The following is a 132260-nucleotide window of genomic DNA, read 5'->3' on the forward strand; positions in this document are numbered from 1 at the left end:
GTTTCATTATACAATTCTTTGAAGAAATAAAACTAATGCATATATATTTTTGTAAGTTCAGAATAAAAGTTTATAATTTATATGTATTGAAGCAATTTCCTTTTCTTATTCTTCGAATCCCCAGTATATATAGCAAGCTTCTAATAAATGAAGTTTCGCAACACTCAGGAGGCCTAAAAGTATGCAAGCAACTTTCATTTTGTGTAAAAAATAAGATTATTCTCCAACATCGAAAGTTCTGATGAGTTTCTATCCCCAAATGAAACCGAGAGGTCCAAATAATGCAATTCTCCTAAGAAACTAAAATTTGGCCTTGGCATCATTTTTTAGAAAAGTTTTATTTCACTCATTCATTTGTTTAAACTTTGTTTTCTAAATAATTTTTTTAAAGTGCATAAAATGGGATAGTGGGCTAATTTACTTTCATATATGAACCGAAGCGAACCGAAAACTGAACTCAGACTATATATAGTATCGTACATACCGATGTACATAACGCCCAGGAGTGATTTTCTGTGTCATTTGGTTGTAATCGTGTCTGTTGTTTGTAACTTATTAGTATGTTGGTATGTGTTTCTCTCTCTGTGTGTGTGTGTGTATTGCATGTTGCATGATGCCATATTGCGGCATTTGCATGCGTGTGTGAGTGTGTGAATGCAAGTGTGTGTGCGCTTGCAGTTTGACTTGTCTTAATGGTCATGTTAAACAAATGTTTATCAAGCCATGCAGCTGCTGCTATTGCTCCTGCTGCTTCTCCTTTTGCAGTAGGCCAGGCAACTACTTCTAGTACTTCCTCTTTTCACAGTCACAGGACGCCATTAGTCATTTGTGTTTTTGTTGTCGTTGTTGTTGCTGCTGCTGCTATTCCTCCTATAATGCATTAGGCAGACTGTCATGTAGTTGTACATATGTAGCAACAGCACATGAAATATGCATAAGTTTACTAAGAAATTGTTAAGGTTAAGGTTAAAGTTAAGTGTTTTGTCAAAATGCACACAAGCAAAAGGCCGAAATGTCAACTAGACAACTTTCATATGCAAACTCTCACACAGAAACACAGCCATATTCCCACCCCCCCTGGATCACAAAGAAATTTAGTAGAATATGTAATTTGCCAGAATTAGTCACTTCACTTACTACTTACAGTCTAAATCTCTCTCCCCTTTCTGGGAATATGTAATTAACCAAATTTGGTCACTAAAATTACTAACTCTCTCTACAGCTCATATGTACTTACTTATTCACATATAGCTTCTGCTCCAAAGACCTATTTAATGTTTCACATGCATAACCTTCCCCCGACCCGCATCACAAAGGAATGACCATATAATAGCTTTAAAACCCATATTATCCAAAATACTTTTGCGCTTTTATGCACTTCCTTGAAATTTGACATACTTATTATGCCTAACAATTCAAATAGAAGGGCAGTAAAATGTAAGCAAAAGAAGAAAGAAAACTAAACAAAGAACCTTACGAAGGCAAAAGGGTTTCTCTTTTCTAACCATAATCCAAAAAGCAAAGAGAGCATATTTAGTTCTACAAAAAAGAAACTTTAATTTTTTCATCTTTTTGATTACTATTATCAATCGATTGTATCTCATATCACATAAGTTTAATTAAAGAAACGATTTAAAAGAATTTTTTTAAAAGTATAGTCTACTTATGGGGTTTCTGTAAGGATATATCAAGAATTTGAATAAATAGCAGTCAAATTGTTCATAAGCTAAATTTGTCACATTTTTTGGTTCGTCAATGTAAAAAATATATTTCTCAGAGTCAAGATTTTAGGCACTATTGCTGTCTATTGAATATAACGGGTAAATCAAAGTCGTTCGTAATATTTGTGATTTTTCGTAAACACTTTCTTACTTCATATTTTTTTCTCTTTTCTGGGTGTCAGCAAACCTTAAGGTATTGGGATGAGCAAAGGTCGGCAACCAGCTCTCAACAAAAGCCCAATTCAATAACTCACACAAACACACACATACACACACACAGACAGTAACACACATTCGCATAAAGACAGTCAGACATGTAATGTGCATACCAAAAAACGAAGGAGAAGTGAAGCAAACAAATATTTATAAATGCGCAAATAGAACAGATAACTGTATTTTTATATGCACACACACACACATGCACACACTCCCATACAAAGGGAGCAGAAAAAAGAGCGTGCACGAGGGGGAAAAAGGTCGCTGGACACACGAGTGGATAGGGCATGCTGGGGAAGCATCATACGAGATTCGATTCGATTTTGCTGGCATCTCGAATCGTCGACGGGTCGACGCTTTCATTCATTCAACAGAAGCAGCAACAGAAGCGTCAGTGGCAGCGGCAACGGCAACGGCAACGCCAGCAACAACAACAACAGGAATAACAAGAACAACAACAAGTTACATTTTTATTGCTTGGCGTGGAGCATATGAAAGCCGCTCACTCGTCCGCACAACCCTTTCTCTCTCTTTTTTCACTCTTTTCCTTTTTAATACTCTATTTAGATGCGAGACGTATGCATTTTTAGCCTAAAATGTTGCTACACAAAATTCATTTGGTTATTCGAACCAAACAACTTAGTTCTAAAAACATTCAAGCTTTTCATTCAAAATATATTTTTCTTTTATTGAGATTTCTGTTTAGGTTTAAAGTAGTGGAAATTCTCTTAGTTTTAAATGATTTGGTCTTTTATTGATGTCCTTCGGTGATGTTTCTCTATAAGATCCACTCTAGTCAAGGTACTGAGGGCTTGAGTGCTTCGATCATTTATTTATTCGATGAAAACAAAGAAAAGACCGAGTTTGGCATGGATTCTGTTATTTCTTCATCATTCTTCCTTAATCTTATAAGTTCATACTTTTGTTGATACTTTATCCATTTTATGGTGATTATCAATCTTTAAGGTAATAAATTTAAATCGTTTTCTAAGGGTATAGAATTGTCGTATGAAACAGTTCGATCCACCCTCTGGTTTTACTTTGGTGCCAAACCAAACGAAAAGAGCGCAAGGGCTAAAGGAAAAAAAAGAAACAACAAGCAAGCTGGATTGTAAAATGGGGGGCGGCACTGAGCGAGAGGGGAGGAGAGAGAAAGGATTGCTGCTTCGCGCAGGAAAGAAATATATTTTTCCGATATTTTAACATGAATTTTGCATATTGTTAATTTTGCCTTTCAACTGAAAACGCACACAGAAGGAAGTCGGTAGAGCACTTTTTATAGCATTTAGCTTCTGTGTGGGTGTGTGTGTGTATCAATGGGTGTGCTAGTGTGTTCCGTTTATCTGGTTGTGTGTGTGTGTGTGTGTGTTTCTGTGTGCAATATTTATTTGGCAAACGCATTGAGTTTGATTTGTGCACACATATTACGGTAACGGTAGAGTAATAGCACAAGAAACTACTCCATTTGGCTTATCTGATGAAAAAGAAAAAAGAAGTTATAAAAGGAATAAAATCCGATTGCATTTGACTTTGAGTCCTAAAAATATTTACATATATACATATATGTAAAAAGAATGTAGGCCGTGTTTTTAAATCATTTTCTTATATAATTCTAATTTATGGAATTGTTTTATATGCTTTCTTTAGTTGATGATTAAAAACTCAAAGATACTTCTTTAAGTTTCATTTTTCTAAAACTAAAACATTTTAATGTATGGAATAGTTTATGGCCATTTCAAAGTCATTTAAGGACTTTTTAGGATGTATTTCTATTATCATCTACTGCTATATTGTTAATCAGTACAATCAATCAACGACAAATTTCGATAACATCAAAACTTAAAATTTAAGAAAAATTCATATAAATTGATTTCTATCAAAATTGCATTTAAGTTTTACACATATTTATCTTATCTCTCCTTCTCTTTCCACCTGCATCGTTATCACTTTAACATTCAAGGTCATTTTCTACTCAAGCGTTACATTCCAATAACACACACACACAAATTATATTCGAAACGGGGAAAAATTTCATTTTCAAATTGCACCCCAGTGACACATTTTTCCGACCCACATGCCCAAACCAAAACGAAACATAGTCCCAGCTCACTCTCACTGCATAGTCTGTAGACTGTGAGGGCATTTCCCAAGACAATCGGAAAACTTTCAGTTGAAATTTTGCCCCGTTTTTGCTTTCCGTTCTGTTCGTTTCGTGGAGTTTTTCATTGTTTTTCTTACGACTCATTTCACGTTTTAATTTCTAGACGCCTTCTTGGTAAGGAAAAGACTTTTCTGCGTCATTTGATACCGACAACAAAATTTGTCGAATTTGCCAAAGAGCAGATGGGCGATGAATGGATTATATACATACATACATACATACAGACATACATACAAACGTGGGAAAAAAGAAGGCGTGGCACATCGAAGGGATCTCTGACATTTGTGCATCTGTGAGAAAATTTTAAATATTTGTCTTGTCGCTTGACACTAAAACCAAATTGCTTGGCCCACTAAGCGTTCAATTACCAAGAGCTTCGCGAATGATGAGAAGGATGATGATGATGATGATGCGGCTGATGATGAAAATAATGTGAATGTTGCTGAAGAGGATGAGTATGAGTATGACAGTATGATGATGGTCCACATTGATAGCAGCTGCGATTGATGGCTGGATGGTTGGTTGGTTGGTGGGTTCATTCGTTGCTAGATGGTTGGTGTCATGCTTCTAGTCCTTGGCGTCCAGCAATTGGTTTAAATTTTATTTATGAGCTGCCATCAAATCAGCATAAGTAGGTTAAACGCAAATGTCAATCGTAAATTCGCTGACTTTGGCCGGTTTCTACCCCACCCTCCTCTCACTCTCTCTCTCTCTCTCTATTGGCATCTCCACCTTCAATTTGCCCCCTCATCCTTCTAAAGCGTGGCAAATAAATTAAATTGTCGCGTTTCACAGCTGAGCTGAAATGCTAACCAAAGTACGTGCCATGGTAGATGTGCAGCCGGATGCGGACAATTCAGCACCCTCGCCATAACCCGCCACCACTTCACTTCATCCTCTCACCCTGACTTTGCAATAGAAAAAAAAATAAATAAAAGTGTGCCGCAATATTTCATAAAGTCGTTGTCGTTCTCGTTGGCATTGCCATTGCGCCTGGGCCCTGCCAAGAAGTTGAGTTGGGCCTCACAGAATTAGCTAATGCTGACATAGATACAGAAGAATGGAAAATAATCCCCCAGCATCGTTTGCTCAGCCTAAGTACCAAGACCAATTGCTTAATGGCTAAAGGAAACAAATATTCGCTTATATGGGTGTAGGGACACGAATTTAAAACTCATCCCCAGTCCATCCTTGAAAAGAACCAATTAAAATTTGTTTTATTTATATTGAAAACTCTTTGTATCTGCGTAGTGTCAGGTTGAATTGTGATGAAATTCCCTATAAGTCAATAGTTTATATAATTAAAGACGATCAAGGTAAGATATGGTGTCCAGATGTAGACCGTTTCCCCCAAATTCCTTACGAATAAACTCTTTTCTTGGCAGTTTCGCTAAAGGAATCAGAAGAGTATGTACATAGTCGTTAATTTTTTCTACAACAATCGAGACTTCCAATACACTAACAAAGTCAAATGGCAACAAACAAAGACTTAATGTTTGACTATGGAAATAGTTAGACATGAAATCAACTTGTTCAAACTATTTAAAATTCTTCACTTTTTAAAACTTTAATTACTTGTTGCATACGAATTTCTAAATAAACTATCATTCCTTTGTACTAAACAATCATTTGTTTCTTCGCTTTTAGTTTCAATCAATTAAAAAACTTGTTTTTAAAACCAAATTGCAAATTCTTAATAATTTCTATCTTTTATGCATAAATACATACAAGAACATTAAATGTCAATTTGGTAAACGAATTTTGAAATAAATTGGAGACGCATTGCTTATGCAATAGTTAAATTTTAAGTGAAATCAATTAAGCAGTACCTACAACTGGAACTGAAATCTCATTAATTAAATTATGGCCATAAAAGGTAGACTGAGTCCAAATACATTCCACTTAAGACTGAGTAATAATAGAGAGATATGTATGTATGTATGACATAGTTGGCAAGTGTCATGGTAACTGAAACAACAACAACAACAAAATAGACAAGCTAAGGCGAGGAAGCAAATCTCTCATTGTCAGTCAAGCATTTCTCACTAATGATGAGGGTGACCCACCTACCTGCTCCTCAACCGTATCCACAGCATGACATATACCCTCCATTCCCTACATCTATATCTATCTTTACTTTACACTCATGCTCAACTTGTCTTTAGCCTGGTTAAACCTGTTAACGTTAACTTTTGCTTCTGCCTCTGCCTGCTAAACGACAAATTGCTTGGAACAGGAGAAGAGTGAAGAAGAAACAGAAGAAGGATCTAAAAGCAGCTCAGCCGTGCGCACTTGACCACACATTGGCGCATTGTCACGCGCCAAGCTCCTAGACCTACCAGCATATTCATCAATAGAAAATAACTTCTCGAATGTGTCTGAATATATGCGTGTGTGTGTGTGGGAGTGTGTGTGTGTGTGCATGTGTTTTGGGTTAACAAAAAATCTGTTAAAATAAATCACAACAATTTGTACATTTTCGCCTGGTTGGACATGAGAATGAAGACTAAACTCCTAAACTCCAAAAGATGAGAGAGAGAGAGAAGATGAACCAGCAGGAATTCCTTAGAGCTGACAAAAAGGACAATGTATGTTATGCGGGGTATGAGTAGAGAAAGAAATTTTTGTTTTTGGACGATTAACTTGTCATTTGGCTGCGGGTAGAGATCCTTGCGTGGGTCTCCGTCTTTATGTCTATGTTTGGGTGTACGTATGTACGTGTTTGTGTGTGTGTGTGTGGTGTGTGTTCAAGAACGTGACCTCAGTTATCAGTTGCGTGGGCGTTGTCCTTTTCAACTTATGACAACTTTGATTGCAGCCAATTTATTAGCAGAAATCTTCCAAACAAAGGGCGGCTATAGGGAGTACGTTATGTTGTTACAAATGTCTGTCATAATTGTTTAATCCTGTTTTTTTTAATTAGCCAGACACCAAAACAAAAAACACGGCGAAAACAAAAACCAAAAACCAAAAAAAAATCTCAAAAAAAGGCATGACAAACGGCATCATGTCAGGGCGACAGAAAAAACCTGCAAATGTTTGCCAGGATGTGCTTAAAACCCTATTACCATGGTAATCCTTTTGACAAATGAATTTTAACATGCACACACACTCACACGTATTCAAACACACACCTTTACACATATCAGCAGACATAGACCGAGTAATAGACGGTGGCGGTGCGCGAAAAAGTATGCTATAAAATCCGCATGCTGCCTGTCATCTGAATAGAGAGGAAGTTCATCTGCCTGTGTGTGTGTCAGTGAGTTTGGTCCTCCATATGTCTTTGCTCATATTATCTTCTCAGACATAAAAGAGGAAGCCAAATGAAACCATTTTGTGGCAGAAATGTCATACTGATTCGGTTATTCTTTTTTCCTTTCAGTCTATGGAAGTTCTTTGCAGCACTTTTGCAGACTTTGATTTCACTTCACAGCTTATTACATGAAGGCTAAAAAAAAAAACACAATGCAACATATTTTTTTATACTCAATAACCAAAGGATATGCGCATAAAAAATATAAACTCTGCAGTTTGAAACTTTGCTATTGTCTTTCCATTTCATTGAGCTGCGATTCTCATTCACTTAAAGCATTATATTCAATTTCTTACTCTAGTTTAGAAACAAACTATCTTCTAGTTCTGAATGCAAGTCTAGACTTATTTTTATTTTATATAATTTTACATTTTCTTAGTGTAAACCGATTACTTTACACATTTCATCATTGAGATTACATTTCCCTTTTTTCGAGTTTCCTCTTTGTTCACATCTCATTGCATATGAAAGAAAATAGAAGAAATTTGAAGTGGCATAGAATGTAATTTTGCCACGCCTACAAAGCCGCATGATGTCTACCCATCCAATGTGTGTGTTTTCCTTTTTTTCTGGTTTTGATAAGTGAAAAGCCTCAAAAAAAAAAAAAGAAGAAAAATACAGAAAATATGGTAGCATGAACAATGTTTGAGAGTTTTTATTCTTTGTTTAGGTGCGTTCCGTCCAAGTGAGGGGAGGGCAGGTGAACCATGGGAGCAATGCACGCCATGGGAGGCCAATTTTCTTCATTTTCTCAGGTTTTTCTGGAATACATCTACTTGTACATGCATAGGTACCTACATATATGTATATATATATCAAAATCCATGCCTGGCAATAAAATATTCATTTACTTTTTACAGTAGAGATGCAACTTTCAAAGGAGTTTTTCCAAATGCCACACAGGCGAGTTTGTTGGGTGCGTGTGTGTGTGAGTTAGGCATGGCCTGCCTGGTCACGCCTTCAACTTTTTGCACCCTTCATAAAAAATGTAATTTTCCGAAAAAGGGAAGAGGAAACATTTGGAAATTTCAAATTGAATTTGCCGCACGCTTGAAGTTTTGTCCCCTACTTGCCGGCAATACTGTGATGCCATGAATATAAGTATATACAGTATGTACATACGCACATATACATTCATATATACATAAATATGCCCGATATATACATACATACATACATACACTTATACACTTATGCAAAACAAAAAAAAAAACAAACATATCCAAAGAAAGTGCGAAAAGGAGAGACAGAGAGAGAGAGAGAGTGAGAGAGAGAGCCTTGCCAAAAGATTACCAAAGTGAAGCAAGGACATAAAAGCCTCAAAAAGCATGAGAGCTAAAAGGAGGCCGGTAAATGTTGGGATGGGGGGAGGTATAAAGAGGGCGTGAGCATATATACAGACATTTTCCAAAAAGTGTAAGTGACATGAAAAGGAACACAAAGCGCAAAAACCTTTAATAACTTTACAGGCTTTTACTTTGTTTTCAAGTGCACTTGCCATACAGTGGCAGTGGCAGCAACAGCAGCAACAGCAGCAGCACCAGCCACGCCTACTGTGCCACCACTTCACCGTCACGCCCCTAACTCACAGTAAGGACAATAAAAAGAGAAAAAAAATACCAAAAAAATAAGTAAAAGCAAAGCAAAATCAAAGGTTGTACAACTTTCACTTTGAAGTTTTCTCGTTTGACATTGGTATTAAGTTTAGTCTTTAAAATTTACCTCTCCTTAACCCACTTCCTCACCCTTGCACCCCTCCATCACTAACGTTGAACTGTAATTTATGACCTGTTTATTGTCAATAAATGCAGCCTCTAAGCGACCATTTTGTTTGCTCTGGCCAAATAAAGACAAATGGAATTTCACATTTTGAGTGGGTGGTTTGGGTTGGATTATATTTGTTTGGTATACTAACTACACACACACACACACACACACACAAACATAGATAGGTGTATGTATATTCATAGGGTACTATTAGTACTATACATCATATTAGCTTGCAAAATTTGCCAAACATTTCACTTTTGTTTATGCATATAATTTATTGAGCAATTTCCAATAAAAAGTACTTAGCACGAAAACACATAAGATTCTTTTTGATTTCTGTCCACACTAGACGGAAGTGAAAATCTGATAAAATAAGTTTCTATCTTGATCTATCAAACAGCATTGTGGAGATTAGGCAAACTGCTCAGACAAACATTTTTAGGGCAGTTTAAGATACGGGAACTACAACAGCGAACCTAGACTTCCTCTTGTGTTTAAAGGTGGCAGGATCTTTAGCTAATGATAAAAATGGATAGTCCTGAAATTGTCAGATCAAAACTGATTCGAAGATGAGTCTTTCATTGTCATTCGAATACTTCATTAACATTTTCTTATGCATCACTTTTTATACCATGCACCCATTGGGTAAAGTAGCCAAAATATATGTAAAAAGCAGGAAACTCTCCCGACTCCATTAAGTATATATACACATATTCTTAATCAGCATCAACAGCCAAGTCGATCTGCTTGTACAGTAATCAGGTTTGCTTTAAATTTTTGAACTAGAGCTGGAACTTAATGCAAATTTGAGATCAGGACACACATATTAGTTAATAATAGTTGAAAAACTCCATGCAAGAACAACAAATTGCTATTTTATTGTCCTGTAATATTCAAGCACTTATTCTGTTGATGCCCGCGAATGTGGTATAATGTATTTTCTTACAGAAGAATAAAGATCTTTTCTTTCATCCTTTTTTATGACTGTTGTTCGACTGGTTCTGTGTAATTTGAGATTTTTCTTGTTGTAAGCTATGAAAATTGAAAAAAAAAAAAAAACAGATTTCCTAAATGTTGTTTAGTCAATTTTGTTTTTTTGTTCGTTTAATTTTAACAAAACACGCCTAGCTGTAGATAGGTTAACCATTGAAAACCCATTTACTTTTTGTTATAAGTTCAAGCGTTGCTTAAGTTTCCTCTCCTCTCGCCTTTCACCTTTTGGCCTAACTTTTTACTGACGAAGTGTTGAGTGAAAGTTTACTTTAACGAAAAGTTGTTAAGCTGAATATATTCCTATCAAATATTTAGCTATGCGGGTAGTAGGTAGTAGAAATAACAACACAAAGGTACGTACATACATAACGACCACAACAATGCGTGATATGAATGCGGGAAAAGCGCCCAAAAATATGCAATAGCTATTGTGTTTTGTAATATTTTACATATGTGCTTCAAAAAACCCAAATCACTTTCCAAATGCAAGGCCAATAAAAAACCACACAACAAACAACGAAAGAAAAAAAGTGTTGAAATATATAAAAATAGAAGAAGAGAAAAAAACAAAGGCGAATATAATTTGTGGCTGTTGACAGGGACGAAACAAGATGAGACGAGACGAGAGATTTTCAAGAGAAATGGTCCAGCTACGTGACAAGGCTTTGGGCTAAAAATGAGCCTAAACTTTTTAACGCAAAGAAGGTCGAATGGAATATATATTCACATTCTTACCTCTTCACACTTTTAGTTAAATAGGCAGCTAAAAAGAAGTTTAAAATTTTAAATCTATAAAATCATTGAACAAATTTACATTTATTAATTAAACATACAAAATGAAAATCATTTTTTATGGCTCTCAAAGCCATCTGTCGTTTGTTAGAGGCAACTATTGTTGAAAAGCTTTTCGTGCTTTGCTTTCATCATAAAAGCTTCAGATTCGGGTAGTTGGACAATTAAAGACTTGACGCCTTTGGGATCCGATATTAGTTGGTTGATGGCATCCGCTCCGGATAGAGCGCTGGATAAATCGATATGTAGAGAACGTCCTGCGCCATGTTCAGGAGAGAAATTAAATAAACAAGCGTGGAATGGATTGCCATAGGCTCCAGTTGAAGACGTTATAGAGGACGAGGGCGTGTTCTTGCCGTCGGCCGAGGCATCGGCATAGTTCTTATCTAGCGATGAACTGGCCAAACAAATGAAACTCTTGAAATATAAATTGGTAACCCACAAGAGCGACACTTGACACGGTTAAATGGATAAGAGTGACACACTAAAAGTCATAGCATTTCTTCACACGCCAAATTCAGAGAATTCCATGTGCGTGGACAACTTTATGAAACTTAAATGATTGAAGAGAATTGTTGATGGGAGGAGATTGTCTCCTTGATAAATGAGAGGAAGGGGTAGACAATGCTAATCAGAGTGAACGTTCTTTATAATTTCTTTGCCGACGATGATATTTGTAAATTTTCCGCTTTTTCTCAATTTTTGTTTCTAAATTGACCCAGTTTAGCCAATAGGTTGAAGAAGCTAAGAAAATATAGTATATACAATCATCGTGAATGAGTGATTAAGGGTTCTCCTATTGGAATCGATAAATTTCGGAACCCCCAAGCATTCTTTAAAATAGGTTAAACCGTGAAAACAACATTCAAAGTCAACAAAGTAAAGAAGTTATTGAATAGGAACCAGTTCGAATTGTTTAAGATTTGTTAAAAAATGATTTACTGTGATCAAAAATATAAAGCCCTATAGAATAAAACACTAACAAACAATTTTCAATAACATTTTTGGAAAGCAAACTAATTTTTGTAGAATGAAATTTTAAGCTTAGAATGTCCATAATAACTTTAGGATTCTCCAAAGATAATTGAAAACTTCAATCTAAGATTCAAAGTCGTCAGCTAACTTGTGGATAGGAAGTTGATTTCTTCTTTTTGAATAATTGCTGGTGATATTCAAATATTCAAGTGTGTGTGGAAAAATCCTTAATATTTTATTCTTCTTTAGTTTCTTTCAGTTCATTATATTTTCATGAAGATTAAGTTAATTTTGGTTTATTTCGTTTTTCATTGGTGAATTAATTAAGTTGTTGTTGTTTGATTGGCATGTAAAAAACTAAAAAACTTATTGAGATAATTTAATGTCAAAATAAAGTTTTCAAACTTCTTCAACTTGTGGCTCGATGTGATTGGACTTATGATTGTTATCATTAACAATCGGCTCTTCGTTCATTTTCACTTCGACGGGCACTGGTGGGTTTTTGATCTATAGATTTTCAAAAACATACAACAAAGTCAGCAAAAAGTATTTAAGATTATTTGTCATAAAACATTACATAATACTTGGTCATGCAGTTAGAATCCTTTTTCTTTTATGAGTAGATCATGCAGCTTTCCGATTTTCCTTTAACATGCACTTAAATTATATACTTCATACTTATATTAAAGCTAATTTAATCATTTTGTTTAATTGGTTTTTCTTTAACTTAAACTAGATTAGCATGCTCATTCTTAAATGTAGTCATTAAAAGCTTTACCATGTTATCAACCGCATTAGAGTATCAATTTCTAATCATGTTTTATTTGTTCATTTTTTTTTTTTCTTTTGTGTTTTAATTTGAGAATTTCGTTTATGGACCACTTAGACTTAGAACCTTAGGGGCTAGCTCAGATGGTGGTGGGTGGGTGGGGCGAGGTAAGAGTTATTAATGTTTTCCCATAATGTGTATCACAAAGTTGTTAGTTATTTTCTTTTTTTGTAATAATGTCTTGTCTTTTTTTTAGCTTTTTCAATGGCTTTTGAATTTGTTATTATTTTGTTGTAATAACTCGGCCGATTGGCTACTTGTTGTTCTTACTTTGAAGCACTTAATGTGAAAATGATTGCACATTTCGGACACCTGTCAATAAAATATGAAAATTAAATTCGTTAAAGCCATGAACTATGAAAATTTACTTACCACACCATATCCGTAATGCCAATGAGCTAGAGTCGAAAATATGGTGAGACCCTGAACAATCCATCGCTCATACTCAGCTGGCAGATCCTCACCAAGTATTTCCTGGTAGTAGGGAAAGCAACAGACACCAACAGTGGCCGCAAGTGGCCACATGAGTATATTGAAGCCATCGCAGCGAGTATCTGACATTTGAGCCACTATCAAACGACACTAAAATAAAGTTAGAAAACAATTAGAACTTGTAAATTATAAGTTGAAGTGACATTTAACGCAATCATCCGAAGAATTATGCTCTTCAGATGAAATGTACAATGGTTTTTGATAATTGGTTCTTAAAGATATCTTTTACTTACAGCAATATTTGAGAATATTGTGCCATAGAGTATCCACAGAATGCGTGGCTCCAAATTGATCACATTGTTTCTTGAGAAGAATGACCAAATTGTGGTAATTACAAAAAGCCAAAGGAAGGCAAAGAAAGGTCGCAACATTTCCATTGTGGGACGCATTTTACCAGTTTTATTCTTATACGAACTACAAGGAAAGAGGCAAAAAGTTAATAAAATATCTTTTGAAATGAAACCATAATTTGTACTTACAGATAAATGTTTCTAGCAATAAAGGGATGGCTGGTTACCATGCCCGAACCAATGAGAACAACCTCAAAGATATTTGCCACCGTGAAACCATGGTAATCCCAACGATAGATACCAGGACCCAATAAAGTGGCCACAAACAGCATGCCACTGACACCCTAGGAAAACAAGAACTCAATGAGAATATAATAGTTAATAGTTAATTGTTTAATTGTCTCACTTACCCACATGGTGAAGTCATAGCCCCAGGGTAAGAACATCACGCCAGTATTATATTTCTCCACGTGCGTTAAATAGAAATTGAGAAATACATTCCAAATGACAAAGAACATGCGTATGGGTGGCAAATCGACTGTGCCAAATAATGAGAATAAATATATGGGTATGAGAGCGGCCGAGTATGAATCCAGCCCATGATCAAATAGTTCGCCCAAAGGACCACTCGTGCCAGTGCGACGAGCTTGTTTTCCATCCATGCCATCTATAAAAGAACCAATAAAAGACATACATATTTGCTTTATCGACTTGATTTGTCCAAAACTTGTGTATGTATATTACCCAAATTATAGTATATCAATATATTGATAGCCGCCACTGTCCATACCCAGGCGGGAACAGTGTTACCCACTTCTTTATCATTTGCTGCGTCGAAATTCCAATCGTAGTAGGCCAATAAAATGAAATTCACAACAGTCATAAGAAAACCAACAAATGTGAGTATATTTGGTGCTAACCATTTGGGCAGGTACTACACAACAAGAACGACAATCAAAATAAAAATTTAAGATATACGAATATGACCTAGTTATTGGTATTACTTTACCTTGACGCAGGCATTCCAAAATGGATGCATTACATAGACACTAAGAAAACTCGTGTCTATGCTGTTATACTGTAAATAGAAATAAAATGTATAGTAGATAAATATATTAGTATCAATTAAAGTATTTAGTCAAAGAATATGTAAAAAAGGGAGAATAATATTAAATGATGAAAAGTAACCTTTTTGTAATAAGTTCATAGTTCATATCTTACAAATCATTAAAAGATATATAAGAGCAATGTAATGAAAAATGGAATGAATTGTAAGGTGCGAGTCGACTACCAGGCGGATCTAGGGCTGTAAAAAGGGCCTCTTAAAGTATGCAATATGCAATATTCATATTCTCGGTGAGTCTCTATTTTGCAGGAAAGTAGAAGTAATCAATAAATATCCGATTTAATCTTCTAAATAATATTTATCTATCAAATTCATCTTCTTTCTGACTCCAAGAACAATTTTAATAGATCTTAAGGATCTAAGTGCAACAGAAAGCATTGTACGATTCTTAATTACAATGCAGTTCAACTAAATAGGTCTTAAGAATATTGCCTGCTTCAGCATTTATTTCTTCTTCCTTTCTTTCTTCAAGCATAAAAGTGATAAATTCTTGCTATTCCAAAATGTAAAGGCAATATTATTAATTATTCATTTTAAATATTTAAAAAGATCGAAATTATTTATTTAAAAACTTCTTTAAACACTGATCAAATTGGCATTTGCTTCGTATTGGAATTTTGGATTGAAGTGCATTTGGGATACAACGTACAAAAATATTACAACATAAGTATTAAAACTTTAATATACCATTTCATTCTAGGCGTGCATGGTATAAAGACAATCACCTTTCTTTTACAAAGAACATTAACAATCTACTGATTGTTTTTGCATTTAATATTTAATTGTAATGTCAAATACTGTTCATTGTGTATATTTTTAGCGCTAACATGAATCTGAACCTGTCAAGAAATGAAATTTTACATTATTCTTTTCCGTTTTTTTTTTTTTTGAGATAAGCATTGAAAATGTATGCTGTATATACTGATAATCTTAGTATGTACATCTGGACTGAGTGATCAAGTTTGGGCACTTGAAACTTTATGAATGAAACATTAGGAAATACTATTTTAATTAATTAACAAAACATCTAATCAATGAAATACACAACATAATTAATGAAATATATACATACATTGATGTAGATAACAAATTTATGATCAGATGTTGTAATTATTATTACTTAAGTTAACAAATCCGTAAATTCTTTTTATATGTTAAGTGATTGCAAATGGTTAACTTATTTTAGAGACCTTACTAAGTTAAATTAATACACAGAAAAAGCTAAAGAGAATTTTAACTTCTAAAGACCATCTAAATATAGATTTTTCTATTCAATTTCAATAATTGTTCAATACAATAATTATTGATTGATAAAATTTTCAAAAAGCCATTGCACTTATTAATTTTAATCATAGTCACAGTCCATATAGAGCTTAGCTATTATTATTCGACTACCAGCAAAAGTTCATAATAATTCCATAATTCTTGCATTTATTAATAGCAATAATCTTTACAAGTACAAATTCCATTAAATATGTGGAAATTTATATATTGTACCAAGTATACATATATTTATATACATATACATGTATGTGTGTATATAGACAACTATCATCAATTTCAAACCAAATCCGCAGCACATGTCCCATTGTCAGTTCAATGCCTTCTCCATAAGACTTGATTAAGTCTGTGGAATGTATTTTAGTTATACCCTGTATATTATTTTTAATTATGTGTGTTTAAGCTAGAGCTGGTCTATATTATCAAGAACTTAGGGTATTTTGAAAGTCGTTGCCTTTAACTTTTAGCCGGCTTTTGATTTGTAATACTAAAATTTCATGACCTGAGGCGACTAGTCATACATGGGAACTTTTGATAGATGATAAGAAGACCCATTTGTTATTGCCTAATCTAGGTACATATGTATACACATACATACATACAAACATATGTACATTTAGTGAGCAATCCAACCGGAACTTGAACGAATTGTATTATAATCATTATCTATCTATCTGTTTTATACTATACATCATATTTGTATGTGTGTGTGTGTGTGTGTGTGTGTGTGTGTGTAAACCAATAACAATTGATTGACATTAAAGTTGAAAATAGGGTGAGAATGTGTACGTCTGTGTATGTCTAAGTGGGGAGGATGGGAGGGGATGGTCTAAGTCAGGACATTGATTTTTTGTGGCAGGTGGTGGCACCACTTTTCACTTACCTTGTAGCGCTCGAAGCCCCTCAAATGTACATCGGTCAAATAACCCATTTTTTGTTGCACTTGATAACAGCTGATCGGAGATTGAACTATGATTTCTGTTTTGTTTTTGTTTTTTGTTGTTTTAAACTTTGTCACTAACGTACTTCAGTTAAAAGTTGCATAAATTGTTTGTGGCCATATTATTGTATAAGAGCAATAATATAAATACATAAACATATGTATATATCCATATAGATTTCAATTTCTGTTCACACGCATCAGCAGACTAAAGTGGAATGCTTGTAAATTAAATAATCGTTTGGTCCCGTCCCTTCGCTCCCTCCCGCCCACAATCATCGGTGGGCACGCAACACGCAAACAACCGTTATACTTGTAGGTAGGTAGGTAATACTACTACATACATACATATGTACATATACTATATAGAAACAGTAAGTACAAAAATAACTGAAATAAAAGTCAAGAACTCGGAGACAACAACGACAAAACCGACCAAGACGACGGCACAGACGATACAGACTACTTCGACGACGACTGGTGACTATATTCGGTCGGTTATATTATCAAGACTGAAGACCAAATCAACGTAGCACTAGGCACTGACGTTCCGAAATCCCCAAACACATATACTATACTCCGAGAGAAAGAGAGAGAGAGAGAATTAGAGAGATTGCGAGACCGTACCCGCTTAATGGAAGCCAACGTCGACTGCGCTCTGTTTGCACAAAATCTCATTACAGGCACATAGACATGGAAATATTGTTATCGCATTTTGCATTGAATGAAAAATATGTATATATATACATATGTATTTTTCTTTGAAAATGTGTAAGAAACCTCCTCCTCCATGGGCGAGGGGTTATCAGGAATTGAAAGCGCCACTTCTCCGATAGTCAAGCCCGTACGAAAACATACAAAGTTGATGAGGTGTTGTTTATTACAATTATTAATAACAATATTAGTGAACAGAGCTCTAAACAAAAACAAACACTCATATACTCACATTTCTCTATATGTATGTATATGTAAATTCATGCATTATAATCTCGCAATCAACCTTTTTTTAAATGCAATTATGAGAGAGGGAAACCTAATTGGCCATGAGGTCCGCATCAAAACTGAACTAAATTTAGATTACAAAATTGAAATTGACATACAAAGAATATATGTTTCGAAAGCAGTTCAAGTTTAGCTGATAACCCTTCATCTCATTCAAACATCCACGTGCAAACGAGTTGTCAAGGAACCAAAAGTAAGAGGAAATTACCCAATCGTAATACATTTTGAAATCCATTGAGCTTTAATTAAATTAATATGGGAACAGATCATTTAGAAGCCTACTTAGGATGTAATACACCTCGAGGATCCATTCAACGAATTTCCATGTCATTTCTTTTCCTGTCATAGCCATTTAAACTGTAACTACATCCATAGGGTGGAATGGTAAAAGAAAGCTCTTCCGATCCCAAAAAGAATATTCTTACATTTGTACAAGTCAACAGCTCGATTATCGATCGATACCATTTACCACAACTAAATCTCAAAGACTAGATCAAGTTTTTTTCGGGGAGATGACTTACTTACATACTCTTAATTAGAATCATCTAACTAACTATTTTAAAATGGCATCCAAAGTTCGGTTCTTTATAGTGTTAATCCAGCTGAGATTAGATGTTGGAAAAAATGTTTTACCTGTGTAAAATTAACTAAAGAGGCATTTGAATTTTAATTATAAGATTTAATTTAGACCCTTGTTGTTGTATACGTGTAATAGATTAAGAAGACAAGTGTCATTTATGCAGTATTGTCAAGAGTGTAGTTATGTAAATATTTTAAGAACATTCCCAAAAAAGGAATGTAAACTTAACAAACACTGAACACTAACATTCAAGACAGACAAAAAACCATTTAAATCTCTGTAATTGTTTAAAATTTCTCACATAATACATAAACAAACTTTTCCATCCAGAAATTGACACTATGTAAACACCAAACATTAATTATAGGGGTTCCCCTAACTCCAGATCAGGGGATCAGCTTAAATGATTGTTTTGACATGACATAGTTCATAGTTGATATAAAATCTATAATATTTTTATTTGGTAATTACAAAAGTTATTTTATGTATATTTAGGTTATTTAGGTTCAATTGATCAAATAAATAAAATTAAGGTGAAAAAAATGGAAAAAATTAAAATTAAATTAAGCAAAATATTTGTAGAAACAAAACAAAAACAATTTTGAACAGTTGAAACATAATAGTATGTCTTAGAATACATTTTTAAATTAAAATTTAAATGATTAAATATTTTAACTTGTATATTGATTCAATTCAATTTCAATAACCCCACTTGTTCCTGCACTTTCTATATCCTTTCCAACTTGTGCCTCAATAGGCATGGCCAAGAGGAGTTTATCCCAGAAATTTGGATCGTCTCGTTTCAAATAGGTATTGAGTTTCATATAAGTTTTCAATTCACTATCAAGATCATCGAAATTCTCAACATCCGGATAGACAATGACAATCAGTCGTTTACACTTATCTTTGGCAGTTGCATGCAAAGCCATACGAAATTCCAGACGACCCCAAACTGATTTAAGGAAATTCTTTGTCATCAAGATGATAATGCGTTTCGAGTCCTCCACAGACTTGCAAATGCAGGCTGGAATCGGTTCACCTGGCAACCAATCACGTGCGTAATAACATAGACGTAAACTAGCTGGTTCGTTTTCCAAATTGTCAATGAATTCCTGCAAGAAATCCGAATCCTTGTGGCAATAGGCCAAAAAACAATCGTAACGTTTATCGTCATCCTTTTTATTGCCAGCCAAGATGTTATTCTCATATAACCACAGTGAAATTGATTTCCAAAAAAACTGTAGCCAATTTAAAAAAGCGAAAAGAATCATCAATGATATGAAGAGAAAGACAAACAATGGAATTCCCTTAGAGCAAACATCCTGCTCCTCGACTTTGACCAACATTTTGGAATCACTGCATTGCGTATTGCACAGATCTTCAATTTTCAATGCCAAGTCTTTGGTGAATCTAATAAAAACGAGTTCTTTGCACTCACAATCCCAACTATTACCAGATATATATAATTTTGATATCGATCTTTTTAGAGAATTCACTACATGATCCTCCATTTGCTTCATACTATTATTTTGTATATTAAGACTTATTAGGTTCCTGGGAACTGATTCGATTCTCTCAATTCGATTGAACCGCAGTTCAAGTTCTTTGATATTATTGAAGCCCTCTGTATTAAGGATTGTCAGATTGTTTCTATTGAAAACTAGTTTTACATCGGGCATTGTCGGAATTTTGGGTATTTGCTGAAATCCCTTATTTTCGCAATCGATCTTAAATAATTGTGTATCATCTTCTTTGCAGCAGAAACACTTATCAGGGCAAAAACCATCCGAACCAATGCAATGCCGCAGGGCAGTATTGTATTCCATTTCCATATGCATTTGAAGATATTTTAGGAATTTGGTGTACCTACAACTGCACATCCAGGGATTTCCGGAAAGTTCAAATTTTCTACCATTTAGGAAATCAATTATCTCATCATCAAGCTCCTCCAATTTATTGTTACTGATATCCAAAAATGTCAGATTTTCTGGCAAATGTCTCATCTCAAGATCTCTAATATCATTATTACTCAAATGAAGATGCTTCAGATTGGAATCTCGCATTGTTAAAAGATCAACTAGTGAGTTGTTGTCCAGCATAAGGGCCGTATCTGTTTTATAGGTTTTCGGTAGACGTGGAAACATGCCATGAGTTAAATTTCGACAATCAATTACAAAGTGTTTGTTGGTGCTATTTGAACAACAGCGACAATTATCAGGACACTTTTCATCTAAATCATAATGAAGAACTGTTTGTCTTCGTTGTATCTCTCCAAGATATTGTACAAAATTTACATTAGCACAATCGCATTTCCAGCGTATTTTGTCTTGCATTAAATACATATTATTTCCATGATCTAGGAACAATTTTGCAACTTCACTATCAAGAGTGTCTATGGAATTATTTCTTATATCTAGAAAATTAAGTTTCTTAGGTATTCGATCAAATTGTAGAGACTTTAACTTATTATTTGCTAAAAGTAGTCTACGTACATTTTGAAAACCCTCATTTGTTGAATTCGGTAGATTGTTTAAATTATTATTCTCAAAATTAAGAGAAACAATTTCGATATTTGGGTTCGGTAACTCTGGTATGTCTATTAAACCCTTTTTTTTACAATCGATAGTAAAAATTGTAAATTGATAATCCAATTTACATTCGCATTGCTTGGGACAAGGGCGACCCTTACTATCGTGAGTGCAATCAAGTGAAGCTGTAATAAAGTTCTGGAAACAGAAACTTGCTGTTATGTTATTTCCACGATCCTTAGTCCTAGGCATTGAAAAATGTTTATTATTTAGCAAATGTTTCCACATTTCGTCATCATCTGTTTGCAATTTGTTTTCAAGTGTAGGAGATCTGTGAATGAAACATAAATAATTACACGGGCTGACATTAGTTGGTGACCCCTAAATAATTCGCTGAATCTGAATATAAACTCAGTTTGTACCATCACGTCCAGACTTTGTAAACTCAGGGAGTCTAGGGTTAGAAAATAGGCACCCAAAAGGAAAAAACCCTTCAAATTAAACCTAATTACGAAAACAATAAACGAACTTTGGAGTTGCTTGCCTTCTTTTACTTCATCCAGTTACAATTCGCAACTGGTTTAAGTGTTGGAGTAGTAGTAAGACATTGCACTTCTAGAGTGGTTAGCATAGTCTGCTAATGAGAGAATATAAATGGAATTATTGAAAAAGCTGTCATTTTGAATGAATTCATCACATTTTGGACATGATGGATAAAACTAAGCACCTCCCAATTACTAAAGGACACCTTTTTTATTATTATTACCTTAAAAACGAATAATCGCTAACATTTGTCTTAGTAAACTCCAAGATTTTTAAAGTTGTCAGATTGTTAAACGTTTCCTCTCTGAGGTTATCCAACGTTATAGATTGAAAAATAAGATTTTCCAAACGATTTTGATTTGCAAATACATCAGCGTTTACTTTAAAAGCTTTTTTTGGATTTCCAATGAACTTAATCGTTGTGTACTTTTCAGTACTCTGTGAGATATAATCATTCCATTGGGTACTATTTATTTCCCTAAAATCACTTAGAGTCAAATTTAGTTGCGTTCTATCTGCGGTAATCCTTATAAGAGTCTCGTACGAATTTTGAGCATTTGAATATTTTTTGAATTCATATTCGTCCACTTGACTTATACCCAAAACTTCAAGAAATTCAGATTTTTTATATAATTTATCAATTTTATTTATGTTGGTATTTATAATTAAATTTTGAAGTTTCACTTTAGTATTTTGAGATAAAGAATTTAATTTTTTCACTGAACTCAGGTCTATTGAATTTGTATTCCAAGTGAGAGTTCCATTTTGATCATTTAATTGAAAGTTGTATTTCTCGGTAGATATAGCAGACTTATTTTGACTGCATTGGATTTTATTGTCTTTTAAGCACTTTCCATTACAATATTCAGTACAATAATCACTACGAATCTGTGTTAAGTAACCCTCCGAATCGGTTAATGCACGACATAATTCAATTGCCAGAAATATGCAAAATATTTTTAAATTATCCGACATTTTGTTACATTGTTGAGAGCCGTCTTGAAGTTGAAATTCTACTGAAACTGCGTAAAGAAATTTTTGATAAAAATGCCATCGATCAAGAACAAATTGCGTTAAAAAAAAAAAACCACTGATCCGCTGGGATCGATTTGGAGAATCCATTTTGAAATATTTCTTACTCGTGCGAGATGTGTTCCAACTATTTATCGTTAATTCTATTTATAAATATTATAACTATCAATTCAATCTGCATTTACTTGAAATCTAATTTAACAGCGTTTCACAGAAATGAAATATTCAATTCAATTATATAAATCAATGTAACAGACCCTATCTCCCGATATATATGTTGATAATTTTTGGTCATTTTAAGATTTACTTTATTATTGTAAAGTGATTATTTATTTTCATAAGATGTTTTCTTAATTTATGAACTAAACAATGTTCATAAAATATTTGAAAATAACTGACTTGACGCTTATAATATTGGATTTCGGTAGCTTCAGAATCAACAATGACAAAATTTCTGATCCTAAAACTCATTATTGAGTCAAACAAGAACGATGATAGAACAGTCCTAATTAGCCTTAGATTAAAATGGTTAATTGGAATGACCCGCCCTAATGCACATTCCAGTTAAGGCCTTTTAGGTTATAATAGATAAATCTTTAATAAATTTTAAGACCAATGTCTGCCCATCTACAAGAATTAACCCCTCTATATATATACGCCCCTGATTTGTATATAGAATTATTTTTTGCGATTTGGACATGCGTAGTTACAGTTATTCCCAAAGCATAATAATTTTAAAATAGAAATATATATTGTAGAAATGAAAAAATACTTTTACTGATTATTAAAAAAATCAAAAAATTTGATTAAGTAAAAAAAGTGATTAATATTAATGATATTTTGTTTAATCAAGTAGAAATTATTAAGAAATTTGTTTTTAATAAATTTAAAATAATAACAAATATGTTTTATATACAATTGACATTTACAAAAAACATTTCGACAAAACATAATTACAGCAAAAACTTAAACTTAATTCAGCCATCTTGAGGTTTCGGTGGCAGTCAAACCCTCCGAACGCAGACGTTGCAACATGGGACGATAGATATCAGGAGTGAAGGGCAAGAGGACGCCACGTTCTTGTATCTCACCTGAAATTAAGTGAGAAATAACAACAAAATTAAAGAGATTTTCAATTTGACTTGGTTTGAGTTTGAACTCACCATCCAAAATCATTTTGGCAGCTATGGCTGCTGGTTTGCCCACAGTCATGGCCATGGCGGAATGCCCCTGAGGTTGCCCATAGACCACAAAATTGATGCCACGCTCCTCACGACGGCCATCGGGCCAACGAATGCCTACCTCATGGCGCAATACAACCAAATCGCGTTCTTCGCGTTCTTTTGGAAACAACAAACAAAAAAAAGAATAAATTTCTTATTTTGAGTTCCATTTTTTTGGGTGAAAATACTTACCAAACGCCAAACGTTTGGATAGATAATGACTAAGTGTATCCAAAGGAGTGTGAAGCTTAACCACAGGCGTTTCATCTAGAAGACCCAAACTCTCAATGCCATCCACATCGCCAATGCGCTCAACAAGCTTCTGTTTCAAATTCTCATAGAAAATACTTGAGTCGGAGAGACCCAGCAAATGGGTGACCAATTGGCGCCAGGTTACATCTGGGCCACTGGGATGCAGTAGGGCATGTGGCGCTGTATCAATGAGTCCCAAGAGTTGCATGGGCTTAATGGATTCGGAGAAGCCCTTATAACGTATGGTTCCTCTTAATAAGGTATGAACATCGCGACCCAAACCATAGAGAGCCCCATATTTAGTGGAATCCCGATTGGGGAAACCTTCCAGGGCAAAACCTGGTAAGAAATCTAAACTACGTGGCGTCGACATTAGCTCTCCACCTCCGGAAATTTCGACAATTTGTCCGCGACTCAAATACTTGGCTGCTGAGAGAGTATTAAGCAAGACACCACGTGGGGACCAGGAGAATTTGTATCTGAGAGCATTATTCGAATGTTCGGGGGCAGGCAGGCCACCGCAATAGCTAACAAATGATTCCACTACGGCACCCTTTTCCTGCACTTCATGTATGCACTCCAGTGCCAAGAGATGATCAATACCGGGATCGAGACCCACTTCATTCATTATGGTCACACCATTTGCTTTGGCTTCCTCGTGCAATGCGGAAATCTCGTCATTCACATAACTGGCCGTTACCATATGAGTACGCTCATCCACACAATAGCGGGCAATCATGCCATGCAGACTGTAGGGCAGAAGGGATATAACCACATCCGCCTTGCCGCACAGTTCCTGCAAATGTCCTGTGCTCTCATTCACATTCAGATAGACACTATCCACACCAGCATATTGTTGGGCTAGACGGTCGGCCTCCTCCTTCACCTGAGAGCAAACCGTAATGCTGACATCTTTCTCACGGTGCAGCCATTCGACCAATGGAGCTGATACCATGCCGGCACCCAAGACAAGAACCTTTTTGTTTGACTCGTTTCTGCCTTCCATTTTGTGACGCGAACGATTGTTCTGTGAATCTCGCAATTCCTGAATGTATTGGAAACTCTCGGTCAGCTGACCGTTGCTAGCGATGATTGCCTAGATAAAAAACCAAAATAGAGATACAGAGAGAGAGAGAGGGAGAAAGAGTTAGCTGATAATAATAAAAAGCCAGGGATGGATGTGTATACTAACTGATAAGATCGACTAAAACAAGGCCATAGCCAGAATAATGCTCAAAATGGGCCAAAACTAATACTCATCTAGCTTCCACTCCACTTCATGACTTGTTTATGCCTTTTCTTTTAATCAGTTTTGACTTCTTTTCGTGTCATATTTTTAATCATTAAGGACTAGCGGTTCGTTTAATCGTTTGCGACTTATTTTAGAGATTATTTATATGATTACTTTTCCAAAAGAGATTCAGATTCACAGATTCTGCATTTATAATGTTTTAAGTAGTCTTTTTTAGCCAATTTCTAACCAATTTTAACAAGTAATATTTCAATTGAATGAAAGCTGTCAAATATTGGACCTTCTAAATCATATATCATGTGTAATTAACAGAAACTTATAGTCGGATTCCTTTATAATCTGGGTTATACATATATGGATTACGTTTTTTGATATAAATTCCAATATTTAGATAAAATGTTTATAAAGTTCACAACTTTCGATAAAGGGTAAAAATAACGAATACTTTTTAGGATATAGTATTTGAACTTCAAACTATTTGAATTTATCTTAAGTTCTCTCCAATGTTACACTTTGGTGAAACGAAGGGTTTGTTTGTCAAACAACAGTGGGACACCCCTCAAACACACCTGCTTATAGCCCCTCTTCATGGTGAGATAAAATAGTATAATCTTTAGAAAGTCACCACTTACCGACTGTATGGGATATGAGAAATTCTCTTCTTTCAATGGTTTTTTGGCATCACTTTTGATTATATCATGGACATGAGGTGTTAACAATTCACCAAATAAATCCGTGGATTCTCTAGGCAATTGCGTGGGCATATTGTCGATGGAGCATACCAATACACCGGGACCCTTAAAGCTCTTTGTGTCCTTATTGCGATCAGCATCATACAAACAGAATGGTGTATCTATCGTTGTGCATTCGTTCATGAACTCAATGGAACCACCAGGATCAGCGGATATATCGCATATGGCCAGCATACGATGGGGCAGAGCAGGACTTCCCTTGCTGGTGGGCAACCAAGGAGTATTAGCTGGACGTAATAGATTTTTGGCATCGGGTATGCTTATCAATTTGGGACTACCAACAGCCCAATAGATGCCATTAACTATTACCGAAGCATATGGAGCAATTTTTTGACTGAATGTCGATATATAAAGTTCAGGAAATTCATCATATTCCTTGGCATCAAAACCACCGCCCTCACGCCGCTCCAAATGATCGGAACGACTCACCTCACAGGCATATAACTTGTTTTGATCTGCAAAGAATATATAATTAGAAATCACACTTTATAAATCCTTTGATGACCATACTCACTGCCATGTTCAGCCACCTTTCGCAGCATTTCTGGGGGCACATACTCCACAGGCAGCTCTGAGAACACCTCTTGGGCTCCCTGTGAAACATTTCCCGATCCGGTGAATACAAATGTCAAAGGGCCAATTGATTTGGGCATCATGCCCAAGGAAATTTCATAGCCACAATCACGTATAGCTTGGCGGGCCATCGACGAATTCCGATAATTATGGGCTGGTCCAATATGCATGAATGGCGTATGATGGCCCAGGGCCAGGAGACGTAAACCAATTCCATGCAAAATATTAACCATACCAGCTACACCGGCATATTTGCCAAAGGCCACCTGTCGAGCTCCACGCTCGTCGATAATCCGCTCATAATCAATCAAACGTATTTCCTATAAACAAGAGAATTAAACTATGCAACAAGCTATGGGAAGTTATCTGCTATATGTACCTTCTCTAGAATGGCATCCAACAGAGCCATGTTTGATTCCTGAGCCTTAATCGTGTGTGAAAAGAAGCAATAGGTCTTTCCTGGTATCAGGGAATCAATGGGCACCTGTTTGACTCCAAATATGACCGATGCATCGCTAATGTCCTCTTGAATTTGTGCTCCAGCTTGCATATATGCCTAAAGAAATAGTTTCAAATGTGTTTTAGCTTTCATATTCATATTTAGCACATGTAAGTCTCAGTTATTTTGCTAAGCAGATAAAAGAAATGATATGATCAAAAAATTACAGAAAAATTAAGATAGATCGGTCTACTAGGTAAAATGTATATGGTTTTTTTTAAATATTTCTTTTCGGTTTAGTTTTCATCAGCCATAAGACTATGATCAAACAATCGTATTTTATATTTTAGCAAAAATATCTAATCCATGTGTATATAGATTGATTTATAGATCTATCTATCTAATCGGTAAATAAAAACTTATAGATTTTCACTTTGTTAGAAAACTTTACAACAGACTTGAAAAACAAAATGTCCAAATAATTCCCTGAAGACAATCGCCAAATAAAATCAAAATATATAAGGGAAAAGGCTTAGACTTATGTTTTTGTTATCTAAGTATATATACCTAAATATATATGTATATACTTAACAATGATCACCCCAATCATTAGCCCTGTTTTATCAATGTAAATATGGGATACAAAACTGCCCATCTACATGGGTTTTCATTAAGTAACTTTTGTTTAATCCTTATTTCAGAGGCAAATCTTCTTTTTTATGGGGTTCATGTAAATACTTTGCCATATTTTGACAATCCTCGAGTTGTCATCACTCCATTGAGTTAGGTAGCCTATCAAACATTTTATTCCAATAACTGGTAAAACAATATCTAAAAAGAATGTCTAAATTTCGAATTTTTGTTTAACTTATTTTGCTTTGAATACCATTTTTAACACTAAATTAGATTCCTTTCCGTTTTGTCTATATTAGAAAAATACAATTTCTCCTCTTATGTAAATATTGAATATAAAACTTCTGGAAAGTCCTGTGTGTATGTGTTTTTCAACTACTTGTGGTTTAATCCTTTTTATGTAAAACTACTATTTTTTCTTAAAAAATGTTTTAAGGATATATGATAGAGTCCTGTGAACGCCTATAGAACATAATCGACTGCGGGTTTATGAATATTTGCGAATGTCCTTAAAATTTGGATTAATACTTTATCTAAAATTGTTAATAAAAACTAAAAGAAAATTATAATTTCTTGATATCTTCAAAATTCACTTATAAGTAACTCGTGTAAATGCAGTATTAATGCATATAGAGACCTTAAAATATGCATTAATACTGATTATTTGTAGTTAATTAAGTACGTTTATAATTTCTCTCAGAGGGTTATTCATCTCTAACGAAAATAAAATTCTATTTTTAGAATTCAATAAAAAAAAAAAGGAAAAAAAGTTCCATTGCCCTCGAATTTGCTTTATGAATAGATTATCTGGCAAAACAAAATCAATTAGCAATAGCATAAAGTTTCCCTGGAAACAATCCCGTTAGAGATAAGGTCTACATATGTATTCATCTATGTATATATATTCGTTTGTTTTCGACATGATTTCAAGGCTACAAGCAACAACAAAAAATTGCCAAAATTTGTTTTTGGAGGAGCTTATCAAAAACAACAAAACCAAAAGAAAAAATAATAATAATTAATTTATGATGCAGCCCCACATTGAAGGTGGGCGTGTGTCCGTACAGTAGCTGAGGTTGTAATGATTTAAGATTTCCGATATGATTTCAAGGAATTCGTCATAAATTCCAATGAAAAGTAACCATATCCTCATCAACTAGAACTCACCTGCATGGGATAGGCACGACGATTTGAGGGCTGGACAATGACCTTAATTCCCTGTTTAACCAATTTCTGGACATGTGTTGGACCAAACGGTGCACGACGCTCCCAAACGGATTGATCTTCACGTCGTATGGCTATCACGCGACCATTCTGAGAAGAGATAATGCCAAGCAAAAAAATAAATCATTGATAATGCTTAGTGGGGGGGCTGGCTGGCTGGTTGAATGGATGATGTTGCATCCCACTTACATGACGTTGGCGGGTGAGTGCAGGACGAGATGATAATGCAGCACGCAATTGAAGCATACGCCACATTTTATATATGTTTTTCAAAATTCCAATGATGTATCACAAAATTTGTATTAAACTTAATCCCGTTACAGCCGATCCGTTTGCTCTGAGCATTCGCAGTGTTCTGAAAAACGGTCGAAATTATTACTAACAAGAGCGTCTAATCAGCAGAGCCATAGCCGGAGCCAGTTGATACGAACAAATGGACGAATGTATGGACGGACGGACAGAATCATCCATAAAAACCAAAGCGATAAGCTCTCTCCTCCGCGTTGATCTTTTTCATTGCTGCTGCTGCTCGCGCGAGTCTCTCGGCAATAAAGTGCCAAATACGATTGAAAGACAGCCGATTGAAGCAAGTGAAAGTTTTCAATGGACACAATGTAAAATTTTCCATTCACAAAAACTATGCAAGTTGGTGATAAGACCACAGAAGGAAACTGAATTTTACAGAACAAAATTTTCCATTAAATCGATGAGAATGAAAAGGTTGGAACCTATGACCTACCTTAATGTAATCAGAAATGGCCAAATTATTTACATCTGTTTTGATTCGATCAAAGTTTGTAAAAGTGAAAACCATTTTAGATGAAGTAAGTATTACTTTAAGTTTGGAAATGCCCTAGATAATAATATTTTCTATATAAGATATAAGCTTATCAAAAAACCTCCGAATTAAAAACCAACTCTAATAATCCCAACAACTTGTAAATGTAGAAAATCTTTTGATTTTTCAATCTCGGTCTAATGCATTTATTTGTAAATGGTTTAAAAAGTCAGAATTGAATTAGAATCAATTTACATTTGTCTTTTTAAAGTTCAATTTTAAACTTTATATTTAATGGCATTTGAATTAACAGAATTGTCAGGATTTTCATCAGACTGAAAGTTGAAGGTTAAATATTTATAAGTATATGTAAGTATCGAAGAAGTTGAAAAAACAAGAAGATTTGGAATTACAAAATAAAATGACAAAATTACTGTGGAATGGAAAACAAACATGTGTAAAAAACGATCTCAATGAAAAAGTGCTTCTTTCAAAATACTAATATTATGTAAAGAGATATAGTTTTTTTTTTTTTATATATATATAAACCAAAAATAAATCAGATAAATTTGAATTCATTGTCATTTTATGTCATCATATTCGAAATTTTGAATTGATTCGTTAATAATGATAAACTTTTGAAATATTTTAAGATTATACATTTTTATAGCTTGCATTTTATTAATAATTTGATTGAAAAAAGAATTGTATGAGGTTAAAATAAGACCTCTCTTAATTATGTATACAGTTTGAAATCCGGATCATCTCAAACGAACATCACATTGGACTTATCTAAAATCGAAATCTTTTATCCACTTTTTTAAATTTGCGTTTCTGAAATGTTGAAATAGTTAATTATAAGGATCGGCAAATTGGTCAATTTCTTTTTCAAAATGAGTATTAAAGAGCACATATCATATCAAAAATATCTCATGAAAAGGCAACCTAAATAGCCAACTAAAAGTAAAGTCAAAATACACAAGCAAAGTGAAACTGAATGAAATCTTCTAATGGCTTTAAAATTTATAATTATAAAAACTATTTACTACAGTTAAGTTCATATGTAAGTATATAGAAGTCCCTGATTAGTTTAGACTATATAGACGATTAAATATTCAGGTCAACGTAATAGAAAACAGATAAATCAGGATTATAATTTGTTTACATCAACAGCTAAAATGAGTCTGCAAATAGTAATAAATTGCTTGTTTTGTAGTTTTTTCATACATTTTTTTTTATTGATTTCATTTGGAAGTTGTCCATGTTTTGGAATTAAAGCATAGGGTTTTTTTTTTAAATATTATTTACTTATCATTTGAAAATTGCAATTCACGTTGAATTTATCTAGTGTTTTCATCTCTACCTCTTAAATGTGTAGCTCAGTTTAGTTTAGTTTAGTTTGTTGTTATTCACATCAAAAACAGTTTTCATTTGCTTATCGAACTAATTTTCTATTAACTACACGAGCGCCGTGTGGCACTCACACTCTGTTATTATACACAGACACAAATACAAAATAATAAATATATATATATATATGTAGATAATTATAGTAATTATTACAGCTTAAAAAAGAAAAACAAAATATACGGTTCAACATTTTTTCATTATGGGAGGTGGTGAAGGCATATAAGGGATTGATTGTATTAAACGAATACAAAAAAATAAAAGAAAACAACATCCGAAATGGAGAGAGAGCCTGAAGACTTTTTTCGTTTGCCTTACAACGCTGGAGCCTCGGGCAGCAGAGAAGTGAAAAAGGTGACCACAAAAGTGCGTACAACGGAAATCACAGAATTGTTGGCATTTGGTTGATCCACGGCAACAGCTTCGGCAGCCAAGGCAGGTGCCTGATCGCCTGGTCCACTGCCCGCTGGTGCAGGACCATTGGCAGCGGCATCAACATTATCCTGCTGATTGCCAGCAACAGGTTCATTGGCAGCTTGTGGATCATTCTGTTCACGTTCAACAGCTGCATCCATCATACGTTGTATTTGCTGTACAGCGGCGAAGGCAGCAGCATCATTGCCAGCATTATTGTTGCGATTGATGTTGTTATTGTTGCGCTCAGGACGACGACGCAAGACACCAATGTGATAGCTGTACATAAAAAACAGAAACAAAGCAAAATGAAAGTAATTAGTGGTCAAAAGAAAATTTAAAAGCAATCTTTTTGTAATCTTCGAAAAAATTGAAATTCTTCCTACAGCCATTTTATGAAACTCGGCCATCAACTATTTACATCGAATGTTTTCAAACAAATAAGCTACCCTCTTGTATGTAAAGCCTTAAATAATCGATTTATAGGTGTATACTTACAGATAAATCACTCCAGCAATAAGAACCACGAGAAGGCAACGCAAGGGCGATGAATTGAAATACAGAACTGTGAAAAAAACCGCCAAGCGTGTGAAGCTGAAGAAACTATCTAACCAATCTCTTATTTCAGGCTCTTCCTGGATATTGTGAAAATTGCGTCTCTCGTTCTCCACGACCGCAGCAGCAGCAGCAGCAGCCGCGGCTCCCTCATCATCGGCACGTGCTGGCATTTGGGCAGCAGCATCTGCAGTTGCCACTGGTGACACCACGGGTTGTGGTGTTTGCAGATTGCAACGTAAAGGCATATTCGGCAACCCAGATCCACTTGTTGAGCCATTCATCTGTTGCATATACTGGGCATAGACTTGCTGCATCCAGGCATTATATAGCATAGCCTGATATTGAAGCAATTGTTGTGGATTAGTATTACCCGCAAATTGATTGGGTTGGTTATGCTGCTGCCAGAATTGTGTCCAAGAACTGTCGAAAGCTATGCCTTGTTGCGGTAATTGTTGTTGCCTTTGATGATCTTGTGTTGCATGACGATGGCGTAATTCATTCGGTTGCTCTGAACCAGATGCCGGTGCTGTTGATGCTGATCCTGTTGCAGTTGTTGGTGCCGCTGTTGTGGTGGTCGTTGGTGTTGTTGTTTGGGCAACTTTTGGCATGGTTTTAAGGGGAGCTTTGGGTACATTCTTATTGGCACAGACCAAATGAAAGATATTATGCTGCTGATAGACATCCTTATAGCTGCGTATAACCTCCGATAGCTTTTGATTATCATCCAACAATTTTCCTGAGTAAATGAGCTTCTGATCGTTGATGTCCTATGGAAAATAGAGAAATTAGATGTGTCACAGTGAGAAAAAGTTTAATTTAAATAAATAATTTAAACAATAAAGTACTACGACTATCTCTGAGTAATAGCTAATTTTAACAATGTCATTAACAAGAAAAGGATTGATATATTTTTGTCGCATAGTGTAAAATAACAGATGACGCAAGTGAAATGCACGACAAACTGTTTTTTCTCCTTGCCTTGACTTTATATAGTAGTAAATTATTACTGCTCCACAGCTGACGTGTACTTTTATTAATTAAAACGCAAAACACAGCTACAACAGCAACAATAAGAAAGGCAACAAGATGGTGATAAAAGGCGAATCCACCAAAATATACAAATACCAAAATAAACATTTTCAGCTGATAACAGCTGATATCTGCTCAAAAATATAATATATGTACACTTTGGCTGACGTAAACTACATACTCAAGGCATATTGATTTCAATAAAAATAAAGGAAATCCAACTTACCGGTTTGCCAGGATATACCAAAAACAATTGTTTCTTTAATCTTTGGACTGTCCAACATAAATCGCTCTCAATGATCATATCGTCATATTGCTGATTCGATGATTTAATTAAAAGCCTAACGTTGCTGCCGCTGCCGTCGTCTTTAATATTTGTAGTTGTTGCTTTCTCGCGACTAGCATCATAGCCAGCGGCAGTGGCGGTGGCCGCAGCTGGCGAGGCAGCCGTATCATCCATAGTTTTCTTTTTTTTCTGTTTTTATCTATGCAAAATAACAACAACTTTACGAAATCTGTATTTATTTTTGTTTTTGCTAATTTTGCTGTTGCTGCTGTTGTGAATCCACTTCCTGCTATGCCCCTGTGACCCCTCTCCGACACACAGTTTGTCACTCACGCGCGCACTCTCTCTCTCTGTCGCTGTAGCTCTCCCTCTGGGTGTTTCTCCCTCTTGTTTTGGTGGGGGCCACTTGCTTAAGGTTTTCACTCTTTTATACCGTTTTCTACACGAATTTTGACTAATTTAATTTTATTGTGATTTATTTAGAGATAATTTACTTAAAGTCTTGGGCAAAGAATGCTTGTTGATTATGAAAAGTATAAATACATTCAGTATGTATAAATATGTTTATAAACTACTTCGTTACTATCTGGGGAATAAAATTCAATTGAATACAAAGCAGACGGTAGTGTTGAGACTAACATCGATTTATTATCGATACATCGATGATTTCTAAGAGTTAGTGATGAACACTACTTGAAGTCACTGTGACAGTGAGCAAGCTTACTCATCACTGGCAGATAACACTTGTTACCATCAAATCGCGTAGTACATATGACGTGAGGGAAAAGAATAATCATAATAAAATGTATTACACTTACATCTTTGAGGCTGTTTTTTCATTTCTAAAAACAAAACTTTACTAAAAATGCATTTACAAAGTTGTGACTGCGACTCCCTAAGTGAACAGCTGTTTGAAAAAAGTACTCATTCATTTAGCTCGTTACTTTTCTATCTGTCATTGCAAGAAGGCGTTTGCACAAATTTGGAAAAATACAAATAGGTAGTGCCTTTACCTTTTTATTACCTTTTCAATGGATGCAAAGTCGGCTGTGTCAACTCTGCAAGAGTTTTGCGCCAAAACTAAAACCGGACCACCTGAATATAATTACATTGACAACGAGGATGGAGGCTTTATTTGCAAAGTTGCTCTGTTGGATATGGAGGCCTATGGAAATGGTAAGAAGGACACTTAAACTAACTTGGCCACTGAATTCTTACTTTATTAAACTTTTCATCAGGACGCTCTAAGCGTGATGCCAAGCATCTCAGTGCTGCCAACATATTGCGAAAAGTTCGGAAATTACCGGGATGCAGAGAAGCATTAGATATGATTGATGCAGATGATGATAATGAAGTAACCAATCTTAATCGGGATATGCTCAAGGAGTTGCGCGATTATTGTGTGCGTCATGAGATGCCGCTACCGGTTATCGAAATTGTCCAACAAAGTGGGAGTCCAAATGCTCCCGAATTCGTGGCATGCTGTACAGTGGCATCGATCACACGATATGGCAAATCTGATAAGAAAAAAGATGCGCGCCAACGTGCGGCTATTGAAATGTTGAATGTAATTACCAAAGATGGTGATAAGGTAAAAGATCCCCATGGTATGCAACTGGTTGGCATAAATACTGCAGAGGACGAAGAATCTCAGCGACGACAGATATTTAGCACATACCGAGAAGTCACAGAGTCCGGCGTAACTGAATGCAATGCAGTTCAACTGCGTGATCGGCACAATTACTTTAAGAATTTCCATAGTCATCTCAAATCAGCTGCCCTCGAGATTCTCGATCCATCTAAAAATGATGAATATCTTAGCGATAAAGACAGGGCTCTTAGTGTTATGAGCGCTTTGAAGTTAAGTCCCAAAATTACCGCTGTGCCTGCGCTCAGCATGGAGCCAATGCTGCAGATAGAGTTTAATTGTGATTATGATGGTGTCTTGTTGGGTTTTGAGTCACAAATCTATAATGGGGTTTTACAATATTTTCGTGAAATGTTAGTTTAATGAGAAACCCGTAGGTTTTTACGATTAATCCTAATATTAGACACATTCTGTGCACTATGTATAATATAATTTTTACAATACACTAATTTACTTACTCAAAATTTTTGCTAAAATTCTGATTTTGAATGTCAGTGTGAGTATTGATATATATACATATATATGTATGTGATTCCCCTTGACTAAATCACTGTGAATACAGTTTGCATTCGATACTGAATAGATCGTTACACTGTGGCAAGTACTCGGAAATCATCAATGACGTGTCCTATTTCATTGCATTTTGTCCAGCACTTCAAGTGCATTGTTTGTTAACTATTAAGAAAAATAAATTGTTTGACATATGTCGACCAAGACGCCAGTTTCAGCTTTGGAAGAGTATTGTTCCAAATACAAAAAAGAGAGACCAGAATATGAATATATTGCTGGTGAAGATTGCAGCTTCATTTGCCAGTTAAAATTTGGGAATATGGAAGCCTCTGGAACAGGTGAGGTTTTAAAATGAAATTCAACCTTAACAAAGGCTATATAGTTTATTCGTTAACCAGCTAGTTCCAAGCGTAAAGCAAAGCATCTGGCTGCCATTAATATGATGTGTAAGCTGAGACTAGACAATTCAAATCCTATAGGTATTGGTGCCAAATACACAAATGTATTGCCTGAATATGATCACATGAAAACCTTCAACGGTGGTCTTGCTTCTGCTGCAAAGACTCCAGTGTCAGCACTAGAGGAATTCTGTGCTAAATTCAAGAAAGGTTCTCCAGAATATAAGTGCATGTCAAATGGAGATAATGGCTTTGTATGCTCGATTAAGTTACTCGATATGGAGGCTCATGGAATAGGTAAGAAGAAAACTTTAAATTCAAAGATTGGGAAAAAATTTTCTATGACGTGTCCTTTTTTTCAGCGCCTTCCAAACGTGAAGCTAAACATATAGCTGCAGTTAATATAATGAACAAATTGAAAAAGCTACCCGGCTTAGAGTTTAATGGTCTAATTAATCCCAAACCGAATTTGCCAGAGAGTTCACCTCTGCCCACATTAGAGCTTAAGTCACAGCAAAATGATCCAAAGACTTCACCTCAATTACTCGATATTCCTCAAAAAACATTCAATCAGGAGGTAAATGCAGACGATATCATTCCCATACTCGAACTCGATATGGAACTAATCAGTACTAGTCGCATCCTGGACGATGTTAAGAGTGAGCAGCAAAGTGTATTTAATATTTATCGAGAAGTCAAAGATTCTAATGCACCCATTGATTGTCAGAAAGTGTTACTTCGTGATCGCCATAATTATTTCAAATCATTTCCATACTCCTTAAAAGCAGCTGCCTTTAAAATTCTTGAAACATCTAATGATGGTATTTATTTTAGTGAAAAAGAAAGGGCTCTGAGTGTCCTCAAAGCTTTGAAATTAACGCCAAAGATAACCAAAGTGCCAGGTACTAGTCTTCAGCAATTGATACAAATTGAACTTATCTGTGATTATGATTGTATCTTCTTGGGTTTCGAATGTGATATCTATGGTACAGTGTTGCAATATTTTCGTGAAATGTTAATTTAAGTAACTATAAAATTTTATCCATTTTATTTTGTGTATATAACATTTATTTCGGTCCTTTTTTACAAAAAAAAAAAAAAAAAAATTATAATAAAAAAAAATATATTTTACAATAAACCTTTTTATAACTATTTACACAATTTTGAACAAGTTTTTCAGTTTCGTTTTTTCAAATAAAGCACATGAAGACTATATGCTTACAATCTAAATACAATATATGTATGTATGTATATATAAATGTGTATGTGTGTGTGTGTGTGTATTTATATACTTTGTACCCGGTTAATACACAATTTATGTATAATACCAAAGAGTGATTCATCTGTTCTACAATTAATTATATATATATTTTGTAACATGTTTCATTTGTTAACTTTGTACAATTATATAATGAGTTAAGGCAAATTAGATTAAAGCAATTAATTCTTTATAAAAGGGTTTGAAATTGCAGGAATTTATAGAATTTAGAGAGCCATTGAAACTAGCTTAAACTTAGTAAATACGGAAGACTTTTTCTGTCTACACATGTCATACAAATTGAAAATTATTTTCAATTTTCCATGAGATCCTTCAAATTGTTTGAATGATGGGAAAATATGAAATAGGCCAATGAAATTTCAAATATATAAAGTTCATTTAAGAATTCCTTGTCAAATTCGTCAAGAATTCAATGGATTCGTTTCTTCATCATCTTCAAATATTAAGAAATAGTTTAAATGTATATTTACTAGAGAATTTTTTAATATTTTTACATGGCTTTAAAAGTTGTTTTTTTTTTAGGAGTAGAAAATCATTATTAAGTTATTCATCCTCCTTCATTTTTCTATTGAAAGTTATTTTCTGACCATAATACTCCTACAATAAGATATCGAATCTTCAAGTAGATATGCTGTCATATGCGAATTTAGGACTTTTTACCCATTAAAGTATGCTATAGTCTGTAGATCTACCATTCGCATGCCTTGTAACTTAAAAATTATATTTCTTATCCACAGGACATTGCCAAATAATTATATATCTTTCAAAAAGTTAACCTAGGACTGCTCCCCTTTTTCAACCAAGATTACCAGCCATTGCACACTCGCTGACTAGAAAACTAAAACTAAATCCAGGAGCATGTCAAAAAAAAAAAATATTCTCTAACTTGAACAAGTTTTCTTTATGCAACATAAGGGCGTCAAACCAATGATTCCGTTTAGAGTTTTATCCTAACTTTAATGCATATTTGTTGACCTTACGTAAAAATGGTAAATTTTGTATAAATAAAATTTAGTTTACAAGAAAGAAGAGAGAGAATATGTAGTCGAAAAGTTGATGCAGAGCCGAAAAAGTAAATTATAATATGTATCTTAATAGCTTATCTTCTTGCGCAATTTCAGCGAAAGTTGCTGCTGCTGTTCGCGATTGCCGGCGGCACGGCTCGAGGTTGTCATCGTTGATTGTTGATGTTGTTGCTGCCAATGGGATGTGGGCGGAGCAGTTGTGGGTGTGGGGATACCCGAATTCGATGCTGATGTAGAAGCAGATGAGCCCGAATGATCACCAAATATGCGACGTGACAGCTTAAAGCTGCCGCCGCCGCCGCTGATAGTGGAGCTACTGCTGATATTGCACTTGTTGCTGCCATTTGCCATGTGACTAATGTGATTATTATTATTATTATTGTTAATGTTGCTTAAAGATGTATTGGAGTTGATGGTGGTGGTGTTAGTGGTTGTTGCTGCCGCCGCTGCTGCTGCTGCTGCTGCTGCCGCTGCCGTCGTCTTGCGCTGTAGCTTTGTATTGTACTCATCGCATTTGTCCTTCTCCAAGCGTGTGGAGCTTAAAGAACGTTTATTGCGTTTGTATTGGCCAACAAAGCTATGCTCAATGATGGCTTGTAAATCAGTACTGCCGCTGCGTGTGTTGCAACTGCTAAGACGGCCTGGGTCTAAGGAAGAGGCAGAAGAAGAAGGAGGTGGTGGGAGTTGAGGAGAGTTACTTAAATTGCAATTGTTGTTGTCGTTGTGTTGGTTATGATTGTGGTTGTTTTGGGGTATTTTGGACTTCGTTGTTGTCGTTGTTGTTGCTGCTGTTATTGTTGTCGCTGTTGTTGTTGTTGTCATGCCAGCAGTCATTGGCAAAGGATTAGAGTTGAGATCAAGCGTAGCCGATGATGAACGTGTGCTTATATTATAACAACTAATCCCACCGGCTGCGGTGGGTGAACAAGCCGCTGTACCAAAAGCAGAACCCACCATAGTAGGTATAGCTGAAACATCACGATAATAGCGTGCCGTAACAGAAACAGCTGTCGTTTCACCTCCACCACCGCCACCCACAGTGGCAGGAGCGGCGGCAGCAACAGCAGTTCCGCTCGGACGCTGATATCGTATACGTGAGCGACCCCGAAGTGTCATATGATGATGAGATGTACGGGCCGCAATGCCACGCGTGGGTGGTATAGTGGCTGAACTGCCGGCACCACCACTCACCGCCGTATTAGCACCACCAGCGACCACAGGAATTTTGCTTTCATTTATTGTGGCATAGGCCTGGCCGCTGGTCCCTAATGTGGGCTTGACAATGGACGACTCTTGATCATGATGATGATGATGATGTTGCTGCTGCTGTTCCACCTTACGTAGATGCTTCAATTCCATTCTAATTCCGCACCCAAGAAGCAGCACAAGAGAGTTAAAAACGAGACAAGTTTTGTAAGAGAGAGCGAGATAGAGAGAGACAAGAAAGAGTGGTTTTTGTGCGAGAGTCTCAAGAAGAACGGAATGTTGGGGAAAACGTGGGAGCAAATCAAACTCAAAAATACACGCACACACACACACACAAGCATACACAATAAATTTATAACAAAATATTTATAAAAACTGTTAAAGGGGGAAAATATTATTATGTGTAATAACATATTTCGTTTTAATTTTTCCGCTAGATTTTTCAGATCGTCAAAGCTACTAGGCCGCGGGATGGGCGTGGCTGGGATGGATCTGGGTTTGGTAACTCTTCCAATAAAATTTAGGCATTTACATACATACATATGTACATATATTTTCCCCCTTTAACCAAAGTCGAAATTCACAACAATAACTAATTAGATAATAAGGAAAACAAACTAAACATAAAAAATATAAACAGGCCACAAACCCAAAAAACGAAAAATAAAAATTGTTTACGAGCTTTTTTTTTTTGTGGTTGGTCGAAAAATTTTTAATTTTTTGTTTTTGCTTAACAATTTTATTATTTTGCAACAAATAAAAAGTAGGTATAGAAAAAAAAAAGAATCATTTTTAATTTTGGCATGCATAAAAAGAAAAACAGATTTTCTTTCATTCTAAAAGTAAGTACATAATGCAAAATTTAAACAAAACAGAAGAAAAAAATCATAATTACTATTAATTAGTTGCTAAAACATTTGATTAGTTGGAGTTAGTAATGTATCCGTTAATTTGTTTCTTTTTCTTTGTTGTGCATAACGGTTAAATATTAAAGCTGGTCAACTTTCGATAGATTCGATTGCAATCTCATTTCTTTTTTAGTATAAACTTGACAAAACTAAACACAAAAATGAAATACTTAAAAACTATACAATTGGAATGTTTAAGATTTTTAATATCACACAGGCCGTGTCAAAGAGATCGCATGAAAGGATAATCTCCGGCAAGGATCATCCGATCGTGCTTAACCTCAAAGGCCAGTGATTTTATTTTGTTTTTTAATATCGATTAGACTTTATGAAAATTTATTGCAGCTAGGGAGAAAAAGGAAGTCAAGAAACAACAGGTGGTCGTTTGAAAACTACTAAGCAGCAGAGCCAAACACGAAATCAACTCAAAAACGATAACGAAAAACAATTACAAAATAAAAATGTGTGTTGTTTTGGTAGTTGTTGTTGTTGTCTATAGGATGGAGGGATTCTGTTTCTGTGTGTGGAAAGGAAAAGGGGGCAAAACTCTGACTTACCTTTTGCTATAAATGGCCAGACTGCGGGTGCGACTGCTGGCCGAAGAGGCCAACAGGTTGTTACTAGTGTTACTATTATTATTATTCGTATTGTTGTTGTTATAGTTATGCAAGGAATTGCTTAGATTATTATTATTGTTGTTGTTGTTGTTGTTAAGATTATTTGCCAATGTCGCAGCTGATGATGTAGTGCCACTAGTGCCTGCTGTAGTTCCACTAGTTAGACAACTACTACCCGAAGTTTTAAGCGTAGCCATCACACTATTTTGGTTGCGGAAGGGCTGAGAACGTGCACGGGTATGACGAAGATTAGCATCCTGATCACTGTTAAAGGTAATCAAAAACAAAAGAAGAATATACATAGTTGTTAATACTTTGCTAGTGTAAACCTCTTTGTGCCCTACTTCTAAAGCCCTAAACTCTTCTTAGAAAGAGGTTTCTAAGTGACCGTATTAACTAACTGACTGTACTCACTTATTGCCATTCACATTAACCGAACGCGAATGATGCCTTCTTAGGGCCTTGATCTGATTGAGTTTATCGCCTTGGGTTTGTGCCTGCTGCTGCTGTTTCTTTTCCAATGCCGTTTGGGTCATTCGCACCGATGATGCAATTGTATGACGTGCTGCCTCAAAGACACTGGCACTTGGTTTCCTTTGTTTCTTCTCCGAGCAACTACTGCCAGATGGCTCTTGCATGATAGTACCCACGCCAGAATGTGCTGTTGTCGTGCTTGGTAGATGATTGTTAATATTGCTACGACTATTTGTCGGATTCACAAGACGCCGCAACGAAGTGGCTATAACTGTCGACGATTTATTCGCTCCCGATGGTGATTTACGCCGACGCGTTGATATGCTATACGCAGAGGCCAAAGGCTGTTCTGTGGTTGTTGTTGTTGCCGCACTTGCCGTATCCGTATCATTGTCACTAACATTACAATTGGGATCGTCGAAGAACTCTTGGGCCAATTGCTGTTGCTCGGCCAGATATTCCTCGGTGCAGGCAACACTGGCAGCATCTATGGTATCGGGATCATTCAAGTGCATTGTATCCACACGCTGTGAAATGCCCTTAACGCGTGTCATTAATAGATCCACATGTTCGGAAGAATCTGCTGCTGCCGCTGCCTCAGCCATTTTGGCTTTCAATTTTAAACTATTTATGCCATATTTATGCTTAAGAATGGGAATTGATGAGCGTCGTCGCATACGTTCCCCTTCGGACCATAGCCAACTTTGCTTACTGCAAAAAAGAATAGATGGAATAAATAAATTTGCCACTCTTGATTTCATATATGTACACTTACTCCTCCATCCATTGTTGCTGATGACCAATCACTGAACCCGGCCTGCATAATCTTAGCCAGGCAATAGCCTCCAATGCACTAAAGCCATAATGCTTCATCATGTAGGCTCCGATTAAGCTACCTGTGCGACCCAATCCAGCCTTACAATGCACTGCTATGGCACCCTTCGTGGTCTCACATATCGATAAGAATTTCTTCAGTATGGCATCACTCGGTGTACTTCCGTCGATAAAGAACAGATCCTTGTGATCGAAACCAGCGTTCTCAAAGGATGAGGCATGATAGACCTTGGCATTCAAACGTATCACTGTCGTCACATTATTATCCCGAAAATAGGTGAAATAACGTTCAGGCGCATGGCATGGATAACCATTTGGCAATGTCTTGCTTTTCTGATGTGGCCCACAGAATGCAATGAACTTCTGTGGCACAATCCAATTGAAATCACCATTTTCCACACGCTCAAAGTACTCATACTCTTCAGCATCAAAATCATCGAAATTGAAGAATCCAGCCTGGAGGGCCTTGTGTATGGCATTGAGGCAATCCAATAATGAGATTTTGAAATTACTTGGCCCATAGCTGGCATCACAGAAACGGGTATACGCCGGTATATCACCAGATACCAAAGGTCTATATGCCTCTTCTGGTGTTTTATTCAGGTAAATTATCTGAAAATATCAAAGAAAGGTATTTAAAAGGTATAATAACAATAATCGAAAAGACTTTAGAAATATATCTCTCATCTCTTTCACTCCTTAACTTCTTTCGTAAGCTATTTCTTCCCTTTTTTAGCTAAGTATGCCACTTGACTTTATACATATGTCCTGCATTACAAGCAATTCAATAAGCAATCGGAATAATGTTAATGTTTCCTTTTTTGTTGTTATTTGGTAATATGTATTCTTTTCTTTACTTGGGCCATGTGAATGAATTCCGAACTCCAAAAATGATAAAAATGCAAAAAAAGAGGCCAACACTTACTGCATACGAACCAATCAGATATGCCGCATTAAGACGCTTTGCTGGATTCATAGAGGTATAATGTACAATTTTCTTGTTCGCGTGACATTTGGCCGTCAATTTGGTGTTCAACTTCATGCAATAGCGATATAGCATACATATATTGAGCGGGCCAAAATCATTATAAAAATTCTCATAGATAAATTCATCGTCAATGTTAAAATAGTGGGTGTTGGTTGTATTCTTTGGCTTGATATTCTTCTTGAATGCCACAAAGTAAAGGTCTGTGAAAGGCAAAATAGAAAAACCAGAAAAATTATCAATTGACACGCGCCTCTCAACTTGTGAAAAGTTCATGGAAGTTCACCCACCTTCTTGCATCTCAGATGCGCAGACCAAAAGATCTGAGTTATCGTCGTCCAACATCATGGCACACTCTGATGGCTTTTGGCAACCTGTAAGAGATCAATATAAAAAAGAAAAAATAATAAAGAACAACTTTCAATAGATGTAAAACCCACACACACACACACAAAGAGAGAGATGCATGCTTCCGCTTATACTTATATCTATAATAAATTAAATGTATATTGTATAGTTATTGGTTTCTCGCCCACCATTCTGACCGAACCAACCTGTCTTTGCCTTAATTGGTAGGGCCAAAGTAAATTATGTTTTCCGCATAGACCGTTCGTTTGTCATTCTATTCGTCGTCAAACGCTGCCGCTTAAGTCTGCCTCTCATTGTTTGCCACTTTCGATCCGACTTTGTGCACAAGCATCTGGAGGTCTGTACCCTAACCCCAGACCCTAAACCTAAACCCTTCCTTCTTAAGAAGCACACACACACACACACACACACATAGAACACTCAAACGAAAGTCGTTTGCCTTATTTGCTCTACTTTCCGTCTACTCCATATCTAGGTGATGTGATGGCTTTATTGATATGCATATAACCAACAGTCAGCCAGTCAGTCATTCAGCCAGGCCGACAGTCATGCCGTCACTTAGTCAGCCAGCTTTTCGTTGGCATCCACGTCCTAATAAACAACAGCCAAATGAAAATGGCAAGTCATAACGAAAAGAAAATGCCCTATATTTTCCGTTCTATGGGTAAGGGGTCCTCTAATTAAGTGTACTAAAGGATATTAAAGTTCCAATTCTACATGCCTACATAATGTGGTCTTGAATTTAGTTTACATATTAAATCAACAAATATTTTCTCTCTATATTTTTATCTTATTTAATTTTATTTCCTTTTAAACTTTTCAAATTTGCAAGAAAAATTCAAAACATTATCCATTTCTATTTATACAGCTAAAAATAGAGCAAAATATAATTTTAGTTTGCATTAGAGAGAAACTCATGAAAATTTCAAAAATGTAATTATATTTTTAGGCCTTTTTATCTTAAACCAATCTCACATTGCAAAACAATTTTTGTAGTTGCCATGAAGAAATGTTTCAAAATAACAAACAATCGTTAGAATGTTTCGTTTTTTTTTTTTTTACTATCAGAATTCCTTAAGGAATTTACTAAATGCATTTAATGATGCGAGAGGTTTTTTAATGGAGTAGCCAATATAGACGCCTCTCAGTGCCTGAGATTTGAATTTTGACACTTTTTTTTTATTTTCGATAATTTATCTTACAATTAAACATTTTGGCTCGAATTAATGAATAACAAATGACCCAGCTCCTAGTTTAAATATTAAGAGCAAAATAAAAGTCATTTTTTTATTGTTTAATATTAGGCTGAAAATTTTAATTCTTTTTTATGTATTCTTTCATCTAATTTTGAGATATTTTTAAAATAATGAAAACTATGATATATTGTGGGGGAGTACCTCATGGGTAAAAAAATGGATGTACAGGATCAAGCAGTTTAATATGTCTAACTGTAGCTATAAGAGCTAGGATATTTGGTTCTGATTTAGAAAACTAAAACCAAGCATCCTTTTTGCAATACGCGGTGAACCCTAGGGTTTAGATTGATCGGATAAGTCATTTTCTTCAAAATTCTTCGCCAGAACTCATTCATTCGAGTTTTCCAATTCTCCTGTCATCTATGACGTTAAATTATTTGTTAAATGTAATTAAATCCCAAAATCATAAGTAGAAATCTTTATAAGTAAATATTTCATGTATTATAAATGTTACTCAGACTCAGAAATGACAAATTATAGAAAAATATATTTATCTTTTGTATTTGTTTTCAAATATTGAAATTAAAGTTTATTTTCTGGGTCAACTATGTATGTACTGTGTGTCGGCAAATGTCATAAAGTGTTAAACATATGAACAAATATGTATAAATGTATACATGTAAATCTTAAATCTTATAAGTACGTGACTTTTACTAGGCGCCCTATTAACATGATTGTATTTCTGTTATAAATTGTTACCAAAAAGAAAAAGAAAACTCTTTAAGACATTCTGTAATAAACACAGTAACGCATTTACGCCTTGTATGTAGTAGAGTAGCAACTACATACATACATTCGAACATATGTAAATTTTCGATTTTATGCAAATGTGTAACCTTTTCCATATAGCTAAACAGCAAATAGCGTGCCCTAGGAGAATTTTTTGGACTAGACTAGGGACCCATCACAACAACAATAGGAACAACAAGGAGAAAAGGGGCGTACCGGGGGCCTTCTGTAGTATAGTTTCCATTTTCCGTCCGGTTTAAAAGTTTAAAAGTCAAGATGGGGTTTTAGGTTCATTTTTATGGCACATTTGCATGTCGGCTGAAAAGAAGACGGCTGAGTTTTTGAAATTCAGCGGGACGACTTGGTTTTGTGTGCTAGAGTTAAAACTAAAGATAGATGGTAATCTAAGTCGGGGGAGTGAGAAGAGCCTTAACGGTGGCGTTCGACTGTGATTTGCATGACATTGGTGCGAGACCGCCACGAAAAAAAGAACTTAAGAAGCCCAAAACACACACCTGAAAATGGTGTGGAAAAATACAAAAACGGAAACGAAAATAACTGGCTGTGAATATATAGGCCAAGCTAACTAAACAAATGTGTCTTAACTACGGGGTGTATCATGTTACCTTGTGCTAAGTACCTAATAAGACACATTTCGTATGAATTATTTATAGACATATGACCTATATTAACAATGTCTTAGGTAGCTAATGGCATGTCTTCAGGTGAATAATTACGAGGGCGCCCAAACACACCACCAAAAGCAAAGGTAAAAAGTTGAAATAGTAAGGGTATATCAACACGTTAGAATTATTAATTGGAATCCTTGTTGAAAACAAAAACTCAATTGATTCAATAAGCTCTTTTAGTTTATAGAAATTTTAAAACTGGAAAACCTTAAAAACATTTTGTATGCCAAATTGTTTTTAACTTTAATTTTAAGACGGGACGTTTAACGGTGAAAAGAATGATGAATGATAATGAATATCATTAATACATATTAGTCCAATAGGACCACTTGGATATTATTTGTATGGATGATTAATCCTTAATTGCAGGTGTTATCTAACACAACTCTAGTCTTACATTAGTCCTAAAAGGACACTCGAGTTGCATGAATATCTTGATAAAATGTTGAATATTTTGCATTTTATCTAATAAAAATGAAAAAAACAATTGGTAAATGAAATTTTCAGCCTTTTTACGACTCAAATTTTTATGCATAATAGGCACTTACCCAAATGTTATTAAAAAAATAAACATATTAAGACTTTTGAAATTGAGTATTGAAACATATAAAGAAACTCTTCAACTGAGTAATTTAATCCCAGAAATGCCAAAGACTACACAACTACAACTACAGCTATAACTAATCTATAGCTCTTTAGTCGATGACCCGTTTTTCGCGATCGATGATAAGTTACTAAATATAGCCACCTACCAGATGACGCCACCTTATCAGTGAAAACTGTTTACATAGATAAAAATGGATTTTCTCTTGCCTTTCACTTTTCTTTAGAGTTGTTTGAGCATTGTCCAAATGACGACCGATGACAACCACTTCTCTTCTGTTCCACGTGACGAAAAACATATCATCCAAAAATGGGAGATATAAAAATACATACACACACATTGTACAAAGTCTTATCTCTTTTCCTTTGGTAAACAAAAAAAAAAAAAGGGAGGGAAATTGTCAACCACAAAGACAAAAACCAGACAGAGAATGGAATTGATGCCTCTAAAAACTAACTAACTGGGTCTAAGTGACTGGCGAGGGTGGGAGAGAGGAGAATTGAGGCATGGGGATGGGCAGTTTTAAAACAATAACCATTTGAAAGCTGATGGTAGCAAACAAACAAGTTTTTTTTATAAATATGGCATTGTCAAATGACGTCATCAAGCAAACAAATAGTCAGGGAGATGGCCAATGGCTAAATAAAACCGTAAAACTGTATCGCAATTTCCGATACCCTTAAGAACATGTGTGGTTCAAACGATTAAAATCCTAGCGAGATAAACTTTGGTATTTGGTTTTATTACTTAAAAATAACCTTAAAATTATTTTGACCGAAAAATGTATTAAATGTGGAGAGTTTGCTCTTTATCGTGATTGCATTTCAACTCACAGAATAATAACCAAAAATATCGCAATTAAAATATTTGTACAGATATCAAACATAAGATACGATTGAAGTTGATAAAAAGGAGGAAACAAAAATTTGCACTTTAGGAGACGAAAATTACACTCAGTATCTCACTAAACCCTATTTTTAACCATGTAACAAACTGTTGATCGAATTTGACTTCAAGTTAATGTACTCTTCTTTTTGTAGAGTATGAAAACAAAAACAGTTGGCGCGCCGTTTTCAAAAGTTACTTGATTTGAAATGGACGTCGCTGCCGCTGCCGCTGCTGACCGCCACATACCACAACAGAAAATTACAACAGCAACAAAGTCATCGGCAGCGGCGGCAGCAGCAGCATTCACCTGCAACCCCACTTCTCCCCCACAGACACACACACACACACACACACATACACTCCGCCACCGCGCATGCTTGGACTCTCTCTTGAAAGCTGCTCTCGCTCACTAGTATCACTGACAGTGTATGTGTGAGAGAGTGAGCGAGCGAGTGAGTGAGTGTTGTATTAATAAAAGCAACCAACGCATTTTTATAAAAAAAAAAAAAATCCAACACAAAACCGAAACGCGAAATGCTCAAAAGAAGACGTAGAATTTCATGTTGAACTGCGTAATCAATTATTTTTTGTGGTTCTTCACTTCTCTGAACTATTTTTGTAGTGGCAACACTGGTTGTTGGTAATATGGTGGGGGAGGGGGAGTAGCAGCGCTGTTACAGTTACACAGTTCCGCTTTTCTTTCACGTTTTTCCCTATGCCTTTGCCTGGTACGTGGCGCGTACTCACCTAAATTACTTTTTATCTGCTATATGATTAGATCTTTGGCCAGGACCAGGACTATCGAAATTAAACGTCAGCGGCAGCAGCAGCAACAGCAACACCCACACCACACTCCGCATAACACTACAAATTTGGTTTAATTAATTTGTTTGTGTGTGCCGTGTTTCTGTGTGTGTTTTTTTTTTTTTTTTTTTTTTTTTTGTTTTTTGTATTTTTTTGTAGTTTTTTTTTTTTTATTTTGAATTTTTTATCTGGGTCCCTAGTTTCGTTTACACAGAGAATTTTGTACAGATTTATCTGGTTTACACATTAAGTTAACAACATTTTCAGTGTGAGCTTTAGCCATTCAATTTTTATTTTATTTTGCACTTTGATTCTATTTTCCGTTGCTTTTTAAATTGCTCGTAACGGAAAGAGTTGTGCGGCTATGGGATACGTTTCTGTCACCGATTTCCGTTTCCAAAGATTAAGAGAGAGACTTCTCGGAGTGAGCTCCAAAACTGAACTAAAAATGCTGGCCAGAGCCAGACCAGACCACGACGACACTCGATTTTAACCGCGGCGAAAGCGAATTGCTATTGGAACAGTGGGCACTCCCTATGTGGTTCGATTCTGAAAACACGAAACACGTTCAAACACCAAACGAGCTACTCGCAAAACCATTGAAATTATTATTAATAGATAAGGCAAATACAATGATATTATTTACTTACACTACAACTTCGGGATGTAGGAATTGAAACTCCTCGGTTTTAACATATGGCGGATTCGATATAATTAAATCATATTTTTTATTCTTAAGTTCCCCAGGCATATGTATACTTGTCCTCCTCCATGGTGTGGTTATGTACCTTGATACGTTCTTGTAGCCCAAGCAATTTTGCATTTTCCCAGGCCAGAGCAGCAGCCGCTTTGCTTCTTTCAATGGCAGTGGCGTCCACAAAGGTTAACCTATGTATGTAGTATAGACAACGACATTACTTGCTTATCATTTTTATAATTTTCTATAACTAATCTGACAAACTTCAGGGCGGGGTATAAACACAGTCTTCAATGTGATATCCATGAAATCCCATTCCCCAATAATGTGCTGTAGTGGCATGCGGGCACATCGGGCTTCCAAGGACCTCTTAAAGTCCGACAACTGAGATGAATTAAACTTGACATCAGGGACAGTATTCTAGAAGCAATAGATGAAAAACAATTAGAATGCATTTTGTTCCTGCCATTGTTGAGTTTGGAAAATTATGAATTTCTTCTTCAAGACATGCGACAATATGCATTTCAAATTAAAATCGGTGTCTTCAACGCCAGCATCTTCTAATTTCTCTCTCCAACCTTTCAAAGCTTTTGTCACCGGTAAATTTCCGCTGGCGCCAGGTGGTATAATTTGTTTTAAGGTCCAAATTAAACATAACTTTAGATTTTTATTAATTATCATTATATTTGATGAAATCGGTATGTATAGGATTTAACTTGCTTTTAACCAATTATAATTTTATGGTATCCAAAACAGCCAAACAGACGCCAAATTGAATTTATTTCTGGTCCAGAGAAGGAGGAGGCGTCATCAAAGTTCCCGCCTTGACGTTTTTTGCCGGAAAAGGGAAGTATTTTGGATTACAACAATACAATTTGTGGTACCTGCCATAAAATCACGAACCAGTAATAGCCTCCGAGATGTCCCAGTCACAGTTGATGGTCTTCACTGGTACTTCCAAAAGATTCGTTCAAAATATTCAGTGGACTCGTCCATTGTTATCTAAAATCAAAATATCCCAATAAATTTGACAATTTTCCAAAGTTTTCTTTTCAGTTTTTTCGGCCATTTTTTTAGACCAACATATGAAAGATGCGCGCTTTATGACAGGTGACACGGCCGTTATGACATTTTAAATGAATTTTGGTTGAAAAATTAAATTAAAAAATGAAACATAAAAAAAAACAATTTGCATTAGTAAAATAATGAAATAGAAAAATTTATATGGAATTAATGCACCTTTTTGAGATCTTTCCGTCAGTTGGGACTTATTTTAATTTTTTTCTTTTTTATTTGGATAAATTTACACATTTCAAAAATCTTTAAATACCATAGTTAGTAAAGTCTTTTAATTGAATTTAATGAATAAGTTCAAAATAATTTTTGATGATAAAAAACCATGCAACAAACTTCGAATTATGAATTGTGGACAAAATGAATGCCTATTCCATTAAAATTGTTAAATGAAAATAATAGATGTATTAGCAATAAGTGTGTAAAACAGATATCAATGAAAGCTACTCTCAATTTTGAGATTTATAAAGTCAGATCTTTTGAAAAATAAGTTTAGAAAATAAAGAACAAAATAAGTAACTTTTACAACTACCTAGAACTTGCATAGAACTGTAGAATTTCAAAATCTGGAACATTTTTTGCGAGAAATGATATTAATTGTTTACAAAACGTCCAAAATTTTCATAAAATGAAATCTTTTTAAAGTCGAAAAGGTTTTTAACTGGAATCTTCTTTGACTATATGAAACACTTTAACAAAATGCAAAAAAATGCATGAACAATTAATTTTATAACGAATTGTTAAAAAATATATAAAAAGTATATAAAATACTAATTTGAACTTTATTAATCTTTAAAATAGTTATCCTATATAACCTTCAAGTTCGTGGCAGATCTTTTAACAATTTAGTTTAATTAATGTCATTTGTGAGTTGAATGATTGTCCCAAAAAAGTATTCATATCATACATACATATATAAATAAATATTAACAAATTTCAAGATGATGCGTTTTTATGCGTTTATAAGTATATATAAGTAAAAAATGACTATGTTTGACAGCCACTGCAAGGTATGTTTGACAGCCACTGCAAGGGGGGTCGCAACTCGATCCAACATGCAACGAGAGCGCAGTTTATACAAAAGAGAGTAAAAAATGAGAGAAATAGTCGGAATCGAGCAACGGAGTCAGACTCCGACCACGCTGTCGAGCAAAGGAGTCAGACCCACCACGCTGTCGAGCAAAGGAGTCAGACTCCGACCATGCAGTCGAACATTACAAACCAGTGCTGCCATTTTAGCTATTTTCAAGTCAAATCTGACTTTTTTTATTAATGATTGCGGGGAAAAATTTGAAAACAGCGGGTAGCGGGAATTCTAGCTTTACAAATTTTACAAAGCATTACAAACACACGCACACACAAAACACTCGTTGGTTTTTTCTCTCGTTCTGGACTACGCACAGTGGTTCATGTGAGCTCCAAAATTGAACTAAAGAAAATAAAAACCGCATTTGGGGTCTGGCTAGTTTCCAGCTAGTTTAATAAAAATTAAACTGCGGTGTTTACAGTTATCAATTAAGTCCTTATAACTCCATTGACATAAAGGGAAAAGCTTTTGAAATACATTTAAAATCTTGTAATTCATACTTTTTTCAATTCAATTATTGAAATTACCAATAATTTTTGTTGATTAAATCTAGCCTATTTTTGGCTAAGTTTTTCAGGGCTGATCGGTATATTTTCATTTTACTAGTTCGAATTTAAACTCGTTGTTGTCGTCTTGTTGTTTGACGTAAACTTGTTGTTTGCCTTAAGTAGGGGTAAACATAGCTATCAGGATAAATTAAATAGAAAACCCATTCTCTTTTATAAATTGTACTTAAAATTACAAACAGAATCAAATGATTTTACTTGGTTAAATGAATTTTTAAATAAGCTTTAATATGTAAATGGTGGATGTATGTATTGCTTACGTTGTTACGTTAAAACTACGTAAAAATTCAACTTGTTGCTTCGTTTAAAGAATTTAAAAGCGAAGGAATTTTATTATTTGACTTTAAGTTGCAATGTACTCATAATTCCAATGGATTTTTTTGTTTAAAAAATAAGTAATATAAAACCAAACGATTTGGGCACATAAAAAAAGCTATGACGAAATTTCTATACCCTTGAAGAGTTAATTGAAAGTTTATTTACATATGTACATATATCAACTGTGTTATAATAAATTGTTTGTAATTCAAAATATTTACATAATATTAACCTGTTCTAATTGCTGCAGAGCTTTTCAAAAATTGCAAACAGATGGACATATGTACGTACATAGCTATATGCAATTTAATTTCACTCATTGCACGAATTCCCCCTATAATTCTGTTGCATGTGTTTGACCAAAATTAATGTTCCTGTCAGTAAGGGTATATAAATCAGGCCTACCAACTGCACCAGGTACAAGATCATCAGCGGGCCTCTCTCTCTCCCTCTTTCTCTCTCTCTCTCTTTAAGTAAGTGATCAACTCATTCTCGCAGACTTACAATCTCTTTTTCTCTATCGCTCGCTCTCTCACTTGATGCAGAGATTGTAGGCGAGAGAAAATCCAGCTAGGAAGTCCAGGCGTCGACTTGGTTATATCTTGTAAAAACGGTTTACTTCAATATGGTCTTTGTTAACAAGCATTATTATATAAAGTCTGGGCTTTGATGAAATCGCTTGTTGATGTTACTACAATATATCCTTAACATACCTTTCTACACTTTGTATACAGGTGAATTTAGAGAAATAGAAGTACAAGGTGGGCCAAAAGAATTCATTCGATGTTGTTTAGCTCTCATATATTTTTTAAATAAAAAACTTTGATTCTGTTTTTAAATTATGTTTATTTAAAGCTTGAGCATTTTATTGGTCAAGTCGAGAAGATGATATCAGCCAAATTGATTGCCATACGGCAATCCTGGGCATCCTGGGGATCAACTGTCAACCAAATCGGGTATACCCTATTTTAGAGGGTATAAAACGGCTGTTCAACTTCAGAGTTTATTTTTTCGTTCACTCTTTAGTACTCAGTGTAGATCTTTAGCCAACGGACGACGGGTTCAAACGAATTTTTCTTTCCAACATTTTCTGATTGTCTTTTTGGGAAAAATATCTTCTTGTTGCGCGCGTATGTGTGTGAGTGAGTGTGTGTGCATGGAGTTTATGGCATGTGTGTGTGCGTGTGTGTGCCTGTGAGAGCCTACTCCTACTCCCTTTCTTAAGTTTATAAAAAGAAAAATATAAGAAAAAAAAGAAGGAAAAACGTAGAAAAGTGTTTTCGTGCTGCAACCACGAGCAAGACCCAAGACCAAGAAGACCTGCAGTGTTTGCTTGTTTTTATGTATAACAGAAAATGTTTTTTTTTTTTTTTTTTTGTTTTGGAATAACTCACAAAGGGAATAGTCGCTGAGCTGCAAGCAATCTGGTAAGTAAAATGTGTTTCAAAATTGGAATTTTATTCTCAAAATCAAAATTTGAGGGGGAAATAAACAGAGAAGCCAAGAAAACGATATGGTGTTTGTTTTGTTTTAATACAAATTTATCTTTTGCTCTGCTTGTGTTGTTGTTTTTGTTATTACTGCTTATGACTACTTCTCAGTACTTGTACTTCACTTTGCTTCTGCTCAGGCATCCGCATCCGCTGTATTTTTGTTTTTATCTTTTTTTTAATACCCTGCGACTGAAAGGGCAAAGAAGAGGGTAAGTTTGGACATGAAAATCTTTTGGAACCAACCGACAGATCTTTGGCCTAGACTTTTCTAAACAAGGTGGTAATAATTTTCAAAATGTTTGGCATATTTCAAAATATTGTATCCTAACCCCAAAGAAAATTATAAATAAACATTATATAGTTTTATCTTTAAAAACGGGTCTCTGCATATTAACAGGTCTGAACAAATTTGAAAAATGTTTTTTGATTTAATACTCCAGGATACTTTTTAACAACATCCATCAAGGGTTAAATTACTTGATCCTTGAACGCCATTTCTTATATACTATAAGGTCCTTAAGAGTAACATTTCTGACCGATCGACATCTAAATAATTGGTCTAAACAGTCGGTTCTAATGTAAAAAAGTCAAGGTCTTAAAAACAAATTGTGGAAATCGCGGCTCAGCAATTTATTTAAATTTTACTATGTCTACAATGTCTTCAAAGTGTTCCGAAATGTCCAAAAGATTCAAGAAAAACTTGTAATATCTGAATTTGGAGATCTCTAGTTCAAGTGCCGCTTAATAAATTGAGGAAGAATGTTAAAAATTTAATAAAGTTTCTCATGAAACTAATACAAACATAAATATCATTTAATATGTGTATTATAGAGGTTTGTGCCATTATAAAGGAGTAGAATGGATTTGTATTGGAGACAGACAGTTGGTTTCAGGTTCGAAAGGGTTTTGGAGTTAATTGATTTCTTTGGAAGTCATTAAATATGATCTTTTCCAGCGAGTTTATAGATTTTATAGTTCATATACTTCATACATACATACATATGTATGTACATATAACATATGTATATTTCCATAGAAGTTCAAAATTTTTATAAATTGATTCCTTTTATTTTTTCAATCATATGGTGTTTCCAATTGCCTTAAATGTTACTAAAATGAAAAATGAAATGTGCGGGAGGGGTTCTAAATATTTCTTAAGGTTATGAGTGAAACATGATGCCATACGAGACGAGCACATGCTGCACATTTGTATGACAAGGCAGGGAATAAAAGCAAGGGTGTATGTGTGTGTGTGTGTAGTGAGTGCACTAATAAACTGCATAGCTAAGCGCATTTTAGTGTCTCAACCCACGAGGTTTCTAATTAAAAATTGTGAGACGAGTTTTTTTTTTTGCACAGTTATTTCTTTTGCTGTTGTCATTGTTGCCTTCAGTTGCAGATGTGCATGATGATGATGATATAAGCAAGGATTTAAATAGTTCAAGTCTAAAATTGGTTGAACATTGCACAGTGATCTCATACGAATTTTTAGATGCTAAAACTTCCACAACATGTGTGCTCCAGACTGAGCTACACACACACACACACACATACGTATTCATGTGTTTGCCTGTGCCTTGATGAAATTGAAAATATAAACAGAAGAAGGCAAAATAAAAATTCTTCATTATGATCATTAACATCATGATGAACATCACATCGCGAGCCAATTGTAGTGTATGAGCAATTTTTTCTTTTTTTATGAACTCTATGGCTAAACATTCAGAACGAAGTTTTTTTTTTTTTGTATGTATCCGTATCTTTGTGTTTGTGTGTACTTGTTTGTGTTGGTTAAATTTACTTTTTGTTTAGTTTCTTGCTTATTTGTTTATTTGCCTGTTTCACTGTGCACTGAAATTAACAAAAGAGTCGCCAGCAATTAAAGAACAAAAAACCGCCAAATGTTCTCCCTGTACACTCGTCGAAAAAAAATAGTGACCACATCAAAAGTATCTTTGTCTAATGAAGCTAACAAGAAGCTATCATTGTTTTGAATGTAATGTAAAATAAATAGTCCAAGGACTAACCCTTACTTAGTCCTTTAACTGTCTTTTACAATCTTGAGGACTACCTGATGACGATCCAAAGATGCTTTATTACGGTGACCTAATTACCCAGAAGGGGTAAGTCGAGAAGATAATGCAGTTCTGAAAGTAACATCTGAAAATTCATTAATTTTAGAGATGATCCAGCTCATAAATGTTTTCTTTTCTTTTTTAAGAATGGTGAACCGATTGTAGGGAACTGTAGAGCTCCTCTCTTGTGGAGGTTGCCTCTAAATCAGGGTCTGCCAATGCACTTAGTTCTAGAAAATGCATTTCAAAACACAGCATTTCGAAAATTAAGCTTATAGTCGGCTTTGGTATAACTCTGTTTGTAGTTTGATCTTAGTAGTAACGTTTAATAAGGTGTATGTCATTTGTTTTTCTCAAGGATGTCTTTAAGAAGTTTGTTGTAGTTGAATTCCTTTACTTTGCTAAGAAGCTCAAATCTATTTCAAAATGTTCCTCTAGTTTTATTCTTTGAAATTCTTAAAAAGTTTCATAAATTTGTCACCTTTTTCTTAAGATTCTTAACTCTTTCTTATTGCTCACAGATCACATTGATAATGATTTGTCTAAGTGTATACCAAAATATAAAAGTAGTCTGTGAATGAACTCTTATCAGGGCAAGTTGAAATTACGAAATATATGTATAGTTTTTTTTTTATTTAGAGTCTTTTTTTTTTACATATGTAGCTATCTATGTGCCACATCTGAGACCCTAGTGGCAAGACTTGACTTGTGCTTATCTCCCACTGTGTTAGCAGCATAGTTTCGTTTCGTTGCGCTCTTTCTGATAACGAAGGCCCAGAAAACGCAAGAGAGACTTTTGCCAGAGTAAAATAAAGAAATTTCAAAAGTTATCAAAAATAAATTAAAATTGTTTCATTGTTTCAATAGAAGACGAATTTTTAGCAAAATGATTATATTTCTTGTGCGAATCCTAAAGAACGGAATAGAATCTTTAGTTAATCCAAGACAAGACTTGAAGTTACACTATAGACTTACGACTCCAATAGGAGCATAGGAACATAAATATGTATATGTAAACCATATATGAATCTGAGCTGATAAACGCACCAGGCAACAACGGATTAAACTCTCTAGACATACACATAGTCTCTTATATATGTACATATGTACATATATACATAATATTTATCGCTTTAGTTTGGCCCCAGAGCCACTGAAATCCATTCATCTGGGCTACACTTTAGTTGGTGCGTAAGATTCATTGGGTACGGATGCTGGAACCACGAGTTCAGAAATGTTTAAAAAAATTTAAAATTAGAGCAAAATGCTGATAAGGAGACGTCTTTAAGAAGAATAAGATGAGATGACATTAATAACCCAAATGTTGAATATTTATTCTTTTTAGGTTTGTGTGTGAGGTGTGTGTGTAAAGCAAAGAGCACTAACTATGAAAGGATAAACTAAACAAGAGAGTGAGAGAGAAAGGAAAGGAGACGAGACGAGAAAGAGTAAGTTGAATGAAAACTTTATTGATTGAAAATCAAAAACTAATTATTTCAATCTATTTATAGTAGCTAATTGAACCCCATCACGTGGAAAGGAAATCAAACGAGAGCAAGAGAAAGAGAAAACGAAAACGAAACATTTGCGCTGATTACACAGTGAAAAAAAAAAAAAAAAAAAAACACAACCGGAAGTCCCTAGTGGAACACGACCCCAACAACAACAAACGACATCCCAGAGAACCGGAGCAATGTTGGAGCTGCTGCGGTCTCAACGCAGTGGCCTTATCGCCATTTTCTTTGTGCTCGTCGTCGCCGTGCTGAGTAGCCAACTGGAGGCACAAAGATTACCACCCCAGCATGGCCGACACGATCGTCCGCGTAATCCGCCCCGTCAATATGTCAAGACACATCCATGTGAACGTTCCTCATGTTATCCGGCAACGGGTAATTTACTAATTGGTCGTGAGAATCGCTTGACAGCCAGTTCCACCTGTGGTCTCTATTCACCGGAGAGATTCTGTATCTTGTCACATTTACAGGATAAGAAATGTTTCCTTTGCGATACCCGCGAAGAGACCCGCAATGATCCGTATAAGAATCATCGTATTGGTCAGATTATATATAAAACCAAGCCGGGAACAAATATTCCAACCTGGTGGCAATCTGAGAATGGTAAAGAGAATGCAACCATTCAATTGGATTTGGAAGCAGAATTTCATTTTACCCATTTGATCATCACATTTACAACATTTCGACCCGCTGCCATGTATATAGAGAGATCTTTTGATTTTGGAGCCACTTGGCATGTGTACCGTTATTTTGCCTATGATTGTGAGGACTCGTTTCCGGGAGTACCGACGGCATTGCACAATATCACGGATGTTGTATGCACTTCGCGGTATTCGAATGTCGAGCCATCGCGAAATGGTGAGGTGATATTCCGTGTCCTGCCGCCCAATATCAATGTGACGAATCCCTATGCTGATCATGTGCAAAATCAATTGAAAATGACAAATTTGAGAATTCAGATGACTAAACTGCATAAATTGGGTGACAATCTGCTGGACAATCGTCTCGAGAATGAGGAAAAATATTACTATGGCATCTCCAATATGGTTGTACGTGGTTCCTGTTCATGTTATGGCCATGCCTCACAATGTTTACCCCTGGATGATGCTATCACCAATGATTTCGATATGGTGCATGGACGTTGCGAGTGTACACACAATACGAAGGGTTTGAACTGTGAGTCCTGTGAGGATTTCTTCAATGATCTGCCGTGGAAGCCTGCCTTTGGTAAACAAACAAATGCTTGCAAGAAATGCGAGTGTAATGATCATGCGGTTAGTTGTCACTTTGATGAGGCTGTATTCACCGCATCGGGACATGTATCGGGCGGAGTCTGCGACAATTGTATGCATAATACGCAGGGTCAACATTGCGAGGAATGCATGCCCTTCTTCTATCGCGATCCAGTGGAAGATCTGCGCTCCCCGTATGTATGCAAGCCATGCGATTGTGATCCCAATGGAGCCCTGGATGATGGCATCTGTGACTCGGTAAACGATCCCGAGAATGGAGCCATTGCTGGAGCCTGTCACTGTAAGCCCAATGTGAAGGGACGTCGCTGTGATGTCTGCAAAGATGGCTTTTGGAATCTCCAGACCGATAATCCAGAAGGTTGTGAATCCTGCACCTGCAATATACTGGGAACTATTGATAACTCTGGCTGTAATATGTATAATGGTGAATGCACGTGCAAGCGTTTGGTCACCGGCAAGGATTGTAATCAATGTCAACCGGAAACCTATGGATTGTCCGAATCGGAAGATGGTTGCACCATGTGCAATTGTGATGCTGGCGGTTCGTATGATAATTATTGTGATGTCATCACTGGACAATGTCGCTGCCGTCCACATATGACGGGTCTAAATTGTTCGTTGCCACTGCAGAACTATTTCATACCTGATCTGAGTGTTGTTCATGAGGCGGAGGTCTCTGATATTTGCATCACATATGGCAACAATGGCAATTGCAGCAGTGTAGCTCAAGCTCCCAACCCGGATGACACACGTCCACCAGAGTTCACGGGCACGGGCATGAAACGTTTGCCAGAGAACACCGAATTGACTATTGTTGTCGATGATATACCAAGAAGTATGCCCTATGATGTTGTGGTACGTTATCAGCCAACAGCTCGTGGTGATTGGGATGATGCATACATAACCCTTGTACGTCCCGACGAAATTGACCCAGAAGGCGAATGTGCTGGTCTGGTGGCGGCTTATGGCACCGAAACGAAAATCCCATTCAGTCTACCCGATCGCGATCGTCAAGTGGTGGCCCTACACGATGTTTGCCTGGAGACTGGCAAGATCTATAAGTTTAAAATCTTCTTCGAGCGTCGTGTACACAATGAGGATAATCCGGCGGCCACAATTTTGGTCGATTCATTGACTTTGATACCACGGATAGAGGTGACCCCAATATTCAGTGGCTCGCCTATTGCCGATCTGCGTCTACGTGACTATATCAATAACAATTGCAATCAATCTCTATATGATATGCGTTATGCCGGGTTCGCAAGCCCCAAGTGCAAGAGTCTGGAGAATTCGGTGAGCAAATATATCTACGATGGCGCCCGCATGTGCAGCTGTAATCCAACGGGATCGTTGAGCAAAAATTGCGAGTCCAATGGTGGCATCTGTCAATGTAAACCCCACGTCGTGGGTCGTCAGTGCGATCAGTGTGCCCCGGGCACATATGGTTTCGGTCCCGAGGGTTGCAAGGCTTGCGATTGTAATTCCATTGGCTCAAAGGACAACAATTGTGATCTACTTACTGGACAGTGTGCCTGTCATCCGAACACCTATGGCCGGGAGTGCAACCAGTGCCAGCCTGGGTATTGGAACTTCCCCAATTGTCAGGTCTGCGAGTGTAATGGTCATGCGGCCCAGTGTGATCCGGTGACGGGTCAATGTATTCAATGCCAGGATTCAACAGCAGGATATGCTTGCGACACGTGTCTGGATGGCTATTACGGTGATCCCTTGCTGGGTAGTGTGATTGGTTGTCGTCCCTGCCGTTGCCCTGACACCGTGGCAAGTGGCTTGGCTCATGCTGATGGCTGTTCCCTGGATACGCGTGACAATAACATGCTCTGCCATTGTCAGGAAGGCTACGCCGGTTCACGGTGTGAGATCTGTGCGGATAATTTCTACGGCCAACCAGAGAATGGAGGCAGTTGCTCCAAGTGTGATTGCGGCAATAATATCGATCCCTATGATACCGGCAACTGTGACCGACAGACGGGAGCGTGTCTCAAATGTTTATACCAGACGACTGGCGATCATTGCGAGCTGTGCCAGGATGGTTACTTTGGTGATGCCTTGCAGCAGAATTGCCAGCAATGTGAATGCGATTTCCTGGGCACCAATAATACTTTGGCCCATTGTGATCGTCACACAGGGCAATGTCCATGCCTACCCAACGTCCGGGGATTGAGATGTGATCAGTGCGAAGTGAATCATTGGAAGATTGCCTCGGGTGAGGGTTGCGAATTGTGCAACTGTGATCCCATTGGTGCGGTCCAGGAGCAATGTAATCCCTACACGGGACAATGTGAATGCAAGCAAGGATTTGGCGGACGGGCGTGTAACCAGTGTCAGGCTCACTATTGGGGCAATCCCAATGAGAAGTGTCAGCCCTGTGAATGCGATCCGTTTGGCTCAGCCGACTATCAGTGCGATCGTGAGACAGGAAAATGCCTGTGCCATGAAGGTATCGGCGGTTACAAGTGCAATGAGTGTGCCCGCGGCTATTTGGGTCAATTCCCACACTGTGCTCCTTGTGGCGAATGTTTCAACAACTGGGATCTGATTCTGAATGCCCTGGAAGAGGCCACACAGGCGACCATACAGCGTGCCCGAGAGATCAAACAGGTGGGAGCCACTGGTGCCTACACCGCAGAGTTCAGTGAACTGGATAAGAAGTTGCAGCACATAAAGACCTTATTACAAAATACCACCGTCAGTCTGGTGGATATCGATCGTTTGGATGGCGAGGCCAATGCACTGAAACAACAATTGATTGCATCACATCAGCGTCTGAGTGAGACGGAGAATGATCTTGATGAAATTTACAATTCATTGAGTTTATCCGCCGTGGAGCTGGAAGGTCTTCAGAATCATTCACGTCAAGTGCAAGAGCTCTCCAAGGAACTGAAGGAGAATGGCATTGAGCTGCAGGAGTCCAACATTGAGGGAGCCCTGAATCTCACCCGACATGCTTACGAGCGTGTTAATAATCTTTCAGCTCTCAAGGACGAAGCAAGGGAGTTGGCCTCCAACACTGATCGTAATTGCAAGCGTGTTGAGACTCTGTCGAACAAAATTAAGGGTGAAACCGATGCCATAGCTGCAAATGATCAAACCATAGCCGAGTATAGAAATGAGTTGAGTTCTCTGACCTCACAAATTCCAGAGCTTAACAATCAGGTATGTGGCAAACCGGGCGATCCATGCGACAACCTTTGCGGCGGCGCCGGATGCGGCAAATGTGGCGGCTTTCTCTCTTGTGAGCATGGTGCACGCGCCCACTCCGAAGAGGCTCTGAAAGTGGCCAAGGATACCGAGGAGGCTATTGTCAAGAAGAAGGATCAAGCTGATCAGACCATACGAGCCCTCACTCAGGCCAAATTGAATGCCTCTCAGGCTTACGAGAAGGCCAAACAAGGTTTTGAACTAGCCGAACGTTATTTGAATCAAACCGATGCAAATATCAAGACAGCCGCCAAACTCATTAATGCTGTGAGAGATTTCCAGGAGAATACAACCGCATCACCAGCGGAGAGCAAACAATTGGCCCAGGACACTTTGGCCCTCGACCTAACACTTGATCCCAAGGAAATCGAATCCCTGGGCGTTAAAATTAACGATGCTGTTGCCTCTCTCAAGAATGTTGAGTCCATCATCTATAGAACCCGACCCGATCTTGATCGTGTCAACGAACTCCATACCATAGCCAATCAGACCAAGGAGACAGCCAATAAAATTCTAGAGACAGCAAACTCTGTGGTGGAGAATCTATCCGCCGCCGATGAATCGCAGTCCAAAGCCCAGGAGGCCATTCAACAGGCCAATAGTAACATTGAATTGGCTGCCAAGGATCTGGAGAAAATTGATGAAGAGACCACAGCTGCTGAATCGCCTGCTAATGTCACAGCCAAACAGGTCGATGATCTGGCCAAAAAAGTGCAACGTTTGCAAAAGAATATACTCAAGAACGAGCTGGATGCCAAGGAGATAACCAAAGAGGCAAATCGTGTCAAAGCCGAAGCACTACGAGCCCACGGCGAAGCAAATAATCTTCAATCATCGACAAGTGCCACCAATCAGACACTATCCGATCGGGCCATACGCTCAGAGAAGGCACGTGAACGGGCCAAGTTGCTGCTGCAACGAGCTTCCAAATTAACCGTCGATACCAATGAAAAGTGGAAGGAGCTGAATCAACTACAGGATACCTATGAGGAGAGGAATCTAAAGTTGGCCAAATTGCAGGAGAACATTCAGCCGCTTACGGATGAAGTGACACAGTATCTGCGACGCATTCAAGAAGATGCCGAACGCTATAAAGTGTGCACACTGTAAACGAATAAGTAAGTAACGATATCGTAGAGCTATGATAGAGCGAAAATCGCCTAGTTATTGCCCAACTGATGATCTCTCGAAGAGATCACTTCGGCACTTGATCGGCTCCTCTTTCTGTGAATTGCGGAACATAAAATGACTTAACAGTGTTTTTAATACTTTCCTTTTCCCTTTTTTTTTTTTCAGAGTGCATCGATTCAAAATTGCCATATTCATGAACAAAATGGAAAAGAAAGCATATAGAAATTGCAATAATAAACAACAAGAACAAGAAAACAAATAAAAAATACCATCAGGCAAAGCAAAAAGTTATTATTTAAAATCATGTTAAGTTACGTTTTTTCTACTCTAAGACAACAAACACTGCAATGTTAATTTAAAAAAAAAAAAAAAACAATTTCAACAAAATCATGCCATTTTTTAAGAACACTTTTTTATCCTATACACACTCACTACTATACCTACAACAAAAACTACAATACAATAAATGTAATTAAATAAAATACTTAAATGTTTAAACTTTTGATGAGTCTAAATGCGAAGAAAATAGAGAGAGAAAGAGAGAGAGAGAAAAACTATGGTGAGAGTGAACCCTTTTCTACGTACAAATTTATGTATGTGGGGATTTATGCATTTTATATAATATATTTAATTTTATACATACATATTATAAATAATGCTTGGCGGTTTTGTCATTTCTTTTTTGTTCTCATTCTTCTGCACTCATCGCATGTATCAGCAGCAGAGGCAGCAACAACAAATTTTGTTATTATTTTCACTTAATAAATTTGTTTGTTTTCCCGTTTTTATAATATAATATACATATACACAAACATTATAAGTGTAAAATTAAGTGTCAACAAATTATACAAATGTATAATAACACGGACAAAAGTTATAATAAACGTAATCCAAAAAGGCTCCGCTGGTAAGTATTTAGAAAATTAAAAACCAATTGTTGAATACCAGAAGTCCACATCAAATAAGTAAGGTCAAGGTAATATGTATGTTGATATTGCTATATATTATAAAGAAAAATATACATATTTTGTAAACTGTTTTTCAATTACCCTTACATAAAACCAGTCGAACATTCGATTTTGAAAAAAATCATCAACTAAAAAAAATAAAATAATAATAAATAGGAGTTTTAGCAGTAAACATTATTTTTTTAGTAACGGCTTTTTTTGAACAAAATATTTTTTCTTAAAGTAAAGACTCAGAATTTGTAGTTGATTCCCGCGGAGTAAAAAAAGACATTTTCAAAACGGATTTATTACCGAATATATTAATTTGTATGCAAATTTCGAAGATCTGTTTCCAAATACATAACAGTACTTTAAAGATGCTCAATTCTCTGTGAATGAAAATTTAAAGTAACTTCCATTAATTTAATTTTCTTCCAAGCAGCATCAAAATACCGGGTTGTAGGGAAAAATTCTTGTCTAGAGATGGGAGACCACCGATGATGGTTCCGCTCGAAAAGAGCCATGAAAAATATCGACTTATCACAAGCAATCGGTGGACTTGCAGCTCTAGCTAAAAGTATATTTTTTTTTAAATTATTTCAGATCATAAACGAAAGGCGAGAGACTTAAAACGTATATTAACCTTATATTAATTTCTTACGGTTTTTTTGTTTACGGTGCAGTGCGGTGTGGTGCGATGCGTGGGGACATATTTATTGCGACATGCAAAAAATACATATAAACATATGACAGATGTGCGATGTGCTCAAACACACACAAACACGTACATAAATATATGTACATATATTTAAATACATATATGCATAGTCCGCACACATACACGCAAGTGCGGATGTTGTTCTGATTTTATGCAAGAAAGAATAGAGCTAAAATAAGAATATCTGAAAATATATTAAATAAAATACTAAAGAAAGGCAGCAGCAACGACAACAATAACAACACCAATAAAAAGGGACAACGCAAAATAATTAAATTGAACACAGAGGCCACCGCCGACGACGACGCGGCCTCTGCCCGCAGCAAATGAAAGTGACGTGCAGCGTCAAGTGTTCCATATAATTGTTCTGGTTCTCTGATGATGATTGCGATTTTAAAAATTTTTGGTATTTGGGTTGAATGCACAAATCCATTTCGCGCTGTTCAAACATAAAAGTCAATTCAGAAATGTCCATAAAATTAATATAATGTATTTTATATAGGCCGCCATCCATCATAAAAGAAAATCTCTTTGATTTAAAAATTGAGCTATTTTCAGATATTGTAGTGACTAGATATACATACATATGTACATATGTATGTATATACATGTATCTGTATATATGCGAATTGAGATTTCTAATCAAAAAGTCACGTGCGTTATGATTTTTGAATTGTTTTATTGCCATCAAATTAGTTGTTAAAAAATACTTTCGTTCTTTTTTTTATAGATATGTATGTATTTCTAAATATTTATTTTAGGTATAGCGAAAATTCTATAAATAATAGAAATATTTTTAGATTGTTGTCGGTTAATAATAAGTAAATAGACCAACAAGGGCTAGGGCTTTACTTGATAAAAATTTTATTACATTAAATACGAACTTAGAAATACAATTTCCTGTTAAAGACCGATTCCCATAACATTTCATTTTTGAATTCTTTTTGAATAAACAACTCTACAAAAGCATTTATTAAATAGTGTATAGAAAAATAGGTACACTGTTTGGAAATGTTATTTGGTGACTCTAAACCTGAAAGTTTATAATAAAGACATTCCAATTTGATGATTTTCCAGCAGATGTTAAACAATATTTGAGTTTTATCTGAGTTTAAAAAATTTATACATACATATGTACAGCTTGCCAAGCATTTGTTGACCAAAATTTTTGAGTAATATTATCTTCACGACTGAAAAACCAACCTAAATTTTAAATTGTAAATTGATACCAGAAACTTCGCACCCACGTACTACAAGTATTCAAACAACCCCTTAAGAAAACGAGAAAAAAACTCTTAATTACCAAATTTCTTATATAAATTTTTGTTTCTTCAAAAACAGACAAACTTTGACCAATCCATAAGTTGACTCCACACTCTCATATATATAACACACATATCGCATGCAAATCGAATAGAAATAAATAAATACATATATATTTTTTATTAATATATATCGAAAAACAAAACATACAAGTGAAAATTAAAAAAAGAAACGCTCGTCGAAGCAAGCTAGAGAAAAAATTAAAACCTTATCCATGGATGATGAACTGGAAGATAAAGTTTTCTATCAAACTTACGTTTCACATATGAAAATCCTATCAAAGTTTGCTGTGGGCTTCTCGTCCATTAATTCCCCGCTGGCCTATATATGGAAATTATGTCGACTCTATGTATTGAGGCCAGAGGTTTTATTCTGCGGCCTTATACTGTTCGTCTTGTTGATTTATTTGCAAGCGGTTGATGTATGGAGCCGCAGCATATTGGGTCGTATTCAAGCCACTTTGGGTCACAAGAAGGCCACCAGAATGATGGAGATGTCAGCCAGTGCTGGTGATCATCAGAGCTGGGAGGAAGTCCATCAACAGAGTTCAGCATTCGCGGTGCTAGGACGACGACCTCGTATGGAAGATAGGTGAGTAAATCCAAAGCAAATTTAATGCAAACATAAATAAACAAATTTTTATTGTTGTTGCCAGATACATTATCGAGGAGAATATTAACAATTCGACGGGCATATCGTTTTTTGCTGTATTCGATGGTCATGGCGGTGAATTTGCTGCCGATTTTGCCAAAGATATTTTGGTTAAGAATATATATAACAAAATTATTGAGTCATCGAAACTATTGAAATCTGGTGATTCTGGTGCCGGTTTCAATAATTATGAAAAGAGCCCCTACTTGGCACGCAAACAGAGTCGCAAGGATAACAAAGAAAATACGGAGCCTCTTGTCTCACGAAGAGATAGTTTACGCAAGGCACATAGCACTACGGCCGATTGTAGTGCCCTGAAACCGAATGCTAAGACAACAGAAGCATCTATAGCTGATATCTATACGGCCCAACTGAATACAGCGATGCGAGCTAGCGGTAGCAATAATGCTGCCAAGGATTCGTTTTTTAATCAAAATAATAATAATATTAATGGACAAAACGGTGGAGATAATGCACCGCCGAATTTAGAAGCGAAATGTTACATTGAAAACGGGCGTATCAATTTTGGTAAACTAATTACCGATGAGATTTTGTCAGCTGACTATAAGCTAGTGGAACAGGCGAAAAGGGCGGTAAGTACTAAAAGTTAAGGACCCCCTTGTTTTCCAATTGTTTATAACTAAAATCTGTTCATGTTTTCGGCAAAAGGTTACAAAATGTTATACATTATTTCAAAGTACCAACTTTAAAAGCCACAATGTCACCAAGGCTAAACAAAATTTAGTTTTCCATATTAAAGATTAATTTTTAAAATCATTTCTAGACAAATATAGCCGGGACCACCGCACTCATAGCCATTGTACAAGGCTCTAAGCTAATTGTGGCAAATGTGGGTGATTCTCGTGGCGTAATGTATGATTCACGTGGCATAGCAATACCATTGTCCTTTGATCATAAACCGCAACAGGTGCGTGAACGTAAACGGATTCATGATGCTGGCGGTTTTATAGCCTTTCGTGGAGTTTGGCGTGTGGCTGGTGTATTGGCCACATCACGTGCCTTGGGCGATTATCCGTTAAAAGATAAGGTAAGTACTCAAAAGAGAAACCCTTAAAGTTGAAGTTAATATTTTTATGATTTGAAATTAACAGAATCTAGTCATAGCCACACCGGATATATTGACTTTTGAGCTAAATGATCACAAGTGAGTTCAAATGAAGGCGAATTCCCTTTTAAAATCATAACTAAATACAATAATTTTTTTGTTTTAGACCTCATTTTCTTATACTTGCCTCCGATGGGCTTTGGGATACATTTAGCAATGAGGAAGCCTGCACATTTGTACAGGAACATCTAAAAGATTCCGACTATGGAGCCAAATCTTTGGCCATGGAATCGTATAAGCGTGGATCTGTGGACAATATAACCGTATTGGTTATAATATTTAAAGACGATGTTTATAGAATTGGCAATAGCAACACCAACAGCAAAAAGAGTGAAGCACCAGCTCTTGCCAAATCCTCATCATTAGCAAATGCTCCGGCAGCTGCTGCTGACTCCGCCGCCTCCTCTTCTGCCGTCAAACGCTCCAACTCGATCAAAACCAAATAAGCAGCTACTATCAACCCTAGAGTGCCTCTTTACTACTATCCTTTAAACTGAGCAAAAAAAAAAAAAACACAAACTCGAAAAAACTATCAGAACAAAAAGTGCCCGTAAATCAATTCTAGTTAAGTGTTTTTTTAATTAATTGTTATTTATTTTTCAATCGCCAATCCTCCACTCGAAAAAAAGCACACATCACACGAATTTATAGATTCTTTTCGTTTAGGATCTTCATCTTCATTTGTTGTATTTTTTATATCTGTTGTTTAGTTACTCATTCCATCATTCTTTTGTTGATGCACATTACCATTTATCAATCTTATCCTTCATCCATCCAAGAACCACAAGAAACAAAAAAAAAAAAACCATATTTATTTAAATTATTTGTTGTATTTTGCAAGAACAAATCTATTTTATAAATTATGAAACGTGTTTATAAAAAAATAAATAATTAATAAATTTACAAAAATTCTATTAATTCATCTGTAAATTATTTCATTTAAATGAAGGTAAAAAAAACCAGTAAATATCAGAAATATTTGAATTTTTGGTAAGTGTTTAAGAAAACTGTTAATTTTCTTTTTAAACTTCTAACGAATTTAACAGCAATGTTTTGAGTAACAAAGTACAACCCTGGTAATGGTAATGGAAATGCATTCCGAATATGTTCCATACTTTAGTCCTGCTTTTCTCCAAACTTTCGTTGTCTAGCAACACAAATCGTTTTTGAAAATTTTGCACCACTAACCTGAAGTATAATGCATAGGTACATATGTGTATGTATTAAATTTGGAATAAATAAATTGAATCATTCATTTTCATTAGGGCATATTAAATATTGCTGGAAATGGATTCGAAATTCCAATGTCAATATACACAATATTTTATAAAGATTTGTTTGCGGTTTTCGATTGATACTGACAATATTCAAAGACAAAGGTATATATTTTTTGTGAGGGCTCTCGCTTATAATTTATTTTCTCCCATTTTGTTTCAACTTAAAACAAATCAATTTCGCGCGATCCAAAAAAGGTAAATCCTTGTAGAAATATATTTATAGTAGTCAATGCTTTAGTGAGCTGATACAGACACTTGCCACACACGGATGGTGTTGTCAGAGTAGCCGGCGAACAGGGTCTGGCCATCAGTGGACCAGGCAAGGGACAAGCACTGTGGCTGGTCGGCCTTCGAGGTGGGTGAAACAACCTCGGGGCGCAATTCCTCAACGGTCTTCTTGCATGCCAAGTCCCAGATCTTGATGGATGGACCATAGGCAACGCACAGCCAGTAACGGTTGGGCGAGAAGCACAGAGCATTGATGATGTCGTTGTGCTCCAGAGTGTACAAGTTCTTGCCGTCATTCAGATCCCACAACAAAGCCTTGGAGTCCTTGCCACCGGATGTGCACAGGGAACCGTCAGGGGAGACGGTCACAGTGTTCAAGTAGCCATTGTGGCCGTGGTGGTTGTTCTTCAACTTGCAGTTGGCCAAGTTCCAGACCTTGACGGTGCGATCCCAGCCGCAGGAGACAATGATGGGATTGGAGTGATTTGGCGAGAAACGCACACATGACACCCAATCGGTGTGGCCATCCTCTTGAATGGTGAACTTGCATTCAGCCAAAGTGTTCCACAACTTGATGGTCTTGTCCCGAGAACCGGAGACAATCTGACGGTTATCGGCCGAGAAGGCAACCGACAGAACATCCTACAAAAATTTAGAAAAGAAATGCGATTAGTGAAAGAAATAGCACAATTGTAAATGTTCTTTTTACATAGAATTATGCGGTATTATAGTACCGAGCTTAGCCAAGTTGGCTAATATTTTTGTAAATTTCCGTTCTTGATTCTTATTCGTACATCTTAATTGTAAATAAGATTATTTTCTTGCCTACTTACGAGAGAACATCTTTGGGGGCGGTGAATCGGTTCCAATTACAGATGTCAACCAGAAATTCTGCCTCGCATAGGCGCAATTATTTTTTCTTTGATGTATAAATGGTATTTGAGACCCAAATTTAACTACTAACTCCTAACCTTACTTTTGGTCCCATTTGAAATACCACTTATAAACATCAAATATGTATACGATAAAAGCAAACTTAGTCCCTGGACTAAATATCACTTGAAAACTTATCCCACCTTGGTGTGTCCCTCGAAGCGGCGAGTGGTCTTGCCGGCAGCCAAATCCCACAAACGCAGAGTCTGATCCCAGGAGCCAGACAGAGCATAGTTGCCATCGGATGAGAGAACAACATCGCTGATGAAGTGAGAGTGTCCATACAGACGCTTCTGGGGATAACCGTAGTTGGTGTCCTCATCGCGGGTCAATTTCCACACAATCAGGGTCTTGTCTGTCAAAAGTTAGTAAAATATGCGATATTAATCATTTTTCTCTTGTGATGCTTTAGTTTAAAGAGGATTAGAAAAGTATTTTTTTCTTTGCCAGCTCACAACTTACCACGAGATGCCGAGATAATGGTATCGGGATCCTTGGGATTGGTAGCGATTTGGGTGACCCAGCCATTGTGGCCAATTAGGGTTCCACGTAATTGCAATGTCTCAGACATGGTTAATAAATTATAAATTTATTATTTATATGCAACGGAGCACAAAGGGAACACGTCCGAATGCGCTGCAGGCTGGCAGAAAAAGAAGGCAGTTTCCGGCCAGGGTTGCTAGAAACTACATCGATAACATTCTTTTTCACCTAAACCGGTATAACCCAATAATCATTTTTACGGCATGGTTTGTTATTTAGTATTTTATTATTAGAGTGCTTTATTAAGCATATTATTTTGGTGGTAAGGCGAGCAAATATTAAAGCGAAAGTCGACGCTTTGGATAACTACACCGTGTGTTATGAAAGTTTTATTACAAAACTTTCCATTATCCCAGGACTTAAAATCGATTTATTAATAATCTGCTTTTGTCAAGGCGATAACTGCCACTGTAAAATATATCTTTGAAATCAAGGACGAGGTTGTGCTAAGGGAGGTGGTCTTGTTAGTTATATGGTATGGGATACAGCTGTAACATTGTAACAAATGTATAATGTATGGGAAATTTAAATCAATTTGTAACGCTTCTGGCCCACTGCACTGGAGGGTACCCCAAGTGTTATCGATATCCCCCTTTTTTCTTTTGTATGTATCGAGTAATCGAATAGTTTTCGACAACCCTAAAAATACAACCAGACGCTGCTTTTTTTGCGTGCGGCAGCTGAAAGAAAATTAAATTGCAAAATTATAAAACAAAAATTGGCAAAAAGCGCAGTTAGACACACTTGCTGGCATAGCAGATAGTTTGGACGACTTCGTCTAATAATTGCTACTGCCAAAAACGGAGACACGGATACGGCGCTACACGTTTTTATACACAGATAAATTTTCATGCTAAGACCGCACCGCCGCAATGGCCGAGTATTTAGCATCCATTTTTGGCACAGAAAAGGACAAGTAAGTATCTGGCGCGCAATTGAGAATTGGAATATCTTTAAAACTAATCTTGTGTGTTTGTTTGTACAGAGTAAACTGCTCATTTTACTTTAAAATCGGCGCCTGCCGTCATGGAGATCGCTGCAGTCGTATCCACAACAAGCCGACATTTTCGCAAACAGTTCTACTACAGAATTTGTATGTAAATCCGCAAAACTCAGCTAAATCAGCGGACGGATCACATCTGGTGGCCAATGTGTCCGATGAGGAGATGCAAGAGCATTATGACAATTTCTTTGAGGATGTTTTTGTGGAATGTGAGGACAAGTACGGAGAAATTGAAGAGATGAACGTATGCGATAATTTGGGTGACCACCTGGTCGGAAATGTATACATCAAATTCCGTAATGAAGCCGATGCAGAGAAGGCGGCAAATGATTTGAATAATCGCTGGTTTGGCGGAAGACCAGTGTACTCTGAGCTATCACCGGTTACTGATTTTCGTGAGGCATGCTGCCGGCAATATGAGATGGGTGAATGCACACGCTCTGGATTCTGTAATTTCATGCATTTGAAACCAATATCCCGGGAATTGCGAAGGTATTTGTATTCACGTCGACGTCGCGCCCGATCCCGTTCACGTTCGGCTCCTAGGCGACGTAGCCGCAGTAGGACACGTTCACCACGCCGGCGTCGAGATGATGACTATGATCGGGGTGGTAATAATGATCGAGGTGGTAATAACGATCGAGGTGGTAATAATGATCGTGGTGGTAATAATGATCGAGGTGGCAATAATGATCGAGGTGGTAATAATGATCGTGACCGCCGTAAAGTTGGTGGTGGTGGTGGAGGAGGCGGCGGGGGGTGGCGGCGGAGGAGGTGGACGATATTGAACTATTTGACAATTCATATGAATGAAAGGAGGACACTAACAACAACAACAACCATCGGCGTCAGGATATCGTGAATTTTCTTAAAACTGTCTCATTTTACTTTCATTCTCTTGAGTTTTTGTTTTATTTTCGGGGTGTTCCACCACCAATGTACAAAACACCCAAGCTAATTAGAATTGTAATTACTTATACACACATTCGTAATAATAAAAATTGAGTAATATTATATACAAAAAACAAAAAAACTTGAAAAGAGCACTTTGGTTAAACAATTGAAAGTCTCTTTTAAATAATGACACAATCTATAAATCCTAGCATATCTAAGGATTCACCGTCCACTTGTTGTGCTTTAAGACAATATGATTTTGCCTTTATTATGGTTCATTTCGAACTTATTTACATAGAATTTAGTTCAGTCAAGCACTGCACCAAAGAAAAATTAGAAGTATCTATACAGAACTACATTGGGGAGTTAAGCTAGAAAGAACTTGGCCAACTGTTTGCCTTTTGTATTGATTTAAGGAAACTCTCCTCAATGCAAATACTTCTGTAAAAATTTTCTAATCTTAGGTCCTTAGAATTAATTAATAAATAAATGGCTTCTAAACCGAATTTTGCCTTTTAGGTGGAGCTTCGCCTTGGGCTTGGCTTCTATTCGCTTCCCATTCTGCTGCAGCTGGTGGTACCTGATCCGTCGATTGTTCTTCTGGCACTTGCACCTGAATACCCGTGCTTTCCATTACGGGACGAAGATTTGTGCGTGATGCTGTTTGTTCTTCAGTGCCGACGGTTTGCTGTGCTGTAGTTGTTGTGGTTTTGGGGCCTGCTCCAGCTGAGGATACTTCCCTTGCCTTCAATTGTTTTGTTATATCAATTTGCTGTTGCAAGGTATAAGTATTCTCATGTTTTCGCCTCTGTTGCTGCTCAACGTCGCGAATTACACCCTCGTGTAATTTAAGTCTAAGCAATTAAAGGATTTAGTTTACGAAAATCATTCCAAGTTCAAAACAGCTTACCGGTCTGCAGATTGTTTATAATGGACATAACCTATAATGGCACTGGATACGGCCACCGCCACGCTCAGGGCAATCTTTGACGGTACCGACATGGTGGCTTCTCTACTCCAGCTTCTCCACACTCGAGTTACTCGAAAATTTTGTGTTTGCTTAATTAATTTATTGATATACTTGACATGACTAGACGAGCTGTTTCAATTTCAAAAGAAAAGCACAGATGTTATAACATAAATTTTATTGCCTGCTACGTTGGTCACACTTACCAGACCCTATTTTAAATAAAGGGCGCCAGTGCCGGATTAACCACATAGCGGGAGTAGCTAATGCTTGCCCCATGTGAAATTTAATCAAGAATACATATTTCGGCCTAAACAAATTTATTTGTCTCATCTCAGGAGTTTTCCAGAAACTATAGAAAAAAAACATTGTCAAGCTTAAAAATCTCAAACCTCATAGATTTTTTGATCGATTTCAGAAACTCATTTCCTTAATTTCTTATTAGATCTTTAAAAAAATTCTTTATAAGTTTCGATCTATGTATTAAAAAAAGATTGCTTCAGCCTCCATCCCGTTAATTAATCCGGGGCTGAAGGGCGCTAAATTAGGGGGTTAATAAAAATTTACACTGTGCCAAAAAATTTGACTGCTAATTGCTTGAAATCATTTTATCTCATGAGTGTGCGCGCTTTTTGAAACTGACAAATCTGTTTGTCTAACTTTTTAGTTTATCTTAGTTTGACGTGTTGGTCTAAAAATACTAAATATAAACAAAGTCAATAAAAAAACCGTTGATTTAATTACTCAGTTAGTCATAGATGATATTGGGTTTTGTTATGTACCTTTAGTTGGCCAATTCATTGACACCAAAATGACTTTGACCTGGTGCCCTACAGTATAGGGCATAAAACGGAATTCTCATCCCGGACTAGACACGCAACTGCATGACTGGACATGCGCACATAATAACGCAACGAAAACGCAAACAACAAAAGAGGCCGAGACCACAGAAGCAACAGCACAAGTACAATACACAAAAATGGAGAAACCAATGCGGCGTATGAGTAACATACATTCCAGATCCCACAGTGCTACTCCAGATATCCATACGCTCAGTTGTGCCATCCGTTGTAGTCGTAGCAAAGCAACACACATAAAAACATATGATATAAAAACGAACTAAATAAAAAGAAAAGAAATTTAAAATACTTTTAAAAGAATTTTTTACGTGTGTGAAAAGATTTGACGAGTGATTTCGTGTTTTTGTGTTTCATATAATAAGCAATTACAATTGCTTTAAAAAGCCATAAAAAAAACCATTAACATATGTAATGAAATTTCTCACAAAAAATCATTAGAATTTTCTTTTTCTGGGTTAATTATGAATTGTTAGCTTAGTTTGTACATAAATAGTTTTTTTGCATTTCATTTCATATTCATGCCAAGCGTGAAAATATTGATTTCAATTTGTTCTCGTTTTCTTCTTGAACTGAGAACTGCTAAAAGAAACTTAGCACCGCATGTTGGCGGTGTCGGTGGTGGTGGTGGTGGTGGTGGTTAGCCCTTATATTCGTCTTGAAGCACTTAAGTTGACACCTTGGCAACGTAGTATTTATACCTTTTTTTTATAATCTTCAACCCAGAGGCTATAAGTTGACAAAAATTTATATGTAACAGACAGAAGGAGAGACAGAAGGAAACAGCTTTTTGGGTGCCAGTGGAAGAAAATGGTCTGTCAGCTTATGAGTCATTTGTAAGAAGTCCTAGAATGATTTCATTCAGAAGTTTTCTTTCTTAGGACTTGATGGAGGATAGAATACATACATGTAGTTTATTGTTATATTTTAATTTTATACTAATTAAATGTATTGTTCCTGGATTATAGTTAACAGTGAAGAGGCTTAAAAAAGACAGTTAATTGATATCAATATGGGTTTAACTTGTGTTTTTGAAAATAAAATGTTTGTTTTTGAGTCCGATCGGTTAACTTTTTTATGATATAGAGGAATCCCAGACTTTTGATTGGAGCTTGAAGTTTTAGATGCATCTTATTAACATATTTTTGGCACAAAAACAAAAATGTTTTCAATCGTTTGAGCTTTCTTGAGATGTAGGGATCACCGACTTTGAAAAGGAGTTTAAATTCTTAGAAGCAGTTCGTTAACACTCTGAAGAGGTTATACTAGTTCATGATTTAAAGGCTTATATGATCTAGGGCATTTTGTTTTAGTCCCTCTCTTTTGTTGGCTTTTATCAGATAGTCGTAGCCAGTTAATAAAGTATACGCACGGTGGGCACACCTTAACCGATGAAATTGTTGATTATATTTAGATTATTACTAATATAATATGCAAATAAAGACGAAAGTTGAAAATTTGAGGACCAGGACCAAAAGTTAACCGATGTTCCAAACGAGAATTTTGTGTTTTTTGATTTAGAATGTAGTACCAGAATCCAAACTGACTTATGAGTCCAATAAACATCCTACCCACTATAATTAATCCTAAGATTTAGTCAAACACCAAAAAGCATGGTCTGTCCGTTCAAAGGTAAACTTTGTTCCGAAAACCATTGGACTTGTACGCCATTTCCTTCTTCATTAAGTTATAATTCCCAACTGGTTGTAGCCTTGAAGTAGTGATATGCTTTACTGCTCTGAAGTGATTAGTGGAGTCTACTAATGGGAGAACTTATTTATATCACTTTATCCTTTTGGTTTTAATAAATAAGCTTTGAACTTGAGGGATTGTGTGAAGTGGTAGTTAGGGAGAATAAAAAATTAAACCCATATAAAACGAATAAACTATTATTTTCCCGTTTCTTCAATCTTGTGTTCCAAATCAATATATTCCTCTGTATAGCAAGATGACCAAAGTTGAGCTTTATAAATCTCGTGTCTTTGTGACAATTATACATTTGTGTGCTTTGGGCCAATTTGCCTACGGACTATATTATAGTAATTTTGAAATTCAACGAAGTTATAAATTAAAGACCAGTCTTCATCGCCGCTTGGTGCCTGAAACACTGCCGCAAAAAATACGTTTTTTGGCCTATTGGTCGTTGGTAAGTTGACAATAAGAAAACAAAAAAAAAAAAAAAAAAAAAGAACTCAAAAACCCACAGAATGATGCCAATTATAGCCATTTATATATCATGGTCATTATAAGATGACGGAAACGATTACAAAAGTAGATCAGAAATGACACGAAGAAGAAAGCAAATTATTATGTCTGCCATATGTGATGTTTATTTATTTGTCTGAAGTTCGGTTTTTTCCTTTTCCCAGCCATTTTATGGCATTTTGCCGGGGTCAACATTCCCCCACATTGGTCGCGTATAAACCAATTCTATATGATTGCAAATTTTTATAACCATTTCCACCCATTTCGTTGTTGTCATTGCTTAAGTGTGTTGCACATTTCATATGGAAATCATTTTTCTTGCCTCCGATATTTATTTTGTCAGGCGTGCGCGAAATTCTTGGCTACAATTGTGGAAACTGCCCTCCTTCCAAAAAAAAAGAAGAGAAACAAAGATATACACCTACATACAGACGTCTGTGTGTATGTTTTTTGATCAAAATTTATGGCTCTGACGAATGCCAGAGATTATCTTATTGGCGCGAATGTAAATATGCCATACGGTGGCAGAAGCAGCAGCTGTGACTCGACTCATTTACATATCGTTAAAATTTCTATGAGAATTGATCACCGATTACGTTTTTCAATTACCAAAAAAAAAAAAAAAAATAGAAAAATGTGGAAAAATACCCAAAAACTAACGATAACAAATCAGTCTATAATTAATGACTTGCAGATCTCAATTGTTTCATAACTTTATCTATAAATCTATGAAATACAAAATGGAAAACAAATTAAGGCAGAAACCTGTCAGTTTTCAAACAGTGGTGAATCCTTCTTATCCCAAATCCCACGACTAATCCCAAATATTGTCAGGATTACCAATAATCAAGAGATAGATTTGAAAAACTGGGGTTTTGGAGACCCACGAATTGTCAGTAAATCGATTTTTAATTTTTTTAGTCCTTTATACTGGGAGTATGCGGTCGTTTAAGGTCGATAATATTACTGAAATCTCTGAGCCTAAAATCTTGATATATAAATAAAAGGGTTTCCACTTGATGGAAAGTTGATTTCTAAAAGTAATTCGAACTAAAGCTAATAATAACTAGATTACCTGCTAAAAGCTAATAAAACAAACTTATTTTGTGCTGTAAAAAAAAAAAAAATAATCTGAAACTTCATAAAAAATATCCAAAGTCGAAAAACAGCCAATAAATATACACATATGTATATCTGTATGTTGTTTAGAGAGTATCACTTCTTTTGTAATTTTTCCCATCGTATTAGCCATAACAATTACATTTAAAACATAAGGTTTACTATATAATGGATTAGTTAAATAGTCTAGTTAATTGTAGTAGAATTTGGTAAAAGATCTTAATACAATTTCCTTTAAGGACATGTTCTAAGATAGTAACTATCTACATTTTAGGCTAATCAAAGGGATTCGTTTATTACTGTAGATATCATTGCCAAGTAAAAGTAGAAGTAGAAAAAGATGTACTCAGAAAAACCAATAAGAATTATTATTTACACGTGCCTAAAGAATCAATCTTAAAGATTATTTCAAAGAAGTTTTAGTTTATATTTTAGTTCTTCGCCTTTGTGTGTGGTGGTGGCAAGGCCTTGCCCCTGTTCTGGCCTTGATTAATGGTTTAGTTCTTTGATCTTCGGCTAGAAGCAAAGTGCTTCCATATCTGTATAAATCTGCACTTGGCCATTGTGTATTTGTTTTCTACATACTATATACTAAACTATATATATTATGTGTACATAGACTGGTTGCCTTTTTATGTAGTTTCAATATCGCACGCATTACCATCCGGTCTCGGTCTCGGTCACGATGTCTGTCTGTTTGGCATTCCAATGGCTTCCGTCAAATCGAAGCGCCAACCGTATAGAAAATTGTTTATATCGGAGGCGAAATCAAAATAAAAATAAACTTTTCGTTTCTTCTCTTTTGGTTCCACCGTGCCAAACAATTGCATTGTAAAGGCAGAACAATTCAAACAATCTATGTGAAAATATATATCTATGTATTGGAAATATATATATATGAAAATGTTTGCAAGTATATAGAATTCTATAGATGTATATATAATATAATTCATATATGTATGTTTGTTTTTTAAATGTTTGTGGGGATGGCCACACGTTTGTCTAATGTGAAGCCATTAATTATTTGAATATTTATTCAAACAGAAAATAATAAATTTCTAAAAACATATCCGACATACGGGTGGATAGATGATTATTGATAATTGAGAAAGTTATTTGCCATCGGCAATTAGAATATTATATGCTCTTTTAATGTCTTTCTTTGGGTGGAATCTGTAAATAGAGAAGTAACTCTGGGTTAAGTTAAAGTTAAGTTAAATCTGGGTTAAGTGAATGCCAAAGATCTTCAGAAATAAACTGACTAACTTTTAATTCACAAATGTAATTTATTAGCTTTATAATTCAGAGAGCTTTGTTTTAAATCCAAAGATCAATTTCAGGGCACAAAACATTTCGCTTTTACTTATTTTTTTTTAAAATTATTTCAATATTTCCTCATCTTTGGCAATTAGCAGTACGACAAATGAATCTTATGTTAGCAAGTAAATCAAAAAATTTACTAATTTATATAATTTTTAAATGTTCTGCTATTTCCTTCATTCACATTTCTCGTTTCCGATTCGTTGAACTAGAAAAAATTTGCATGGTTCTTGAATTTTCTCAATTTTCTGGTTGTCTGCTAAGAATTTAATTTGTTGATTTCAATTTGAAGCTTGAAAATCGATAAATACTTTTTGGCAAACAATTTGAAGCCAAATAATTTGTATTGGAGCAGGTCTCCAGGAATGGATCTCGATTAAATTTGGGAGTGGAGTCCAATCGAAAAATGCTTAATAAAACAAAATCGAACATAAAATATTTTTAATGTATCATCCAAAATGAAAAAGAAATTGTTAAAATATCTTAAATATATGAAAGATTCGACCTGCATGAAGTCTGAAACTTCGTATACCATGAAATAAAATAATAAGAATTACAAAATTCGAAAGTTGAAAAGTACTACTTATTATAACATATTTAAAACAATGTAGATAAATAAGGTCAACAACTTCATTTGAATTTCTATTTATGTCTAAAAAGATCTGTAATGACAAAAAACCATTATATTTCTATTTACTTTTTGTATTTTTTTAATGTGTTTTATCATAATGGTAAGCACTGTATATACTTTTTTGGGTGGTGGGTTTCCCCCGGGCCCGCAGTCTTCAGAAGGGCCCGCGGTACATCACAGTCGAAAATAGCGGATTTATTTGAAACGAAGTAGGGGGCCCGAACATGGTTACCCCAGGGCCCTGATTTTCTCTCTGCGCCCCTGGATATATTTTTTGTTAAACTTTCAAAATAGGCATACTTAACTTTAAATTGATGATTGTTTTTATTTTTGTTTTTGCTTTCTCGATTTACAGAAATTTATCTGTAAAATGTGAGATGAGAAACGCCCCCATTTAAATGTCTCTCCCTTGATGTGGATCGGAAACTCAGAGCTCAGTTGTAGTTCCATTTTGCTAGCAAAATGAAGAAGTTATTAGGATTCGCTGCTGTCTGTTTGAGTTTTCAGTTAAATGTAGTTTTGGCCACAAAGTTTTATAGAGAAAATTTGCGATTCAATCAGCCATCGTTTTGGGTGGAAGATTATAAGCCCTGCCCAATGGATGTCATGGTGTTTCCTGAGCATTATCCAGCTGTATTGTCCTTGCCCCAGAATATTTCAAGTGGAGGATTTGTGTTGCCACTTGATGGAGCCATTTTACTGAATGAGGAGGCCACAATTCAATTGAGTGCTGGACAGGATCAGAGGCACGCAGATGCCTCGTGCGAGAGTGATGAGGGACATGCGTATTTACAGTCGCCCACAATTAGAAAGTGGTTCGATCCCAACACTTGGTCAGCTGTGGCTGGAGGTTCTCCGTTAGCTAGTCCCATGCCCGAATTGGAACGTATTCCTTGTGATGATGAGGCGGTGATTATACGCGGCACAGGACCACTTTCATTTGACTTGGAAAATATTGAAGATTTGCGTATGGGCCAATTATTTTTGGCTGGCTCTTCCATTTCCAAAATGTATTTGGAAGAACTGTTAACTCGAGACTTGGGTCAATTGCTCTTTCATAATGCTGAGAATGTGCGTGTGGAATATTATCGAGGAGAATTATGTGGATGCCATAAGAATTTCGATCGTCTTATCGAGCCCGTATGTCACAATGTCGAGGAGCAATGTGAACCCCCGCATTGCCTTTCCCCAGTGCTTCCCTATGGCTCATGCTGTTTCATTTGTGGTGCCATCATGACCACGCCCAGCTCCTATTGCCCACAGGCAGATCGCAAGAGTCTCTTAGATTATATAAATCAGTACAGTGACGATGAGAATGTGAATGTATATGTGGACCATGTGGGCTCAGATCATTTCGGCAACTTTCTACAGACAATTATCACCGATCGGGGCGTTTTCCATGGCCGAAGTGTGGACTTTATGCAACGTATGCTTGAGCATCATAATAATAGTCAACTGGTGGCCAAATATGCCTCTGAATCGAGATTCAAGTACGCCGGGAAACCGCATAATCCAAATGTCAGTTTCGCCTCAGTTGTACTCATTCTCTTCTGCATGGCTTTGGTTGGTGTGGTGGCCATCATTATATTGGCCCATTATATGCCCGAGAATCCATATCTGAATCGCATACCTCAATGGATACATGATCCGCGACGTTGGCGATGGCATCATTTGGGTCTGCGCCTACGTAGACAATTGCAATTCAATCGTCTCGATAATTCTGGCTCCAGAAGGGGCGTCAGTGGTGTCGAGCCATTGTCTGTGCTTAGCTACGATGCAGAGAGCGGAGTGGTGCGGGAACGTGCCTTCGATAATCCCATGTTTGAGCAGGAACCCACACAACAGCAGCCACAAAGAGAGGTGGGTGGGATGGGTGGTGCCATCACAGAGGATTCAATGCACAAACCAGAAATGAGGCCTGCACCGAATGTGGAAACTGGCGAACTAGACAATTGCAGCTTGGATGCAGAGGAACAGGAATTGGCTGAAATCAATTTGGACTCATCTGAAGCGGAAAGCGAAGGAGAAGCCGAAACCAAAGAATGAAACTATGTATATGTATATATAAATACCTCTACAGGATGCTTCTCCCATATCCTCCATATGCACAGTGGTCTTGAAATTATTGCAGACAATTAAAAAAACATTTGATTAAATAAAATATAATAAAAGTGTAGATATTTATCAACTATTAAAGTAAAGTAAAACATTAATTAGCCCCCTATTAAAAAATACATAAAAAAGTTGTTAACATTTGAAAAGTTCAATCCCAGCTTTATAAATATAAATAAAAAAAACGGTTCAAAAATGTCCCTTGTGATCCGTATAAAGAAGTTTCGGAATAAGTATTCTATGAATAAAAATATTACCATTGATTGTAGACAATTTTTAAATTACGAAAGGAGTACGTAAAAATATAAAATTGCAGTCTATTGCATACTTTGAGGGGCAAAGTTCTCCATTTATTCCCATTAACTTCAGTTAGCAGAAATTGATCAACAAATTGTTAATGAAAAATTAAAAACAATTATAATGATCAGGGAATGTTTGGGATTAAAAATTTGAATTTGAGTATTTATTTTTGTGATATATTTCAAGGGAAGTCTGTCATCGACTTGTTTTCAAATATAAATTACAGATTTTTGGTGAAACTTGACTTTAAATTGTACGAAAAATTTTAAAAAATGTCCAAATATGTACGTCCTTAAAAACTCGGAATAAGATTTATTTTTTTTTTTAAACTTCTCTGAAATGAATACCGAAAGTTAGTTATTTATTTATGTAATTCAAGACACGTAAGAGACCCTTTATTTCTATTTATTACTCAACAAACCCAAAGCTTATCATTTTTTTTCCTGCTAAATCAAAAGGTTTTTTAGTTAATTTATAACCAAAGTAGTAAGCGAAAGTCATAAGACAGAAATAAATTATAAAAATAGGTTTTCTCTTATTCTGGTTTGGTGAAACTTTAACACGACTTTCATAATGGATAAGAAAAGCAGATCAATAACAGACAATGGCCACCTTTATAATAACAAAGGTGATATTATTCTTAGACCTGACGTAAACCGTACATAAAAATATATACTAACTAAATGCGTTAATTGGGAATAAGTATTGGTTAGGGGTTTTTACCCTTGACCTTAACAGACAAAAAGGGCTTCGGGTAATCGATAGTTGTGCATATTCAATGAAATTAGATAAAACCCGCTATTTATAGAAACCGTTACTACCTTACACCCCCCATCCGCCAGCGTTTATCATTCAGACGATGTTAACAGCATAAAACTGAAGAGGGGTAGGGGTAGGTAATTTTGAATTAATTTTTAATTTCTATCCCAATACACACTCGAACTCAAGTCTAAAGCTACTTTGGCACCAAAAGATAAGCATTCTGCCACCTTATCAGTATCAAATGCAAGTATGTATGTAATTCTGACATATGTATTTTAGTGTATTCTCTTATTTGAAAGCTTGCTGGCTAATCAGTACAAAGAACACTCTTGGTTGTTAAACATCAACAAATTTAAGCATTGTCATGGCAACTGGCAGTAAATCAAGAAGCAAATCAAAGAGCAAAGGTTCTACGCCACCTGGTTTCAGCCGTGCCGTACAAATATTGTTGCATCTGACAGCGGTGATTCAATTCAATTATGGTGTCTATTATTTCCATAATCTACAAATGCCGACATCAACATCTCATCCGTTTGCTGGCAAATTCAAGTTCCTAACGTTTCTTTGTGCGGTAAGTGTAGTGTGACCATGTCATCGGTTAACGCATTTTGAGCATTACTCGCGCGTTTCAAGTGCTCGCGACCGGTTTTTAGCGGTTCGATTGACCTTTTTATCGATATTTCGCGAAAATTTGTTTTTTACAGGATAAATGTAAACAATGAATATAAAAAAAAAAACAGAATTTCAATACGCAAAGTATTGTACATATATTATTTATTATGTATGTAATATATTGATAGTTTTTAAGTTAAAACAATTGCAACAAGCCTGCCTATGGCAGCTGTATAGTCAGCTGTTAAGAGATGGTGGATGGTGCAGTGGAATCACTATTTAACATCCACCGTTAACGGGAATGGGCCTTGGTTTGTTTACGATTTTACATTAAAACGATTGCCCGTGCAAAAGAATGAAAAGATATCGATAGGAATCTCCCAACTTCGGTGTTTTTTCCATCGACAAAACGCCATTCTCTAGTTCACTTTCCATTTTAATTTCAAACATAACTAACGGCTGCCACTGCCTGGCCGCTGTGGGAAAAATCAATTAACTTAAATTCTCATTCCAAACATGGCCACAGCACCAGCAGTAGCAGCAGCAGCAGCAGTAACGGCAAAGGGGAACTCAACATCTATTTATAGAGGCATCTTTGGGGCACTACGAACACTTTTGCATCTCATAGCAGCCGTACAATTTTCATATGGCATATTTTATGATTATTCCTATGTCGAATTCCCTGTAAACACCAATGATAATGCAAAGCCAATGCATCATCCGTTTGGAGGAAAATTCAAATATCTAACTTTTTTGGATGCGGTAAGAGCGAGAGAGGCAGCAAGAGAGAAAGTGCAACTTTGTAATGTTTATCTAATATATATTTTTTTTCTCTACTGTAATTGGAGATTCAAAGTCTATGCTAGTTACACGTAATCGTTGTTGTCTACTGGCTTGAACGTAATTCATTCCAGTCCACTTAACTCTTGTTAATCAACCCTTCAGATTTCTGTCTACTATCTAAAACGCTTGTTTTTCCACTTACAGATAATTCAGGCTCTATATTATATTGTATCGCTGGCCAATGATTTTGTTGGCACCAATGAGTTGACGCCAAAAAGACCGCCTGCAATTCGGAGATTTAAGGATTGGCTATTGGCCACATTGGCCTTCCCGGTGGCCCTCAATGTGGGTGTTACCTTCTGGACCCTGTACGCCATCGATCGTGAATTGGTCTTCCCAAAAATTTTGGATCCCGTATTCCCAAGGTAGGTTTGTTTTATCAACCAACTAGGAAATAAACACACTCTTACAAGTTGTTGAACTGGTTTTTTGTTTAGAATTGAAAGCCAATAAGTTAAGTCATAGTAGACATTTAAATAGATACAACTTATCGTTGGAAATGATTTGCAAAAATTAGTTCTGATCTGTTCAGGAGTGGATTTGAGATAGTAAAGATCTCTTATCGCTAAACCCCGCTCTGTATATGATTATTCACTTTTTTAATAATAATAGATAATTCAAGTTAAATGAAACAAATCAAACCCTTATATGGCAAATAATTCAAATATCTAAAAGTAGTTTAGGCAAAACTATAAACAGAATGTGCTTATTCTCATTTCTATCAAGCTCAGCTAATCTTAGCAAATCTATTACAACATTTTGATTATTTATGACAGACTTTCACTTTTGAATACATATGTAATAATATGTTTCCCCAAGCTTTTTTTTATTAATATATTTATTTACTTTTTCCATTTCTAGTTGGTTGAATCATGTGCTGCATACAAATATTGTTGTCTTCATTGTTCTGGAGCTATTTACCTCGTATCGAGCTTATCCCAAACGTAGCACTGGACTAACTGGCCTGGCCATCTTTATGGGCAGCTATTTGATATGGATACACATTGTGAAACATTATTCAGGTGTTTGGGTTTATCCAGTATTGGAAGTATTGCAATTACCTCAACGTATACTCTTCTTTGCCGCTGTGCTGGGTTTCACATTCTCTCTCTATGTCCTAGGCGAGTTTATCAATAATATTGTGTGGGCCAAGGAAGTGAAATTGGCCAAGCGCAAATCCAATTAGGCTGTGTGTAGTCATGTTTAATTAGCAACTATCTGTATACTCTATATGTAAATTACATATACAGAACAACCAAAAAGAAGAAAATGAATTTGCTTATATTTTACAGATTGTATGTACCTACATTTAAAAAAAAAAAAGAGAAACTACTATCAAATGGAAAGGTTTATGATATTCTTGAACTTGACAAAACCACAAATTTTAAAAGAAAATTTATTATAGATCAAAATAGTTTATGTTAATTATATTGCACACAACTGGGTCAAAAGGTTCGAGCAAGCGTGTTTTTGATGAATAATTACATATGTATGTACATCAAATTTAGAAAGCCTTTTAATTGCTAACAATTACTTTAACTTGGAATTCATATTAATAATAATAATAATAAAACTCAATTAAAAGGTTTCCCGATGTCTTTTAACTGTTGTATATTCAAGTCAGGGTAAGTAAAGATCAAGGAAACTATCATAACATTAACTAAAACAAAATATAGTTGGTTGTTTACTGGCGACCTTTTTTATTGATATTAAAACTCTTGTTTGCCAGCTTGAGGTTGTTGACAAAGTTATACATTTGTTGTTTTTCATAAAGAAATGGAAAATTGTATCATAAACTAAAATCAAGATCGAAATTTGAATTCTAATAACTGGAAAATCAACGTCTTTCTCTGAAAAACCACTGAGAAGGGCAGATTTAAATCATTTTCCATTCCTATTGTAATTCTGATTTTGTTTTTTACTCTAAGTAAATATTTCTGGCAAGCTTGTCAAATTTTTCATAACTTTATATTCTATATTATAGATCTGTATATACTTTTTCGAACTTAAGGAATGTTTGAAAAAATATATACCCATAAAACCCGAATAAATTTCAAAGGATTTTGTACCCGATATTTGTATTTTGAAACTTACTAGACCCAGATTTTAGAAAAATATTGAAAATATAAGTTAATTGGAACCTAAAATCCTTAGGTCTTAAAACCTTCATATTTTATACATTTTATATGTATTTAATAAAAAAAACATTTTTTGATTTCTTAACGTTGCAGATATTGTCCAAAAAGTGAAAGTTGTGATGAAGAAATGCAATGGCTCAGGGAGGGGAGAGTGGTTGTTGTGGTTGTTGGTTTCCCCCAATAACAGTTTAGCAGCTGCCTTGTTCTGTTGGCTCCAACAGAGCTCCAACTTGGAGCTGCCAACCTGTTTTTTTTTTTATTGCAAAGCAGTCAAGTCAGCTGTTTCATTGAGTTTTAAAAAATTTTGTTAAACGGAGTTTGTTTATTCGACATGGCGAAGAGTAAAAAACAATTACGCGAACATTTCGCTGCCAAAGAAGCCGCTCAGGCCACCAATGATCAGCTGGACACCTGTAATGATGCCTACACAAGTGGAGCATTCCAATATTTACGATTTGTCGTGCATTTGCTGTCTGCCGCTCAATTTTCATATGGAATTTACTATCATTACTACCGGGTCCATTGGCCCTCCGATCTGGTCGATGAGGAGGAGGGATTGAAGACACGTTGGGGTGGTAAATTCAAATATCTAACGTTCCTCGATGTCATCCTACAGGCCTTTTATCATACTGTGGCACTATTGAACGATATATTTGGAGATAATACAGTGACACTTCATTCCAAATCAAAATTACGTTTAATACGTGATTATGTTTTTGCCACATTCGCCTTTCCAGTGGCCCATAATGTATGCATTTCGTTCTGGGTCATCTACGCTTGGGACAGAGAGCTGATCTTTCCCACTGCACTAGATGCCATATTTCCCAGGTAAGGCAAGGTGCAAGGTGTTTCATGGGCGTGAAACTAAATGTATGTATGTCCATATGTACATATGTATTTCCTTTTGTCTTTTCTTGTTTATGGCAGCTGGCTGAACCACGTGGTACACACAAATGTCGCCCTCTTGGCTATTTTGGATCTTTTTACCTGCTTCCGACGTTATCCCGGCTTGGCTGGCGTTGTCGGTAATCTCACCTTTATGCTACTCTACATCATTTGGTTGCACATAGTACGCTATTTCAGTGGACTCTGGGTGTATCCTCTGCTGGAAGTATTACCATTTCCTTTCCGCTACCTGATGTTGGCCGCCTTGGTCGGTTTCAATTTGGTTTGCTATTTCCTTGGCGAGTATGCCAACAAAATTGTCTGGGCACCGGAATTAAAACTGCTGCAGCAGCAAAAGATTAAACAGGGTTAGGTAATTTCAATGTTTTTTTTTTTTATTTTAGTTACAACAAATATACTTAGATGTAACATTAAAAAATTGTGTAAACTTTTGTAGGCACTTTCTTTTTGTAATACAAAATACATTTTTTCACTTTTCGTTTGTGCTTTCACTCTCTATACTTCCGCTTAAGTTTCTGTATAGAAATATAAAGTCTTAACTCTATTTATATTAAGGAAAAAACAGTCATTTACATACACAGTAACACACTTAAATGATAAAGTAAAAATGGTTAAGGAGGAGATTTTGTAAAAATACATGTGAAAAATTCGCAACTTAAATATCTATGAGTATTCGTTATGTGTGCATATTCGTAATATTCGAATTTGTTGTGATTTGTAATTCTGCAATGAAAACCCCTCAACGGCTAGGCCGAAGGTTCTTCTATGCATTTTACAATTAATTAATAAATGATATTGAAATTCTTGAACTCGATAAAGTTAAATGCATTGAAGACAAAATGTGTGAAACCAGTCGGAAATTTCTTTATGGAAGACAAGTTCTTTGGAATAAGGTTGAATAAATGGTTGGTTTGGTTTTGTCTACTTATGTGTTGGCATCGAGAGTTTTGAGTTTAGTTTGGATTTTTTTTTAGAAAATTAAAACCTATGAACTGTTGCTTTAAATTTCTTAAAAAGTTAAAGACAAATGACATTTTGTTCAATTGATTCAGCAATTTTCATATCTTTTAGATAAAACTTAGAAACTATTTGGATTTTATATGATAAAAGACTTTATCAAATAAGATTTGTTTTTTCAAATAAAAGCTTAGCTAACTTTCTTAACAATTAAATTAAATGTGATATAAATATTCGTTGATGATCTGAAGTTTGTAAAAAATTTAAATATTTATAGCAAGGCATAAAACTGAATCGGATACCTATTTAATTTAAATTGTTTCCCTAGACTTTTTCACAGTAGGCTCAATATTGAGCAAACAAATTGCAAAAGAAATGTTTAGTGAGATGATGTAGATGTTTTCTAAAACAAAAACTATAGTCGAAAAAATTACCAATCTATTGGTATTAAATCAAATTCGGAACAGTATTAAAATGAAAAATGTTAAATAAAATTTGCAAAAATGGAAAATATATAAAAAACTTTCCATGGTTTTTTTTTTTTTTGCAATTTTTCAAAGTTTTTCGTAAGTATGGCTAAATAAAAGTAAACTAGTTTTCGAAACCTTAAGTAAATGCATTGGGTTAAGTAAGTCTGCGTCAGATGATTTATCGTTTAATGCTTACCCCCTACTTGGATGGTAGCAGAAGCATTTTCAATTTGTCAGATTCGCTCATAAAAGTTGGCTCCTTGTGATGCCTCGAGGATGTGTGATGTCCGACCCCTAGAAGCGATTGCATTTCGGTAGCAGTTGCCATTTCCTCATTACGCTGACGACTGGCTGCATTTAGTAGACGCATCGCCTGATGCAGTTCCTCATTGCCAAAGTTGGGCAGATGAGTGATTGGTGAAATTTCATAGGGATTGGCTTGAATGCCAACATCGCAGCTTGTTTTGCTATTGCGAGATTGAGGCTTGCCCGATATGGACATGCCGGAATAGGAACTATGCATAAGACTGCCCACATCCAGAGCAACATCCAGTTCCACAGATGAGACACTCAATGAATTATCATTGGCTAAATCGAGAGCATAGTCTCGATTAAAATCGAGAGCCAATAGCTCATTCGACAAGAGATTTTTGGCGGGGGCTGCAGCTGCAGCTGCGTTGGTTGTTGAAGATAGAGCTCCTTTGGTTATGTCTTTGCGAGATTTACGCGATTGCCGACTTCGTGTAGAGTTGCGGGAATGACGATTGCCATTATTCGATTCATTTGATTTTTGCATATTCTTGAGGAACGTTTCTAGGGCAGCTTGCTTGATACCATTGCCATTGCAGCTGTTGGGTAATTCCTCAATTTTTGGTCCATCATCGTCATCCTCATTTAGATCATCTTCGCTTAGTTCTTGCTTGACCACAACATTAAGATCTTGAATTTTAAGGGAGGCTCGAGAGTTTTCTTCCTCATCGGAAGATGTGGTCATTCCTTGATTTTGCAGAAAAGGCAATATAAATTGCCCATTCTTTTGCAAGAAATCATTTAAAATCGAAGGATCCAGTCCAGCATTGGCCGTGCGACGTTTCTTGGTACTGCTGCTATGGGCAAAGACACCAACTTTGTGACTAGCATTGGGATATGTTGTCTTCTTCAAGGCTATCACTTGAGATTCAACCGAGGTGCTGCTCTCACGGCGTCCTGTGGTGCTATATTTGCTGCTCCTTCCTGTGGTGGCAGCTATGTAATCTCGTCTACGTTGATTTCGCTTGTGACTAGAAGAGGAAGCGGCTCCATGTTTGCCACGAGTGCGTGAGGCAACTTTTGTTTTCATTTCGGCTATTTTCACCGAGACCTGAGAATCAACTGAATTGCGTCTTGATTCTACGGATACGTGACGTACACTAACACTGATTTCGGAGTCTAGAGAGTTTTTACGTGGTCCCTGACTTGATGAATTCGTAGTGCCAGCTGCAGCTCCGGTTAGAGCCATGCGACGCTTGACGCATTGTGGCAAATAATGCACCCAAGTGGAGCTTATCTCATTAGTTTCCGATGAGTTTAAATCGTTAACATCAAAATTTAGACCCACTGGATCGGTATGTGTGTTATAAAGGGTTATAGATAGACGACCTTTATCCTCGAAATCTTTGCGTTTTGCCCAGGTTTGAGCAATGACTTTATGCTTTGGCATTTTAACTTCCTCCACCACCTCCTTACCACACTTTCTGTGAAGAAATATTTAAAGATGGTAAGAAAATTTGTAAACACTTTTTTGGATATAGACTTACTTTCTTATATAACGTTTCCAAGTCTCAATCGATGATGGTGTCCAGCACCAGGTGGACATGACAATGCCAGAACTAAATAGGCACAATAAATGCAATTGTAGGACACCAACACTAGGACGATTTTCAATTTTACACGAACTATTCTCATCAAAAACTGAAGTAATGCGACAACTTTAACGAAAATAATAAAAAAAATTATTACATTTTTTTCTGGTATTCGATAAGTGTTTGAAATACTTACATTATATAGTCTCTAAAGCTTTCAGCCCACTCTTCGGAATGCCGAAATTCAGTAATATGACACGCAATGGCCACCAATATAAAGATCAATGTGAGTAACGCACAAACGCCCATACGCATGATGATTAAATGTATCTTATTGCTTGCCGATGTGGATTTAATATCATTAGCAAAGTGCTTCAAACCAAACAACATTACCATTCCCCGTGTAATGAAATAACCACCGATTAGGATGACACCACACAGAGGTCCTAGCAGTAAACCAGCTCGCATTGGATGATTGATATAGCCAACAAAACAAATGCCAACAATGCTATTACCATCCACCTCACTGAGAGCCATTGTTGTGATGGTTAGGACCAAAGGCAGCGACCAGGCCACCAAATGGAAATAGGAACCCTTCTTATCAATACGATCCTGAACATGGCCCATGGCACGCCAATGCCAAGCATATGTAAGGAATACAAACCAAACCATGCCAGCGGTAAGGAAATAATAGACCAATACAAATATCACAATACATGATAAATTCTCTCCAGCTGTAGGTTCTGAATGACGCAAAGTGCCATCCTTGCGACAGACAATATCCTCACGAGAACCAGAAGTGAATTGGGCTAGCCACCTGCAAAACAAAATATCACAAATGAAATGATTTAACATTTTTTGTTTTGCATTCTCGTAAAGACTTACCCCACGCAGGCTATAAGAAAGCATAAATTTATATAAAACACTATAACAGCTGGATATTTATTGGCATTTTTCCAGTCAATAAAGAAGGTGGAGACCACAAAAAGATTTGCCAACAGGCACAATGTGCCACCCCAACCAATTAGTTTGTGTATCTGACGATGTTCATCATCCGTATACAGAGGATCCTTACACTGTACGCCGCAACCCTCAATGCCCGGATAATAGCTCGCCGCTGTATCTGCCCGTACCAAGGGAGGTAAACAATTGCCAGTTACATTGAATTTCATTTCGCGTGCATCATTATTGCATTTCGTTGGAAACAGAGTTTCATTGCAGCGTAAAAATTTTGGGAAAAACGTTGTGTTATAAAGCACTCGACACGGTTCCAAGGTAATCCGGCACATTTCATAAGAAGGCAGGTAGACCATTTGTTGTCCATTGATTTTCTCGCATTTCGGCTTAAAGACAGCGCACAGAAACGGCTGCAAAAAATAGAAAAGTGTTTTAGTAATTAAATTTATAAACATGGAAATTAGTTTAAGCAGTTTCTTTATGCATTATTCGCATATCTCACTCGCAGATTCCCCTCCCATTTACTATTTTTAATTTGGATCGCTTACCTGAATCACAGCCCAACATTTGGGTACATGTCGCAAAGCATAATAACCCTGTAAGGCTTCATTTAGTTCCTTGTCCTTGCGATAATCGGTTAAATCGAGACTTGTATATTCATATGGCAATTTGGAACCAAAGCAGGTATTCCCTGTGGTATTTACTTCCATGCAGCGACCACGACGTACGCACTGTATATGTCGGCTGTCCAGGCCATCGAACCAAGGCTTATCATCTTTGCCCTTCTTGCCATAGAGTCGATAATTCATGGTGCCGTCGATGGGTTCCATATCTATATCAACGCTATTGGTGGTGCTGGTGGTAGTAGTAGCCGGACTGCCTAGACTGGCGAACGCCTGGTGACTACCCAGGATCAACAGCATCATTGATAGCCTAAGATAGGCGAAAAACGAAAAGTTTTGATTCCTAGATGGAGCATAATAAAAATTAATTATCCATTTAAATGCTGAACGGTTTAAACTTACCTTCGCATTGTCGCAGTTTTGAACGTCACAGGTAATAACTTTTAAATAACATTAAATGTGCACCCTTTTGTGAATATTAATTTGTGACAGGCAGCGGGGAAGGAAGGGAAGCCTCCACTCCTTGCTTGGCCAATAAATTTCTTGATGCGAATAAAACTGCCTCGTCAGTGCATTTTTAAGCCGTCTGCTGCACTCGGTAGGTTAATTCGAAGTGTATTTCAATATATTTTAATTGAAAAAAATATACGAAAAGAAATGGAGAAAAACAAAAATAAACGCAACTCGAAGCAACAACTAAACAGTGTGACCTTTCTTCACAGAACTGAAAAGCCCAGTATTTCAGTATTTTCGATTCCTAGTGTTTTTGCACTTTGCTCTTTTTATCGATATATAAATACTTATCGATTTAATAACAAAATTGTAAACAAAAACAAATTAGAGCCTCTCATTTTTAAAGTTTTTAAATTGTTTTATAAAAAGATTGTACGAAGTCTATAAGCTCTGCCTGCACAGTCGTTAAGCAGGACATTCGGCTCGGTGCTGTGAAGAGCCAGGCTCGAAAGTCGGGAACCCCAACCATGGTCAACTTGCATTGACCAAGAAGATTACCTGCAATTTAACAAAATAAAAAATATTCAAAATGTTAGCCGCACCACTACCTGTCCCCACTCTTCACCAACCGCTCCACTCTAAGGTCTCCAACTATCTCAACAACCAGCGACGCACTGGACAATTTTGCGACTTACTCTTGGAATTGGATTCAGACGAATCTCTGGCAGCTGCTGCCCATTTCTGTGTAGTCGCTGCACAAAGCCAATTGATTGGGGTCAATCAGAAGCAGCAACAATTTTCAATACACAATCCGCTTAAAGTGACTATTAGAAATTTTCACTGTACACAATGTCTGCAAACAATAGTGGATTTTTTCTACGAGGACATTGTATCCGTGTCAAAAGAGCATGAAAGCCATTTTCGGGAATTGGCCAAAATATTGGCAGTAACCGAATTGATGAATCTGTATCAAATGGAGCCAGAGGAAGCACAAGAAGTGAGCAATAATCATATAGATGAAGAGAAATTACAGCAGAAAGAGCCAACTAAAAAACCCGACGATGTTTTTGAGCAACAGCAAAGCTATTTCAAAGTATTTGAATGAAATAATTGTACACTTAAGTTAATCCTGAATATTTTGTTTTCTAGTTGAAGAATCCACGTGCTGTAAAGTCTAGCAGTAAGATAAACTATTGCATTGGATGCGATTTTAAGTGCTACCAGGTCCAGCAGATGATTGAGCACATGAGCAGCTGTGAACCATCCCATTTGACCTGTTCTCTGTGCGAAGTTGGTTTTCTTGATTGGCGGGAATACGATACTCATCTTCGTCGGCATTCTGGCGATTTAAGGAAACCCTTCTTTTGTCTGCAATGTGGAACCCGCTTTACCACACGAGCTGCTTTGTTAGTTCATCAGCCTAAACATTCCACAGAGACACCACATCTGTGTCCGCATTGTGGCAAAGGCTTCAAATGGAAACAGGGCCTTACCAATCACTTGCTAGTCCACAATCCTGAGAAACAAATGCTCTGCGATGTCTGTGGTTACAGTACAACCCACATGAAGGCACTCAAATCGCATAAACTCTTGCATACAGGCGAATATTTTGCCTGCACTGTGGCTGGTTGTAAGCATCGCGCCAATCGCAAGGAGAACATGAAATTGCATATTGAAACCCATAAGCAGGGTCGGGATTTCATATGCGAAATATGTGGTTGTAAATTTAGTCAAAGCAAGAATCTTAAACGACATGCCCTAAAACATACCGAAAATGGCCTAAATCGTTATAAATGCCAATTGTGTAGTTTTTCATCGCATCGATCTGATAAAATGAAAGAACATGTCCATCGTGTCCATACCGAGAAGGCTGTCCAATTGGAGTTGTCCGAAATAGTTGATAGTCCATTTGAAAATAAAATGATGTCCGATGAGTTTGATCTCCCTGTTTTAAATAGTACCTTGGAGGTTAAAGATAAAGACTCAAAGGGAAAAAAAACCAGCGTCAATATCGACACAAATCACTGGGGAGAAACGTTTGAAAACGCTGCTGCCCAAAAAAATACTGAAATAAAGATTGACTCTTAGTTATACTTTCAAGCAGTTAAGTTAGAATTTTAGGAAAAGTAATATCGAGTGAAATCCCACTGATATGTTTTAAGTAAAATATTTTTTTTTTTATCAAATATGCTTTGAGCTTTTCAATCAGCAGGCTGAAGGCGATTTTAAAGCAAACAAAAACAAATTTTATAGGTTGAAAATGGAAAAATGTTGGCTAATAATATATATTTAAAAATATACATAAGTGCATCGCCATGGAATATTTGCTTATTTAGAATTCTTGAAAAATACAAAATATCAGTGATAATAGTACAGTTTCTTGAAAAAGAAATCAGTTAAGATTATTCGGATTATTGGACCGCTTGATTATTTTGATAAAGTTATGGAATGTGATTTAGCAATACTTCTATTATAATTAAAAACAATTTCGACTGATAAGCGAATAAATTGAATAATCTAAAAAGAAAACAAATATAAAATGTTTAAAAAAATTGGATTTAAAAGATTAATTATCACTATAATTATAAATAAAATTTATAGCATTTTTATTCAAGTCAGTTGTTCTCTAAGGAACATAATCATGTATTTCTCTATATTTTTCCTAGATGTAAACAAGTCACAACAATGTTTGGGGCCAATACTTTCTTATCTAACTTGGCCTGCTATTGCGCCTTACCTCAAGTGACGCATAAATTCGTTAAGACAAAACGGCAAGCGGTAATCAGAGCAATTGGAGGGGTGGCGATAGGGGATTCTTATCACCTTTTGAGGTGCTAGACTAAAGCTACGTAACAAAACCATTAGACAAATGAGAAAAACTGCTTGAGAGCGAGAGAAAGAACTATCTAATGTAGGTCAGGAGATTTTGGTATGACTAATTCTAGGGGTAAATTCTTGATCTGTGTGACATCTATCACGTCGGAGGGACATTATATAAGCAGCAAGTGTCTATATTCTTGAAAAACGTGTGTATTATAAAAAATAATTTAAATAAATGTACAAGGCAAAAAACACAAAAAAAAATTGTTTGACGTGGTGAGCGTTTTGTTTTTGCTTTTGTTTTTTGTTTACCGCGCATTTTGTAAATACAATGAAAATTAAATTGCGCAGCAAAAATTTAACCAAAGCTTTCTGAGAGGGAGAGTGAGAGTGCTTTGGAGAGAAACAAATTCTGGAGTAGCCAGAATGTTTCTGAAATTCTTTTAAAATCTTTACATCTTAAATATTAATAATTTTTAACTGATTTAACGAGAACGAGCAATATTTTTAAAATATGATATTAAATACATATATTTTTTTGAAATACTTTTTCTAGAAGTCTCAAGTTTTACAGTCTGGCAACTCCAAAGTGCTCTCTCTCTGGGAGCGAGGAAAAGCTCAGCGCCGCATATAAAAGGCAGTTGTAAGGGGCGTTAATTTTAATTTTGTATTGCAAATGCACAAAGTGAGACGCGGAAGGCGAAACTAAGAAAAAAAGTACAAAAAATCAACAAATAAAACAAACACACCTTTAACTGCAACTTAGATCTCAAAAGGAAAAAAAAGAAGTTAACGCTCCAAGATGTCCGAAACCCATTATGATGAATATGAGCATTACAACTTTGACCATGACAAGCACATTTTCTCCAGTCACAGTGGCAAACAACGTTCGAAAAAGGAGGCTACCGAGCATACCAATCACTTCGATCCTTCTGGCCACTCTAGGAAAATTCTTACCAAACTTATGAACACCAACCACAACAATAACAAGAAGGCCTGCAAAAACTGATGTCAGGTCAATCAAGTCTTAATTGAAGAAAGTATCCAGAAAAAGGAGAGAAAAGTAAAGTGTGAAAGGAAATCTAAGCGAATTTAAAGGTTACAAAAAAGAAAAAAAAAAAATCCGACGAAGAGTGACTACTCAGCAAGAGAGGAAGAAAGGCAAAAATTAAAAATCAAAGCAGGGGCCGCGTGCAGCCAAGCAGAAAAGAAACTGAAGAGAAAGGTGTGCAGCAGGCTGCACTGCGAGCGAGACGAGAAAGAGAAAATCATAAAATACATACGTATTGGAAAAAAAAACTGTGAATGTTATAACATTTTTTTCTTATTTATAACTTCACAAAACAAAAAAATTAAGACAAAATATTATAACGCATAACTAATTACTAGTTGCTTAAACATTTTCCTCTAAACTTAATTCAGACTTATAATTTTAGTTTAATTAAGCTTTATGAAGTTTGCTCTAGGTATTACATATAAAATAAAGAGAAAAACAAAACTGAAAACAAAATTAAATTATTTCTATTGCTTCTTCGCTTCTTTAATAGCGAATTAGCAGCTAAGCGAGTCCTCCCACACACAAAAAAAAAAAAAAAATAGATATACGTATGTATACAGGTACATACATATACATATACATATGTATGTGTGTGCTTTTGCATGGGCTGACGGGAAAATGTTCAAAGGGGTCACGCCAAGCCTGTGAGGATTATATTGGATGGGACTTTTAATCATGTGACTGCGTTCTGCTTCTCAGTCTCCTGAATGAATTGTTTTTCGATTTTCTGATTTCAGACTACGTCTCTGTACATGTGTTTGTTAGTTCGTGCCTACAGGTGTATGTGTGTGTTAAACGGCCCCCACAAAGTATGCATTTTTATACGTGTCTGTGTGTGCGAGTGCTTAAGTGAGAGAGTTTGACTGCATATTTATAGCCTTTTAGTTGAACTCATTTGCACCCAGTTGAATGTCTCACATGTCTCATATATCCTCAATGCGAACTGCAACAGCTTTTTCTTTGTTATACCCTTGCAGTAGGGGTACATTTGGCATCACACAAATCAATCCTAGGCCTTAGCAAAAACGTTTTCAATCAAAAAGTAGAATCTTTGTTAATAGAAATTTATATTTTATTCACAACTACATAACAATAAGACATGGCTAATTTGTTAAATTTTTTAATGATTACCTCTATTTTTTTACAGATTCCTTTGTATTTCGGACATTTAACAACGTGAAAAGTCCATAACAACACCGTTAGAGTATAAAAATAACGGCACAGCTGTCATTTGTGTTTTTGTAATCTATATTTACTCTCATTTGAACATATTATATATTTGTATATACATATGTTTATACACATATCGGTATACATACTCATCATCTTATCACATACATATATTTATGTACGTACACAGAAATGTTATTAGAAATTATTTTTTGTTACTTGTAATATGTAACGGAAATATTCCCGTGACCTTCCATAATATTAAAGTTCAAACTAAACACGAGTTTGAGTGTTTTTGTTTGATATCTTCCGGATGAGAATATCGCACAAATTAACATATGTATGTATGTACATATGTACATATGTAAGCTTATATGTAGAATCATATGTACATACATATGTATACATACACACATCATATATATTTTTCAAGGAAGATTTACAAGATCATTTGAACAATGTTCTGTAATAATGTAAATAGTTAAAAAATATATACAAAATCCTTGTTATTCAGTAAAAATTTCCATTTCCTCTAATTTAATCAAAGCATACAAATTTTTCAGAATTTCTTTATTCAGATTCTATTCTTGATTGGTATGACAAAACGCATTTTAGTCGGTTAAAAGTTAAAGTTATTTGTAAAGTTATAACATTGAGATTTTATAACAATCAAGATTTTCAATAATTGAAATATCATAAAATTTGACATACCTATTAAAATTTGGTTTTATCATTCCAACAAATATCAAGCCAAGATATAGATCAATTTATTTCCTTATCTATATTCTATGTGGTATAATTTTGAATGAAAACTTCTGGAAACTTCCAGAAATTTGTTCCACCCTAAAATAACATTCATTCATTTCCACTCTCTTTTTCTCTCATTTACTCTCTCGGAATATTTTGCCGGCTTTTAAATTGCGTATTTGTTTATATTTGGTAAACAATATAAACAGAAACAGTCAAAAGCTGATCAGGTGTTTTTTCTATCTTACTTGTTTATATCATGCATAGCATATTAATCATCTCAAATATACATTTTAGCTATTAAAATTTCACCATTTATTGATTCATTTCAAACAATCTTTATTGTTTTTCAAGCAGTTTCGAAGGTCTCTCAAACAAATCACCTGATAAAAGAGCTTTTTTGTGTTTGTTGTTTTTTTTTTGTGCTCTAGAGGAGAACAAGAAATTGAAAAACTAAACAAATGTGTAAAAAAACTTGTTTGTAGCCGGCAAGAGTTTTTGTTTTGTTAATAAATAAATGACGCATTAGAAATAGTACAATTCCCATATCTTATGGAAAGATGTAGAATCGATTGCCATACGAAAATACAATGACATTGAATCATTGCACAGGAATCCATTGACCTTTTATTACCAACTGAATGAGTTTTGTTTTTAGTTGAGTAAATGTTTCTGCAATTAGAGAAATATGTAAAATAGACATACCAAAAACATTCAATTTATTTTCAATTGTTATTTTGTTTTAAAATTATGATCATCTTCTCATTCCTTCCAAGTCCTTCGGCTGGTTTTCGTCTTACGGTTCAACAAGAAAAGGAAGTAATTTAAATTCCTCCAACGAAATTGAATTAAAATTAGAAAAATTTACATTTTTTATACTAAACATTTTATACTTATTCATCTCTTGTTTCACCCAGGATAAAATATATACTGCTTACATTTGTCTCATTATCGACAGCAAAGCAGTTCATAAAATTTGTAGTTAATATAAAAAAGGAATAATGTTTCCAAATATTGTTAATAATTTAAGATTTAAACTTTTTGTAAAGTACGTTTTTATAAAAGTTGGGGAAGTCCCCCAAAATAATTGAACTCATGTAAATTAGTCAAAGGATAATTTTTTTTTCTTTGATATTGATTGCCTAAAAGCATGACTATTTGTTTATTATTATTAATAAGTCTCTATGAAGAAAGATATATGAGACATCAACTTTAAGAGCTAAAGTCAACAAACTCAAATATATAAACGTAATATTAAATTGCAAACAAAACAAAAGTAATGCAAATTTTTCGATTAAGTGTATGGGTAAGTATCAATTTTAAAAATTGCCGATTAAATTAAACAAAAACCATTCATGAAATACAGAAAAAAGATCTTATTGCACAGAGACTGGTTTCTCCAAGTGCATTTTTTGGCCACCCACGGGCCAGACAAAGGTAACCATTTCTATTTTCAAGTACTATGTCAATGCGACATATAACAGATGATATCTTCATGGGTGAATTGAGATTGCTTTCTTTTGGATCTAATGAAAGAGGCACGTTCGGTCATCGGTATCTAGATCTTCAAAGATCGTGCATCTTGTGCGCGTGCCACACGCCAAAAGGGGGGTATTCCATGAAATGGGCGGAGGTAATTACGACTTCCTAAAAAATGGCGCTTTCAAGGCAAGTTGTACACACTTTCACCGCGAAAAAAGAAGAGCACAAACAGAATTTTCAGATAAACAAGAAATGTCTGTTCCACTAGAATATGCATAAATGAATCAGTAGATCCGTCGATGGATGGATGGATGGGACTTGTTAATTGCTTTGAACCGTTAATATGGAAGATGAAACTGGAGCACTGTTCCCATAATCATGCTGTACGCGGCCAACGTATTAGCACCTTTCCAACTACATGGATGTTCTAGATATCACTGTTCGGCGTGTATTAGCACCTCAAGGTTTTCTGGAGCAATCAATCGAGTTGCTATGGTTAGTTGACCATAGAACTTCAAGCCAACTGGCTGTGCCTAACTGCTGGTTCTCCTGCCCAAAAAGGAAATACCAAATAAAATACAGGATAATGTCAGCCTATCAAAAAATGTCAACGAAACCACGACCTTGGTCGGGTCTATGGATATTGGTATTAAGCGTAATGCTCTTTGCCTTGACTCTAACTGCCGTGGCAATGCTTGAAGCTGGTCGTGCACAGAGCCAATCTGGTGCTGAATCGGAAGTGTTTATAGTGAATCGTTTGTGGAAACATTTCAAAGGCGGTGCTAATAATACAACTACGGAACAAAAAGAAGAAGTGGCCACGGTTGAGCGCATTGCCAGAGAAACTGGCAATGCCAGTAGTGTACGGGGAGCAACTCCTCAGGGCAACTATTATGAGGAACAGCGTGCAATAGTGGTGAATTCGGAGAGTTCTGCTCCAGTTTTAGCCCAACGACAAGACGCTTTTGGTCCACCACAAGCCGGCTCCGAGTCCTATGAACAGGATCCCTACTATGATGTGCCAGAGGATTATGGTGCCGAGCGTTATGAAGCGGACAGTTCATCCAGCTCGTCCTCAGAGGAGAGACCTGAGGGACGAGCTGCTCAAACCCGTCCCTACGACTCTTACTATGCAGCATGGCAATATGGTAAAAAATCTCAATTACCATCAGATGGGAATAATAGAAAGCTGGAAACTCCACCCAATCGGTAAGAAATTTGACTCTCTTCCTCCTACGTCCTAAACTTAATGTTATGTCTTATGCCGCAGCTCACCATATCCAGCCTATGATGATGTCTATGATTATCCCATGGGCTTTCAACCCCGTCCACGTCCAGAGGCTGGCATGTCCAAGCAGGCCACACCATCCCAACCACACACAGAAATGGGCGTGTCACAGGTTCAAACTGAATCCACTCTTTTAACAGTTCTCAAGAGTCTTAAACAAATCTGGGATCTATATCAGGCTCTTATGAGTGCCTGGAATGCAGTCAGTGAGCGTCATCAACAAAGTGCGGAGGTCTTGAAAAAGAGCAAGCCCAGAAACAGGCGGAAAAGCAACGTCTTCGCCAGCAGCAGCAGCAGAAAACTAGAATAAATTCAAAGAAACCACCAGCCATGGCTAATAAGAACAAAAATAAAACAACAACATCCACTACATCTACGACCACCAACAAAACGCCATCCACAGAATCCGCGGAAGAGTCAGAGGAGGAATCTTCATCTTCGGCTCCCGCTAAAGTAGAACCACGTCATGGTGCCAAAGGAGATGTTGATAAAGTGAGTTCTGTCCGTGGTTTACGTCAGCGACGCGAGGCTGTGGCTGAACTAGACAATGATGTTGGCGAAGGACGTTACATTAAGGGTGATCCTCTCAAGGGTTACTATGATTTCGTCATTACCGAAGGTTCTTACAAATTCTGGGCTGTCTTTCAGGTTAGTTGCTCGACACTGTCCAATTAAATGTATATTTCATTAATTTCCTTTCTTAATTTTCAGGTTGGCACAGCAATTTTGATTATCTACTCAACATTTGCAGCCATTTACTACTCCAAGGTGAATCCATTAACCAGTGACTATGATTACACGGATTATTTGGGTGGTGGACGATCACTATCTGGTGGAGATGATGATTTTGTCGATGATGGTGATGGCACTACAGCAACGCCAGCCCCATCAGCAACCTCCCGTCTCATGGAATGGCTGCCAAGGACAGGGCATTCTTTGCAATTCATTCTGGATGCTATTGATAAAATACCCTTGGATCATGATCAACATAAAGAAGTCGGTTGGAATACGGACACAACGGATACAGATAAAATTAAAATGAGATAGGCATCTTAGGGTCGAGATTATTTTACATATGTTAATGAAAATAAAGCTTAGTTGAAATAAAATTATATGTAATTTATTTATTGAATGTGTCATCTATGTGAACCCATTTGTTGATCATACTATGATCATCTTATAAGTCTGATCTAAGTACATTCTAGATTTAGGCACTTGTGAAATTTAGTATCGACTTGAAAAATTACAGGTCATTGTTACAATATTTTAAAAATTTAATCCAAATATTTTTACGCAACTGTTTTAACTTTGAATGTTGAAGAAAATTTTTGTATTAGTTATCATTATTATTGATTATTTATATTTTAATTGCATACACTACAATTCATATGTTTGCGATATGTAAGTCCATAGTAATAGGAATAAGAAAAGTAATTATTGATTAATCAATTGATTGTAAGGCTAAACAAATATTTAATTCGATTTTCTGACTAGTACATTTATTAAAATGTTTTATAATTATAGTTATTGGGCGCCAAATACAAAAAATATACCTATGTATAAAAATTAAAGAAAGTAGACTTGGTTATTCGTTTATTGGATTGTTCTTGGTTTCTTGTAAAGTCTCGTAAGTTGAATTTTTATTAAATAAGCTGTTGCCGCTTCACTTTTTTTGTGTGTTGTTTGACTTTAACGTAATTTATTTCAAGTATTAATTTTATACTTTTGGTATTTTTTTTGCAGTGTGACCGTTGTTCTTGCCAATCATCTGTTTTAGACGATAAAAACAACACGTAGCCCAAAATAAAAAAAAAATTTACAAGCATTTTTTGATTGGTTTTGCTTTGAAATATGAAATACAGCAATTAGACAAAAAAAAAAAAAAACGACCGATTAGACAATATGAAGATAGTCCACCTGCTAATTTGCCTTGTAGCAGCCATCATTGATTTGGTCGTTGTGGCACACGAAGCCAAAGATTTTGATGATTCCATTTTCTACAAAATTGAATTTGCAGTGCCCGAATTGTTGGGATCGGGTGAACAGGTAAGTGAGTTGAGTATAAACTATTGGAATAAATATAACATTGGATTTTCAACTGCAGGATCTGAGCAATCAGCTGAGAACGTTCTATACTCAGGATAAGGAGAAATATGAATGCTTGATACCGACTCTAGAGAAACCCAAAGAGGAGGAAAAATCCGATAAGCCAGAGTTGTGTAAGGATGTCACAATGTCATGGTGATCTTATTTTTGACTTCAATTATTTATGTTTTCTCTTTGTTAGCTCCCATTACCTTGTTGCAGCCAATATTTTCGGCTCCAACATGCTCGTATCGCATTGAAGCCTATTGGTCCTATGAAATCTGCCATGGTCATCATGTGCGCCAGTATCACGAGGAGCGGGAGGGCAAAAATGTTAAATTCCAGGAATATTATCTGGGCAAATGGAATGAGGAGAAAACGGAACTACTAACAAAAGCCTGGGATGCTGAGCGTCAGAGCGGAGCCAAGCCCAAATATAAGACCTTAAGGATTGATAATACACGTTATCCATATTTCGAAATGGAATTCACCGATGGCACAATGTGCGACATAATTGATGCTCCGCGTACGACAATGGTGCGTTATGTGTGCTATCCACAAGGCAAGGATGATATTTATTCGTTTAAGGAGACATCATCCTGCAATTATGAGGCTATTATTTTGACGTCGTCATTGTGTGTGATACCGGGTTTTCATGCAGAGGAAACAAAAGAGTTGTCCATCAAGTGTTTCAATTCCGACTCGGAGCCACACAAACCATTGGGCATGTTGCGCTGGGAACTAAGCGAGTGGGCCGAGAGTGAAAACGATTTGCTCTTCTCCAAAGAGAAGGATTCAGCAAAGGCACCGGCCAAACTGTGGCCCAAGGCAGATGGTGATATGGTTACGTTCAAGTACAGTGGAGATGTGGATAAAATAATTATGGAGCTAATGGCCAATGGTGATATCGAAGTAGACAATGACTATCAACAGCATCTTTTATCCAGAGCTATGACCGAAGCAAGATCTGGAACTGGACCTACGACAATAAATGATTTGACACCCATTAGGGAGTTTATATCTGGAAAGAATTGTCTCACAGGTGTAAGTAAAACTAAACAGAAATATCATATTTATAAATATATATATATATATATGTATATTTATGCATCCCTTTAGGGAAACGGCTGGTGGAAATATGAATTTTGCTATGGTCGTCACGTACGTCAGTTCCACAAGGATAAGAACAGCGAGGTAGAGCTATTTCTTGGCTACTTCTCTGAGGAATCGCATCGCCAGTGGGTTAATTTAAATCCCGACAAGGGTAGTCGGCGTCCAGCAATTCCCTCCTCCATTTGGCATCATTATGAGAAGGGCACACATTGTGATCAAACAGATGCGCCGCGTGAGGTGGATGTCAAGCTTACCTGTACTCAGGTTACCACAAGCGGCACTACTGTATCCATGTATTTGTTGGAGCCCAAGACGTGTCAATATATTTTGGTTGTGGAATCCCCAACTATTTGCGATCTCATGCAATATGCCGATGTCTATGGCCTAGTTACACCTGATAGTTTACAAAAAGTTCTAGCCGGTGATAAGAAGATATCACCTTCGTCTCCATCGTCCTCGGTGGTTGCACCAGAATCACCTGCCACGGCCGAAAATGTCCCAGAGCAAATCCGCGCTTAGACTCAAGTGTGTGTTAAAAACTAACTATAGTCAATGATTAATTAAAATTAAATATCTATACACATATGTATGTGTAAATATATATATTTAATGTAAATTAATTGAAACACTTTAAAATTAAACTAAAGACTTCTTAAATATTATAAATTTGTTCAAAAAAAAAAAAAAAAAACATTTTTTTATAGTGCTACTTGTAAATTTTTTAGTCGCAGGTAAAGGGCCAACTGCAATGTTTTTAACGTTTAGAAATTTAGATTTAAAAAAAAGGTTATTCCAATTTTTTGATTGTGATCGCTTGTAGTTCCGGGATATAACCATCATGTCCCTTCCTTTATTTTGAGTTTTTTGGGCAATGAAAAAACTCAACATGAAGCGAAAATAACTCTTCTAAATGGTTTAATATTAACATGCGTTAAAGAATTTGATCTGATATTCGTATATCTCTAATAACGTTAGTTATTTTCGATTCTATTGAGCATCAAATGCTTTCGACCTCAATCTCAATTCTTAATTAAATTTTAAGACCCTTTTGCAACATTATTTAATATAAGATTAGTAGTTAGTTAGGTAGCTGTTATTGCCATCAGAATATCGATAATCGTTGGTGTATAATTTTTCGTTAGCGACTTCACGCCTAAAATAAAGGTTACAAGTTAGAGGAAAATTATGTGACAAAAATAGTATTTGAATACTCACACTCAAGATATAAAATGAATTTAAGTTTCGATATTGACCATCTCTATTTCCTCGTCCTCATCTATCATCTTGTGGGGCAAGGCATAGATAAGCTTATTCCAGAAATTGGCATCATTTCTTATCAGATATGTATTAAGTTTCAAGTAGCTTTTAAGTTCGCCATCCAGTTCATCAAAGTTCTCGACGCCCGGATAGATGATGACAATGAGTCGCTTGTACTGATCCTTGGAGGTGGCATGAAGGGCCAAACGAAATTCCAGGCGACCCCATACTGACTTTAGAAAATTCTTAGTCATTAGGATAACGATGCACTTGGAATTTTCCACAGAGTGACAAATGCAATCGGGAATCGGTTCGCCAGCCAGCCAATCTCTTTCGTAGAAGCAGAGCCGAAGTCGGTTACGTCCATGTTCCAATCTTTCCACGTACTCACTTACAAGATGCGAGTCCTTGTGGCAGTAGGCCAAAAAGCAGTCGTACTTCGTCTCTGTGCCCTTCTCCAGACGAGTGGTTAGTTTCAGGAACAATCTCTTCTCGTATAGCCACATTACAATGGACTTCCAATAGCATTGAAGGAAACTTAATAGACAGCTCAGGATTATGAACGATGTGAAGTAGATGACATATCCCGGAATTTTTTCAGGGCATAGATCTATCTCCTCCAAGGAAACAAACAATCTGTAATCGTGGCATTCTGTCTTACATAGGTCCTTGATATTCTCTGCCAGATTCTTGGTGAATCGAAAGAAACGTATTTCTTTGCAATGACAAGTCCAATTGTTGCCCGATATGAAGATGGTCAAATCGGTCATATTCGATTTTTGTGTTAGAAACTCTCTTACACTTTCATTCAGTATCTTAAGAGAATTGTTTCTTATATCGAGGAGTTGAATGCTTTCAGGAAGAAACTCTACTGTTGTGAGGTTATTGTACCTAAGATGAAGTTCTTTCATCTGATTAAAGCCTTTGATTTTGGTGGAGTTGTCCAAGGTCTGTAGGTTGTTATTTTCAAAGAGAAGAGTTGCATTCTCAGTTATGGGTAGTACGGCGGGTATCTCGGGCAATCCCAGGTTACTGCAGTTGATAATGAATCTCTGACTCTCTTCTTCTTTACAGCAGGTGCACAGGTCAGGACAATATTCTTGTCCACTGCATCGCCTCAAAGCAGCTTTGTATTCTGTCAAATTTACTTTTTTGAGGTAGGCAAGAAATTTGGTGAACTTACAACTGCATTGCCAAGGGTTCTCTATCAATTGAACTTTGCTTACTTTTGATATGAACTGTGTCACATCATCATCAAGTCCTGTAAAGTTATTTTGCCGAATGTCCAGGGCTCGGAGATTGGATGGAAGTTGGTCCAAATGAATATGGGTAAGACTGTTGTTCTTTATGTGCAGTTCTCTCAGAGTTGAGTTCCGTAGGGAGGAGGTTGAAAGAGTTTCGATGAGGTTATTATCCAGTAGAAGTGAAGGTTCTCCTAGTATTTTATTTGGCAAAGCGGGAAATGTTTTCAAGGCTTTACTTGTGCAGTTGATTATGAATTGCTCTTCAGATCCTTTGACGCAGCAGGTACAGGACTTTGGGCAAGGTCCTTTTATATGGTGGAAATGAACAGGATTATCAAATTCGGTTATTTTAATTTCATTAGTATGTTCCTTTATTTTAGGTTTTATCATTTTTTCCAATAATTTAAGATAATTAAGAAGATTTGTGTTGTTGCAATTGCATTTCCAATATATTCCTGATTGTACCAGAGACATGTTATCCTTTCGCTCCAATAAAAATGCGGCTACACTTGGATCCAAGGACGTTATTTGATTGTTCCGTATGTCGAGCCATTCTAGGTCCTTAGGCAATTGATTAATCTGTATGTTAGTTAAATTATTATTAGCTAGATGAAGTCTCCTTAGATTATTATAGTCTTGCGACGAAGTGTTAGGTAGTTCTGTTAGACCATTGCTTTCAAAAATTAGATATGTCTTTCCCACACTTGGAATAGGTAATTTTGGAAAAATTTGTAGTCCTCGTCCAGTGCAGTTTACTATAAATTGATATTGAAATTTTTTGTAAAAATAACTCGTCAATCCACAAGTGCATGAGCTGGGACATCGAACGCCATTTATACCGATATTAAAGTAATACAATGTATCATTTGGTGAACGAACAAATACTGGTAAATTCGTCTTGCTTATCTCTTGCGTATAATGGATTTTATCCTCATTATTAACCAAGATAACCTGAAGATTTTTGTAACCTTCAAAATATTTTAGGTCAATCCTGTTAGCAATATACAAATCAAGTTTTTCTAAGTTATTCTGAAGTGTAGTTGATCTGAAATCAATTAAATAATTAATTTGTGTTCTAATTTTAAAAATATTTATAAAGCAGAATACCAACCTCAGAAATTCAGTGTTGTCCAAAGTGCAATCAAAAAATGACAATTCTTTCAGTTTTGTTAAATTTTGAAAAATCATTGGATTTAGGTTTTTTAAACGTGTTCTCCAAAATAAAATGCCTTTTAATTGGGAATTATTTTTAAAAGCGTCATTAGGAAGAAAGAATGTGTCATTACAGTCAAATAAAAAATACCATAAATTGCTCATCCTCTTTGATAAATAGGTATTAAAAATTGTTGAAATGTTGGGTTGTTTATATTTATTGTGATAATGGCAACTAATATCTCCTTGCTCTGGTCCGTTTAAGACATAAACATCAAATTCGACTATTAAGGGTAGTTCATTTTTATATAGTAAACGTGCTTCCTTGGCATAATATAAATTAAGAGCTTTCAAATACTGATTAATTTGAAGAGGTGTATCTTCTGTAATAGTTTTCGTAAATATGATATCGAAATACTTTGATTTTCCTTTACTGCGAAATGCAATCAGTTTTTTAAGCAGAGTTGGGTGTACCCGATTAGTCTTCCAAGTTATTGATAATTTTCTACCAAATATTGTATCCGATATATCGATTTCGTATATATCAGTAATAACAATATTTCCATTTTTCGTACATGTTTTATCGGTTTCTTTGGCACTGCCCACTCCACATTTATTAGCACAATAATCTTCACAGTAATCATCTCTGATTGAATCTATTTCTTCTAAGTCATCAAGATTAATTTCACATAAACCAATTGCCAAAAATAGCAAAAATGTATTGTATATTCTCAGCAACATTTCGAGGTTCACTCAGACGAAAGTTCAAAACTCTACTGAAACAGACCCGAAAATTTCAACACAGACGAAGTCTTACTTGCAGAATTTGGATTCTTGGTTCTTAAGAACCTTATCAGCAAAACCGTTCAGAAGGGAGTTGATGACGAAGTTAGATTTGAGTGTGAAATTCCCACTTTATATGTATAAATATGTAAGTATGGTTGGATGTTTTTGGGTGGGAATTGTATGACATTATAAATATATATTTACTGAATTAATTGATTCTTCTATTAACGATAGAGCTAAGGCTTAATAGTTAACAAACTTTTAATAAGTAGATCAGGCTAGATCCGGTTGCGCCAATATTTTCATACCCTTAATTTAATCTACCCTTTTTAAGAACTTCTTTTTCCACTGTTCATTTTGTTGAAACAACTGAGTGAGCTTAGTCAATTTGTTCACTTGATCACTTGTTCAGGTTGCTCAGTTTTTTAAGTTGTTCACTTGTTCGGATGCCGAGCATAAATTTGTAAAATGACATAAGTAAAAATTTATAAATTTTAGGTAGCAAGCAAAAAACAAAGCAAGTGATCAAAAAATATGAGCAACAAGTCCATGGAAGTTATTGTTTAATAAATTGGTCAAATTGTACTTCGAACTATTGCTCCATCCACCATATTCTCCAGGTTTAGACCCGTGAGAGATTTAATCCTAAAATTTTCACATGCCGTACAAAAGTTCCTACTGACAATGAAAGGGAAGAAATTTCTACTCGTTTATTTTATTTAGACAGACTACAAAATAAAATCAAACGAGGTTTCTTCCTTTCCTTGTTTCCTTTCTCTAAAACAATTTACAAGCAAATGTATTTGGGTCTTATCAACATTTTCATTGCCTTATACGATTAATAGCGACCGCGCCATAATTCCCATGTCGCCCCATTGGTTGGTATATGCCCCAATGTACTAAGTTCCCAATAGATTGTTAAAAAACTTTCGAGTATATAAGAAACATATACATACATATTTTTGTAATTGAACAGTAGACACATCTTGCATTTTCATTTTCAATGTAAAGCTCATCGTAACGTGCGAATCGAGTATTTCCATCGAAATCCTCTAGATGAATATACAATTCATGCGTCTGAGATTTGGTAACGGCATGCAATTTATCAAGACCTATAAAGAAATCACCGGAGAGTTCTCCAAACCCATGTTTGTACTCCGTCCACTTTCTGTAGAAATTTAAATTGACGTCGGACCGACTGGGCACTACAACATAACCAGCTCCGGCAATCTGAGTATTGCACAAGACCGGGAATGGATCAAGACCTGCAAGAGTAATTTGATATATGTACATGCCCTCTTTACCATACCCTAGTGGACAGGAGATTAAACTCGAATTGGCATTTATCGTCAAACATTAAAAAAATGTGTTAAAAACTGTGTATATATTATATCAACTTTAGATTACCTATTGACTGTGAAACTACTATCCTCTGGTCCATCGAGTGTTTAATTAGTAGTCTGTAATATTTCTTCCCCAAAGAACCTGCTAATGGCCATGCGAAATGTTTTTTATATACCTCTTTAGTAGATAAAATCTTTATAGAATATACTTTTACTTAGTTGATAGGAGGAGCTTAAAGCTTTATGGAACATATTTTCACTAATTGTTAGTTGATAAGATGGATGCATAGATAGCTATGTCAACTACATTCCAAATAACTACATAGATAAGGAATTTTAATTAAATAGGTAAAAAAATGTTGTCTTTATGAAGTCTTTATTTTTATTTTTTAAAGTAGATTTTATTAATGGTAATTATTGTTATCATTATAGAATATTTGTAGTTTTAAACTATCAAACTACCTTTATTAATCTGCACATCTACTGAGGACTGCTGATGAACATTTGATTTCATTATTTTTAACTCATTTTTAGACTCGAGTCAGTGAAAATTTGACTTTTGTGCATACTTTTAGGCATTTATTTTAATTGTTTTAAAAAAATGTATGTTATTCGTGTGTAACCACATAAAAAATGGCTGTAGGAAACTGCAGAATATTATAAATATTTGATAAACTTACAAAATATATTCCTCGGGACATACTAAAAACTTAAGAAAGCAAAAATGATGTGCCTTACGCCTTTATTATAAACATACTTTTTGCTTTAAAAATTACTAAAATAAATACGTTTTTTTTATGTGAAATTCACATTGTGAATCATACATCTGTTGAATTGCCTTTCCCAAAAAAAAAGTCTTGATCCATAAATATAGAATAAAAAATCAAATTTAAATTGCTTTCAAGTATCCCACTTTTGTGATCGATCAATAGGCAAATCTAAACCAAAGCCCCGAAGCATCAATTACAGACAATTAGTTGGCAAAATATTGAAATCCAATTATAAAGTGATTCTTAAGTCTTAGGCCACCATGACCGTTTTGGGTTGACACTTGAGAATGTCACGGATCAATTTCCCATCGATCAGCATATTCGGGGAGTGGGAATACATCAAGTATCCAATTCTCTTTGCAAACAATTGGCTTAGTTCTTGCTTTTTTTTTTTTTTTTTGATTTTGTTTTGTTAACACCTAAAGCGCCGATCGTGAACCTGATTAATGCGAATTTTTAATTGAATCCTGGCTCCCCATCCTCCAGTTCAATGTACGCCTAACATCGTAAATTGCGCATATTATTCCAGCTCATCGATGCGGGGAAGAACGCGGAGAACGCGGAGGCTACAAAGAAGGAGCAACAGAGAGCCGCTGGCCAATGAAAACGAATTCAAAAGAGGTTTTTGGTCTACATCATGGCCAGGAGGAGAATAAAGAACCAAATGAAATGTGCGCCAAGGAATTTAAATGGAAACTTAATCTATGCATACACTGAGCAAAGTTCTTATAAAGGAAAGAGCGATCATAAGAAGCAATCGATTGGTTTGCAATCATTTCTTTTGCTGTTGTCGTTCAATGCACTTTTTTTCTCAGTGCAAGATAATGGCAAATCGAGATAAAAATTCAAAGATGCAACCCCAGCTGAATGCAACTTTATTTTTTTATTAGAATGCAAACTTCCAGGCGGTCACTCTCAGTTGGCTTTAAACTCCGGTTCCTGTCTCTCTTGTCTGCTGTGCGTGACTGGCCAAGATGAGGGCGAAGGCGTCACTCGAACTAGTTTAAATGTGCCGGTGATCAGCGGTAGTTGTCATCATTGCATTAGAAAAAGTCTGGATCCATAAGTCTGCTATGCTCAAGGGGGGCCCCAAAAAACAAGTCATGGTCATCGACAGGGGGAAAAAACGAATGCCGCCTTAATAATTGGCATGTTGGCTGCTAACGCTTATTTCTTTGCTCAGCTAGCGTCGCTGCTGACGTCGCAGTCGCTTGCTCTGGCCATTGAAACGTAGCTGTTAACCAAACTTCAAATCTCGCTCTTGGCTCAGAAGTGTGCGGACCTCAGAAGCCAACAGATCGGTCGGTCCTGTGTGCCTTTAAGAATAACTTTGTCGTCGTCGTCGTTGTCGTTGTCGTTGTCGTTGTCATCGTCATTTGTGATCAGGTGAATGCCATCGGTAACGGGCAACGTGCTTTGAATTCAAATATCCAACGAGAGGCGTATCCATATAGTTGCCAATTTTGTATATGGCATGGCCTGGAACGAAGTTGAAACGAAAACAAATTGAAATATAAAAGAATTTTACTTGCAGTGTACAAAAAAAAAAAAAAAAGGAAAAAGAAAACAACAAAATATGTTTACATTTTTGCGAATTTTATTGCTTTGTGTGCATTTGTTGCATTTTAAAGCGACATGCGGCGAGGAGGTGCCAACTCCAATGGGTGAATTAAAGTCAACAGCCGAAACAGGAGTAGCTATTAATGCCACCGAGCTGCTCGAGAATGAGGGTAAACATATTTCATGATACATTTTACTGTTAAAAAAAAAAATTCCATTCATAAGAAAAAAAAAACAAATGACTTAGGAAACGAACTTGATTCAATTATCTAGAGCCTGTTCTCGTTTCGTTTCTAATAGTAAAAAAGGCAATAATGAATATTAATCTGTTGAAAAAGAAAGGAAAATCATAAATCTGTTTTATCTTCGACTATTTATTTGTAAGAGTCAAGTTTTGGTTCTGGACATAACATTTTGTTTTTTAAATGTTCTTAGTTCAAATTTAATTTAAAAAAAAAAAAAACATAAAAATGTTGATGTACTTTTGAGTTACTCATCCAAATACTTCCTAAAGTTAACAAATTCTTAGTGTGATTTGCATTTTTTATATTTCAAATAATCAGAAAATGTTTCCATATCAAAATCTATTCCATGGCTCAATAAAAAAGTTTTTCCACGGTCCAATTAAGTTAGCTGAATATTTTAGTAGGCCTAGAGAAAATTTGGAAACATTAAAGTTATCAACATTATATCTTGCGATTTACTGCGATGAAGTAGTTTAAATAGTGTAAATTTATATAAACAATTTAGTTTAATTAATAAAGTAAAAAGGAAAGTGCCGACATTTGTTTAATTTTTTTATTTCAAGTTCTTAGATCATTTGATATATGTATGAATGAAATTTTTTTACTTTGATGTTGATATAAAATTAACATTAATGTTAATCTAAAACAATACTTTTAATTTTTTTTAAGTATTTAAGAGAACGAAGAATATTTCTAAACTCGAATCAAAGTTGAAACGAAAAATTACTTTTGTAAATTTTATTCCAATTGTTTTCAATTGTCAATACTCACCCCCTACGTCATCCAGAAAGCGCAAAAAAAGAATAATAATAAAATAAATAGTAGAAAAATAGAAGAAAAAATGATAAGGTTCAATGACTTTGCGTAGACTTTTCGTAGTATTCAAATACTTACGATGATTATATGCGTCTCACGCATCGGACATTACTTGTACTGACCTTCAAATTTCGATAAAACAAAAGTAATGGAACAAAACGCAAAAATTTTCTAGCATGTGACAGAAAAGTGACTGTTCGATTTGTGGCCCTTTTTCATTGACTTTCTGGCTAGTCATTTCGAGTAGGCCGTATATGGCCATTGGCCAAGATAAGCTCCAAACTCTGTCATCGCCTGTCTGCTCTCCTGTCAATGGCCGCACATCTGACTTATTTCTTCCGCTCGTTTATTTATGCCCCCAACAATTAGACAGACCGAAAACATGGGGCGTGACAAGCGAATGAGTGTGTGTATCTACATAAATCTATTTATGAGGCAAAGAGATTGAATTACAAGCGACAACTCAATAAGGCTGACACCTTTTGGCCGGGCCATATAAAATCGAAGCTGGGCACAAAAACAATTTAATTTGATGGCCAATTTGTTTAATGCCTCTTTAACAGACACAACAGATGTGATAAATATCATTTATATGACTTTTGCCATTATTTTACTATATTTTTACTCTCCTTATGACTGCCATAAACTGGCTCACCACACACACTCTCGTCGCCTCCTTCTATATCCTTAAGCTGCTGCTTAACTTCTGGTTTATTTATGCATTTTTTGCTTTTGTCTGTAACGGTGTTGCAGACCTTGAACTTGTAAGTTGTCCCTGGTTCGCTTGACTTGCTCTCAGTCATCTTGATATCAGGTGCTTGACTTGTGTTACTTGTGCCTGCAACTGGTTAAATTCTTCAATCGACCAGTCTCGTATGCATAAGAGATGATTAAGACTCGATAACAGATATCGTGCATAGAATTATGAAACTTCAAATTATAATTCGTGAAATCAAAGAATTATGAAACTTGAGGGGATTATGAAATATGTTTATAGTTTTAAATATATAACTTTTGAGTTTAAAATAAAAGTTGAAACGAGTCAAATATTTTGTTCTTCTTTGGATTTCATTTCTCAGGATTTTTCGTAAATATCAACATTTTTGTATCTTCAGTTTCCTTAATAAGTAGTGATAAGTGTTTTAGGAACGGTTTAAAATGTTCCTTAATAAAAAATTTAACACAACATATACTTAAAGAAAAGGTTTGGTCTAAAATTATTAAAGGCAATACAATTCGAATGAGCCTTAAGACAATCTACGAATACATTTTAAAATTGTAATCGAAGGATACCATATTAATCACTTTTCCTATCGTTTCTAGATTCATCATATTGATTGATAACATCTGTAAATATCAAAGTGAAATCTTGTCTAGTTTAGTGACTAAAGTATTTCAATACGAAATAAGATATAAGGCCAGTATAAGGGAGTGGGTCAGAGTGAGGAGAGAGGAGTGGCTGTCTTTCTCCAATTGAGGAAACTTCAAGCAGAAACAATCATGAAATATTTTTTCCTACATTTTCCTACATTTAGTCTTAGTAATTTGTCTGATTTTTCTGATGGAACCTATTACAGTTTTAAATCTAAGAATCATTGTGTCTATAAAATATAAGTAGTTCTAGTATGATCGAATTTTTAACAAAGGTAGAAAGATAGAATTCATTGATGACTTTTCTTCTAGACTTAAAAGCTAATAACTTTTAAAGATTGAAAAATATTAATGATTATTCTATTCTGAAATGTCTTGTTTAGTCTTGACCTAAACTGACCCTCTATAGCTCTGGGCGTAATTAGATCTGATTTGGCAAAAAATAGAGCATGAAAGTATTTGCCACTGTATCCAATTCCAATCAGGATCTTGTCTTTTCGATTGTTGTCAATCAAAGTATAATCTTGTTGTCTCCATTCGATGACAGCTTGTCATAACAATTTAAAAAGTATCAAAGAAATGTCCCCCTTATAAAAAATGTTTAACATTATTTGGGGCGAATGAGTAACAATAAGAAATAATAACAACAATAATAATAAAAATAATAATCATTTTTGTGTTTTGTTTCCCTCAGATGGGGGTGAGGGAAGTGTTTTGCGTATCAAATTGATTCGAGTATAAAGTGAGTCACATGAACAATTCACGATTTCATTTGAAGACTTTCCATTGGGTGTTGCTCCAAGCGATCAGTTTTGGTGTAATATGCAAATCAAGTAACATTACTAACTTATAAATTTCTGTCACGTTGTGAACGTATTCTTCATTACGCACTGACAGTTCAACTTCAGTTAAATGAAGACCACGTGCAGGAGGTTTTGCTTTAGTCGTTCGAAACAACTTTATGCACTTTTAAGTGTCAATTATTTTTACACCTAATCGAGACTATAAAAATCTGAATGATAAAAGAATTGATGGGTTGCCGTTTTTGCTTTTGTTGTTCTGACCATTCCGCAAAAATAAATCATAATGTGGGACAAAGCCAAACAAAATGTGAAATAAATTAGGCAAATAGCAGACGCATGTTAAATGACAACAACACAATCTGGGAAAACAAAGGCCTAGACCAATTTTAAGAAGCTGCCAATGAACATGACAAATACGACAAGTGACAGTAGAAAGTTGAAGTTGAGCGGGAAGCGGTTACCAAGAAACTATGAAACTGGGTAGAAATAATAAATCGCCAAAAGCAATTGTCATTCAGCCTGAAAAGCGCTTAAGTTTATTGTCAATATTCTGTGTTTTATTTCATTTGTGGTTTTGTTTTTGTGGTTTGTGTTTTGTTTTTGTAAATATGTCAAAATATTGAGTAATCGCACGCCGCCAGAAAGGAACAACAACCATTCAAAGAAAGAAGCGGGGACTCCAAACTTGAAACGTGAACGAATGTTAAGTAAATATTGGTCGATTGTTTTTTTTCTTCTTTCTTTTTTTTTTTTTTTTTTGTCATTTAGGTGCTCTGTCAACACCGCAACAGATTGGCCAAATGGGGGGAAAAAAATTGTATGCGTATTTATTCAATAGTTTTTTTTTTTAGTTTTTTTTTTTTTTTTTTTAACTTAGCAATTGCGTATGTAGCTCAAATCTTTGAGAGGGGCTAATGAACTTTACCTTCAAGTGGAGGTATGTACCAAAGGCGGGCACTTCAAATGACCATCTTTGGCCTTTTTTGACATTGGATAAGGAAACACAAACTTGGAAAATTTAAATAGATTGAAAGAGGAAATATGTTTGTGTTCCCCTTCCAAGCAAGGCAAAAAGAAAACCATCTATTGCTTATTTAAAATCTAAACATTGCAAAATAATAAAAAAAAACAAATAATTAGCATTTTAGCTGATATTTGTACAATAATGTAAGGAATATCATATTGCTGATGGTTCATATTCATATTCTTTTAGCTGTAGCATCGATAGCATTTGGTGTAGGGAAACAAGGTACAAGATGTTTGATGGGGTGATATTTCCTCTAATTGAATGTAAGGATTAAAGTTGAATTTATTCTCTCACAGTGTTTTTGAATAATTGAAAAAGTTAATTCATAATTGAACTTGTTTGCTTTCCTTTTTAATTTAAGGTTCTCCCAGTATAAATCGAAAGCAAAGGCAACTTCTATTCGATCCGAATTTGTTTCTAATCCAAGGTGGCTCTGGAGCCTGGGAGGGTTCCAAGTGTCTGACAACTCGTGGCCAAGTGGGAGTTTGTGTACGCATTGCCAATTGCCGGCAATATTATAGAGTGGCGCGTCAATTGACTTTCCTGGCAGTGCGTCAATGGCCATCGAATGGTGGTGGATTTGGTTTCGGTTTGGGTGCTGATCTATGCAATTTTTTCGATCAGTTTGGACGAATCAATAATGGCATTTGCTGTACGGATATTGAAGCGAATTCTTTTGGGGTATTTCCACTACCGCCAACGACAACGACAGAGAGACCTTTAACAGCGGCCAGTGATGAGGTGGAGAAGGTGGATGAGGTGGAAGATGAGCCAGCACGTGAGCCGGAGCAGGAGCCTGAGCAGGAGCCAGAGCAGTCACCAGCTGCTGTCGAAGATCCTATTGATAATATGAATAGTGTAGAGGATATGCCAGATTTTCAGGATGTGAATACAATTGAAGCTAATCCGCCAGAGCCAACGGCAACAGTCAGCCAACCAACTACTCCCACCACCGTTTATCCATATCAATGGCCATTCGGAAGTTTTGCTGGCGGTGTGGCTCAATGGCCACCACCGATACCCACTCATCCGCCCAGCTCAGGTGTTTGGCCACCACCAATACCCACACATCCACCCAATCATCATTATCCCACGCATCCGGGGTCAAGTGGAATACCCACAACAAGACGAACCACAACCAGGCCTGTGGTTAGCAGACCAACCGCTAGCAGTACCACTCGTCGACCCATAATATCGGCAAGCACAACAACAACAACACGTCGTCCTACAAGCGGATCCTCTGCGGAAGGATTGCCCCTACAATGCGGTAACAAAAATCCCGTATCACCCGATCAAGAGCGCATTGTGGGTGGAACCAATGCCAGTCCCTATGAGTTCCCTTGGATAGCTGTGCTCTTTAAGTCAGGCAAACAATTCTGCGGTGGAAGTTTAATCACAAATAATCATATACTCACGGCTGCCCACTGTGTGGCTCGGTAGGTAGAACCCAACAACCAAATAATTTAACTCAACCCTCAAACACATTGTTTAAATTGCTTGCAGCATGACATCGTGGGATGTGGCCGCTTTGACGGCACACTTGGGTGACTACAATATACGCACGGACTTTGAAGTGCAACATGTGGCAAGAAGAATCAAACGACTAGTGCGGCACAAGGGTTTCGAGTTTAGCACTTTGGTAAGTTGATTATAATTCCTAAAAGTTAAAGATTTAATAGATAAAATATCAGACATAGGTTAGGATTTTTAGACCTTGAAACTAAAACCACCTCTATGTAAAATCCTTCCAAAGAGAGACATTACCTGTTCTGCTTAAATTTATTGTGCATTTTTTTCTCCTTAGCACAACGATATAGCAATTTTAACGCTGAGCGAACCGGTGCCATTTTCACATGAAATTCAACCCATTTGCTTGCCCACCTCAGCCGCTCAACAATCACGTTCGTATAGTGGACAAGTAGCCACAGTTGCCGGTTGGGGTAGTCTACGTGAAAATGGTCCCCAGCCATCGATTCTGCAAAAAGTAGATATTCCCATATGGGCCAATGCTGAGTGTGCTCGCAAGTATGGACGAGCAGCACCTGGAGGCATTATTGAGTCCATGATTTGTGCTGGCCAGGCTGCGAAGGATTCGTGCAGTGTAAGTGTGATCGATCGATTTATTAGTTTATGTTTCTTAAGTGAAAAATGTTTGCTCCTGGCTATTTGCAGGGAGATTCCGGTGGCCCAATGATTGTCAGGGATGACGGCGGGCGCTACACTCAAGTGGGCATTGTTTCCTGGGGCATTGGCTGCGGCAAGGGTCAATATCCCGGCGTTTATACCCGAGTCACATCTCTGCTGCCATGGATCTATAAAAATATCAAATAATTTATTAAATGCGTGTATATTGAAAGTATTTTTGGTGTGTTAACTTAAGATGTGATTTTTAAAATGAAAAACTTACAGCAAATTACATTTCCATTGCGTGCTTTTTGGGGCCTATGCCTAACTTCAGGCAACAGATTTTACCAAAATTCATTTAGCTGAGACACAATCTAGCAATTCTTAGTAAATTCCACAACCAGTAAATACTTTTAAATGAAATTAATTTTAACTTTTGCTGAGTGTATTGAAATGAAATATTAACAATAGATCGTAGAATGCCAGATAGACAATTTATTTATTTCAAGGTGGCCTTGTTTTTAAATTCTCCAAAAAGTTTCTTAAGTCTAAAACTCAGATATGTCTGCATTTCGAGAATTTCAACTGGATGATCTTTTTAAATTGAACCAAATATTTTTTGATCCGCTCGTTGAAATCTATACATTATCATTTTTTATGGAACGCCTTTTGCGATATCCGCATCTATCAGAAACCGCTCTGACAGTCAATAACCGTGCATCAGGTTGTATTTTTTGGATCACATGAAACAAATAAATCATCATGTCGCAGTCATGCTCATATTTCGTCATTGGCCATTGATCAGACCAATCGCCGCTTGGGTGTGGCCACTAAGTTGATTCAGAATTTCCATCAGGCAGCGGAACTTAATCAAGATTGGTATGTGGACCTTTTTGTGCGGGATACAAACAAATCGGCTATTAAGCTCTATGAATCCTTTGGTTATGTCAAATATCGTTGGTTACCCAAATTCTACAAAAACATATATCACGCCTACGAAATGCGTCTGCCCTTAAAAGCCGATGTGGCATTGCAGTCCTTAAAGGGCAGATTTATTCACAAAGTTGCCAACTTGGGCTACATCTTGCTTCATTTTCTAACGATATATCTAAGAGGACCCAACTACTTTCTATTCTATCCTCTTATATAAAGGATAAATCTATTTCTATCTTTCTGTGTTTTTCCATAATGAATTTTAATTAAAGTTCATTGGCCGCACTGCAAAGCTAAAATCTATGTCAAACGCACAAGAAAAAAAAACCAAAAAAAAAAAAAAAACAAACATATGTTTGAAATCTTTTGTCTGCTTTTTTCTTTTTTTTGGCAAACTTCTAAGCGATTCATGTTGTCTATATAGCGCGTGTTTCAGACATCTGTGTATATATATGTATGTATCGATATACATTATATTTGTTCGCAAAAACAAGAGCCTTGACCATAGTTTCCATAGATAAAAAAAAAAACAATATTTTTGCTAATGATAAAGCATCTGCAGATGGCACTACACTTGAAAGAATTTCAGGCACTTGTTGATTTGTATGCCGCAAACGACTGAAGGTAGCCATCTAGGGCTCAAGATCAAATGATCCAACTTAGCTAAGGGATGTAAGATAGGCCGTCATCTCGACTTTTGAATCAGACATCTTAAGTCCTATAGATGCCTAAGAATCTTTAAAAGAAACCTTAAAAGATTCTCCCAAATAAAGTTCCTAATAGAATCCTCAATTAAACCCTTAATAGATGCCCGAAAAAAAACTTATAATTTTAAATAGATACCCTTTAAACTGATCACTTAGGACTTTCATTTGTGAGGTTGGCTTAAATTAATTTTACGGAAGTTAATCTCAAGGCTTTTTTAAACAATGGATAAATGTTTAAAAATTTTTCTCTTTCTGTTTCAAACATTTAGTTTTCCAAGAATTTGTTTTTCGTTGGTGCTTTTTGTTTTTGTTGTCTAATTTGTGCGTCAACGGAAACTTGTTAGTTGTTTAACTTTTTGCAATAGACTTTTGTCTGTGCTTTAATTAGCCACTATGAAAATTGAATTTTATCTGTACTAAATCTGCTGTTCAGTTTCGGTTATTTTTGGTTCCGTTTGACTATGAATGACAGCCAATATTAAGGATGGTTTTTGCAGGTCACGAGACAAAGGTTTTAGCATATCAAAGGCATTTTCAGGTACCGCATCGGGATAGTAATCCAGTAGAGTTCTTCGATGTATATAGCCCAACCTACGATACAGTTCATAGGCGGCTATATTACTGCAACGCAGAAGTAGATTCACATAGCAGGCCCCTTGTTGATCGACGAATTTGGAAAAATGATTCATAAGACATGTGCCCACACCCAGACGACGATAATCCTGGGCCACAGTCAATGCACAGATATGGCCATGTGTTTTTGGACAATTTGTGACAGTTTTTCCAAAAATATAGCCTTTAATTTGGCCATTGGGTGACTCGGCCACTTGGCTTTGACCTGACCATTGAATGAGATGCTTCACAAAGAAAGGCAAGCTATAGACCTCGGTAAAGTAATCAAAGACCAGTGGATTCAATTTGAACAGATCATCTAAACGCATCTCCCGAAAAGAAGTCATAATGTTAGAATTTTGTGTATCAACTAGGATTTTGTAGTAAGTTTTTTAAATTTCAGTTTGACTCAAAATGCAAACAAAAATTGAAAACATAAAAAAGCACAAATAGACAAGGGGAGATGACAAGACATCTCTTCAAGTCTGACGATTCATAAGGGGATTAGCCAAAGGCCACACCTACTTTATATTCAATCCATTTGGCGGACACTTGAAAAGCTTCCAGCTAATTCCACGCGCCTTTTTGAAACAAAAATAATACAACAAAAAAAGATAAATAAAATCAAATTCAGCATTTTCTTTACGCTCTTCTAATGAGGTTAATGTTCGCGGCATTCGTTGACTCAGCGCCCTGTGCGCTTTTCAACCGAATCTATTTATAACAATTTAATGGCGCATTTTGCACACCAAAATAAAATAGAAAAGTACAAACCGATTTTCTCTATATAAATACGTACATACATATATATATATCAATTATAAGTAAGGTAAAATTAGAGTAATTAAAAGCTACCACAAAAACATTCTAATTATAGGCAAAATAAGAAAATTTATGGTCATCATCATTGAGAGGAGCCAAATAAAATAGTTGCAATCCGGACAGGTGGTCCATTTCCAGCCCCATGAGAAAATGCTGGCTCTAAATCCAAAAAAAAAAAGAGAAGGAAATGAGACTGCTTTAGGAAGATGAATGATCAGCTAATTCCCACAAACATTGCTACATGGGATGGTTTGTTTCGCTTAGCCAAAATTTATATATATATCTAACTACATATACACAAGTAAATATAGGCATAAGCCTATGTAGCATACATACACATACACATACATAGATGTTTGTTTAGTTGCCACGAAGCTCTCTTATTTATTTTCCAAGCATATGTGATTTATTATGATTTATCTTAGCATGTGTCTGTGATACAAGACGAGCCGCAGCATTTGGAATCATTCACAGAATCATTGTTCAATTTTGATTGTCAGCATTCATTGCACATGATATTTAGCGGGTGTTTTTTCTCTATCCCATAAAATTCTTCATGATCAAGGCAATGCCATTTTCAGCTCTTACAAAATTGTTTCTAAAGAAGCTAAACAGTCATAAATATATATTAATACAATTTATAAAGTATATCCGTATATATATGTGTTTATACATATGTACATATATATTGTAGTCTCAAGTACAGTCTTGGAAATTCAAATACAAACCATTTATGAACTCTTTACATTGCAAAGTACCAACTTTGATATACCCTGAGACCAATGGTTAATTTAGAAGTCTATGGAAGAAATTTCATATATCAAGGAAATTGGGATCAGACTCATTTTAAACTTTCTCATTTCAAAAAGTATAACTTTAAGTATAAGGGGCTAATTTCCCCCATTTTACATCCTTAGATCCGCCTAAGGCAATATAAAACTTTTAAAAGAGTTTGTAATGTGAATCCTTTAATTTTTCAGTATTTTTAAGACATTTGTGAAACACAATTAATTTGCATACCGTTTTTTTTTTGCAGTCAACTTGTAGTATTCAGATTCGTAAGAGACAGAGATGAGATTTTTTATAAAATTACTTCCGATATCGAAAGGTCTAAAAAGTTAAAACTATTAAGATGTAAAGTGCAATTTAAGTTCTTGGAATCTAAAACAAATCTGTTTCTATCAGTATTACAACAATGACTTTTGAAATATGTTAGAAAAGTTTATAGATTCCCATTATTATTTTAAAAAATTGTAGTCGAGTTTGCTGTCTGTTTCTAATATTTTTCGAAAACGAGAGAAAAGTAAGCACAAACTTTCGAAGAATGATTCGTTTGGTAAACACACACACACACACACACACACACACACACACACACACACACACACACACACACATAGGTCATTCAATAATTTATTTAATGTTCAACCCATACTTGTATATGTATTTGTAGTGTTAGGACCCCAAGCAAAGACTACGAACTAAAGCAACAACAATTTGAGGCTGGTAAATACAATAAATAAATTTACGAAGAAAACAATAGAAGAAAATATAAAAGAAAACGAAAAATCAAGTACAAACAACTGACTGTGCTCCTCGATCTAGCTTGCTCAATTTCTACATTTAAATAAACTCAAAAATTTCATAGAATTTTCCAAGCAGACGCACTTTACACATAGAAAATCTCATAGCCATACACACAAATAAACACACCCTGGCACACACACACACACACAAACACACACACACAATCATTCTCTATATACATGGCCAATGGTCGAAATACTTAGTATATACTAAAGCAGAGGAAAATCTTCAATTTTTCGAAATGTGATTTTCGGCCGAGAAAGATTTTCGTGTGTGCGAATTCAGTGCGACTTGGGCTGCTTACTTGAACGCGTTGCAAACGAGAACCAAATAAAATTTTCAAAAAATACAACTAAATTCTTTCAACCGAAAAAGAAAATTTTGTTCAATTTAGAAAACTAACATATAGATATATATCTCCCATCCATTTAGTCTGTCCATCTATCTATCTATCTAGTATATACCCATATATATATAGATACGTGTATTTTGGCTAGCAAAAGTAAGCGTTGTCGTGTCGCGTTTTATTAATAGAAAATTACAAAATTCTCAAAAAGAACAAAAAGGGTTTTGAAAATTCCCTTTATTCTGAGACTCTATATAAAATATTGAAAACTATAATCGAAATGTGTTCGTGTGTGTGTAGTGTGTTTTTTGCCTAGACGTGACTTTTGCCGCAAAAAAAAAAAAAAAAAAAAATCATATGTCTAGCATTATATAATATTAAAGGCGTGTGAGATTTTTCAGTTTTTCAATTTCTAATTTGTTCCATGTGTTTTACAGTGTTTTCAGTGTGTACATAAGTTTCATCTCTTTTGGCCAACTTCGTAGAACTTGCGTGCAATCAAGCCACAACCAAAGTGATTGCTGTTACCGCTGCTGCTGAGTGTGTGTGTGTGTGTGTGTGAGTTAGTGTGTGTTAAACTTGAAATATTCGTTGAGAGGCTGTAACACAAAAACGCCAAAATGAGTTCTGGGTAAGTTTAAAACATAAAAAAAAACAAAGATTCTTTTATTGATCAATGGGTTAAGGTTTAATGAAAAAATCATTATCTTTGACAATATTTGAGGTATCGTCTTTAAATTTTGTATACATATGTATTTCTTAAATATTAATTGGTTAATTAAGTTTCAAAAAAAAACCAACAACTGTGGGAAGAAGGAAAAGACAATAAAAAGCTAGAGCCCTTAATTTGAGTATGTGGGCCTGTGAAATGCCTTAAAATTTTGGCACGCCTCTTTCGTGCTTGTGATATTTCATAAATTAATTTAAAAAGTTATCAATGTTACAAGTTTCTAAAACTTTTCAAAAAACTATTAAAATTTATACAAAACTTCTGTTTAAAGATTGTAGTTTAAATTAGTTTTTCATTTATAGATTTTTGGCTTGTAAAGGTAAATTTGAAAGTTTTAGTTAGAACTCTAAACCTAATTTCAAAGTAAATAGATAGTTAAGGGAAATGTATAACTTTCGATATATAGACTCAGTCTAGACAACTTACTAAAAGTAAAGACAGCTGTTATTACCCGCTATACATACATATGTATATAAAGATAATTTTCTATTAATTGTTGTACGCCTTTTTGTTCGAAAATGTTTTCCCGCAAAGAAAAGTCATAAAACGCCCCACACCCGGCAAAAAAACAAGAACCAAAAAGCAAACTTATGTTGGAAATAAATAAAACATATAGATTTGTCTATATATTGTCTATATATTTCGAAATATATGTAGGTACATAGAGTGGCTACTCGAAAAGTTTATGATTTCTTTCACAATTGAGGCATCGGCTTTATATATGTCCATACCTATTCATTATGAGAGATTTGAAGGCCAGGAGCCCACGCCGATGCCGATGGCGACGCCCACTCTCCTGATCCCCACCATTAATGTGTAGCACTTTTGGCAGCCCTCGGCAATGTCCACGTTGCACGCGCTTTTTGGCAGGCGACAATTTGAGTGTGTGTATGTTTTCTTTTTTCTCCTTCTCTTATTCTCTGTGGCGAATTAATTAATTTAATTTCTTTTTTTCCCCTTTTTTGTTTTGTCGTGAATTTAGCAAAATTTTCAAGCAGCTGTCCGCATCTTGTAGATACATATCTATACATTATACACATGGGTATATAACGCATCTATTTGTCTATATAAACATTTTGGCACACGTGTTGAGAATTCAAAGAACTGACGGCATTCACCGGAAGTTTTCATTCACGCACATTCGCCGAAGAGTAGAAAATGTGTTAGACCACCCTCGCGGAATACAATAAAAGCGAATTGGGTCCAAGAATTTGACATAAAATGCACTTCATTTCGTTTTAGTGTCCATTTTGTTGACTTTTCTCTTGGTATCAGTTGATTTTTCTTTCCAATTTTTTTTCTCTGTTTTGCATTTTTTGACGTTGATGGGCCTCACATAAATTTCCTGGTGCCGACAAGAGACAAAATACAAAATAAATGCTTGCTGCCATAATATATTGAGGAAATTGGGTCAAAATAATGTTTGCTAAATAGAAAAACAAGCACTAAATGAAAAAAATGAAAGTAAAAAATTGCAAAAAGTTTTTATATTATGTGAGAATTTTGCAAAAGAAAGACAAAAAAGTTAACTAGAAGAGAACCACAATGAGGTTTTTTATATTTCGACACATCACGTATACGACCCACTTGACATGTAAATGACAAAGTGTATTACCCATTTTGAACACTTGCATAAAATTTCCATTGTCCATTAATTTAAGTGTGAACTTGAAATGCAAATTGCTTTTGCCATAAACCTTTCGATAATATTTTTTTCCAATTTTTTTTTTATTTACTCATATTTTTTCGATTGGCTATATGTACATACATATGCCTCAAGATTTAAAGCTACATACTTAGTTCGTTTTCCAGGGTATATAAAGGGATATATATTTTGATTTGTAATCCCAAAATGTTTCCAAATAGAAAAAATATTATATTTTAAGCTTTAAATGTAAATTAAGAGATGACTTTTCAATAAGGAAATGAATTGAAAAGTAAATTCTAATAATCGGTCTGAAATTTGCACAAGTAAAGATCTACATACAAATTTAAGAGTTTACAAGGGAATAACTAAAATTTTTAGTATTCGAGGTTTTAATGTTGAATAAAAATCAAATTTTTTGAAACAAAATACAAAAAATAAACATACCTAAAGTAAGCATCTTTCAAATCTAACAATAAGTTTAAAAATATAATAAAAAGACAAATAAAAGACACTTATCTGATATGTGGGCTAAAACTAGTTGAGGATTGTAAGCAAATTATACATACATAGCTTAATTTTAACTTTGTAGATAAAAATTTAAGTACATATACATATAAAAGAGATTATGAGGCAGTTCTCGAAACTAAAAGAGTATACAAACTTCAATATGCAAAGTTAGTGCAAAATTCGCGTATTTTGATGGATGGACTACCTGAAGTGAAAATTTCCTTTTGTCAACCGCAGTTATTTTCAACACTTCTTTGTCGGCTGTTTTTTTTTTTTTTTGGGGAATAAGGAAATTACATAAACTCACAATCAGTTGTGAATTTATTTACTCTGCACATTTTTGCATATATAATTTTTTAGTAAATGTTGAAACACGATTTATTTGCACATAAGTTCAAGTGTATGGCGCATGACCGTGAAAAATGTATGCAGCCAAAAAGGTAAACAGATGAATACAGATTGATAAATGCACAAAGAAAAAAAACAAAACGAAATTATATTAAATCCAATTGAATGTCAGAAACAAAACCAAGCCCTTTTTTATGTGTGACATTAAGTTATAAAATGGATTAACATTGAATGGGAATTACTTCGGTCAAAAGTTGAATGCTTGAACCTACTCCATTTGCTGTCGGTTTGGACTGAAATTTGTTTGAGTTCTGTTTTTTTTTATGTTTAACATTTTGTGTGGAACTTTTCCATTAATTTGTTTGCTTGCTTCATTTTCCATTCGATCATAAAGCATATTGCGGCAATTTTTCTTGGTAAACAACAAATAACAAATTGTTTACACGATGAAAACGAAATCGTAATGGAAATAGAAATGGAAAAGAAAATGGTGAAAAAAGGCGCTGGCGGGATTTGCGGATTTGGATTTAAAACTCTGACTGACTCGGTTTCCCCCTTGTCTGGCCAAAATAAAACAAACGACCAATGACCATGAGACCACAACCACATGTGGTAGTCCATGATCGTCGTTGTTGGTCGGCAGGAGAAATATTGATAAAAATTACGTTAAAGAAGAAATATTGCCGCATGGCATTGTGCAACGGGCACAAGCCACTTTCACTTGCGACCAGCAAGACTGCCACTGCCAGGCAGATTAATATAAATAATTATATGGTGGCAGGCCCAGGCCCAGGTTGAGGCTCTCCGACTCTCAGTCTCTTAGTCTCTGATGGGCTCATGTCATGCAATCAACGTGGCCAACCAACAAAAGCACATTGACAAATGCGAAACGAGTTGTAAACAAATTTAAGTAGTCGGTAGTAGTTGTAGAAAGTGATAAATGGTCTCTCTGATTGCCCATCCTCGTCCTAACTATATACATTTCTGATCTTAATGCGTAAACAAAATATTTTCAAGGTCGAAATTTAATGATGGGCGTGTGTGTAGATTTAAAAAAAAAAAAAACTATTTCTTTTTTAATATCATGCGAATCTTTTTCATCGAACATTCGCCCTGTTGTTGGCGTTATTTTCCGTGTGAAATTCATATTTACGAGTAGATAGATATACACAACTATATCTACATATGTGTGTATATACAAAATATATAAATAGATCCATTTATGTTTTAGTTGGTGCTTTCATTTATCTAATTTTTTGGCTAGTTTGAGTTTAATTTATGATCTTCTTAGCTAGACTAAATGGCGGTTAGTTGTCAGTGATTAGTGCTTACAGTTTTAGTCACGCCAAGTTTCAGTTTTAGGTATGGTGATTTACAATCATTCCTATAAAAATTATAGAATTTTAGTCACTTGATCTTTACGAACTTTGGCCCATTCATTAACAAGGGCATTAACCCAATAAATAATAGATTTGATAAGTTTTGCTTGAAAAGTAACAAAGTTGTTGACCTAGCTAAAAGATATTAGTAGTCCGATCTCAAAATTCAATAGTTAATAAACTGAGAACGGAGCCTTCTCAAACTGATCATGAATATATATACATATATTGATGGTGGATGGAGACTGTTCCTTATATGCAGATACTGAACACTTTGGAGCAAAATTAATGCCAGATTCAGATTGATAAATTTTCCTGTCACCATTTTCTCACATTAATGAGCCATCAAATATGACATAAAATGCATTTAAAATGCATCGTAAATTTTCGCCTTCCAGCCACAATAAAAAAACAGGTTAAAATAAAAAACGAAGACAGGAATTTGGTGAAATAATTTTTAATAAATGAGAAGAAACATTTAACACATGATTAAAAGAGAATTTTTCTCACATTCAGTTCTCTGAACCTCATCAGACAGATGATGGAAACTGAAGTGGGAGACCTGCGGCTAGCTAATTAGGTGGCCCTTGCTGATTGATGGCTCAGCCACACACACATGTACATATATTTATAGACGTTTTCTAGTTGACCCACTTATCAGGCAGCCAAAAAGTATTATTGAATGAATAAAGTGGAAACCAAATATATTTCTGACAGTTTGGTCCGCGATGTTGGCTTCATTCATTGTTGAAAAATTGAAAAAAAAAGAAGAAAAACCGAAAAAACAACAAAATGGTAGAAAAGAAATATTGGGTTTTCAAAATGTTATTGGCAGGCACTCAGATTTCAAGTGTGCGTCAATTGAGAAATGAATCATTTGTGTCCAAGTCTTTTGCTGGCAATTCCTGTTTTCGGAACTAGAACAATCTACCTAAACAATCCTGGATGTTTAAAGAATTAATTTGTTAGAAATATATGTATGTATATTTCTTTTGGAGTTTTCAATCAAAAATGGGTTATTACACACACTCTTTCGAGTGTCTTTATCCAATCATCAATATGAAAATAACTCCACAATTGAAGTAGCCATTCGAGGTTAAAACTAGCTGAGAATTAAATCTTAATAAAAGGGGAAACATTTTTCATTTTAAAGCTTTGAAACAAACAAACATTGAAATTGTAAACTTAAACTGGATTAAATATTAAGAAAATTTATCAGAAATCTCTTATTGACTATACAATACACATATGTACATCATGGATATATGTACCTAGGAGGATTCACTATAAATCTTCCATTACCATTTATAAATCAAGGCTTTCTGAATCCTTAAGAAACGTTCCATGAACAGATGTAGAGATTCGAAACAATCTTCGACAAATTGTAACAAATTGCAGTCGCGACTATGTCTTTAGAGAAATGAATTGACAAAACTTTCAGATACATTTTCTTTTCTTTAATCGTTTTCTCAACACTTTCCCCTATTTTTTTCATGGTTTGTGACACGCTTTTTATTTTGCTGGACCAATCGATTGATATAATTTGTTTTGCCCTAGAGCAATCACATATAGAAAAAAAAGTACCTTAGTTGCTTTTTAGTCTAGTCATTCGACGTTTGAGAATTCTCTTTTCCGCTTTCTTTGGCAATTATGATTTAACCGAGTTAAGATAGCAATTACATACATATATAAAATTGTCAAGGCCAAAGGGGGCCACAATTCCGAGACTCAGTTAATTGGAGCGGGAAAGTCTAACAATAACAAAAAAATAAAAATCCCAAAAATGTGAAGAAGATAATTTTGAAGAAAACAACAAGCTAAAGTGTATGAGATAAACGTATGGCGATTTAATTACTTATGAACAAAAGTAATAAGCAGACTACATGACAAGCAAGTGAAAACAATTAGCTACACGATAACGACGACAACCACCTCAAACACCACCACCTCAACCACCTCGAACAGATGCAGATACAAGATACAGATAAAAACAAGCCACAGAGTACAAATGTTTCGAGAAATGCGAAAAATACATTTGGCGTTTAAATTTGTCGCCGCAGTCGAACAACTTTTTGACAGACAAATAAATTGCTGGCAAATCCAAAACTAAAACCAAAACCGAGCTAGAGCTAGATCCATGTATCTACAGCCACCGCGTGCCAGATGAACGTTTATCAAAGCGTTCGGGTTCGATGTGATTCGGTTTCGGATTTTCCTTTTGCGGCAAACACACAGAAATGTATCTGCAACAAGTTGCTAAACAACTTTAGGCCGACAGTCAAAACCGACAAAACGAATTCAACTTCACAGAGCGTCGAGACTCTGCTGCGTTCAGTTCCATTCAGTGCGCTTGCGAGATACAAACCAAGTAACTACGAGATACAATTTAACGCGTGTTTCCCCATTCGATACTGTGTTCTGTGAGAAAAAATCTGAAAACAAAAGGAAAACTTATAGATGCCAGCACTTAATGTTGTTACAATTTTCCACTGATCACATCACAAAAAATAGTCAACAATATCACTCAAGTTTGCCCTTGACTGTTGTTTGTTTGTCTGTCTTATTTTTTTTATGACGATTTTATTTCTTTGTTGCCTCATGAATCACCATTGGGCATCATCTTTAGTTTGCCGGCAGAAGGTCTCCAACGATCAATACTTAGATTGACTGTGTTCCTTCCAAGTCATCTGAGTCATACATATAAATATTTTCCTTAGCTTGGGTTCACATTTACTTTGATAAAGTCCAATAGTACGACAAAGGGATTGCACAACTTTACCTAAGCCAGTGGGCTTATCTATAAAGCAAATGAGCTGATCACAACAAAGAAAGATTAAATAATAAAACAATAAGAGTTTATTGACTTGAGACGATTGTAACAACATTTTGCCATAATTTCAAATGTTATTTAGCTGGTGCAAAAGTATGAAAAATTAGTTGGTGAATTGAAATAATAAATTTGCAAAGCATTTGCTGTGAACTGTTTGAGAAGAGTGTTTAGAAATGGCCACCTCTGCTCTGCCAGTGGCTTCCAGCTCCTCCACTTCACCGGCTTCCATACAAAATCCACAACTGAAACGTGTTGTCTATTCCAAATATCGGGAATTGCTTGGTTCATATAATGATAAGGCGAATGCCATTATTGATACGTTGCCCGCTTATTTGGTGCGACAGGATCATGGATTTCAGTTGACTGAATTGCCAGTGAATGGCAACACCAACAAACAAAGCCAGGAAACAAAGTGAGTGCAAAAAGTCTATCTATCTATATATATCTATGACAATCAGGCACTGATAAGACGAATTCAGTGCGCAGAATGAAAAAAGAGACGAAACTTGAACGAAATTTCTAAGTAAATATTTATAGCGAGATTAGCTCAACTCTGGAATGTGGGCGTTGGATAGGAAAGGCAGTCTGAGGCAGAGCATCATCTATTTATAGACCCACTCACACACACACAAGCAGACAATGACTATCATTATGTCATGTTGCATGTGGCAGCTTTCAAGTTCTTGTGGCTGCTGCAGTTTCTACTGGATTTCTGTCTGCCCTTGATCTTGAAATGTGCAGCTGCAAACACTCCTAGGCCACAACTTTAGTATAGGGT

General features: G+C 35.8%; 23 protein-coding genes and 1 pseudogene across 28 annotated transcripts in view; 14 read left to right on the forward strand and 10 right to left on the reverse strand.

Annotated features, from left to right (window-relative positions):
• Positions 1-12156: 12156 nt before the first annotated feature.
• On the reverse strand, positions 12157-17399 carry LOC137580477 (ethanolaminephosphotransferase 1). 2 transcript variants are annotated; one of them, XR_011033015.1, is made up of 9 exons: positions 16846-17397; positions 14565-14633; positions 14300-14489; positions 13966-14222; positions 13745-13899; positions 13499-13679; positions 13146-13355; positions 12723-13085; positions 12157-12451 (listed from the first exon to the last, which is right to left on the reverse strand). XR_011033015.1 is itself a non-coding variant. In XM_068294536.1 (9 exons), exons 1-9 carry the CDS (start codon positions 16891-16893, stop codon positions 12344-12346), a joined length of 1260 nt encoding a protein of 419 aa, XP_068150637.1. In that variant the 5' UTR covers positions 16894-17399; the 3' UTR covers positions 12157-12343. The 2 variants fall into 2 exon arrangements, 1 of the variants encoding a protein (XP_068150637.1); XM_068294536.1 differs by having other exon boundaries at positions 13044-13085; positions 16846-17399.
• Positions 17400-23446: 6047 nt separating this feature from the next.
• Positions 23447-29264, reverse strand: LKRSDH (lysine ketoglutarate reductase/saccharopine dehydrogenase). Its single transcript, XM_068294909.1, has 8 exons — positions 29125-29264; positions 28879-29025; positions 27019-27195; positions 26581-26959; positions 25947-26521; positions 24003-25158; positions 23751-23927; positions 23447-23678 (listed from the first exon to the last, which is right to left on the reverse strand). Exons 1-8 carry the CDS (start codon positions 29188-29190, stop codon positions 23560-23562), a joined length of 2796 nt encoding a protein of 931 aa, XP_068151010.1. The 5' UTR covers positions 29191-29264; the 3' UTR covers positions 23447-23559.
• Positions 29265-31300: 2036 nt separating this feature from the next.
• On the reverse strand, positions 31301-34005 carry Herp (Homocysteine-induced endoplasmic reticulum protein). The gene is made up of 3 exons (XM_068295115.1): positions 33348-34005; positions 32033-32859; positions 31301-31813 (listed from the first exon to the last, which is right to left on the reverse strand). The coding sequence occupies exons 1-3, from the start codon at positions 33579-33581 to the stop codon at positions 31435-31437; spliced, it is 1440 nt and encodes a 479-aa protein (XP_068151216.1). The 5' UTR covers positions 33582-34005; the 3' UTR covers positions 31301-31434.
• Positions 34006-34218: 213 nt separating this feature from the next.
• r2d2 lies at positions 34219-35519 on the forward strand. The gene is made up of 2 exons (XM_068295116.1): positions 34219-34583; positions 34646-35519. The coding sequence occupies exons 1-2, from the start codon at positions 34439-34441 to the stop codon at positions 35416-35418; spliced, it is 918 nt and encodes a 305-aa protein (XP_068151217.1). The 5' UTR covers positions 34219-34438; the 3' UTR covers positions 35419-35519.
• A 191-nt stretch (positions 35520-35710) lies between these two features.
• On the forward strand, positions 35711-37058 carry LOC137580341 (interferon-inducible double-stranded RNA-dependent protein kinase activator A homolog). Its single transcript, XM_068294338.1, has 3 exons — positions 35711-35903; positions 35964-36260; positions 36326-37058. Exons 1-3 carry the CDS (start codon positions 35759-35761, stop codon positions 36985-36987), a joined length of 1104 nt encoding a protein of 367 aa, XP_068150439.1. The 5' UTR covers positions 35711-35758; the 3' UTR covers positions 36988-37058.
• A 1115-nt stretch (positions 37059-38173) lies between these two features.
• On the reverse strand, positions 38174-49057 carry Cdc14 (cell division cycle protein 14). 3 transcript variants are annotated; one of them, XM_068294335.1, is made up of 7 exons: positions 48574-49057; positions 43582-43665; positions 43232-43494; positions 42248-42918; positions 41413-42183; positions 40939-41262; positions 38174-39627 (listed from the first exon to the last, which is right to left on the reverse strand). In XM_068294335.1, the coding sequence occupies exons 2-7, from the start codon at positions 43637-43639 to the stop codon at positions 38334-38336; spliced, it is 3381 nt and encodes a 1126-aa protein (XP_068150436.1). In that variant the 5' UTR covers positions 43640-43665; positions 48574-49057; the 3' UTR covers positions 38174-38333. The 3 variants fall into 3 exon arrangements, with proteins under 3 accessions (XP_068150436.1, XP_068150437.1, XP_068150438.1); XM_068294336.1 differs by having other exon boundaries at positions 38764-38914; XM_068294337.1 differs by lacking the exon at positions 38174-39627 and having other exon boundaries at positions 41055-41219.
• LOC137580789 (MTRF1L release factor glutamine methyltransferase-like) lies at positions 47020-50008 on the reverse strand (annotated as a pseudogene).
• A 3403-nt stretch (positions 50009-53411) lies between these two features.
• LanB1 (laminin subunit beta-1) lies at positions 53412-63853 on the forward strand. Its single transcript, XM_068294919.1, has 4 exons — positions 53412-53799; positions 57286-57388; positions 57452-63044; positions 63223-63853. The coding sequence occupies exon 3, from the start codon at positions 57634-57636 to the stop codon at positions 63034-63036; it is 5403 nt and encodes a 1800-aa protein (XP_068151020.1). The 5' UTR covers positions 53412-53799; positions 57286-57388; positions 57452-57633; the 3' UTR covers positions 63037-63044; positions 63223-63853.
• A 665-nt stretch (positions 63854-64518) lies between these two features.
• Positions 64519-68740, forward strand: LOC137580799 (protein phosphatase 1L). The gene is made up of 6 exons (XM_068294920.1): positions 64519-64637; positions 66064-66636; positions 66701-67289; positions 67481-67744; positions 67809-67861; positions 67929-68740. The coding sequence occupies exons 2-6, from the start codon at positions 66260-66262 to the stop codon at positions 68266-68268; spliced, it is 1623 nt and encodes a 540-aa protein (XP_068151021.1). The 5' UTR covers positions 64519-64637; positions 66064-66259; the 3' UTR covers positions 68269-68740.
• Positions 68741-69204: 464 nt separating this feature from the next.
• Positions 69205-70920, reverse strand: Rack1 (Receptor of activated protein kinase C 1). Its single transcript, XM_068294921.1, has 3 exons — positions 70723-70920; positions 70404-70615; positions 69205-69969 (listed from the first exon to the last, which is right to left on the reverse strand). Exons 1-3 carry the CDS (start codon positions 70829-70831, stop codon positions 69334-69336), a joined length of 957 nt encoding a protein of 318 aa, XP_068151022.1. The 5' UTR covers positions 70832-70920; the 3' UTR covers positions 69205-69333.
• Positions 70921-71443: 523 nt separating this feature from the next.
• Positions 71444-72846, forward strand: U2af38 (U2 small nuclear riboprotein auxiliary factor 38). The gene is made up of 2 exons (XM_068294922.1): positions 71444-71719; positions 71789-72846. Exons 1-2 carry the CDS (start codon positions 71676-71678, stop codon positions 72666-72668), a joined length of 924 nt encoding a protein of 307 aa, XP_068151023.1. The 5' UTR covers positions 71444-71675; the 3' UTR covers positions 72669-72846.
• Positions 72689-73829, reverse strand: LOC137580803 (protein PET117 homolog, mitochondrial). Its single transcript, XM_068294923.1, has 2 exons — positions 73611-73829; positions 72689-73554 (listed from the first exon to the last, which is right to left on the reverse strand). The coding sequence occupies exons 1-2, from the start codon at positions 73700-73702 to the stop codon at positions 73197-73199; spliced, it is 450 nt and encodes a 149-aa protein (XP_068151024.1). The 5' UTR covers positions 73703-73829; the 3' UTR covers positions 72689-73196.
• Positions 73830-74716: 887 nt separating this feature from the next.
• LOC137580481 (androgen-induced gene 1 protein) lies at positions 74717-86016 on the forward strand. Of its 3 annotated transcripts, XM_068294543.1 has the most exons (4): positions 74717-74935; positions 76469-76670; positions 84573-84793; positions 85290-86016. In XM_068294543.1, the coding sequence occupies exons 2-4, from the start codon at positions 76473-76475 to the stop codon at positions 85612-85614; spliced, it is 744 nt and encodes a 247-aa protein (XP_068150644.1). In that variant the 5' UTR covers positions 74717-74935; positions 76469-76472; the 3' UTR covers positions 85615-86016. The 3 variants fall into 3 exon arrangements, with proteins under 3 accessions (XP_068150644.1, XP_068150643.1, XP_068150642.1); XM_068294542.1 differs by lacking the exons at positions 74717-74935; positions 76469-76670 and adding an exon at positions 83293-83544; XM_068294541.1 differs by lacking the exons at positions 74717-74935; positions 76469-76670 and adding an exon at positions 83991-84347.
• Amnionless (amnion associated transmembrane protein) lies at positions 80089-82054 on the forward strand. The gene has a single exon (XM_068295392.1). It carries the CDS (start codon positions 80262-80264, stop codon positions 81843-81845), a length of 1584 nt encoding a protein of 527 aa, XP_068151493.1. The 5' UTR covers positions 80089-80261; the 3' UTR covers positions 81846-82054.
• Positions 86017-86832: 816 nt separating the features above from the next.
• On the forward strand, positions 86833-88132 carry LOC137580936 (androgen-induced gene 1 protein). Its single transcript, XM_068295085.1, has 2 exons — positions 86833-87394; positions 87494-88132. The coding sequence occupies exons 1-2, from the start codon at positions 86898-86900 to the stop codon at positions 87822-87824; spliced, it is 828 nt and encodes a 275-aa protein (XP_068151186.1). The 5' UTR covers positions 86833-86897; the 3' UTR covers positions 87825-88132.
• smo (smoothened) lies at positions 87857-93023 on the reverse strand. Its single transcript, XM_068295084.1, has 6 exons — positions 92723-93023; positions 92246-92663; positions 91626-92107; positions 90937-91557; positions 90696-90866; positions 87857-90632 (listed from the first exon to the last, which is right to left on the reverse strand). The coding sequence occupies exons 1-6, from the start codon at positions 92728-92730 to the stop codon at positions 89099-89101; spliced, it is 3234 nt and encodes a 1077-aa protein (XP_068151185.1). The 5' UTR covers positions 92731-93023; the 3' UTR covers positions 87857-89098.
• A 109-nt stretch (positions 93024-93132) lies between these two features.
• On the forward strand, positions 93133-95295 carry Plzf (Promyelocytic leukemia zinc finger). The gene is made up of 2 exons (XM_068294823.1): positions 93133-93866; positions 93923-95295. Exons 1-2 carry the CDS (start codon positions 93363-93365, stop codon positions 94859-94861), a joined length of 1443 nt encoding a protein of 480 aa, XP_068150924.1. The 5' UTR covers positions 93133-93362; the 3' UTR covers positions 94862-95295.
• A 961-nt stretch (positions 95296-96256) lies between these two features.
• On the forward strand, positions 96257-96956 carry LOC137580338 (nuclear protein 1). The gene has a single exon (XM_068294334.1). The coding sequence runs from the start codon at positions 96396-96398 to the stop codon at positions 96600-96602; it is 207 nt and encodes a 68-aa protein (XP_068150435.1). The 5' UTR covers positions 96257-96395; the 3' UTR covers positions 96603-96956.
• A 3643-nt stretch (positions 96957-100599) lies between these two features.
• LOC137581313 (uncharacterized) lies at positions 100600-102460 on the forward strand. Its single transcript, XM_068295523.1, is given in 4 exon segments — positions 100600-101258; positions 101320-101567; positions 101570-101985; positions 102049-102460. Coding segments are annotated over 4 exon segments (1623 nt in total). The 5' UTR covers positions 100600-100635; the 3' UTR covers positions 102385-102460.
• A 681-nt stretch (positions 102461-103141) lies between these two features.
• On the forward strand, positions 103142-105192 carry LOC137580452 (endoplasmic reticulum lectin 1). The gene is made up of 4 exons (XM_068294504.1): positions 103142-103383; positions 103442-103556; positions 103625-104466; positions 104542-105192. The coding sequence occupies exons 1-4, from the start codon at positions 103240-103242 to the stop codon at positions 105052-105054; spliced, it is 1614 nt and encodes a 537-aa protein (XP_068150605.1). The 5' UTR covers positions 103142-103239; the 3' UTR covers positions 105055-105192.
• A 578-nt stretch (positions 105193-105770) lies between these two features.
• LOC137580792 (protein toll-like) lies at positions 105771-107426 on the reverse strand. Its single transcript, XM_068294911.1, has one exon. The coding sequence runs from the start codon at positions 107424-107426 to the stop codon at positions 105771-105773; it is 1656 nt and encodes a 551-aa protein (XP_068151012.1).
• A 5206-nt stretch (positions 107427-112632) lies between these two features.
• On the forward strand, positions 112633-119319 carry l(2)k05911 (lethal (2) k05911). Its single transcript, XM_068294400.1, has 5 exons — positions 112633-112817; positions 117271-118345; positions 118413-118548; positions 118714-119010; positions 119082-119319. The coding sequence occupies exons 1-5, from the start codon at positions 112664-112666 to the stop codon at positions 119238-119240; spliced, it is 1821 nt and encodes a 606-aa protein (XP_068150501.1). The 5' UTR covers positions 112633-112663; the 3' UTR covers positions 119241-119319.
• A 1698-nt stretch (positions 119320-121017) lies between these two features.
• LOC137581325 (N-alpha-acetyltransferase 20) lies at positions 121018-121686 on the reverse strand. The gene has a single exon (XM_068295544.1). It carries the CDS (start codon positions 121630-121632, stop codon positions 121090-121092), a length of 543 nt encoding a protein of 180 aa, XP_068151645.1. The 5' UTR covers positions 121633-121686; the 3' UTR covers positions 121018-121089.
• Positions 121687-131564: 9878 nt separating this feature from the next.
• Positions 131565-132260, forward strand: part of LOC137580288 (uncharacterized) — a 16527-nt gene continuing 15831 nt past the window's right edge. The window contains 1 exon segment of the mRNA XM_068294260.1: positions 131565-131894. Within this exon segment, the coding sequence (XP_068150361.1) occupies positions 131656-131894 (239 nt within the window). The 5' untranslated portion in view covers positions 131565-131655.

The sequence above is a fragment of the Drosophila tropicalis genome, unplaced genomic scaffold (genome assembly GCF_018151085.1).
Source record: "Drosophila tropicalis isolate 14030-0801.00 unplaced genomic scaffold, ASM1815108v1 contig_845, whole genome shotgun sequence".
In the NCBI taxonomy this organism is placed as follows: Eukaryota; Metazoa; Arthropoda; class Insecta; order Diptera; family Drosophilidae; genus Drosophila; species Drosophila tropicalis.

What these genes read in the sequence shown, in the direction of transcription:
- Cdc14 (XM_068294335.1), bottom strand. Translation starts at nt 43,639, where the DNA reads ATGATGTTGGACGACGATAACTCAGATCTTTTGGTCTGCGCATCTGAG. An exon ending in ATCTGATTGGTTCGTATGCA is followed by an intron (nt 42,919 to 43,231) that starts GTAAGTGTTGGC and finishes TGATATTTTCAG; the next exon opens with ATAATTTACCTGAATAAAAC. An exon ending in CAGCAACAATGGATGGAGGA is followed by an intron (nt 42,184 to 42,247) that starts GTAAGTGTACAT and finishes TCTTTTTTGCAG; the next exon opens with TAAGCAAAGTTGGCTATGGT.
- U2af38 (XM_068294922.1), top strand. Translation starts at nt 71,676, where the DNA reads ATGGCCGAGTATTTAGCATCCATTTTTGGCACAGAAAAGGACAA. An exon ending in TTTGGCACAGAAAAGGACAA is followed by an intron (nt 71,720 to 71,788) that starts GTAAGTATCTGG and finishes TTGTTTGTACAG; the next exon opens with AGTAAACTGCTCATTTTACT.
- LOC137580799 (XM_068294920.1), top strand. Translation starts at nt 66,260, where the DNA reads ATGGATGATGAACTGGAAGATAAAGTTTTCTATCAAACTTACGTTTCA. An exon ending in TGGAACAGGCGAAAAGGGCG is followed by an intron (nt 67,290 to 67,480) that starts GTAAGTACTAAA and finishes AATCATTTCTAG; the next exon opens with ACAAATATAGCCGGGACCAC. An exon ending in ATTATCCGTTAAAAGATAAG is followed by an intron (nt 67,745 to 67,808) that starts GTAAGTACTCAA and finishes TGAAATTAACAG; the next exon opens with AATCTAGTCATAGCCACACC.
- Amnionless (XM_068295392.1), top strand. Translation starts at nt 80,262, where the DNA reads ATGAAGAAGTTATTAGGATTCGCTGCTGTCTGTTTGAGTTTTCAGTTA.
- LOC137580792 (XM_068294911.1), bottom strand. Translation starts at nt 107,426, where the DNA reads ATGATAAAACCTAAAATAAAGGAACATACTAATGAAATTAAAATAACC.
- LOC137580338 (XM_068294334.1), top strand. Translation starts at nt 96,396, where the DNA reads ATGTCCGAAACCCATTATGATGAATATGAGCATTACAACTTTGACCAT.
- smo (XM_068295084.1), bottom strand. An exon ending in AGCTTTAGAGACTATATAAT is followed by an intron (nt 90,867 to 90,936) that starts GTAAGTATTTCA and finishes TTTTCGTTAAAG; the next exon opens with TTGTCGCATTACTTCAGTTT. An exon ending in TGGAAACGTTATATAAGAAA is followed by an intron (nt 90,633 to 90,695) that starts GTAAGTCTATAT and finishes ATTTCTTCACAG; the next exon opens with AAAGTGTGGTAAGGAGGTGG.
- LOC137580477 (XM_068294536.1), bottom strand. Translation starts at nt 16,893, where the DNA reads ATGGGTTATTTGACCGATGTACATTTGAGGGGCTTCGAGCGCTACAAG. An exon ending in CAATATTCTCAAATATTGCT is followed by an intron (nt 13,356 to 13,498) that starts GTAAGTAAAAGA and finishes ACTTTATTTTAG; the next exon opens with TGTCGTTTGATAGTGGCTCA. An exon ending in GGCATTACGGATATGGTGTG is followed by an intron (nt 13,086 to 13,145) that starts GTAAGTAAATTT and finishes TTTTATTGACAG; the next exon opens with GTGTCCGAAATGTGCAATCA.
- r2d2 (XM_068295116.1), top strand. Translation starts at nt 34,439, where the DNA reads ATGGATGCAAAGTCGGCTGTGTCAACTCTGCAAGAGTTTTGCGCCAAA. An exon ending in TATGGAGGCCTATGGAAATG is followed by an intron (nt 34,584 to 34,645) that starts GTAAGAAGGACA and finishes ACTTTTCATCAG; the next exon opens with GACGCTCTAAGCGTGATGCC.
- LanB1 (XM_068294919.1), top strand. Translation starts at nt 57,634, where the DNA reads ATGTTGGAGCTGCTGCGGTCTCAACGCAGTGGCCTTATCGCCATTTTC.
- LOC137580803 (XM_068294923.1), bottom strand. Translation starts at nt 73,702, where the DNA reads ATGTCGGTACCGTCAAAGATTGCCCTGAGCGTGGCGGTGGCCGTATCC. An exon ending in TATAAACAATCTGCAGACCG is followed by an intron (nt 73,555 to 73,610) that starts GTAAGCTGTTTT and finishes TTAATTGCTTAG; the next exon opens with ACTTAAATTACACGAGGGTG.
- LKRSDH (XM_068294909.1), bottom strand. Translation starts at nt 29,190, where the DNA reads ATGTGGCGTATGCTTCAATTGCGTGCTGCATTATCATCTCGTCCTGCA. An exon ending in GTCGTGCCTATCCCATGCAG is followed by an intron (nt 27,196 to 28,878) that starts GTGAGTTCTAGT and finishes CTATTTCTTTAG; the next exon opens with GCATATATGCAAGCTGGAGC. An exon ending in TGCCAAAATGATTTTGGATG is followed by an intron (nt 23,679 to 23,750) that starts GTGAGTTCAAAC and finishes ACTTAATTTCAG; the next exon opens with GTGAGATACAAGAACGTGGC.
- LOC137580481 (XM_068294541.1), top strand. Translation starts at nt 84,102, where the DNA reads ATGGCCACAGCACCAGCAGTAGCAGCAGCAGCAGCAGTAACGGCAAAG. An exon ending in ATCTAACTTTTTTGGATGCG is followed by an intron (nt 84,348 to 84,572) that starts GTAAGAGCGAGA and finishes TTCCACTTACAG; the next exon opens with ATAATTCAGGCTCTATATTA. An exon ending in TTGGATCCCGTATTCCCAAG is followed by an intron (nt 84,794 to 85,289) that starts GTAGGTTTGTTT and finishes TTCCATTTCTAG; the next exon opens with TTGGTTGAATCATGTGCTGC.
- LOC137581325 (XM_068295544.1), bottom strand. Translation starts at nt 121,632, where the DNA reads ATGACTTCTTTTCGGGAGATGCGTTTAGATGATCTGTTCAAATTGAAT.
- LOC137580452 (XM_068294504.1), top strand. Translation starts at nt 103,240, where the DNA reads ATGAAGATAGTCCACCTGCTAATTTGCCTTGTAGCAGCCATCATTGAT. An exon ending in TGTTGGGATCGGGTGAACAG is followed by an intron (nt 103,384 to 103,441) that starts GTAAGTGAGTTG and finishes TTTCAACTGCAG; the next exon opens with GATCTGAGCAATCAGCTGAG. An exon ending in ATCCGATAAGCCAGAGTTGT is followed by an intron (nt 103,557 to 103,624) that starts GTAAGGATGTCA and finishes TCTCTTTGTTAG; the next exon opens with CTCCCATTACCTTGTTGCAG.
- LOC137580936 (XM_068295085.1), top strand. Translation starts at nt 86,898, where the DNA reads ATGGCGAAGAGTAAAAAACAATTACGCGAACATTTCGCTGCCAAAGAA. An exon ending in CTAGATGCCATATTTCCCAG is followed by an intron (nt 87,395 to 87,493) that starts GTAAGGCAAGGT and finishes TGTTTATGGCAG; the next exon opens with CTGGCTGAACCACGTGGTAC.
- Plzf (XM_068294823.1), top strand. Translation starts at nt 93,363, where the DNA reads ATGTTAGCCGCACCACTACCTGTCCCCACTCTTCACCAACCGCTCCAC. An exon ending in AACAGCAAAGCTATTTCAAA is followed by an intron (nt 93,867 to 93,922) that starts GTATTTGAATGA and finishes TTTGTTTTCTAG; the next exon opens with TTGAAGAATCCACGTGCTGT.
- Herp (XM_068295115.1), bottom strand. Translation starts at nt 33,581, where the DNA reads ATGGATGATACGGCTGCCTCGCCAGCTGCGGCCACCGCCACTGCCGCT. An exon ending in TGGTATATCCTGGCAAACCG is followed by an intron (nt 32,860 to 33,347) that starts GTAAGTTGGATT and finishes TATTTTCCATAG; the next exon opens with GACATCAACGATCAGAAGCT. An exon ending in ATTGCTGGAGTGATTTATCT is followed by an intron (nt 31,814 to 32,032) that starts GTAAGTATACAC and finishes TTTTATGTACAG; the next exon opens with CTATCACATTGGTGTCTTGC.
- Rack1 (XM_068294921.1), bottom strand. Translation starts at nt 70,831, where the DNA reads ATGTCTGAGACATTGCAATTACGTGGAACCCTAATTGGCCACAATGGC. An exon ending in CATTATCTCGGCATCTCGTG is followed by an intron (nt 70,616 to 70,722) that starts GTAAGTTGTGAG and finishes AACTTTTGACAG; the next exon opens with ACAAGACCCTGATTGTGTGG. An exon ending in GCTTCGAGGGACACACCAAG is followed by an intron (nt 69,970 to 70,403) that starts GTGGGATAAGTT and finishes AAATTTTTGTAG; the next exon opens with GATGTTCTGTCGGTTGCCTT.
- LOC137580341 (XM_068294338.1), top strand. Translation starts at nt 35,759, where the DNA reads ATGTCGACCAAGACGCCAGTTTCAGCTTTGGAAGAGTATTGTTCCAAA. An exon ending in TATGGAAGCCTCTGGAACAG is followed by an intron (nt 35,904 to 35,963) that starts GTGAGGTTTTAA and finishes TTCGTTAACCAG; the next exon opens with CTAGTTCCAAGCGTAAAGCA. An exon ending in TATGGAGGCTCATGGAATAG is followed by an intron (nt 36,261 to 36,325) that starts GTAAGAAGAAAA and finishes CCTTTTTTTCAG; the next exon opens with CGCCTTCCAAACGTGAAGCT.